Here is a 144,179-nt window from a genome sequence, read left to right on the forward strand (position 1 = left end):
GCAAATATGATAATTCAGCACTCGAGTTAGTTAGGCTCAAGAGGAAATCAACCACTTTTGAGATTCCTATCCAACATACATATCTAAGATCCCCAACAATTGACAATTGTTCCAGACTTAACAAGCCAATCCCCACAGTCCGAGAACCTTCTCCTGGCAGGAGCTCGATAAGAGTTCTAATACCACCTGAGACGACCCCACCTCCCCCAAGGGCGTACCCCAGGGTTTAGTGAACCGTCTGCCCAACTCTCGCCAGAACTCAATCACGCTTAACTCGAGAAAGAACTTACAACCATAGAAAGGAAATAAAACAATGGTTTCCAACTTAGCATATACATTGATACTCAAATCCAACTACAAGTCTCATACATGCCCAAATACATTAAAATGTTTACAATCCAAATACAATCTACCCTAGTCGGGTGCTAGCGTGAGTACAATTGCAAAATCCAAAAACTAGACTACGCTAACCTGTACAAGTCTCACGCCTTGCTCGTATCCCCTGTAAGGAAAAAAAATGGTGTGGAATGAACTAAAAGCCCAGTGAGGTTCCAAATAGCAAGTTGATCATTAATCAAAAGTACAAGTATCAACGTAGCAAAACAGCAAACATAAAAAGTTCATAAAAGTGAACAATAACACTTCAACTACCAAAAGAACTATCATTTGCCACAAGTACGAGTTGTTATACAAACGTAAGCAAGAGTAAGGAAGAGATAAAGGAAGACAGCCATAATACCTCTCTAAGATGCTTGTAAGAGAAATCCTTCACCTTTCCTTTCAAAAATTTTAGCACACCAAGTTTCCTAAGCTCCCAATTTGGAGGTTAATCGGTTTAGATTTTCGATTTTCACTCACCTAAGCTAGAAATCAAGATGGAATGAAATGGTTTGCACTCTTTTCTTTTTCCTCTCATAAGTCATGACCAAGATGAAGGAAAATGAAGAAAAATGAGCCAAGAAGAAAGATAAGAAGAAAGGAAAATGTCTTGGTCAAGACCTTGGTTGGATTTTTGACAAATGGCTTAATCACAAATATTTTCACCAAAATATCTCTCTTTTCCTTAGTCAATAATGGTGGCTGACTTAAGGGTTAATTAAGAGCTAATTAGCTAAACTAAAACAAGGAGATTAAAGTAATAAAATGATGGTCAAGTGGTGTATTCCATCGGTAGCGAACAATACCCGTCAGTTCAAACCGATTTTCCTTAAATCGCGTGTATTAGGGTTTTATCTTATGATTAACTAATTTATTATTTTTACTTCTAATCACGCACTTTCTCTTATCTAAAAATCACTCTTAACTGTCAAATTTAGTACACACTCCGTACCGAGTAATCACACTATCAAAAGACGTAAAAAATCCTAGTTTACCTTAACGATGAAAATAAAGGTAAAACCCTTGATTCTATGATTAATTGTGACTATTGAGGAAGTGAATGAGTAGAAAAGCTATTGTAAAATAATGGATTCCAAATAAAAGGGAATTTTTAAGAAAATATGAGGGATTTTACAAGTTCTCACAATCACACTACCAAAATGCACACAAAAACATACACCAAAACCCTAGTATGCACAAAAACCCTAACTTATGCCCTTCCTTTAGAAAAATCATAACTTGAGTTATAAATATCAAAAATTCACATAACTTGGCTTGTTAAAAACTATATTTCAAATACTAATAATATTTAGAAGACACCTCAAAGAGATTTAGTTCATAAGTTGGTCCAAATTGAGCCATAAACTACTACAACATTCCTATGTTTACTTGTGCAGGGCAGAATTTTCAGTCAAATTTGTCAATTTTCTAGAATTTATAGACATTGAATCAAACTCTAAATTTTATATCGTATGAAACCCTATGAGTCTAGTTTCAAACGCAACAAATGGAACTCAATTCCAACTTTCCTATACGAAATTATAGCCAAGTTCCCAAAGCTGCGCAAAGCCTCCTGTGAAAATTTCTAGATTTTCTAACAATTTAAGATTATGAAACTTTTCTTAACAAAATTTACTCCCTTGACTCAAATTCAACCATTAAAACAACCAAGAATCTAAAGCAAGTAAGTTCAAATAAGAGCTATAAAGACAAGTAAAATTTCGGGGTCTCACATTCTCTTCCCCTTAAAAGAATTTCGTCCTCGAAATTTTAATCTTTGCTCGCACAAAACTTGATGGTATAGATTTTTCCTCCAACTCTCAAGTGACTTTCTCTTACTCATAGTACTACCCTCCATGACTCTTTTGAATAAAAAATAAAAATAGACTATAGAGGTATAAGCAAAATAAAGTAGCTATATTGTTCGGTAAAAACATTTCTAAATCATAAAGTGAAAACAATAGAACACATTTAAAATAAAATACTCTCTTCATATACATAACATAACAAGTCACATACCCTATGGGATATTAACTTTAGGTAATGTTCAGGCACTGCACTTAATCAAAACTTGAAGAAGTACAATAAAGTACATACACATGAATAATAAGGGTCCCAAATCTCACTAATATCTTCAATATATCTCAAGTCCAGATTAATCGCATTCCCCGTGTCTTGGTTTTTGCCATCCAAACTTATCCTAATATTATTCGAGATATCGACTTAGCATAAAGGTGTCACTCTTTGGTATTCGGGTACAGGAATCCGCAAATATGATAATTCAGCACTCGAGTTAGTTAGGCTCAAGAGGAAATCAACCACTTTTGAGATTCCTATCCAACATACATATCTAAGGTCCCCAACAATTGACAATTGCTTCACACTTTACAAGCCAATCCCCACAATCCGAGAACCCTCTCCTGACAGGAGCTCGATAAGAGCTCTGATACTACCTGTGACGACCCCACCTCCCCCTAAGGCGTACCCTAGAGTTTAGTGAACCGCCTGCCCAACTCTCGTCAGGACTCAATCACGCTTAATTCGAGAAAGAACTTACAACCATAGAAAGGAAATAAAACAACGATTTCCAACTTAGCATATACATTGATACTCAAATCCAACTACAAGTCTCATACATGCCCAAATACATTAAAATGTTTACAATCCAAGTACAATCTACCCTAGTCGGGTGCTAGCGCGAGTATAATTACAAAATCCAAAAACTAGACCACGCTAGCCTGTACAAGTCTTACGCCTCGCTAGTATCCCCTGTAAGGAAAACAAATAGTGTGGAATGAGCTAAAAGCCCAGTGAGGTTCCAAATAGCAAGTTGATCATTAATCAAAAGTACAAGTATCAACGTAGCAAAACAGCAAGTATAAGAAGTTCATAAAAGTGAACAATAACACTTCAAGTAGCAAATCTCAAAATGAGCGAGTGTAAAATTCTTTTTCTAAAAGAAAGAATAACACTACGAATAACAATCAAACTATAAGGATACAGATGGCTTTCAAGAGCCAAATTCCCGTTGCTTCACCAGAGCTTGATCAAATATTAGCTGACACTCCGTCAACTTTCAAATAAAGTAACCAATTCAGTAGTACTTCGCTTAACACCAATCTGTCCACCATTCAACCCTCTTATCAGGCCCGAATACCAACTAAATATTGGTGGTAATACTCGAGCATACCGATTAGTCGAGGAGATAGCACTCCACTTTACAATACTAGATACCCATGGTTCGTTATCTAATCGACCAAACCCTTGCCGGCTTGACTCGATTAACTAGCCAGTGGGGTTTGGGTTCCCAAATAGTCACTATAGCCGATGACCAATCGACTTAGTCAAGAGAAAAGTACGGAGACGGGAATGAGAGGTACCTCCCACTCATATCGAGTGTGGTACATACTGCTGTTCAGTACTTACAAGTCAAGCACAAGTACAAATACAAGTACAGGTCAATGCAAATCAAGTCACTTGTACAAGCATCAATGAGATATCAAGTGTTTAGTTGAGTTAGATCAAGTGCGATAAAGTACACACTTACCCGACCAAACCAAGCAAATCTTATCTAATCACATTGGTAAAGAATTTAATCAAGTATCAAATTCAATCATGTATTTGGAATCACTCACTAAAGATTTAGTGTGACAGCCCCACCTCCCCCTAAGGCGAACCAGAGGGTTCGGCGGGCCGACTGTCCGGCTCTCGCCGGGACTCAGTCGTTCACTGCAATCCTCAAATGAATTACAAGAATAAACCTCAAATAGACATCACATGGTCCACAAATATACATCCAAGTCTCCAATAATTACATGTCATAAGCGAAGCGGAAATAATTCTCAACTATACATAAAATAATTCCAAATCCAAACTGTACAAGATATAGGCCATCCATCCACGTGAATAAGTACTACAAGCCTTCCTTCGTTTTGAGCCCTGTGGAGGGGAATAAAATATTTTTGGGGTGAGCTAGAAGCTCAGCGAGTAACCATTAAAATCAGTAATCAAATCGGTTTCACAATAGTTCATTTCAATGATGTCATAGATCAATGATGTCATAAATCAAATGATAAGTCCAGAAGTAATTACAACATTTACAAAACATTAAATATGGAGTATCAATAATTCAAGAAACATGTACAATGGAAAGCGATAGTAACATTCGTGAAAAGGATACATTCGTTCCCCTGTCCTTCATTTGAAATTGCATTATTTTCCACCAACCTCCACCAACCTACAAAGGTAATACTCGAGTATACCAAACGTTCACCCAGGTCCCTAATCGCCCGACCGAGTCCGTTTCTGACTCAAGACGACCGGTAACAAGGGGCAATGGCCAGTTCAGCCCAAAAGGCTTACATCATGCGCAACTAGCATTTCAATAATTAAGTCCTTGAAAATTGCACAGTTATTTAGGTCGAGTGCGATAAAATACACACTCGCCTAGAAAGCTCGTTTTGGAAATCATTCAAAGCACTTAACACGTTATCAATCAATAATACAAGTCATGAAGTCAAGAAAATATAGCAAATAAGGAACACTCTCATATAAGCACGCATGATATGCAAGAAAACAGTTCAAAAGTAACTTTGGAAACAGTTCATAAGTAACTTTGGAAACAGTTCATAAGTAAATAATGCAAGAAACGTTTCACAAGTACTTTGGAAATAGTTTAGGGTCACTCACCTCCACGGCTCCGAAATCATCCATCATATAACATTGCCTTGCTCAAATCCAAGCCTTAGATCACAAACCCAACGCAAACAAGTCCCTTCAAAGTTCGGACAGCACTTCCCCTAAATTTGCTAACTTTTTCAGCCATCATGGCTTCATTATTTTTCTCATTCAAACCCAAAGGTACACACAACAACAAGTTCATCCAATAGCCATTCAGCAAGCTCCACGCAGTACAAATACAAGTCAAGCTAGGGAAAAGTCCGGAAATGAAAGTTAAGCTCAAAACCAGAAAAACAGTTTTGACGTCATTTTGCGGTCATGGTACCAAAGGCGCTACGATTGTCGGATGAAGGTGCAAGACCCACCGTTTCGAAGCTAAGAAATAGGGGTACAATATTTCAGAATGTCACTCAACCCAGTTTCGAGTGTAACCAGGTCAAAAATGCAAGATACCATACCAGAATCACAAAAACAGGTTCACAGAACGCATTCTAGCGGAAACATCATAACTCAGGCTCTCCAAGTCCAAATCCAGAAATTCCAAAACCAGCTGAAAAGTAAGAAACAGGGCTAAATTTTATCAGAAGGCCTCAACAACCAATTCGGAAGAAATTCCAGCCAAAACAACCAATTACAGTCGCAAATCCCAATTTCGGGTAAACCAGAACAGCAATAGTAATTTCGACTTTTCTCACTCTACGCTACTCCGATTGACCTGAAATTTTGTAGGCACCTTTAAAATGTCATTACCTACAACTTTCATGTTTTGATCTAAGGCCAATTCGGTCTCTATCTAGGACCAAAAATTTCGGACAGAATGAAGAACCAAGAACCCTAATTTTCCAGATTTCTTCCAAAACAGAATTTACTTGCAATCTTCCACTTTTTCCACCTTCTAGAATCATTAAACATCATTTCCAATCATCATACATAACCACATAATCATACTCATATTAAAACAGAAAAATCCCCAAAAATAATAAAAGTTCATCCATCCAACCACAACTCAAAATATAATCCATCAAACCATCTCTTTAGCCATCACAAGTCACTAATTTAGCATAATCAAGAACAAAGAAAGGATGGCTAGACATGATACCTTCAAATATCAAGAAAGGTGATGACTTAGGAATTTTTCTTCCAAAACAACTCCACCAAGAGCTTCAATCTTCCTTAGCTAGCAAGTTTTATGGAGTGATTTGCAATTTAATCGGTTGGAATTCAAGATTTGGACAAGAAATTGAAGTGCAAGATGATGGATTTTCTCTCTCTTTTTCTCTCAAAATTTCGTCCAAGACAAGCTCAAATGGAGAGAAATTGGGTCCAAATTGGTTTTAGTAAAGTTAGAAAAGTCTTGGTCAAAAGTCAAGGTCCAATGGTTTTGTGACAAATGGTCCTTTAGGGTTTTAATCTTATCTTTTTTTCTCTCCAATACAAATATCTTAACACATTGTAAAATAATATCACTTAATACAAAATTCCAACAAGTTGTCAAAAATATAATGCATTTACCGCACTAGCGGGTCCTACGTTCAAAATACGCTCTTAATTTCTCAAAAACTAACCAATACTAGAAAAATCATTTTAAAACTATTTTTGCTCATAAACTTTATCTGGGGAATTTTTCTAATCAAGAGAATGTAGAAAAGGCGGGCGTTTAAAAAAAATAACCCTAGAAAATTAGAAAATTTTCGGGTTCTCACACTCATACTTTTCGGGGCGTCACATTTAGTGCTTGTCAAAGATCACATTCAGATGTAACTCCTTGGTTGGAGTCCAAATCTGCGATACAATATCATTTAAAAGCTTGAAATCAACTAGGGTTCGAAACATAGGAGTTTCGTTTCAAGAAGATCAAGTAAATGAAAATCATTTAGATAGGATTCATGTTACGTATCAAACTCTAGAAAATTCAGGCTCGCTTTTTTGGTGTTGCTAAAGAAGCAACTAAAACTTTGGAATTCGCATTTGCGTCGCAAAGACGCGGAAAACGTATTCCTATTGATTTTTCCAAGGGTACGAGTTTTGGCCGAATTCTAGTTTATATACCTCTACGAAAGAGGACTCGAATAATTTAGATAATTCAAATTCAATTCAATCTCAATTCTTTGCTCGAATCACAAGTACACACACCTAGTCTTCGAGTGAAAATTTGGGTGGCATGCCCTTTGTATTTAGTTATTTTGCCAACCATTTATGGCTTCCTTGTTTTTCTCAATTCAGCCCCACAATCACACACAAGTAATGTTACTAACATAGTCCTTCCATTAGGCTCCAAAATCATCCAATTACAACATAAGTGTAATAATACAATCGGAAATCAGTTTTGAAGACAAAAAGCTAAATAGCAGATTTGACATCTTATAGCATTTTGGTCACAACCGGAGCTACGTTTATCGGATTGGGGTGCACCTGATACCGTTTCGAAGCTAAGACAAAGGGTTACTATTTTAATGAAGACAACTTAACCAGTCCACAGTTGATCTAGGTTGAATTTGCAAATTATAGAACCAGAAGTTCATGGTCAATCTAGTTGTCAGTACTGAATTCAAATGGCAATAACTCAAGCTACACAATTCCGTTTGAGGCGTTTTCAGATGCGTTAGAAAGCGGAAACATAGGGATAAAAGTTTTATGTTTTGGCCAAAGGCGGATTTGATACGGATCAAGGTGAAAAATGAAGCCAAACTTGTGAAATCTCAAAACTGTCCACGAAATGAGGCTTTTGGCAGTCAGCGGTATTTCGGTCATTTTGCATGCTACAGTGCTTCGATCGAGTTGAAATTTTACAAGAAACTATATAACATTATTTCCTACAACTTTCATGTTTAACCTAAGCCTAATTCGGCCTCTAACGTAGACGAATGATGCTGGTCAGAACAGGGCAGTTTCAATCCTTAAAACTGGAATTTGATGAAACCAAAGTAGAAAATGCTCATTCATGTCTTATACCACTATCCCAACTCCCTATCCAAGATTATAGACATCATATGCTCTCTAAACAACAAGGAATACAACTGAACAACTCAAACCCTAACTCAAAATCCACCATATCTATCAAAACTACCAAAAGAACTATCATTTGCCACAAGTACGAGTTGTTATACAAAAGTAAGCAAGAGTAAGGAAGAGATAAAGGAAGACAGCCATAATACCTCTCTAAGATGCTTGTAAGAGAAATCCTTCACCTTTCCTTTCAAAAATTTTAGCACACCAAGTTTCCTAAGCTCCCAATTTGGAGGTTAATCGGTTTAGATTTTCGATTTTCACTCACCTAAGCTAGAAATCAAGATGGAATGAAATGGTTTGCACTCTTTTCTTTTTCCTCTCATAAGTCATGACCAAGATGAAGGAAAATGAAGAAAAATGAGCCAAGAAGAAAGATAAGAAGAAAGGAAAATGTCTTGGTCAAGACCTTGGTTGGATTTTTGACAAATGGCTTAATCACAAATATTTCCACCAAAATATCTCTCTTTTCCTTAGTCAATAATGGTGGCTGACTTAAGGGTTAATTAAGAGCTAATTAGCTAAACTAAAACAAGGAGATTAAGGTAATAAAGTGATGGTCAAGTGGTGTATTCCATCGGTAGCGAACAGTACCCGTCAGTTCAAACCGATTTTCCTTAAATCGCGTGTATTAGGGTTTTATCTTATGATTCACTAACTTATTATTTTCACTTCTAATCACGCACTTTCTCTTATCTAAAACTCACTCTTAACTGTCAAATTTAGTACACACTCCGTACCGAGTAATCACACTATCAAAAGACGTAAAAAATCCTAGTTTACCTTAACGATGAAAGTAAAGGGAAAACCCTTGGTTCTATGATTAATTGTAACTATTGAGGAAGTGAATGAGTAGAAAAGCTATTGTAAAATAATGGATTCCAAATAAAAGGGAATTTTTAAGAAAATATGAGAGATTTTACAAGTTCTTACAATCACACTACCAAAATGCACACAAAAACACACACCAAAACCTTAGTATGTACAAAAACCCTAACTTATGCCCTTCTTTTAGAAAAATCATAACTTGAGTTATGACTATAAAAAATTCACACAACTTGGCTTGTTAAAAACTAGACTTCAAATACTAATAATCTTTAGAAGACACCTCAAAGAGATTTAGTTCATAAGTTGGTCCAAATTGAGTCATAAGCTACTACAACATTCCTATGTTTACTTGTGCAGGGCAGAATTTTTAGTCAAATTTGCCAATTTTTTAGAATTTATAAATATTGAATCAAACTCTAAATTTTACACCGTAAGAAGCCCTATGAGTCTAGTTTCAAATGCAACAAACAGAACTCAATTCCAACTTTCCTATACGAAATTATAGCCAATTTCCCAAATCTGCGCAAAGCCTCCTGTGAAAATTTCTAAATTTTCTAACAACTTGAGATTATGAAACTTTTCTTAACAAAATTCACTCCCTTGGCTCAAATTCAACCATTAAAACAACCAAGAATCTAAGGCAAGTAAGTTCAAATAAGAGCTATAAAGACAAGTAAAATTTCGAGGTCTCACAGGCCCTACAGGCTCTTGCAGGGGAAATGGATGGGCCTTGGATGGTAGGAGGCGATTTCATTATAGTTAGGTCAGTCCAAGTGTGGAGAGGAGGATCAGTTCCGAGGAGAGGTGACATGGAGGATTTTAAATTTTTAATTTGGCTCTGGAGGCGGCGTCTCTGTCGGACATTAATTTTGATGGGTCTCTGTTTACTTGGACGAATAACCGTGTATGGCAAAGATTGGATAGAGTTGTGGTCAATAGTGAATGGAATATGGCTTATAGCTTGGTGCACTTGTCACATTTAGGTAGAGATTGCTCGGACCATGCCCCCTTGCTAATTAAGTCAAGCAATTCCAATGCGGGTAAGGGTGCTTTTCAGTTTCTTAATGTCTAGACTAAACATCTAGATTTCCTAAATATAGTAAAGCATTCTTGGGGTCAGCCAATTGCAGCTTTCGGAATGGTTGAATTTTTTTCTAAGTTGATGAGATTGAAAAAGTGTTTACAGCATTGGAATCGACAAAGTTTTGGCCATATTGGACGACGGTTGATCCAAGCTGAGGAGGTGATGCTTCGAAGGCAGAAGTTGTATGACCAACATGGAGGGGAGGGGCTTCGGGCTAGTATGAACGAAGCCAGAGCTGAGCATACACGACTTTTGGCAATGCAGCAAGAATTTTGGAGGCAAAAATCAGCTATTAAATGGCTTCAACAAGGGGTTGCAAATACTGCATATTTTCATGCGGTAGTGAGGCAGCGGAGAAATATGAATCACATTGGTATTTTAGAGGGGATTTTGAATATCCAAGCCTCAGCGATTGAGTATTTTAGCTCCTGGTTCGGGCATTCTGATGAGGTGCTTCTATTTCAAGGACTCTCATTTTTGGTTCCAACAATTTCGTAGGATCAATGAGATGAGTTAGAGATGTTGCCCTTGGAGGAGGAAGTTAAAGAGGCAGTGTTTGGGATTGATAAAGATAGTACAGCGGGCCCGATGGATATTCGGCGATGTTTTATCAGAGCTGCTAAGATTTGATTAAAGGGGATTTATTAGTGGCTGTTAAGGATATTTTTATGGGGGGAATACAAACTAAAGAATTCACAAGTACAATGGTCGTGCTCATCCCAAAGAAGCCAGGTGCTGTGAAATGGTCGGAGTTTCGACCAATAAGTCTATGCAATGTGAGCTCTAAGATTTTTTCCAAAATTTTGGAGAATCGAATCAACAGAGTCCTCCCAAGAATAATCTCCTCTTCCCAATCGGGTTTTGTTCTGCGGAGACATATTGAGGATAACATACTGTTAGCCCAAGAGATGTTGAAGGAGCCAAATTTAATTTTAAAGTTAGATATGGAAAAAGCCTATGACAAGTTGGATTGGTCTTTTCTGATGTTGATGCTAAGGGGTTTTGGAATCGGGCGATGGTTTGTAGACTTGGTGTATCGTGTGTTGTCCAACAATTGGTTTTCCATTCTGATCAATGGGGAACGTGCTGGGTTCTTCAAGTCCTTTCGAGGAGTACAACAGGGTGATCCTCTGTCCCCAGCCTTGTTCATTGAAGCCACGGAGTACTTGACATGGGGTATTAAACACTTGTTTGATACAACTACAAGGAGGCGAATGCTTTATCAAACCTCCAGGGTTCAGGTTCCAATATTGTCTTTTGCTGATGATACTATGATATTCACGAGGTTATTGAAACATTGCTTACAAAGCTTAAAAGGAGTTCTGGATATCTATCAACAAGTGTCGGGACAGCAGATAAATATTTCAAAGATAGTGGTTGTACAATCATTGCTTGGCTTTTGTAGGGAACAACTTCCTGTTCGGTATTTGGGGGCTTCGCTATTTATGGGGCACCTAAGAAGGATGTTATTTGAAGGGATCCTCGACAAACTGAGAGCTAAAATATAATGTCGGAGCTGTAGATTTTTATCAAATGGGAGACGGTTAGTATTGCTTCGACATGTTTTAACCTCAATACCGATTTACTTATTGCAAGTGTTGGCACCTCGTAAGGCGGTCTTGCTTTTGATTGAGCGGCTATTGAATGGCTTTTTATGGGATAATAAAGTAGGGGATAGAAGAGTGCATTGGAGGGCACGACACGAGCTTTGCTTCCCTGTGGAAGATGGTGGTTTGGGTTTTAGGGGCTTCTCGACTTTGATAGAGGCTTTTGGGATTGAATTATGGGTTTCCTTGAGAGCTGAAGAGCGTTATAGGTAAATTTCATGCGCACAAAATACTTTCCCCATTGTCATCCAATGTTGGCTGATAGCAGAAAAGGATCTAGTACTTGAAGAAGCATGTGCAAAGTCAGTGAGAACGCAGAAAGTCAAAATTTTTGGAAACTAGGGGAGGGTAAAGTGGATTTCTAGAGGGACAGGTGGGCTTCACATGAACTGCTGGGTGAAATTTGCAGGAGGGATTCTTATCCTTAGTTTGTGGTTCTTTCAAGGCTCGTCATGGAATATTGGATTGTTGAAGGAATGGTTGCCGAGTTGGGTGGTGGAGGCAGTTTTAGAGATCTCTTTGTAGAGGGATAGCTGTGATGTTCTAATTTGGAATGCCTCTCCAGACGGGGTGTTCTCTACATCATCGGCTTTTGACATGGTACGTCAGAAAAAGTACTCTTCGCTAGTGATGAGGTCGGTTTGGAACTCACTATTGCCATTGAAGATTTCTTTTTTAGCTTGGAGAGTTTTGAATAACTTCCTACCGTTAGATTTCAATATATAGCTGCGATGGGTTGCGTTAGTGTCTAAGTGTCATTGTTGCACTTCGAAGGAGACTCGACATGTTTTCTTTGATAGTAAGCTGGCCCAAGAAGTATGGACGTACTTTCATACAATTTTTGGTCTTCCAAGACTAAATCATTCCTGTTTCAATGCAGCACTAATACAATGGATTTTGTCAACTTCGAATAATCATCCGAGGCATGTGCGAGGGATAGTTCCATTGTTGATTACCTGGTTCATTTGGCGTTGTCGGAATGCGACAAGGTTTGAAGGCTGCGTGATAGAGGTTGTGGGCATCATCAAGGAGGTTTTAAAGTTAGCAGGGGATTGGGATTCGATTGTGGCTCCCTAGTTTAAAGTTTCCAGTCCTAAGAAGAAGCATTGCATTGTGGTGAAATGGAAGCCACCAGTGACTAGAGTGCTAAAGTTAAACACTGATGCCAGTGTAACTGCTGGGAAGGCTGCGGGTGGAGGTGTTATTCGAGACCATCGGGGCAAGGTTATTACGGCTTTTTAGAAGGAATTTGGCGAGATGCACGTCCTGGAGGAAGAATCAAGGGCGCTGCTTCACGGCTTGGAGATTTGTCTACAAATTGGAGTGGCGGGGATTCAGGCAGAGGTAGATTCAAAGGTTTTATACCCCTTGGTGACGACAAACTGCTTAGCAACGTGGCCGCTGTGTAACGTGATTCAGAGCATAAAGTCTCTTCTTCAGCGCCTTCAGGATTCAATTGAGCACATTTATAGAGAAGCAAATTCGACTGCGGATTCATTGGCTAGGTTGCGGATTGGGGGTCAGCGTCTATTTACATCCTCCTCATAGTTGCCGAGAACTATTCAAGCTCGGTTGGCTCTGGACATGTCTATTTGTGAAGGATTTAGACTTATTAGTGAAGGGGAATAGCTATCTCCGTCTCTTGCTATCTGATGTACCATACTCTCTATTATCTTTTGATTAATCAATAAATCATAGGGCTGGCGTCCCTCCCGGGTCTTTGCTAAAAAAAGAAAAAAACATATTACATGGTGGGTGGTGGTGAAATTTGGAGAGCAAAGGAAAGGGAGGAAAGAAAAATGAAAGGTAGACTCGGGGTCGAGGAAGGAAAAGACTCCGGTCCAAAAGAGAAAGCACTCCCTCATATTTCTAATAGTATCACTTGGCACCTTTAAATTTTAAAAAGGGATAATTTCATAAACCTCCCATGAGGTTACTAATGTTATCAATAGCCTTCTCTCAAGTTTTAGAAATCTCACACGCCTCCCCTAGCAAATTATTTGGACCTACTGCTAACCTATTATGTAGCAAAATGACTATTCTATCCTCAGTAGTTAGTGACATTAACTAAACCAAATTGTTCTCTAACATTGATCTAGAATTCAACCATTATTTTGATATTAAGTTTATAATTTAGCTCCAACCTACATTGCCTTCCTAGTAATTTATGACCAAAAAGGTATTACACCACTTTAAATCATGCATTTAAAATTGAACCAATGAATTTTACAATTTGCACAAAAATAAAAATTGTTAGTAGAATTAGGTTGACAATTATCCAATTAGTTATTGCCGAATGTGGTTATGCCACATCTACAATTCGATTTGCTACTATTCAACTCAACATCAGGGCCTTTAAACAATTCAAAATGTCTGCAATTTGTACAACAAAAGTAGAGTTTTTTGGATTTCTTTCACTATCGATTTACCTTGCCAAGTTAGCTATTGACTCATATAGCCATTGGTGGGAATTTGTTTGTCATTCTCATCATTTTTCTGTTGCTACAACTACTACATCGTGTCACTAAATTTCACTTTACACCGCATACTTTGCTTTTCTGTCTTCAAGTGTTAATTCACTTAAAATTTTCTTAACTCAAATTGTTGCAATCATTCTCTCTAGAAATTATGTTTTTACTCTATCTTTTCTTATTTAGGTTGACAATGTGAACAAAAATACCAAATAGGGGAGGCATGTGAGATTTCTTACTTGCCTCCCTTACTTTGGTATTTTTTTTTCCAACTTTTGCAATCCATTGGAAGGGAATAGTTTCAAAAACCATCACTGAGATTTCTAGTAGTTTCACTACTTTCCCCGAGGTTCTAAAAATAGCATCAATTTCCCTTGAAACTAATTTTCTTGTAACAATTCACCAATTTGAAAAAAAAAAACAATTGTTTGTTCCACAAGTGCCCATCAATAATTGTACTAGTTGAATTAAATAGTTGATCTAATTTATTAATTCAGTCATGGGACCATTACTATATATATATATATATATATATATTTTTTTTTTTTTTTTTTTTTTTTTGGTTGCCTGCCACGGTATCCAGGGCTTTGCCCTGACTAATCCGTTGGTCGACCCGGGTCGCACACCTGGCTGTGGTGGGTGAGTCTCCCAACAAGGATAGCTGCATACGCCAGGTTTCGAACCCGAGACCTGCTTAAGCGGAACCAAGCTGCTTACCACTTGGCCCAACCCCAGTTGGTCCATTACTATATATGATGAGCAAAAAATTCCACCATTTAGAATCCAAAATAACAACTTTCAAATTTTAATAGAATAAAACATTTTTGTTATCACCATAGTTATAAGAAAAATAAGCCCAACTGAAATCTTTTTATATCTTATACCTTTTATTTGTCAAGTACATAAATTGGAAAAACGGTGCCTAGTTTTGGAGCCCCTTTTAGGTGTCAAATTATGAATAACTTATCTTTCTCATGCCTGATCCTTCGATTTATCAGATGCATTACATCTAATCTCTTTTATTTGTCCAGTATTTTTTTGGCTAGTTTGTATTTGTCAAGTATTCAAATTAGAAAAGGTACACCTAATATTGGGTCTATTTTTAGATGGTAAATTAATTAGCCTTTTACCATCCAAATTTTGGTTAATGTTGTTAGCAAAATTTAAACTATTTTCCTTCACATATCTACGCAAATCAACCTAATTATAAGAGTTGTATAGTCATTTTGCCATTAATGCTGCAATCATTGGGTTTCGAATGACTAATAAAGGAGCTAAGTGAAATTTCTCGAATGAGGATAGTGAAACTGATGGACCCAAATAAATAAACACACATAAATTTACAAGAATAATAAAAAAAATGATATAGAGGTAAAGGAATTTTTTCAACTATTCGAAAAGCTGCGGCTATTGATGGTACAAGAAAGGACAACATGCAAAACGAATAAACCCAATGACTCGGAGGCTACAATTCTACTTTTGTACCCTATGGATTTGCACATGTATTAGTACTAGGAGGAGATCACCGTGCTGTCACGCGGTGTGGAGTTAATGCCCAAGATTTCTTTGTGCCCAGCATTGTTTAGCAACGATGTCAGTTGTACGCGAAAATAAATTGTACAATGTTTGAGTAAGATTGTGTATTTTCTATTTCGAGAACTTGGAAGTAAGGGGTAATAGTAGTTAGTACAACAATTAAGATGATCTTCCTAAATGCTTATCAAATGTCATGAATTAAGAAACATATTATAGAATATAAATTACATTCATAAGTACACAATCCGATTTGCTAAACACATAAAAAGAAGAAAAAAAATTAAATGTCCAGATCGGAACTAAATCAGCTTCTAAGACTCTAACATTTGCATTCTCGATCACTCAAATCTTAGAGTATGTTAGAAATTAATAGCCTCCTGTACATATCTTTTCCAGAACAAAGTATCAGTATGACAATCTTGTTAACATCATAGGCAGCACACCATTATTCATTGAGCAATGCTCTGGTACAGTGGCGTATCCAACATTTCCTCTAGTGCAGAAGCCTAGTGACAATATCAAATTCTTTTTTTGAGATAATCCACAATCAAAATACCAACATTAATAACAATAAAACACCCACACAAAGCATTAATCTAATACTCAAAGAAAAAAATACAAAATATAAACATAGCCAACTCCACTTACAAAGTTTTCTAAACAGACTTTTTGAAGGTAATCCTCTTTCTTTGATGGATTGTCTTAAGAAAGTCTGACAAAAATATATTTCCAGATTATCAAAATAGAACAAATAAATCAATAAAAGTAGGGATAAACATATAAAAGAAGTATAAAAAAAAATTAAAGGTCAAGTAAAAGGAAAAGAAATAACCAAAAAGGAAAAGTAATTTCTTAGAATCCCCTCTACAATTTTTTCCCAAAAACTCTCTCTTCAAAGCTAAATTTTGAAGGAGATTGTAGAGTATCTTAGACAAAAGATCAGATTTTAAATACAACAAGAATTCAAAAACTTAACCACCATTTAACAATTTACAATCAACTTAAATCATGTATATGCAGGAACAAAAAGACACTAAGAAGAAAAAGAAAGGAGAATAAAAATTTACAGTGCTTTTCGTTAGTATATCCAGTTGAAGAACTGTGTCTAGTTTACACCATACTGCAAAGCTAGAGCTAATAACTTGAATAGCATCCATGTTTGTCAATTTCTAGAAGCACAACCATTTGCCAAATTGTAATCATGCTTGTTAGTCCAAATAGGATAGAAACCAACCATCTTATAACTACAACACGGACTCTTATAATCCCATCAACAAATGTAGAACTATAATACAGACAGGGGGAAAAAGAAGCATTTACAAAGAATAAGAAAAAAAGGAATTTAAAGTCTTCTCTGGGTTTTTATCCCTAGGTGCTATTAGCTACATCATTCCTTCTTTCCCAAAGAGGTAAATAAAAATCATGGTCATTAACTATGTAATTTACTGATCAGCCACCGAGTATTCAACCTTATTCAGTGAATAAACCTTCTTATTGTAGTACAATGGCCTATTGCATAAATCAATTACGGTGCAAGGATCCTTACACAAATCATAGTGGGTAATGAGCAACCAAAGAAAAACCTAAATGTCTTTCATCCATAGGATCATAGCTGTTACAATGTGTGTAGGTCTCACAAATCTTCCATTGATCATAGCCTGAAATGCTGCAACAATAAAATTATACAAGTAAGCACGTCAATTTGTCAAAGTGCTGAGGACCCATTACTAAGTTTGAAAAAACAAAAAGCTTCAAACCATACTCGCTATTTGAGAGGTTACAAAAGAGTTATAAAATATAAAAAACAAAAGCATCAAAAAGCTCTAACATATAGCAAAGTTATAGTCTGCTTTGCAATACAACGGCATACTAAATAAAACGCACCATTCCTAATTAGCAGTAATTTCTACAGTCACCTAAAAGCAAAACAGGTGTCAGAAATGATGCCACTGGTGGTCTTTATGTGACGACCCCACCTCCCCCTAAGGCGAACCAGAGGGTTCGGCGGGCCGCCTGCCCAGCTCTCGCCGGGACTCACTCACTCACTACAGTCCTCCAATGAAGTATAAGCTAAATCTCAAATATTACATTCAATTCTCCAAGAATTACATATCACAAGTACCAGAAAGTAAAACCTAGAAAAACTGATAACTACAACTACCACGCCAACTATGTACATCTTACTCGTCAACTTTTAACAAATACAAATTCAAGTATTCTATAGCTCAAAATCTAACCACCTTCCCGAGCGATCCCCCTGCTAAGGAAAACAAATGGAACGGGGTAAGCTATATGCTTAGTAAGTAAACAAGGGCGAAAGCATAAATTTCACGTACAACAATTACACAGTAAGAGTAAAGCAAAAGCAAAAAAGTAACATCACATAATAAGGATACGGGTGGCTCCAAAGCCAGATCGTTTGCCATGTGTGACCTCCTGCCGACACTCCGTCGACCTCAAATAATGGTCCGTAGAACTTCACTTGTACACCCACCGTACACCTTATCACCCTCTCTGGCCAGGCACCTCACAAACTTGCTCGAGCGAACGAAATCACAAACTTGAGCTTGGTTCACAAGCTCGGGTCACAAACTTGGTCCACATTCTCGGTGAACCGGATTCACAAACTTGGTGACCTCAGACTAAGTTGGACTGGCTTCGACCAAGTCCTGACCGGCTCGAATAGTCCATCTAGGTCGGAAGATCAACCCCAAACTCACAAATTTCACAAAATTATTCAAAAGTCACCTCGAGCCACAAGCTCAAGGGTTTTAGTTTCAAAATTTCTCATATACACAAGCCATGTACAAATATGTGCGTAAGTTAGGGTTTAGGTCGAGTGCGATAAAGTACACCCTCGCCTAGGTACCCTCTTCATACATATCGAAACATATAAGCAACTAACACACAAGAGCGGCCTGAATACTTACTCAAAATACCAAAAGTAGTACTAAAGCAAAATCGCTTCGCGCGTGTTCGCTAGTAGTGGGCCCCACCGCCTCCGCCTAGCTCACCACTGTCTGAAATAGAAGATTTTACCACATTATATCACAAACGGCTACTAACAGATCCAAAACAAGCAAAACGGCAAAAATCGGCACACGCGCTCGCGCGGAACGGCAAACGGAAACGGCCAAATCGGCCATCTCAAACCGTTTTGATCAAAGGTTAGGCTAGGAATATCGGATCAAGGTGAACGAGACACCGTTTCGAAGCTATGAGGAAGGCCTACGATTCTCATGAAGACACCTTAAACTAGATCCGAATCAACACAAGTCGAAATCATGGAAAACTGTACCAGAAGTTTGCACTTTGAATGACAGACAGGGTCTGTTTACTGGACCATAACTTCTAGCTCACAAGTCCAAATCAGGAAATTCCAAAGGCATTAGAAAGCTGAGACATAAGGCTAAAACTTTGATGTTTTGGCCAAGAGCTGAATCCACTCAGAACAGAACGAAAATTGAGTGCCAAAGTACCCGTCAGAACTGTCCAGATACAAGGCAGTTCTGACGATCAATCTTGTTTTGGTCATAACGGAAGCTACGGAACTCGGATTTCGACGCACTTTATACCGTTTCGAAGCTGAGATCAAGATCTACATTTCTTACGAAGGAGTTGACACCCAGATCGTACGGGATCAAAACGGAAAACCCACGGTCAGAAGCTGAAATTCAAAACGTACACAAACTAATGTCTAAAACAGGCCTGAGTGTTCTGTCTATAACTCAGAATACGCTAATCCGTTTGACCTGAAATTTTACAGAAATATTCAGGACTTAAGGGGCTACAATGTTGAAGAAGGAAACTTTGTCCAGTTTTGAAGGTAACAAGGTCAAAAATGCAAGACACTATACCAGAATCGCAAAACAGGTTCACAAACCGTATTCTAGTACAAACATCATAACTCAGCCTACACAAGGCCAAATACAGAAATTCCAAAGCCATCCGAAAGCTTAAAAACAGGGGTAAATTTCATCAGAAGACCTCAACACCCAAATCCAAAACAATTCCAGGCAAAACAACCCATTTCAGACGCAGTTCTAACATCCTGATGAACCCAGAACAGCAATAGTAATTTCGGCTTATCTCATTCTACACTACTCCGATTGACCTGAAATTTTACAGGCACCTTTAAAACATCAATACCTAAAACTTTTATGTTTTAAGCCAAGGCCAATTCGGCTTCTAGCATGGTGCAACAAAAACGGACAGAAAGGGGAAAAATTTTCCAGAAACCTGGAATCTTTTGGTTTCAATCATAGTTTTCTTAATTTCTTGCTACACTTGCTACCAAAACCCCCTATATAACTTTGGATACAACATATATCAATCGTACATCAAGTATAGGCAGAAATTAATCAAACCCTAACTTACCTATCTCATCCAAAATCATCACATCAACTTGCATAACTTGTAATCAAACCCAAAACATGAACTATTTAACATCTTAAACAAGAATAAAAGGATCAAAGCCATAGATCAGATTTTATACCTCAAAAAGAAGGCTTGCAAGAGTGATCCTCCACTATTTCTTGAAATTTTTGGTTCCCTTAGCTTCCCAAGCTTCCAAACTTACGATCAATCGGTTTAGAATTCGATTTTAGCACTTGGTTGGTGTAAATCAAGAAGAAAATGGTGCAACTCTTGCTCTCCCTTTCTCTCTCTCCTTACTCAGCCAAGATGCAGAAAATAATGAAGGAGATTAAGCTAAGTTTGTCTTATAAGAAGGTAGAAAGATAAGAATTAATTCTAACCACAAGTTTGGCCAACACTTGGCTTAACCTCAACCACAAAAATTTTCTCTTTCCTTCCTTGCATTTGAGCCACAAATTTCGGTCAAGCTTAGCTGTAAATTAGGAGATATTTTACTCAAATATCAGTAGACTTGTATGGGAAGAAAGTGGTGGTCAGGTGGTGCGTTCAATCGGTAGTGCGCGGGACCCTCCGGTTCGCGCTGTTTTTCTTAAAAACACACGTACTAGGGTTTTTACTTCCTATTCACTAACCTTGTATCATTGCTTCTAATCACATAGTATTTCTCACTTAAAAGTCATTTTTAATCACCACATTTGATCCTTGCTCCATACCGAAATTTCATCCGGCGAAAAATCGCGAAAACCCTAATTTGCTCCAATCTTGAAAACGAAGAGTGAAACCCTACTTTCTAGGTTTATTTACACTTATTGTGGAGTACTTGAGTAGGAGGATCATATTAAATAAATAATTTCCAAATAAAAGGAATTTTAAGAAAAGTGTGATGAATTTTTCAATTCCATAAAATAAAATTAGGGTTTTGAGTCAAATATGAGGGATTTAAACATAGTCACAAGTAAACTAGGGTTTTTGATTAAAATTTTAGGGTTTCTAGTCTTTTAAAACAAAATAAGATTTTAAATCAAACACAAAGAAATAACTTTAGTATCTTCCCTGAAACAAAATAATGTTTTAAAATAAAATGAACTAAAGAAACCGTAAAACAATAGCATCTTAAAAGTTGGGGTGTCACACTTTAAAAAAATTGATGCAATGAATTTGATCATTAGCTTGGGAAGAAAAGCAAATAATAGCAAGGAACTTAGCGATACTTCAAAGATATTAATTCCACTTGAGCCATTGCTGCACCAAAAGTGGCTATCCAACCTCCGATTATATCAAATTAATGATTTGAGCCACTTATTATATAAACCCCAACCCAACAATTATACAAGGATCAAGGAATTAATCTTAATAAATGGCTATTTCAAGTTTTACAATACAAATTGCCTTTTTACAAGTTGAGTTGACCATACACTTGCATGAAGATACCGACAGGAGGAGGAAAAAACAGATCAGTTTTGAAGAGTGTTCAAAGCGGAAAAAAAAGTGTTTAAATTAGATGAAAAATCAAATTTACAGATTTTCTACAATCGTGACTATTTTCCCTTGATCACATGAAGAAGATAGGGATATGAAGATCTAAACGGAAAAGAAATTGGCTAAATTACTAAGCACAATGACAAGCCTTAACATGGAAAGAATTTGTGCATTATCCCATAGATAAGAACTCTACAAGAAACAATCATAAATGTCTATTCAACCAAAACACCAAAAATTTACTTTTTTCAATTACCACTTCTATATAATCTATGCAATAAATTACCATGCAAGCACCATTTTACTTTCTGTTTTATCTGTTTCTCTAGGCCACAAACTCAAACATGACAAACAAAAAGGAAGCTAGACCATATACTTAATTACATGACAAATACTTTAAAAAGCAAATTTTTACTGAATAGAAGTATTCTCCGCATATTAGTATGAAAAAAGGATCTAAAAAATACTGAAATTCCTAAAAAAAGACCTATAAAAAATCAAAGATATCAGGCTGCCAAAGAGAAACTCTCAGTCATTTCCATGGTTCCTCTTGCAACAACAACAAAAGTAAAGTATACCAGAGTTATTTATGAACAAAATATGCCCTATCTTTAATGATTTAAGGTAAGAAAACCTTATATAGAGGATGAAGTCTAATTGAGCAAGAAATATGTCAGCACAACTTGTTGGATCGCAACATACTGTAACAAAATATCCTAATTATCAAATAAAGTAATAACCAAGTCATTGTGTAAACCATCAAAATTTGGTGTCACTTATGTACCTCCAATTTTTGTTCCATACTTACACAAGGTGTGGCCGTCCAACCTTGAATTTTGTTATTTGCAGTCCAATTTTAGTTCTTCCACTTCTAGATTTCAAGTGGAAGCCACAATAGCATGTTATAAGTCTCTCTAGTTGCAGTGCCAGCTCTATGGCTTCATCCACTCCTCAGATTTACAATTTCAATTTCAATTACTCCTACCTTCTTCAGAGTAAACCATCAAAAGCAATTCTTTTACCAAAAAGTCAAGAATAAATTCTAGTACAAAAAACTATGAAAGAGAAATAGAATTCAAACTACCATAACATAAAGTCCCTACAATTTTTTTAATCTACGGATCCGACAACTACTCTGGTCAACCTAGCACAAATTTCCTTGCATAATTACTTAGCAAAATATTAAAGCCTTACCTTTGAAATATATGCCAATTGGCAAAAATGCCAACTCTTTATACCTGCAATCACACCAAGAAGAAAGTGAGTTTTAGAAAAGAAAAAGGAAACCATAAAAAAAACAAAACACACACACACACACACATACATGGTGGGTAAAGGTTAATGTTTCCAGTAAAACATCTGGAACCATGGAAGAATGTCGAAACCTCCATCAAAATCATCATCAGTTCATCTTCAATCTCCATCATCCTTTCCCACCTAACAAAAGGAAAAAAATGGACAAAAAAGTAGCCATCACTCTGAGTCCAGATTAAAATGATGAAAATATTTATTGATGAAACATGCAAGGTGAATCCTTAAAGAACGAAAAAAATGAATCATATCAGAAAATTAACTATAATGGAGATTCAGTGATTACAAAGCCAAAAAAAATGAAGTTTTCTTAATAGCAAAAAATCTGATAGCATAACAAATAGAGACGCGGAGGAGAGGAGAAAATGACTTGTTGCTTTTTATCATGGAAAAAAAAAAGAACAGGAAAAAAAGGCTGAAAAACAGAAGAAATTAACCATTATCACTCAAGAGAGGAAAGAGGGAAAAGGGAGATGGAGGAAAAAGAGAAAAATGAGAGGAGAAACCAAGAAAGGAGAAGATTACCGGCACCTTTTGCCTTGAGCCCCTCACCAAATCCCATCACCTTCTTATCAAATCCCATCAAGATCTGGACCCACACGTACAAAGAAAGCTACAGATTGAGGAAGGACCTAAGGGTTACTGAACACAAAGATAACAGCCATGTTTTTTAAGCAAAAGCACGTGCAATGCTCATGACCAGACCACCATTCATCCAATAGCAGAGTGACACGTCAGCAAAATGGCCAATGTTTTGGCACACCACCACTTAGCACATATTTGTTAAAGAAGGGCAATATTGTAAAATAATGCCAACCCACATTGAGCCACCCAACATTTGTCATCAATCAAACCATCACCAACCGTCATTAGCTTACTCAGCTGGTCATCTGCTGACCAAAGAAACGGTGCTTGTTGGAAACAAATTCAATCAAAACCAAAGGTCCTCATTCTCGAACAACAACAACAAAAAATCACACACTTCTTTTCCCACCGAAAGCACGCGACTCCCACGTGAATGACGACCACCCTTCAGCCAATAAAACACAGCCACATTAGCACAACAACCACCATTCTTAACAATCCCATTCGTACTTTTACTATATAGGTAGATAACCGATATGGGATTTTATCCCATGTGACCACCCTTACATCCTAACAATGAAACCAACACTACTAGCCAATAAACTAATACCACATGGCTAACTAAACTAACCAATTAATACTTGCTTGGTTTAATTTCCTCCCTTAAACCAAGCTGCTCTAATTTAGACATGCCCAACATCTTCTTCAACCTGATAAAAATTTTCGTCTTCAATGCTTTGGTGAAAATATCAGCCACTTGCTTTTCAGTTCTGTAATAATCAACTTCAATCTCCCTTTCTCGAACCAACTCACGTATGAAGTGATATTTGATATCAATATGCTTACTACACCCATGGAGTACTGGATTCTTGGACAACTCAACTGCTGACTTACTATCACAATAAATCTTCGTAGGATCAACCTGTTGGTGTTGTAGAAGACCAAGCATGGGACACAATCACAAAGCTTGAGTAGCACTGTCAGCTGCTGCAATATACTCCTCCTCCGCTATAGACAATGCAATCACATGCTGCTTCTTCGAACTCCAGGAAAATATGCCAAAACCAATAAAAAAATACATACCCTGAAGTACTCTTCCTCTTTACTAGATCACCTGCCCAATCATTATTTGTGTGTGTAACCAAATAATTTAACTGGACCATTTCTTAAATAAAAAATGCCATCACAAGCATCTCCAATATACCTCAAAATCCACTTAGTTGCTTGTAAATGTGACTGATGTGGATTTTCTACGAACCTGCTAATCAAACCAACAATAAAATTGATATCTGGCCTTGTAGATGTTAGACACCTCAAACCTCCTACCAAACTTTTAAAGTAGGTAGGATTTACATATCCACTAGCACCCTCCTTGGTCAACCTCAATTTTTCTTCAACTGGCATCATAATCGGTATTACTATATCTGTGAGGCCCCGAAATGTTACTTGTCTTTATAGCTCGTATTTGAACTTAATTACCCTAAATTCTTGATTACTTTAATGGCTGAATCATGATTTTTCTCTTATTGTATTATTTAACTTGGTGTATGTTTAATTTAGTGCATGTTAAGTTTTGTAGTATATGATATTAGTGTGACTAACTAGTGAGATGTATGCAATAAATTTGGAGGATTAAAAGGAGTTTTGTGCAAAAAGAATTATACGACAAGAGGTGTTAAGAATTAATTGGAGAAGCACTAGATATTATAGTGATTAGAGATCCTTAGAGAGACAAAGAGATAGGTATTAATCTTGCTTCGCCACTTGTCTATCATCCATGAAGTCATGACGAAGACTTTGAACAAGAGAAATCTTGTAATTATCTTCCAAATTAACACCAAAAATCCCTTTATTTTCTTCCTTGCTTGGCCGAAATTAGAGAGAGGAAAGGGAGAGAAAACCTTTCCTTTTCTAGCCTTGATTTCTTCCTCAATCCGTGAGAAATCCAGAGATCAACCCTAATCTATTCCGATAGATCTTGAGTGAAGTTTGGAGGGAAGCTTTGGTGGAGTTTTTGGGGAAATAAAGCTCTTGTCTTGCACCTTATTTAAGGGTTTTAAGGTATTATACTAAGAAACTCCCCTTTTTCTTCTCATTTTGCAATTTACTTGACCTATGACTTGATTATGGGGGATTTCATGGAAGATTTCACAGTTTTATTAAGTTTATTGAATTTTCCAGCCATGATATGTATTTTCCAGCCTTGAGATGAATTTTCAGCTTTAATAGGAGATGTTCAAGCTTTGGTATGCAGTTTCTAGCTTTGATATGAGAATTTCCTGCTTTGGTTTGAAATTCCAGCTTTGAGGTGCAAATTTTCAGCTTTGATGAAGTTTAGTTAGAGCTTTACATATGTGTAAAGTTGATAGTTTTCTTTGCCTAGAATATAGACTATATACCCTATAATATGTGATCTTGATTATTAGTTGTTTTGCCATGAAAATAGGGTTGAAATCGGAGGGTTAGCTTGAGGAAATTGGTTGGACAAGTTGGTAAACTTTGGCTTGGTTGGTTGTTTAAGAGAGGGAGAGATATTTTGACTTTCTTTGGCACATCTTGCTATCCTTGTCCGAGTCACTTGCCAAAACCATGATCCATACATGTATGTTAGAGTGGAGCGACAATAAAGAAGTGCAAAAGGAAGGAAATGCTTGTCACGTTCATAGCTTTGTTTTCCTTATTGAGCTACAATAAGTGCAGTCCATAGCTTAGTTTCAAGCTTTATATTTGTGTGATTATGATAGCTTTCCTTGTCAAGAACATATGCCATATGTCTCATGTTATGGTAGCCATAATTTTTTGTGTTTTTGTCATGAAGGTGAGGGTGAAACTTGGAAGTTTGGATGGAGGAATTGGGGGTTAAGTGTTACTAAGTTGTGCTTGGTTGGCCGGATGAGAGTGAGCTAGAATGTTAGCTTTATTGCTGGAATTTGTATGATGATTTTGACATACTTTTGTCTAAGATACTTGCTAAGACTTTGATTTTAACATGTTAGCGGGTGTTGAGCCAAAACAAGAGGTTTAAGCAAAAGGAAATGAGTTTTCTCCAAATCATTTTCTAGTCGTACATTTCCAACTTTGCACTTCGAAAGTCTTGTCCCGTTTTCTTCACAAGTCTTTGCTATAATTGACATGTTCTTGCACTGTATCATGCTTGCAATATTGACCGATCATGCATGAAGTTTCTCCCCTGGATTTGAACAAGAAAACTGTGCACTTTTAAAGCAATATGGGGGTTAAACCTGCAAATTGCTTTATTGACTAAGTGAAGTTTCAAAATTCATAGTTTGCATTTATATTGGCATGAAGTGGCTAGACTCTTAATGTATGACATGATCACAGGACTTGGGAGTGATCACGAGAGAGAACCAGGGTTTGAAGTAAAAAGATTGTGATCAATTGGTAAGTGTTCCAACTGCATGTTTCATATTACTTGATCAAATGTGACTTGTTGCTAGAAATTTCTAGGGATTCTGAATTGTTATTTTATAGGTGAGTGTGTACTTTATCGCACTCGACCTAACTTGACTGGGTTCTAGCTATCTTATTTATAAATGAACAGATATACATGTACAAGTAACTTGATTTACATGTGACTTGAGACTTGACTTGAAATACTTGACCTTGAAATACTTGTAATGCTTGAAATACTTAACATGCTAAACTTACTCGACTTGATTTTGGTTAGGTGAATGTGTACTTATTTGTACTCGACCTTTGGAAAGTTGAATTATATAATCCTGCATGCAGATTTGAATGTACATGTGTATGAATGTAGGCTGGCAGTATATCTTCTTGCAGTGGCCGAATTGGGCTCTTTACTGGCATCCTTATCTGAGACGTCGGATAAGCTGAACAGTCTTGAGTTACTCATACGTATACATGAATGTAAGCCCTTCGTTAGAACTCTTACTTGAGACTAGCCTTAGAGCGGTCGAGTAAGCTGTACAGTCTTGGGTAAAGAAAGAATTTCTTAACCTATTTACTCGTGACATGCTTGAATATCGGAGTGTTAGGTGATAGCCAACGTCTCTAATAATGAAATGCTTGAGCATTGGCTGACAGCCAATAACTCCACTCGTGAACACTTGAATACTTGGGGCTTCAAATCCAGATCATGAATATTTAAATATTTAGGGCTTTAAACCCAATCCCATGGCTAGTTGGTCGAATCGAACCGGTAAGGGGTTGGTCGAGAAGATTGACGAACCATAGGTACTTGATTGGTGTGCAGGTTTGGTACAGGGGGATGATCATAGAAATGGGACTAGAGACAAGTGGTGGTATACAGACATTATAATTGGTTGACGGAGTGTCAACGGAAACTGAACAAACTGCTATGGAACCTGCTCCTGAGAGCAGACTATATCTTTTGATATGAATGTGTTCTTTACTGTACATTATTGCATGATTTATCTGGTTACCTGCTTTACTATATATTATGTCATGATCTATTTGGGTATGACTTGTTTCTTGATGTCCTGTGAATTGTATCATCCCTACTAGTTTACTTGCATATTTTTTTGGAACTTCACCAGGCAAAAACTCATTCCATTAGGTTGTTTTCCTTACAGGGGCGAGAACGTGAGAATGAGAGTTGGAGAAGACGGAATCTTTGTCTAAATTTTGTTAGTTGCTCGCGTGAGCACTTCTTAACTCCATATCGGATTCGCTTGGTTTTACTTTGTATGCTTGGAACCCTGGCAATATTTAGGGATTATTTGGGCATTTGATGTCCTCGATTGTATACATCTAAGGTTGGAACTGCTATTGCTCTTACTGTTAATGTTATTATTTTGTAAATTTTGTGGTGCATGAGTGAGTTCTAGCAAGAGTTGGACAGGTGGTTCGCCAAACCCTTAGGTAAGCCCTAGGGAATGTAGGGTCATCACAAGTGGTATCAGAGCCGCCTCGCGTGGTCTCTACGCAGGGTGAGTTTGGGTCAAATGATGTTATGGTTCCGATAACGTGAATGAGTGTAAAGGACTAAGTGCTCTTCTTGAACGTAAGCTGTGAATCATGAATCATGAATACTTGGGAAAGATAGATATGTACGTCAGGTAGGAATCTCAAATGTATGTGATTTACTCTTGGGACCGGCCGACTCGAGTTGTGAATTATGTTATTTTGGATTCTAATACCCGAATAGCAAAAATGGGAGAGCACTAGGATGAGGGTCAATATCTCGATTACACTTGAGGTAAGTTTTGATAGCAAAGGTCAAGGCACGGAAGATTCTAGTATTGGATCTGAAATTGAACCGATCGAGAAGAGTAGATCGTTAAATGTGTGACTAGGGTTTTTATAGATGATGGCTAGATTTGACATTTGATGGTTGTCGTGAAGGTTTAAGGTTCTAGTATTGTATACCTGTGTAATTTTTTCGATGAATGTGTGGCCTTGTTTCGTGATTACTTGCTTTTGATGCTGTTTGATTGTAACTATATATGTATTTCTCTTGTGATAGGTTTTGGCCCTGATTGATTATATCCTCCCTTAATTCCTATTTTTCTAATTGGTCTTGATTTCTATCCTTCTGGGGTTGAGAGGTTTGGATTATGTATGAAGATTTTGAGAAAAATTATTTAGGTTCCATACTTTTAATGACATTAGACTAATCCCCCTGATCTTCTTGAGGTTTTTCTTAAGGAAAAAAGTCATAGAGGAAAAGACACTATGGCGGTAAGTGGCTGTAGTATCTTGTGGGCATGGCTTTTGACGATCGGTGTAAAGTGGAGAGTAAGTTAGGGTGTGGCACTTTGAAATCAAGCGAATAGGAGTAATGTCTAAGCGAGAAGGGTAACCATTTCGTACCGTACCAAGACTAGGAATAATGTCATAATATCTCGAGGTCCTTACTTGTGTGAGATTTTTCCATTTAGTTAATTTGAGAAATTAAGCTTCGTTGTTCATGGATGGCTTGGACTCGAACGAACTTACGAGGCATATGATTTTGTGATTAGTTACTCATTAGATACTTTGATTTGTCTGACAAGCTAACATGTGAGATTAAGCGAATTGGTGATATGACGCATTGGAAAAAAATACTTGAGAAAATAGAGATTCTTTGGAAGGAAGTATAGGTCCAGAAGAAAGTGGACGAACACTGGAAGGACGATAGAACCAAGAGTGATACCGAATGGAAACGCAAAGAGCATAGTGAAAATGAACTCGCTATGAATGATAGAGGAAGGAAAGAAAGAACAAAAATATTTTGTAGCTGCTAAGAGTGGACACTGTGACAAACCTCATACTGGAATGTATGAGTTGAAAACTGGTGCAAGTTTTAGATGCGGCAAACTTGAAATCAAGTGAGAAACTACCCAAAATAAATGAATTAAACTATAGGGAAACTGTTGTCTTAGTCGAAGTTAGCCCTTCATAATTTTTTATCTCGAAGAGTTGTATATGTTGGACTATGAGTAGCGAAAGTTTTATGTAGTAAGTTGGATTCCAATTATAAATCTTGAACTTGAAGTCTGATATTTGCATTAGTGATATTAAATGTCTGTGGTTGGGCGGCATTGAATTCCTATTCATGAGTCACTTGCTGCAATTTAATTTTGGATTTAAGCAAGGATCCTTCATTTATGATTAGTAAGGAAGGAATTTCGATTAGAGAGGGTGATACGTGTCTAATGATACAATTGTAGAGATGATAGGGGATTTATATTGTAAACGATTTGTCAATGTATAGGAGATGTTCAAGCTTTGGTATGCAATTTCTAGCCTTGATATGAGAATTTCTAGCTTTGAGGTGCAAATTTCCAATTTTGATGTAGTTTAGTTAGAATTTTATATATATGTAAAGTTGATAGCTTTCTTTGCCTAGAACGTATGTGATCTTGATTATTAGTGATTTTGCCATGAAAATAGGGTTGAAATTGGTCAACTTGAGGAATTTTGTTGGACAAGTTGGTGAACTTTGGCTTGATTGGTTGTTTAAGAGAGAGAGACCTATTTTGACTTATTCTTGCACATCTTGCTACCCTTATCTGAATCACTTGCCAAAACCATGATCCGTACATGTATGTTAGAGTGGAGCTATAATAAAGAAGTGAAAAAGGAAGGAAATGCTTGTCACGTTCATAGATTTGTTTTCCTTATTGAGCTACAATAAGTGCAATCCATAACTTAGTTTCAAACTTTATATATATATGTGATTACGATAGCTTTCTTTGTCAAGAACATATGCCATATGTCTCATGTTATGGTAGTCATAATTTCTTGTGTTTTTGTCATGAAGGTGAGGGTGAAACTTGGAAGTTTAGATGGAGGAATTGGGGGTTAAGTGTTACTAAGTTGTGCTTGGTTGGTCAGATAAGCATGAGCTAGAATGTTAGCTTTATTGTTAGAATTTGTATGATGATTTTGACATACTTTTGTCTAAGATATTTGCCAAGACTTTGATTTTAACATATGAGTGGATGTTGACTCAAAACAAGAGGTTTAAGCAAAAGGAAATGAGTTTTCTCCAAATTATATTCTAGTCGTACATTTCCAACTTTGCACTTCGAAAGTCTTGTCCCATTTTCTTCACAAGTCTTTGCTATAATCGACATGTTCTTGCACCGTATCATGCTTGCAATATTGACCGATCATGCATGAAGTTTCTCCCTTGGATTTGAACAAGAAAATTGTGCACTTTTAAAGCTGTATGGGGGTTAAACTTGCAAATTGCTTTATTGGATAAGTAAAGCTTTGAAATTCATAATTTGCATTTATATTGGTATGAAATGGCTAGACTCTTGATGTATGACATGGCCACAGGACTCGGGAGTGACCAAGAGAAAGAATGAGGGTTTTAAGTAAAAAAATTGTAATTAATTGGTGAGTGTTCCAACTGCATGTTCCATATTACTTGATCAAATGTGACTTATTGCTAGAAATTTATAGGGATTCTGAATTGTTATTTTATAGGTGAGTGTGTACTTTTTCACACTCGACCTAACTTGACGGGGCTCTAGCTATCTTGTTTATAAGTGAACGGATATACATGTATAAGTAACTTAATATACCAGAGCAAGTAGCAAGATATATGTACTTTATCGCATATACCACGTGTGGACCAGAGCATAAGCAACATACAGGTTTGGGGCACGTGGTAAATGTGTCGTAATTGTTTCCTTCTCCCCCTGCTAAAGTACACACTTTCAAGACAAGTGAATTAAACCAAAAGAAAATATAAATTAACTTATTCAAAAATAAGGGAAAATATATGAAAAATATAAAATAATTTTCGAGTCCTCACACTCTCTCCCCCTTAAAAGAATTTTGATCTCGAAATTCATACTTTTACTCATAAATAACTCAGGGTATTTCTCTTGCATATCTGTTTCTAACTTCCAAGTTGCTTCTTCTATTTCATGATATTTCCATAGAACCTTAACCAACAGAATTTGCTTATTCCTCAAGTTTTTCACCTTCCGATCTAGAAGTCGAATAGGTCGCTCTTCATAGGTTAGAAACTTATCAAGCTCAATATCCTCTGGCTGCAATAAATGAGTCAGATTTGCATGATATTTGTTAAGTAAGGACACGTGAAAAATATCGTTAATTCGGGACAAACTTGTTGGCAACTCCAATCCATACGCCATTTTTCCTACCCGTTGGAGAATGGTGAAATGCCCTATATATCTCGATTTTAAGTTCTTTTTGTTTCTTACCTTGATACTTCCTTTTAAAGGAGTAACCTTAAGAAATACTTTGTCCCCAATTTCAAATTTCAAATCCTTTCTCTGCTGGTCGGCATTTGTCGACTTTGGGCTGTTTAAAATCTCTGACGAATTAGCTTTACCTTGTCGTATGCTTCCTCAATCCATAATATTGCTGCCAGATCCAAAAAAAAAATTTTCTCTTCTACTTCATCCAAGTAAATTGGTGTACGGCACTTTCGTCCATAAAGCGCTTCGTATAGTGCCATCTAAATAGAAGCGTGATAGCTATTATTATAAGCAAACTCAACCAATGTCATGTTTTGGCCCCAATTCCTTCAAAATTCACGATACATGATCTTAACATATCTTCAAGAGTTTGAATGGTTCTCTCCAACTATCCATCGATTTGAGGATGATAGGCTATACTAAAATTCAGCTTAGTCCCTAAAGTCTCTTGTAACTTTTGTCAGAATCGAAATACAAATCGAAAATCTCTATCGGACACTATGCTCACTGGTACCCCATGCAATCTCACAATTCACCCACTTAGAGTTTGGCAAGTTTCTCCAAAAAGTACTTCATATTAACTGGCAAGAAACGTGCCGACTTAGTCAATCGGTCCACTATCATCCAAACCGCATCATGACCTTCGTGAGTTCACAGCAAACCTAACATGAAATCCATCATAATGTGATCCTACTTCCACTTAAGTATTTTCCTAGGCTGCAACAATCCTGACGGTTTTTGATACTCGACTTTTATTTGTTGACAAGTAAGACATGTTTGGACAAATTGGGCAATATCTGATTTCATGTTATCCCACCAATACAGTCCTTTGAGATCTTGGTACATCTTACCACTACCAGAATGCATAGTATACCTAAAACGGTGAGTCTCTTCTAAGATCTCTCTTTTCAATTCTTCATCTCTTGACACCATAATTCGGTTTCGAAACCTTAAGATCAGGACCTAGATTGCAATCAGGTAGTTCCTCTTTTTGTACCTTTTCTAGCCATCTTAGTACTAGTGGTTCTTTGTTTTGAACCTGATTAATACGGTCCAATAATATGGATTTCACCATAACATTTTCAAAGATAACTTTCTGTTACTTGAGGCGAGAATTCCATTCACTAACATCCTCTAATAGGTTCCATTCTTTTATCGTTAAACCTACTAGTTGAGCCTTTTGATTTAGAACATCTGCTACTACATTGGCCTTTTCAAAATAGTAGTTGATGGTACATTCATAATCTTCTAACAACTCCATTCATTGATGCTACCTCAAGATTTATTCTTTTTGAGAGAATAGCTATGTAACACTTTTATGGTCCGTATAAACATCAAAAATCACCCTATTAATAGAGATATATTATTGACAAAAAATGAGTTTGTTGATGAAATCAATAGCCCCTTAATCAGTAGACTATTAGGTACTATAGTTATGATGAAATAATTGTCCAGCATAAACAGGTAAAACATTAAGATTTCTTGCATTCATTACACTTTCTAAGTTTACCTCATCATGAGTTAGTATTGAAACCAAATTGTCCACTAATGTTAATAAATATTGATTTAGTACTTAATAATTCAATAATGTTACGCCCCCACTTCTCCCTAAGGCGAATCCAAGGGTATCGGCGGAACGCCTACCTAACTCTCGCTAGGACTCACTACAAAATCCGAAATATAAATACAAGCATTCACTCTTAAACCATAGACGGAGTCTATTATATCCACCAGTCAAGCTTACATAAGTACAAACCCAATACTTCCATCCAAATTACAATAATAATATCCCAAGTACAATAATCCATCAGGTTCACAAATCAAATTATTCTTATACAAAAAAACGAAAAATCCTACAAAGAAACTAAGTTCCTCGAGTATCGAACTCCGCTTCAAAATCTATTAAGGAAAACAAACTTATGAGGTGAGCAAAGCTCAGTGAGGTCAAGAAAATCATACCAGCAAACAAGTTCATATCAAAGCCAATTTCACAAGACAAGAATGTTAACAACGATTCCATGTGCAAGTTCAAGTACGGAGAATAAATCACACATCGGATAAGGATACGGGAACTCTCAGGAGCTATTTCACAGCTTGATCATGAGTTAAACATTGAGTTGACACTCCGTCAACATAACAAGATTAGTCCGTCGACACCACTTACAACATTCTCCATCCACCATTTCACCCCCTATACCGGGCCCGCTCGTCAAACATGCAAGTTGGTAATACTCGAGTATACCTAGTCGGCGAACGCATTCCAACCAACGAAAACAAGTCAAGACCCAAGGCATGCCAATCCCTCGGTCGAGTCCTTGCCGGCCCGAAGTGAAAAGTTTACCGATGAGTTTTGGGCGTCCCCACCATGTTCAAGTATCAAATTGGATGATAAGACAACGCTCCATCATCAATCAAGTACAAGTACAAGTTTATTATTCAAATTCAAGCAAACAAGTTCGAGACAAGTATAAGAGATAGGACGAGATAAAGTACACGTCCACGTTAACAATTTCAATACATGTATCTAGTTCAAGCACGTAGTACAAGCAAAATAGTAACAAGTATGGCATCAAATCATGCACTTGACACTCACCGATGATTCACTTTAGAAGACAAACAAGCAAGCACACGAGAGGTAAGCTTCGGTAGGTTCTTCCTCAGCGAGATCTTGGTCACCTGAACCAAAGTTAATCATCAATCACTAACTATCAACTCAACTCAATCACTTAAAATCTTCCAAGGCCGGACTGCCACTAGTTCTTGTTTGGACCAAATCTAAGGCTACACTTATTGGAATTAGGCAAAGGCTATGGCTATGGAAATTAGCCTCAGAGTACTACAATTCCCGAGAAGAGCTTAATCCAAGATTCATTGAGTAAAATAGGCTAAATCGAGCCACAAGTCACCAAAATGAGCAAAAGACATGAAAACAGTTTGGTAAAACAGTCATCTTTGTGAAATTTCTGGTATTGATAGGAAAGGAGTTAGCATGCAAGCCATACACCATAGGAAAGGCCTTGAAGTCTAGTTTCAAACGCCGCTAACGGCGCTCAATTTTGACCCCCGAGCAAAGAGATATGACCGTTAGAGTAAAGGGTGTAAAGCTGTCCTGCCACTACGTTTTTTCCAGTTTTGAAGAGCAATCTTTGGGCATCATTTGGACATCGAAATGGTATTGTAATTATACCAAATTTGGTACACTTAAACTTCAATATATGAACTACCTCTCTACCAAACTTTAGGGAAAAACTCGCAATAGAAGGCAGTTAACAAAATGACCAAAGTTTGTGTAATTCTTCAAAACAAATCTGCCAACCCTATCATTCTTTCTTTTCCAAAAGTTTTGTTCAATGAAATCAGCCCCAATTCCCTCCATTTTTGAAACCAAAATTCTAGCAACATTTATTGAGCAATTGATGGTTTAATAGCACCAAAATTTTCGAAATAAAATACCCCAAAATAGATTTGATCATTCGGTCAGCAGGGAAGGGAAAATTTCCAGATTTTTTGCCAATCTTTTCATGCATTTTTGAAGCACCAAATGAAAGAGGTTTTGGCTAGAAATTTGTCCACTTAAAGCTTAACATATCAGCTCTCAAATGGGCCAAGAAAGTCACAAAAATATGGCAGCAAAATAGAGCAACAAAATCTCAAAAATTCGGCCAGCACCTCCATCTCTTCTCTCGGTTTCTCTCTTTCTTTTCCGCTTCAAATTTCTAACATCAAAACTCATCACAAACATACTAACACATACATAAGCATTATGGTAGCCCTCATTTAACTAAGGTGGGAGTTCATAGAGACCACTTCAACCAACCAAATCCAACCAACAACAACAAGAAAGAAGCTACAAGCTTCAAAGCCAAGAAATAAAACAAGAAAGCAAGAATTTTGTGTGAGATTTTTATACCTTCCAAACACAAGAATAAACCCTAGATTTTTGGTGTGAGAAGCTCCCCAAGACAGCCCCAAACAGCGACCCTCCCTCCTCTCCAAGATGGCCCTCAAGTTCAAAGTTAAGCTAGCAAGGAGTTGAGTAAGTTCTCTTGATGATTTGGATGGAGGGGGAAGAAGAACTTTGGGAGCAAAATGAAGAAGGAAATGAGCAAGAGGAGTTCAGCCAAATGAAAAGAGAAAATGAGGGAGAGTTTGAGTGATGTAAGCTTTTGACTTTGGGACATTGTTGAGAAATAAAGTGTGAAAGAAGATAGAGACATTTGATTGACATAAAGTAACTTTTCGTCGCATCAGAGTTGATTCGCTCGACGAGACACTACGATCCCGGTTTCTCTCACTTATATATCTCAAATACATGTCCTAACACTAGAAGTTTATGTCTACAAGTCGACCCTAGGCTCAGGTGCGAAATTCAAACATCCAAGTAAAGCAATTATCTAAAAATCCAAACATGCACAATGTACTTCGAAAATTTTCGTGCCGATGCAATTGACTTTATAACATCAAATAAATTTCTAAATGAAATCAGTAAAATTGATTTGAAAATTGCAATGTACATATATATATAAATAAAAAAGATAATGTGGGTCCTCACAACTTTCCTTCTTTAAAAGAATTTCGTTCTCGAAATTCATACCTGAACTAGAGAATAACTCGGGGTACTTCCTCTAAACTTCCTTCTCGATTTCCCCCGTAGTTTCTTCGACTCCATGATTTCTCCACAAGATCTTCACTAACGGAATTTTCTTGTTCCTTAATTCCTTCACTTTCCGATCCAAAGGCTTCATGGGTTTCTCCTCGTAAGTCAAAGCCTCATCAATTTCTAGATTCTCCGGTTGAAGTATGTGGGATGGATCAGGGTGGTACTTCTTTAAAAACGACACATGGAACACGTTGGGAATACGGGATAAGCTCGCTGGTAAATCCAACTTATAAGCTACATTTCCAACTCGTTGCAGAATGGTGTACGGTCCCACAAATTTCGGTTATAACTTTTTTCCTTTTCCTGCCATCAAACTTGCCTTTAGAGGTGTAATCTTAAGGAATATTTGATCTCCAATTTTGAACTCCAAGTCTTTTCTCCTATTGTCAGCATAACTCTTCTGGTGACTTTGGGCGGTTAGAATCCTTTGTCGAATCAACTTGACCTTTTCTCGAGTTTCTTCCATTCAATGAATTACGGTCGAATCTAAGACATTCGTCTCTTCTACTTCATCCCAATAAATCGACGACCGACACTTACGGCCACAGAGAGCCTCGTATGGAGCCATTTGTATAGAAGAATGAGAACTGTTATTGTAGGTGAATTTCACTAAGGTCAAATATTGGTTCCAATTAACTCCAAAATCCAGAATACAAGATATCAACATATCCTCGAGAGTCTGAATTATCCTTTCCAATTGCCCATCAGTTTGAGGATGATAAGTGAGGTTCAACTTGGTACCTAATGTCTCTTGTATTCTTTGCCAAAATCGAGAAACAAAACGTGGATCACGATCCGACACTATACGCACAGGAATTCCATGCAACCTTATAACTTCATCCACATATAACTTTGCCAACTTTTCCATTGAATATTTCATACTAATGGGCAAGAAGTGTGTAGACTTAGTCAATCAATCCACTATGACCCAAATCGCGTCATGCCCTCTTTGCATCCTGAGCAATCCCGATACAAAATTCATGGTATTATTCTCCCATTTTCACACGGCCACCTCTAATGATTGCAACAAACCAGAAGGCTTCTGATGCTCTGCCTTAACTCTCTGACATACTAGGTATGTCTGAACGAACCGGGCAATTTCCTTTTTCATGCCTTCCCACCAATAGAGACTTTTCATATTTTGGTACATCTTATTCCCTTCAGGGTGTACCGTATACTTAGAACGATGGGTTTCCTCCAATATTTCTCTTTTGAGATCCTCATCTTTTGATACCACCAGTCGATTTCGATACCTAAGAATTCCTTCGACTCCAATATTAAAGTCCAAAAACTCCTTTTTCTGAGCTTTCTCCAATCATTTATGTACTTCTGGATCCTTCTTTTGTACTTCCTTAATCTTATCCAATAGAGTAGACCTTAATACAATATTTCCCAAAACAACTTTCGTGGATTGCAGACGAGGATTCCAAACACTAGTTTCCTCTAGCATGTGTCATTCCTTTACCATCAATCCTGCTACTTGTACCTTACGGTTCAAAGCATCCGCTACTACATTAGCTTTTCCCGAGTGGTAATTAATTGTGCAATCATAGTTTTCCAAGAATTTCACCCACCTACGCTGTCTCAAATTCAACTCCTTCTGAGAAAACAAATACTTAAGGCTCTTGTGGTTGGTAAAAACCTCAAATGTCATCCCATATAGGAAATGTCTCTACTTACGTAACGCAAATACTACGGCGGCTAACTTCAAGTCATGGGTTGGATAATTCCACTAATAGGGTTTCAACTTTCGTGACACATAGGCTATAACTCGTTCATTCTGCATCAACACACAACCTAGACCTTCTTTCGATGCGTCTGTGAATACCACATAACCATGATTTCCATTAGGTAGAGTTAAAACTGGTGCCTCAGTCAACCGTCTCTTTAACTCTTGAAAACTCCTTTCACACTTAGCGTCCCATATGAACTTGCCATACTTCTTGGTCAGCTCGGTCATAGGTCCCGCTATCTTGGAGAAATCCTTAATGAAACGATGGTAGTAACCAACTAAACCCAAGAAACTTCGAACCTCCGTTGGATTCTCAGGTTGTTTCCAATTTGACACTGCTTCCACCTTAGTCAGGTCCATAGCGATTCCATCCTTAGAGATAATATGACCCAAAAATGTCACTTCTTCCAACCAAAATTCATACGTACTAAACTTCGTAAATAACTAATGTTCTCTTAGGATTTGCAATACTATCCTCAAATGTCGTTCATGGTCCTTCCGAGTTTAAAATATACTATGATATCATCGATGAACACCACTACGAACTGATCTAAATACGGCTTAAAGATTCGATGCATTAAATCCATAAATGCGACAGGTGCGTTAGTCAGTCCGAAAGGCATCACGGCAAACTCAAAATGCCTGTACCTCGAGTTAAAAGCTGTCTTAGGTATGTCCTCCATTCGCATCCTCAATTGATAGTAACCCTGTCTAAAATTCAACTTAAAGTAAACTACAGCTCCCTGCAGTTGATCGAAAAGCTCATCGATGTGCGGTAGAGGGTACTTATTCTTAATGGTGACGTCATTCAAGTCTTAATAATCTATACACAATCTTAACCTTCTATCTTTCTTCTTAACAAATAACACTGGCGCACCCCAAGGTGAATCACTTTTCTTGATAAATCCTCGTTCCAATACATCTTGCAATTGAAGTTTCAATTCTCTCGGTTCAGCTGGCGCTATCCTCTAAGATGTATTGGAAATAGGCGCTATTCCTGGGGGTCACATCAATCTTAAAAGCTATTTTCCGTTCGGGCGGTAAGGATTTTAATTCCTCAGAAAAAATGTCAGGGAATTCTCTCATCACTGGCACGTCTTCCAACTTTACCTTATTTCCTGAAGTATTGATCAGAAAAGCTAACAGTCCTTTTGCTCCCTTACTCAGCAATTTCCTAGCTCTAATCCCTGAAATAAGAGTTGATGATGCTAATCTACCTCTTACATCTAGTTTTAAAGTCGGCTCACCAGGCAAATGCAATTCCACTATCTTCTTCTTATAATCAAGTTGGGTATGATAACGAGTTAACCAATCCATCCCTAAGATAATATCATAACCCTTAATTTCTAAACACATAAGGTCTGCTAACAGCTTCCGCTCACCAACCCAGACATCACAATTCCTATAAACCCAATTAGATAACAATCTCTGATTTTCAGTATGCATACTAATCTCTAAGTCATATGGTAGTCTCTCAGACTTAACATCTACGCCCTTCATAAAGGTAGGCTTAACAAAGGAATGGGTTGCCCCGAGATCAATTAAAACCTTAACTAGACGATGGAATATCGGAATCGTACCTTCAATAACCTCCATAGGTTCAGGGGCCTGATATTGATCCAAAGAATAGACTTTAGCAGGCACCATCGGGCGATTATCCCCCATGCTCGACTGTTTGAAAGTCGGCCTAGCAGACTGTTGCGAACCACCTCCTACACGACGAGCCGTCAAACAGTTGGCAATCTGATGTTCAGCACTCCCGCAACTTAAACACTTCCCCACTTTCCTCCAACAATCATCCGCTGTGTGATTTGGCTTTCCATAGTATCCACATCCTACTTGAGGCGTCGATACCAAACCTCCTTGTGAGGTAACCCTAGACTGGCCATGCCACTAGCTACTCCTCTAACCAAAGATCCCCTTGTAGCTCTAGCTAATCTTACTCCTCCCAGGCCCCTTCCAACCTTAAGGGCTGGCACATTCTTATCCAGCGGCCCTACACCACTGTTACTTGGGGCATTCCTCTTTTTAGCATGAAAAACCCTCACCTGAAGTCTAGCACTCTCCACTCTTTGGGCCTTTTCCAAGGTCTCGGTAAACTTGTTGATTTGGGCTGCTGATAAAGCCTCTTGACTCTCCACATTGAACCCTTGTATGAATCGTCTTATCCTTTTTCGATCCGTGGGCATTAACTCAGGTGCAAACTTGAAGAGTTTCGTGAATTGGGTCTCATAGTCGGCCACACTCCTAGATCTCTGCCTCAATCTAATAAAATCGTCCACTCTTTTCTCTTGGACCATTGGAGGCAGAAACTTCTCGTCAAACTCTCTCTTGAAATTTGCCCAAGTCCATGGGGTCTGCTCTCTTTCCCATTTAGCTCTAATGACATTCCACCAAGACCTAGCCGCGCCCTCAAATTGGAAGATAGCGAAAATCACTCGCCTCCCCTTCGAGTAGTTCAATACGGCAAGGATATCGGTCATCCTTTCGAACCAACTCTCCGCCACGTCTGAGTCAGCTCCTTCCAGGAACTTGAGTGGCGTAAACTTAATAAAACATTCCAGAGCCCTATCATCTCCATGATCAGGGCCTATAGGCTGAGTTTACTGACCGAACCCTTGATGGTCAGCCAGACGTTCAAGGATATCAGTCATCCTATTGATGGTCGTAGCCACTTAGTCCTCATTTCCACCTTCCGATCCCCTTTCCGAGACTGCCCCGGAAGACCAAATACTCTCATAGGGTTGGGGTGGTCTACGCCTGCGCCCCCGACCTCGGCCTCTACCTCGACCTCGCGCATCCATAGTCTTAATTATGTCTAAATACAAGAATAGAAACAATTATGCGAAAGAATACTTAAGACAAAAGTCAACATAGGAAACATTTGAAATAACAATAACTGGCATATATTAACATTTCAAGGTTCGTACATAATTAGCAAGTCATGGGGCATTTATAAAAATATAGCACACATATGCCACAAAAATACAATTAGTCATGCAGTAAAAGTCATAAGCTTTACAAACATCACCCCAATTAATTCTAATTACAAAAGAGTCAAAAGTTTCAACATTCCTAGCCTAGTTCACAGCAGAACCGCTAGTCTGGACCTCCTTCTCTAGGTCCTCCTCAAAAGACTCCTCCTCAGAAGTGCCCTCATGAGCCAAGCTCTCGACTCCGCCTACCACCTTATCTATCAGCACGGTGGTGTCAGTTAAAATCCCAATAGCCCACTCCTGGACTTCATCGACTACCCTAACTAGTCGAGTCCTAATTCTCTGAACCTGGTCACGAGCGGCCTCAGCTCTAACCCGCTCATCGATCACTGTCCCCTCAAACTCTAAAATCCTAGCACCCTGGGCCCTCCTCCATAGCCCTCCGCTTCTCAATCTCCTCAAGTAATGCCCTATTAGTAATCACTAGCTGTCGGCGCTCATCATCAATAGACAGTACTAGATCATTAGGATAGGAATGTGTCTCCCTACAGGGACAACGAGGGAACCTAAAGAAATGCGAATATCGAACACGAGATCCTCCACCAAGTACTCGATATCGGATAGATCTAAGAGGCTCCACATGATCGTTAGCATCTCTGTTACCATTAGCCGCATGACCTTCATTACCGTTCTCCATTCCTACAAAACAACTACAAAACTTAAGGTTAGAAACTTAAAGTCACTAATTCACTCAAACATCAACTTAAAGCATAACTAAGTTATCTCATTCCTATTCTCAAGAGTAAAGCCTCTAAAACATCTCCCAAATAGATTTCTAAACCTTGGTTTTGATACTAATTGTAACGTCCCCACTTCTCCCTAGGACGAATCCAAGGGTATCGATAGAACGCCTGCCTACCTCTCGCCAGAACTCACTACAAAATCCAAAATATAAATACAAGCATTCACTCTTAAACTATAGACGGAGTCTATTATATCCACCAGTCAAACTTACATAAGAACAAGCCCAATACTTCCATCCAAATTACAATAATAATATCCCAAGTACAATAATTCATAAGGTTTACAGATCAAATCATTCCTATACAAAAGAGTGAAAATCCTACAAAGAAACTAAGTTCCTCGAGTATCGAACTCCGCTTCAAAACCTGTTAAGGAAAACAAACTTATGGGGTGAGCAAAGTTCAGTGAGGTCAAGAAAATCATGCAAGCAAACAAGTTCATATCAAAGTCAATTTTACCAGACAAGAATGTTAACAACGATTCCATGTGCAAGTTCAAGTACGGAGAATAAATCACACATCGGATAAGGATACGAGAGCTTTCAAGAGCTATTCCACAGCTTGATCATGAGTTTAACATTGAGTTGACACTTCGTCAACATAACAAGATTAGTCCATAGACACCACTTATAACATTCTCCGTCCACCGTTTCACCCCCTGTACCGGGCCCGCTCGTCAAACAAGCAAGTTGGTAATACTCGGTATACCTAGTCGGCGAACGCATTCCAACCGACGAAAACAAGTCAAGACCCAAGACTTGCCAATCCCTCAGCTGAGCCCTTGCCGGTCCGAAGTGAAAGGTTACCGATGAGTTTTGGACGTCCCCACCATATTCAAGTATCAAATAGGATGATGAGACAATGCTCCATCATCAATCAAGTACAAATACAAGTTCATTATTCAAGTTCAAGCAAGCAAGTTCGAGACAAGTATAAGAGGTAGGACGAGATAAAGTACACGTCCACCTTAACAATTTCAATACATGTATCTAGTTCAAGCACGTAGTACAAGCAAGATAGTAACAAGTATGGCATCAAGTCATGCACTTGACACTCACCGATGATTCACTTTAGAAGACAAGCAAGCAAGCACACTAGAGTTAAGATTCGGTAGGTTCTTCCTCAGCACGATCTTGGTCACCTGAGCCAAAGTTAATCATCAATCACTAACTAATCAACTCAACTCAAGAACTCAACTCAATCACTTAAAATCTTCCAAGGCCGGACTGCCACTAGTTCTTGTTTGGACCAAATCTAAGGCTACACTCATCGGAATTAGGCAAAGGCTATGGCTATGGAAACTAGCCTCGGAGTACTATAATTCCCGAGAAGAGCTCAATCCAAGATTCATTGAGTAAAATAGGCTAAATCGAGCCACAAGTCACCAAAATGAGCAAAAGACATGAAAACAGTTTCGTAAAACAGCCATTTTTGTAAAATTTCTGGTATTGATAGGAAATGATTTAGCATGCAATCCATACACCATCGAATTCTCTTAGTGAAAGAGATGGGAATGTAACTGAAAAAACCCTGAAAACCTATGTCAGGAAAAATCATCGAGGAAAAGATAAAGCTCCCCCTTCTCTTCACAACAAGGAATCCGAACCTAGGGCAGAATTTGATGTTTTTGAGTCATCAGATAAAGTTTCCTCTGATTCAAAGATTGCTGATTTGGATCTTCCTATTGCACTTCGAAAGGGAGTGCGTTCTTGTACCAAACACCCTATGACTAACTATGTCTCTTATGAAAAGTTATCCCCTACTTTCTTGACATTTACTTCACAACTTTCTTCTGTGGAAATTCCAAAGAATGTACAGGAAGCATTACAAGTTCCAGAGTGGAGAAAGGCTATTGAAGAAGAGATGTATGCTCTTGAGAAGAATCAAACATGGGAAGTAACAAACCTGCCACAAGGGAAAAAGACAGTAGGGTGTAAATGGGTCTTTACCATCAAGTATAATTCCGATGGGACATTGGAACGGTACAAAGCTCGATTGGTGGCTAAAGGATTTACTCAAACCTACGGGATCGATTATCTTGAAACTTTTGCTCCAGTGGCAAAATTAAACACTATTAGGGTGCTTCTCTCAATAGCAGTAAACCTTGATTGGCCACTCCAACAACTTGATGTCAAAAATGCATTTTTAAATGGTGATCTGGAGGAAGAGGTGTACATGGATTCTCCCCCTGGATTTGAAGGGAAGTTTCAGTCTAGAGTTTGCAAGCTAAAAAAATCGTTATATGGTCTCAAACAATCTCCTAGGGCCTGGTTTGGAAAATTTACTGGGTCGGTAAAGGATCAAGGCTATACCCAAGCTCAGAGTGATCACACCATGTTTGTTAAACACTCCAAGGACGGGAAGATAGCAGTACTCATTGTGTACGTGGATGATATCATCCTCACAGGAGATGACTTAATTGAGATGGAACGGCTGAAGAAAAGTCTTGCTTCTAGCTTTGAAATCAAAGATTTGGGAACACTACGATATTTCTTAGGGATGGAGGTAGCTCGGTCCAAGAAGGGCATGGTTGTGTCCCAACGCAAGTATGTTTTGGATCTTTTAAAGGAAACAGGGATGTGGATGTCGACCTGCAGACACTCCTATGGATCAGAATCACAAGTTAGCAGATATAAAAGATGGAACACCAGTTGATACTGCTCGATACCAAAAGTTAGTAGGCAAGCTAATTTACTTGGCTCACACTCGTCCTGATATAGCTTTTTCAGTGAGTGTTGTGAGCCAGTTTATGCATTCTCCATATGAAGAGCACCTTGATGCAGTATATCGAATTCTGAGGTACTTAAAAAGTACTCCAGGAAAAGGATTGTTCTTTAAAAGAGGAGGTCGAAAGACCATTGAAGCTTATACAGATGCTGATTGGGCAGGATCAGTCATTGATAGAAGATCAACCTCGGGGTATTGTACCTTTGTATGGGGCAATTTGGTTACTTGGAGAAGTAAGAAACAAAGTGTTGTAGCTCGTAGTAGTGCAGAGGCAGAGTACCGAGCTATGGCTCATGGTGTGTGTGAGATGTTATGGCTGAAGAGAGTTTTAGAGGAGCTAAAAAGACCTATTGAACTACCAATGAGGCTCTATTGTGATAACCAGGCGGCAATTAGCATAGCTCATAATCCTGTGCAACATGATAGAACCAAACATATTGAGATTGACCGCCACTTCATAAAAGAGAAACTTGAAGGAGGAATTATCTGCATGCCATTCGTTCCATCAGCTCAGCAGATAGCTGACATTCTCACCAAAGGACTCCTCAGACCAAACTTTGAACTTCTTACAAGCAAGTTGGACATGATAAATATATATGCACCAACTTGAGGGGGGGTGTCGAAGATATTATCTCCTATGATTATGGGAGATATTATCTTCCATAATTATCTCCCATGATTATGAGATATATTACCTCCCATGATTATGGGATTTTATTGCTTATGATCAATCAGGTTTGAATAGATAGGATATGAGTTGATTATGTAATCCCTAAAATCATGGTTCTATTACCTTAAGTGGTGGCAGAACTATGATAGGGTTGTCCTATAAATGCCTACCTTGTAAGCATATTTTAGGGTGTGGGAAAATAAAGAAAAGTAGAGTTTTTTGTTCATTTTCCTTTTCTTTTAAAATTTACAAATCCATTAATCATGTATTCTCTGCTTGTCCTGTTTCTGCACTTGTTTGGCAGACAATTTGAAGATAATGCTTCATCTATAAAGGAGAAGATTAGGGAAGAATGAAACTGCAACATGTGATCCAACACTTCGCAAACCAATACCCACACTCTACCATGTTCTGAGGTTACTGAAAACATCCTTTCCAGTAGTGGCTATTCTGCGCATTATCATCTATGATGTAAATAGACAGCTGCAAGCTGCAAAGGAGTTCAGAGAACAAAAGAAATATGGGAGTTTCACTGGCTGAGGATTTGAATCTAAAATACCCATAAAGAATTTTTTCTACATTTAGTAGGAACTGCAGTTTGGTATGGGTATAGGAGTTGGTGTCTTTTCTCAAAGTGATATCCTTTCTTGTGTGTACTTCAGTGCAGATACCAATAAGATGAACACTCAACCAAGGACTCTTTGTAATTACTCCTTATTCTTATGCCAAAAATAAATTATAATTATGGTTTCTAAAGATTGGATGATGCAAAGTGTAAAATAACAAAATAAAGTCAATAACTTTTTCTCATGTCCAAGAAATAAATCATAAGATTCAGATATATCATACAATCTTTCATACATCTAACCTGCTTTGATATTAGTGGGGGTAAAATTCATCGCTGTGTCTAAGTAATTTAATAATACAGTAGATCAATAATTACTCACCCCATGTCATCGTACCCCATGACTAGTGCCTCCCCCTGAAAAAGAGGACAGGAACATCTGGTTAGATACTAATCCAAACAAAATGCGGTGCTTTTTATTTCCACATAAATTTGTGAAACATTCAGAAGTCTAACAGAAATGTGGGAGTTAGAGAATCCACAATTTATTTCAGAGAGAAAGGAAATGGAAGGATAAGTTGTTTTTTTCTTTTGGCTTGACTTATGAGGAGGGAAAGGGAGGGATTAGGTGTAGTTGTTTTGTGCCAGTTACTTTCCATCTATAGAATCCTTTGTTTCCCTAACGTAACTTAACTTTTCTTCAATACAATCTTCAGACCACCCTAAACCTAGTTTCTTCATTGCACATCTGCAAATTTTGAGTGATAGCACTTTTAATTATTTAACCAATCTCCACCCCCCTCCCCCTCCCCCTCCCCCTCAAAACATATTAAAAAAAATGCAAGATGAAAAGCACTGAATTCATTTTGGTACATTATCACTTACTTGACACTGAAACAATGAGTACCAAAACAAACAAACAACAAACCAAGGATAGGGTAAAGTTCAACACAGATGCTCACAAATTAGACTTGTTATGGGCAAGAATGTAACTAAAATATAGTCATTTCCTTTCCTTTCCTAATTCAAAAACCATATCCAGTATTTCCTCTCTTCCTTCCATATTTAATCCAAACAAAAATTGATGGAAACTGCTTTCCCATACTCCCCATTCTTTCTCTTTCACTAGAGTCCCTTCCTTTCCTTTCCTTTAATTGAAAAGGTGCCTTAACGGGATCGAAGTCATAATATTCAAAACTCTGCTACACGAGCCTAATGTATTCCAAACTATATAGATGAAATATCCATTTTAGATTAACATTGTGGAAGAAATTAAGGATTTAAGGAACTTAATCAGATTCAAGTTTCACTTTGAAGATGCGTCATTTTTTATTCTTCAATTTTCCTATTGAAGGAAGGTGCACAAGTTCAATGCTACAAATGCAAAATGAAGGAGAGAAGCTAGGCGTTGGCATCTAAACAATTTGCGTTTTGTGGGGGCAAAGATTTCCATATACAAAATCCATGAGGGATCTCAAATTCCTAAGAAATTTGGGGGTTGGGAGGTGTGGATTGGCCCTTATTATTCTTATGCACCTATATCGAGGGACACTTTGATCTTCTAGAAGGGAGGAAAAAATTTTGTACAAAATCTTGAGTGGACGCCCCTGTGCCCAGCCCACCCAAAATCTGCCAGCAAACTTAGGACTTCTCATTTAATTCAGTACGTCTCCTCACTAAGACCTTGTATTATCATCACTTCTAGGTAAAGGCATTAAGCACCTACCTTACTAATTAAAAAAGCAGGTGGCACATCTCTTCATTCATATGTCTCATACACTTAACTCCATGACTAACAACTGTAAAATAATTTGTTACCCCTACACTTGATTTTAAATCATCACGCTATATGTAGGACAATGGAAAGAAATTAACAAGAATAATCTTAAATATCTAATCACAACACCCAAAAGAAACAATTACAGATACATTTTCCATCTACGGTCCATTCCAAGATTGCGAAGCAATCACTCTCATCAAGCAAGAATAATCTTGTAAATAAAAGGTTTTACTCTATCAGCGGTTGATGTCCTAAAAAAAAATTCAAAACACCCAGCAGCAAATATCCCCAACTCCACTTGGACGGAGTATGGCAAAGGATGATGATCCAACTATAGTATTCCATGATGGTACAGAAAATTCATTGCCATGAAATGATTATGCATATATCTGACCCAAAAACCCAAAGAACATCCAAGATTCAGTGACAGAATTCAATCCAGTAAGGATGCTAAAAGCAAAGGTGCATACATTCCTAGAGTCCCTGCCGTTTTCTTTCTCTTTTCTCCTCTCCTTCCTTAATTTGATATTGTCCTAAGCCTTGGTTAGAATTTTACAACAGGGAGGGGATTGAGATGAGGATGCTGGGGGGTGAGGGATGCCGGGGCATTTGGCAAATTGAAAGGGAAGTAGGAGTTGGCATATAGAAAATCCCTCTGCATTACAAGGGAATCCACAATGTGGACTATATGCATCCTACACAAAATATATTCAAAAGCTTATAGAGCACAGAGACCTGAGTTTACCAGAACAACATCTAGAGCTATATTCCGCACGTCCAAAGCTCTATGTGTCCATGCTATTTTTTACTTGAAGTTGACTGCTACTCATTTCCTTTTTTTCAACCTAATGGTCAATTGCTTTTATTCTGCGTTTACTACCCCTTCTCTGGGGTTTCAGGGAGCACCTGGAGGCTTGAAAGTTAATCTCAAGACTCATCTGAATGTTATTATATTACTTTGATCTTTGCATGGTTTACTTTGTTTCCTTTCTGGGTACTAACAGTAATGCTTTCAGCTGGGATGGGAAAGATCGGAACCAACAGTTTTATTGGTGTCTAAAGCCTATGCTGTGTCATTCACACTGAAGGCAAGCTTTATACCCAAAAAAGACCAAAAAAAAAAGTGACCAAGTGTATAAACTGAACAAATAGATAAACAGGCTACTAGATTCGTTGGGGAGAAACGAATATCTGGAGTTTTTATTGCATAATGTCGATCAAGCAACTTCTGTATGTGCTCATGCATCGTTGCATCTGTCCCAATGCCTGCCTAGAAAAGTAAAAGAATAAACACATCATCAAAATTCTATAGGCATGTTAAACTCTATATGACAGAAACTCAAGGATAAAACAAAGGACTCTGAGTATCCAATAAATCTAAATACACAGAGCCCATACCTTGTCCATACAGGTCAATAGATCTGCCTCACTTAAAAGAGGTGGTGGCCTAGTAACACCAGAATCAAGAGTCAATGTTGTCGGCATGAACTGCATTACATACAGACCAATTTAGAAAAAAGTCATTCATCCATTACATTTTTCCAAAATCAGTACTAACAGCAAACTGAAAATAAAGCATAAAGAATGAAATTGCATCTAACTTTTTTTTTCAGTATTACTTGCAAGTTTAGCCAAGATGTAAAACTACTGAATCAAACAGCCAACGTCTCAAACTTGGAAAATTAAACTTTCTCCTATACTATGGTTCATACTTTCTTTTCTTAATATCATGATATGATACTAGATTTCATCACATCAAAATTAACAATGATGGCATGAGTGAAAATTCCCTGTTCTTGGAAGATGGCACTCATAGGGGCAGAATTGATGTTTAACCCTCAATATTTCTTAGCCTTACATATTTTGTAGAGGAAGGAATCAGTTCTTGTTCTTTCCAATCACTTCTTTAGGCAAAAACTTTAAAATATGATTCTGGGGAGGGAGAGGGGGAGAGAGAGAGAGAGACTACATCCTTTTAAATGTATGTTAAAGTGATATATTCTAGCCCTGGCCCCATTCATCTGCAAAAGCCAGAAACATATTGAACAAATTGCAAAAGATATCCTACTCACTCAACAACCATGTAAAAAATTAATGTCAAACATTTCTACATCCTAAAAAATTAAGCAAGAAAGATCCTATAAAACTTTGGATCACTTAATACTTCAACTCCCACAATTCATATTATTAGCTATTTCTAAAGTCTTGCATTGACAAGTCCTACCTTAACTTCATGAAACAATATCAACGTTAAAGCATCCACATGCAATGGCATAAGAACTCAAGACACCAAATTTGGTCCAACAGTATACTGACAATAGTATTATATGGAACCAAAGGTGGAGTGAGAAGTAACATGCTTGTGCATGTGCCAACAAAACACCTTGAAAAGCCCCTTTTGTCCCTAGTTACTGTAATCCAAACTATCAGCATCTTTTCTGCAGTTATTGCATATTAATCAATCACAATATAATAAGTGCTCTTTCACTATTATAAAAGTTGTCACAAGGGTGGATAGCTACCAAATATAGCATAAGTAACAAATTATGAAAATAAACCTGGTTAATGCGCTGTACATGGGATGTGAACCAGATCGTTATGTAGAATGGAAACTTTATGATTGAAATGATTTCTCTTCTTCAGATACAATCAAAGCTATAAATTAGCAATCAAAAGATCAGTAGCATACCTGTTGCCCCAAAGTGTATGTAGGGATCATTGAACCACCCCATGATTCAAATGTATATACATCCAAGTAATTTTTCTGGCAAACATGAAATACATTACCACAATTAACAAAGCAAAAATATACTGACAACACATGCACAAAAAGCAGCAGCAATTTAGAATGCGTCTTTTATTTAGAATTGAATATACAAATGAATAGAAAGTGACAAATGCAAAAATATGCCAAAGAAGCTGGAGATACAAATTTTAATCAAAAGACTTGCACTTTGGTGTCATGTAGTAACAAAGAAAACATCTAGTAGGTTAATAGGGAGCTTAGAAATTTAGAGCAAATCAGTAACATAATGTGATAACCCAAGAATTGACCAATAGCATTGAATTTTGTCTCAAGTAAAAGGAATGAATTGTAGGAGTAGAGATTGGCAACTTGAAATCTGTTAAAAAGTGCTCTAGTATATTATAATATTTTTCAGGGAGGAAACCAACTATCAAAAATCCTTCAAATATCCATTATCTTCAAAAAGCTTCTCAACTTTCCTCATAAGATGAGTGCTTGGGGTAGAGACGATACAAAGCTGTGAATAGATTCAGCTTCTTATTAAATAATTATCATCGCAGAAGTACCAAATCCACTATCAAGTACGGGTTTGGATCAACTAAAAATTCAAAAGCCATACAGGATCAAAAAGGTTCACATCCTTGAATGACTTCTCAAAACTTGAAATCACTGTCCTTCACCTTACTTGTTTCTTACCTCCCAGATCCGAAAATTCAGATAAAATGCATAATATTGACTGGTAAGACAGATTTAAACCCTTTGTGTCCAAGAACACAAGAAACACTTCATGTGTCTTGACATAAAACCCCAACATACTAAGAGCGGACACCATAAACTTTTCTAGAACAGGATACTTCATCAACAAAGTAACCTTCTTTTCACCAACCACATCGGAGTTAATTTAGTCCCTTAAAACATATGATGCTCCTAGGTTTTAGCAGAGGAATCTCCAAAGGATAGAATTTTAACTCCGCAATAAAAAGAGAAGAAAAGGAGCACTGATTTCACTTTAATTACTTTATAGATAGAGGAGCATGATTTATGATTAGAGTCTTAATCACAAGAGTATTTCCCCTAGTTCTTCTCTCCAAAATATCTTCATTTCAGTGCTCAACGCTTGTCTTAATTATGAACATTAAACCCCAAATAAAAACTAGCTTGATCGGCAAAAATAGTTAATTTGACATCTCCAATTCTTGATCTTTAATTTTTCCAGCCTAGTCACAAACACAAGATTTTATGTTGAATTTTTGAGTTTGAAACTGAGGGACTTTAAAGAGAGAGCTCTTGAGCCCTTCTACAGAGACTCAGATGTGGGGTGGAATATGGGTACACATCTGGGTATTCAATTTCTCAATCTTCATATAATTTGGGAATAGGGAAACCGCCAATGAGCCAAATAAGGATACTGATGTACTCTATGCAAGACATACTTCCAAGTAGTCTACAACAGAAGTCATGTACATTTTATGGACAAGAAGTTAATGCCTGCTAATTGGCATTCAAGGAAGGAAAATCCACTCTTTTCAAGTAAATTTGGTATCTCAATAACTTTCTTGATGCATTAGGATACTATTAGTATCACAACTTCTAGATGAATGTCAAATAAGAAAGACAGATTAAAAGGTCCATTAAGAAGTGGCTATGATGCTATAAATCACCAGTTCGCAACCTAATCAGATCAGATTACAACGAGCTTTCTAATCCCAATCTCTCATGTGGTACATTTCTCCTCTCATATCAGCTGAAATTCTGAATTTTACGATCTTTGTCCACCTGACCTAAATTTGTCTTTTTTGTCATTCTCTATATTCATCTAGTCTGATTTCCTACCCATCAGTCAGAATCAAACACCATAAACAACCTAGGATCATATTTATCACTTCCATCATAAAATTTGTAGCATAGCCAAGCTTGCTAGTCATCTTGACACCCATGGCCTTCTCTGGGAGTGAAGTCAACACACCCAATGGAAATTGACCAAGTCAGGTACATATGCCAAACCCACATGTGTGTTTACAAAGGTCTGGTGGGGTAGGAGAGTCCTTGTAACATAGCTCTAGTCTTCTGTTCTCCATTGAAGCACAAATAGAAGAGCCCTTAAAATTAAATTGGCAGTTTACTGGATACTCTTCAAGCATCAAAATTTTTGACTGGTTAAACGTTTTGAAGCACATGGTTTTAAACATGCAAGGGAATGTTACAGTATCTTAGTGTGCAATTCATACAGTAATTCTGCAACATGCATTTTACTTTTTATCCATCAAAACAAGCTGAAATCGGCAAAATCCTTAAATAAATATAAGTTTGATTTGTTATTACACAAGTAAGCAAACAAGCAGCACAGATGGTTAAGCTATATAATGCCAGACGGTACAAGCACCATGCGAATGCATCAAGAAACTCACCGCATGTATCACCCTTCCGGATGAAGAGAACGTTTCACCAGCAATGTCAATTTCAACAGAAGTTTCAGCCGCTTTCGCTGGCTGAGAAACACAGGCTAGAAAATGCCGAACAACCAGTTCATACAATCTCTGTCAGAAAAGCATGTATATGAACTTAATATCCTCAAATGTGAAACAAAAATACCAGCTTATATGTTATTTATCTGCTAATTAGGAAGATTAACCGGTTAGCAGGAAGCAGTATTAATTACTAACATGGTGATCCCGACTCCATCCAGATTCACCAGGTGAAAATCTGGTAGGGTGAATGGGAGGATGGGCTTTGTCATCGCGTCTGCCACTACTAGGATTTCTCCAAAGCCCTGCTTCAGGGTTCAACAAAAGCTGAGCATATGAGCCCCATAGCGGATGCCCTTGTTGTTCAAAAACAATTGCCTGGAAATCACCAAAAAGGATTGTCAAAAGCCACTTGGATTGTAGAAGCCTTCTCAAAGTAGCAATGAAATATATCACTGGGGTTCGCCCCGGTGGCCAAGGTTCGAATCATGGGCCTGGCTGGTGGGGGTGGAGAACAGTTTTGGTGGGGGGGGGGGGGGGGGCAAAATAATGCAAGTAAAAGCAGCATTAGCATTAGTTAATCAACAAAAGCAAGATGAAACGGTATAATCTACCAGAAAGGTTTATTCTAGCATATACCAGTGGTAGACTTGAACAATGTACAATATTTCATTTAACTTTTCAAAGTGAGGTGGTCTAACCTGCTAGGCATACCCTGACAGCTACATTATTTACATGACATGGTTTGAACTGCAGACATAAATAAACAATTACACTGCAATGCAAGTACCACAGACGGCAGAGGTTTAGAAGAAAATGTCTACTTGTAGGTTACCCACACAATTCACAAAGGTGAATTTCTCTTAAGAGTGTACTTTGCTCCTCACCTGATCCACCATCTAAATGCTTAAGAATATCAGAGTTCAAATCCTTTGTTTTTCTCCCCCTACTATAAAATTCTACATTACTGACCATGCTCATGAGCTAATTGATAAGTGATTCTCAATCAATTGCCTAGGGGTCAGATAAAAGCCATCTTTTTCAACTGGTGAGGAAGCTTCCAATGGGTAAAGCTGGAGAATCGATGTCACATCCAGTAACCTTTTATGTTACATGGAATTCTTAAGAGAGCTGCTAATCTTTTGCGTTGGGCAGTCAGTACTTTGATTCCCCCAAAGGGGTTAAGAGGAGGCAACCAGTCTTGTAAACATCATTTCCAATTTCACTTCTGCAGTTTTCTTCAGTTCTAAAATGAACATTTGCTGTGAAAAGCTAATGAAGTATGGATAGTTTTTTTTTTTTTTTTTTTTTTGGGTTCTGTATGTACACAAAACCTTTCATTTATTGGTATGAACTTGTGGTTTACATACATATAACAAGTATCCAACTAAAATAACAAAATGAATTTGTAGTTAAACTACTACAAAGGAGAAAAATAACAAGTTCAAATGATCTGTCAATATGAAGCTCAAACATATCTCGACGTAGCAATCACTAAGGGAGACAAGCTTAAGAATCTTGCTTGAAGCAAAATGGAGCCTAGGGAAAATCAGTTGAACTTGATCACATACAGCTCATCTCAACTTTTAAACATCCCTGAACACCCTATGCACATTCTGATATCAAGTTTTGTATCATATCTACTGAAAATACTTTGAAGAGTCTTTGTACTTTGGACAACTATTGAGTGCCTTGACAAGAGACGTTTATTTAATACATGCAAATCAGGGAAAATCAATAGCTCTTGACATGAAGAAAATTTAAGAGCTCTATAATCCTTTGGACCAATGTGCAAATAGACTGTAAAAATAGTGGATCTGCAATGAACTTGGACCTAGGAAAAAGATGAAGAAACTTATGATGCTCCTTTTTCCAGCTATTAGTAACAAAAAGTGTGTAAGTTTATTCATCAAATGCTATCAAAAAAGTTAGCAATCTGCAATGAGAGTTTTATCATCTACACCACTGTAGTGGAAAAGAATGGTTTTAGTGCTAAAACAGGTATTATAATTCTCTAGCCAAATTCAAAATAGAGATGCACCCGAATTTCTTGTTTATCAAGCATTCGGGTAGCCTCATCCCACAAATATGGCTTTGAATGCAAATCAACACAAATATTGACCATGGGATCCTACCCACATTAACAGCTTCTCTCTCTCTCTCTCTCTCTCTCTCTCTCTCTCTCTCTTGCAGACATCCCTGCAAGCTTGCCTTGGCTTAGAAAAACACTAGGCAAACCTTAGTGACTTTCATCAATCAGAACACCAATGAAAGCTCACTAGCAAAGCATATATGCTGAATCCTTTTTTTTTTTGGGCTTTTAACAAAGTGAACCTGCATTGAGCAGTTTTGCTTATCGATTAGGCTACACATAAAATTTAACTATGTCACATCCCAATGCTGAGCAAATTACTTTGAGTTATCGTAAAGGAACAACTACCCACTCGCAAGTCAGTCTTCTCTGAGAAGCGGTCAGTCTCAGTACGAGGATAACTGATAAATCCAGCTTGGTACAGATCTTCTGCTACCTATAAAGTCAAGAAGATTACAAATAGAAGGACACCAAAAAAAAAAAAAAAGAAAAATCAGGTTATTTTACATGAAATTTACTGTTTGAAAATCGAAAAAATTTCAAAAACAATCATGGTATGGGCAAATATAAGAATGAAATGCTAAGTACTTTTGATCTATGATAGGTGGTACACCATAATTTCAAGATGCCATTATGGCATTTCGACATCAAGAAATTTCAAGTGGAAAAAAATGCGTAACCATGTTACTAAAAATGTAAAACACTTAGCCCTAAGGTCGCAAATATTACAATGGATGAGAAGGAGATAGCATCATAAAAAGCTGAAGCATGATCACACTTATAAGACCCTACAGCAGAAAGGACTTTGACATTTCCGTTTTCAAATTTCAATCTTTTGGAGATCATGGGTTGTGACAGTGTCAGTCTCGAAAAGGGACAGCTTCCACAGGATAGCATTGCATGATAAGAGGAGACTGCATAAGAAAGCAGCTCTACTATCATTTCTAGGATACATGGACACATAAAACATGAGCTAGAACTTTTAAAGAGCATCATGAAGGATGAAGAATTAAAATTGTATATCAAATATGAAATATCACCTTCATGGTATGTGCAGGACTCATGTGAAAGAAACGAGATGCGCGTTTTTCAAGCTCAAGGGTACTCAAAGGAAGAGGAGGATATTTAAGTTTTTCTTGTTCCTTGATCTCTGTGACCTGCACAGAGAGAAAGTTGGTAAATGCCAAAGCCCATAATGCATGTCTGTTTCCAAACCAGCAGTGGTCTCACACTGTTAAATAATACTCACAGTGACAGTAGGTTCTTGGATGCACATTTCATAAACTATTGCTGCACATGTATAATCAAAGAAATGTCCCCGCCTGCAAAGCCACAACTTATGAAATTTGAAAATTTCAAGCATACATCTCAACATAAAAATGTTAAATATGTAAGAAGATTTTAGAAGAGTACATCCACTTAAAGTTAGCAGTGCCTTCATCTGTGTTGTGCGTACAATTAATAGTCCAGAACTCTTCAGCCTCATGTGACTGATTTTCCCAGTAGCGCTCCACGACAAAGCCCAATGTTGGAAACTGCAGTAAAGTAATGGCACACTGTAACTAACATACTCCAAAATTCTGTTTCATATCATGGACAGTGTGATCTGCTCACATTCACCAATTTATCTTCAACTATATCTACCAGTGCATAATAAAAGCATCATCTTGCGAGTACCTGACAGGGTCCATAGCTTATAACAAGATTCCTGTCATCTGTAGCAAGATTAATCATAAATGCATCTCTTAAAAACATGGTCTGAAAGCGAGTAAAAGAGGCACCAATCCGAAGGTCTATCTCCTGCAGAAAAGTTCCAGTTTAGCTCGCCTTTATAGTATTGGAACATAAACATGTGTCCAGCAAATTGTTAAATATGAAAATCCGTGCTAATAATCAAGCCAGAGAAAAAGATATAAAGTTTACATTAAAATGCTGAGGTGAACAGAACATATGAAGGTAAAGGAACTCAAGAAAAAAGTTCAATATACTTGTAAAAGGTACATATATAAGTTGTTGACAGTAACAGCAGGAAAAAAAAAAAGAAAAGAAAAAAGGCCAGATCCTTAGTATTGAAAGGTATTAGCATGACATAAAGTTAAAGTTAAAGATCAACTAAGTTTTGAAACGATACACACTTGTCTTAGATCCACTGCATCAGCAAACAATTGATTGGGTCTGACAAGATTCTGCAATGAATTCTGAATTTCCCTGACCATCAAAAGGTTTTTAGCAAATAATCAAAACAGCCTTAAAGTCAGAAACCTGAGAAACTATTATCAGAGCAAGCAATCAGATACCTTTCAATTAATGCAGAGAAACGAGCCCTCCAGATATTAAGATTGCGATTCGCTTGTGTACAGACTTCAATCACCTCAAATGCAATATTTTCTCCTTCTCTATCACAATCAAGCCACAGGATAAGCCACTGGCACTTTCTAGCTTCTTCCTCCAGCGTCCTTCTTATATCTGATTTGTCCTACAATCATCCATGAAAGATACAACACATTTCACTATATGTACCCAGTGCATAATAATCTACATTCAAGCCCTGTTCTATCAACTAAGCTGCAGCAGATTACAAAGAAATCGGTACTAAACCATAAAGATAAAAGAAAAAAATTTATATATTATACCATAGAAATCTATCATCCATCGTGCTAAACAAACATACAAGTCATTGATTATCAACTAGACCTCAACCCAATGCTCAAAACCACGCAACTAACTATAACGTCCAACCAAAACAACACAATGTACTACACTCATCTGAATTGCTTGGAGCCTCCAAAAAAAAACGATTCAAAAGACGAAATCAAGCAAAATACTTCATCGTTGACAAAAAAAAAATAGCTAAAAAGTAGCCAACAAACTGAGCTAATGGAATACCTCAGGGACGAATTTACGAACAGAAGCATGGTAAAGATCGACGGGGTCACAAGAATGCCATCTTCTGAAGCGATCGTCGAAATCGAGCTCCATGAGATGACCTGTGACGGAGGTGAAGGACATATGGCAAGGCTGTCCATTGATGGTGTGATTGAACTCGAATATCCTATTGTATCTGGACCGTCCATCTCTTACCCTCAATCCTCCTTGCTGGTTCTTCGATAGGAATCCCGAAACTGCTTTGGCCACTGACGGTTTCTCCGCCACGTTCAGCACTCTTATTGCCCGCCCTCCGCTGCCCCCACCGCCTCCTCCGCCGCCGCCATAGGCCATTTCTGAGAGTGGTGAAGTGGAAAATTCGTCGGCGTTTTTTCCCGCCCCGCAGTTGACGTGGAGTGGCGAGGGAAAAGGGAAATTTCTAGTTTTGAATAAATCGCGGCTGTGGGGTTAATTCCCCTTGGCACCCTTCAACTATACCTAAACTCTTATTTTAGTCCCTAAGTTCTAATATGAGACATTTTAGTCCTCAAATGATACCATTTGTCTCACTTAAGAAAGATGGTTCATGAAATATGACAGATTTTATACTTAAGCGGGCATATTCTATGGAACTAAAGTGGGATAAATTTTATACTTTTGAAATTAAAGTGTGAAAAATTTTATATTTTAAGGATTAAAGTGAGATGAATTTTATATTTTACAGACTGAAGCGTAACAAATTTTATTTTTTAAGGACAAAAATGGGCTACAATTTTTAGGTTAAAAATTATAGTGTCTCATTTTGAAATTAAAGATGAAAGTGAAAATTCACGAACATTTGAAGAGTACAAAGTAGAATGGATCCTATGTTAATTTTTCTTCTACAAGTTTTTTAACAACTTAATTACAGCAATCTTAGAAAACTTTCCAAAGTTTTTTAAGTGCACACCTCAAATACCCAAACACACAAAAGAAATTGTTTTCCCTTCTTTTGTTTTCTTCCTCCCCACACCTCAGTCTATCACCACCTCCACCATTGGGCGCCACTTGCAATCACCTCTACTGGTGCAGGCAACTCTTTTTTTCTTTCTTTCTTTCTTTCTTCCCTCTCTCCCTCTCTCTTCTTCTCACTCTTTTCCTCTTTCTCACTTTCTCTCTCTTCCTCTTCTCTTTTCCCCATTCTCTTCCCCCCTCTCCCGAACTCTCCCCCTTCCCTGTTGGTCATGCGAACAGTGTTAGAGCGGTAGGAGAAGAGGGGAGGAGGAGGAGGGGGAGAGAAGAGGAGGAAGAGGGAGGGAAGGAGGAGGAGGAAAAAAAGAAAAAAAAGGTTGGAGAGGGGTTTCAACGGGAGGAGTAGGGTGGTGGCAGTGGAAAGAGGGGAGAAGGAGGGAGGAAGAAGAAAGGAAAAAGAAAAAAAAAAGGAAAAACAAAAAGAAATGGAAAAGGGAAAGAAAAATTTGTTTTCCCAGTTCTCAAATATATAAAAGTTTTTCTACATTTTCTACAACACATTACAATAAAGTTGTTGTACAACTAATAAAATGAACTACTATAATAGGAATTGAAATATTAGAGAAAGAAGTAGAGAAATGGAGAATGATTTTCTTATTATTCCAACTAATCAAAAAGTACACTCAAGAGGTGCCAAGGTACCTCTATATATAGGTATTACAAAATTAAAGATACATCAATTCTATTAAACACTCATTACTACAAAAACATGAATAGCCATATGAAACGGTTCATCCAAGATATGAATAGCTCTTATGGATTGAAACCGTCCATCCAATGTAATTCCTTTACATAATGTAGCAACGAATTATGAATTACTCCCCTTGGAATCAATGAATTATGAATTAATTCTCTGGAGAATACAAATGGACATCCACACTTTTAGTTGTTTCATAACAGTTTTGTATAAACACACAAAAAACACACCTTCCAAACAAACCCAAAGTCATGTAATGCTCAACTACCGAGCTATTTGTTATCTTATTCTCATGTCTGATTTTCTATTATTTTTCAATTTGAATTGATTGATAATGTTAGGCTTCAATTTTCAAAGTTTGTTTGCCATTTTTGGTCTAACAAATTAAACTTATGGTAATTGAAATAAAAATTAAACCCAAAATACTAGTTGCCTTTGAGAATTTGATGAACATCATTCCTTTAAAATAATTAGGACAAATAAACGTAAAAGTAATTAAGCAAGAGCTACTAATGTAGTGTAAAATGAATGGAAGTATGGGGCATGAGAGATAAGTTGCAGAGGAAAACAAAGTACGCGGATTTAAGCGTTCATAACTCCAAGATCGCAAATGCACGTGAATCTGATTGAAGTGAGCAACTTGCTTTTGGCAAGGTAGCCGCTAGAATGGATTTTAATTTCCACTTTGATAGGGTGACAAGTTTTCGAAAAATATCGAATTACCAACCGAACTTGAAATCAATTTCAAAATTTTTTTTGGGTTAAAAAGGATAATTTCATTTCAATATCTGAACTGATAGCAGGTAAGTAAATTAAAACATAATACAGATATTTAGATCTGAAAATCAACTTCTACAAGACCCAAAAAGCAATAAACTTGATCATAATATTGAAACTTCGAGAAACTCCAAGAGTACTTTCCATCAGATAAATATTACTAGAACCAATACATCTGTGTCCATGTCTTCCAATAGTCAGATGTAATAAAAATTGCTCAAGCCCAAACAAAAAAATTAGATCAAATACATTGGAAATAGGTAATTCGAATTTCCATTGGTAATTTTAGTTTTCTAAAATACAAAGGTTTGAATTAGGATCAAATATAGTATTCATATTTCTTAATTTGAACTTATTGATCGACGATTTCCTACAAGCGCATAGGGTCGATTGTAGTAATAATTTACTTGGAGCATTCCAGGGTCGAACCCACATGGATGAGTTAATTTTCTTTTTTAGTTATTCTAAAATAACAAAGTTTAAATTCAAGGAGTGGTTTTTTCTAACTAAACAATAAATGAATAATCAATTTAAATAGAGTAGTGGTGAGAAAACAATAGACGTGAGCCTAAGGTTTCACGTTTTAATCTAGAATTTGAATTAATTATTCAGTTAATTTCTAAAATAAACCATGAACACATCACACAATTGTATTTTAGATTATCTCTCGATACATCTAAAGTATGCCTAATTAAATCCTACGTCTCTCTTGAGATCGCAAGTATTCAATTAATCAAAAACCTTAGTGATATAAGCATGTGATACAAATCCTAACATACTCTCGTGATTATGCTAAGTATGTTTATCTATATAGTGCACAGCTGTATCTCCTTTCTCAATTCAATACAAACTCTAAGAGCATGTCTATGATGGCCAAGCATAAACACCTAATTAAAATCAAGATAGACAAATCATAGCAAAAAAGCAAGAAATTAAACTAGAAAAATTAATCAAATTCCTTTATAAAAACCCTAACCCTAGAAACAATTTAGTTCATCATGATTTGGAAATTAAAATCGTGAATTCAAAGAGTTGCTACAAAAATAAGAAAAAGAGTAAGAAAACTTCACAGTTACTTGCTTCAATCTTCTCCTTGCGCGCTCCTTTATTCGCTCCATTTGATCTTGATCTCTCAAGAATGAACAATGGAAAGATGTTAAAACTAACCTGGACTAATGTTTTCCACCCCTAAAAACGTCCTAGATAGCCTCTAATTATAGTTTCTCAAGTAGTTTCCAAAACGGGGTAGGATTGGGCTTATTGGAGCTAAAAAACGACAATTTCATGCATTTTCTAGATGAACACCAGTGCAAACTCTGGCTTCAATGTTCCATTGGGTGACTTGACCTGAAAAACTCTGTCGTGAACATTGGCGCAAGTTACTGAAGATCCACGGACGGATTAATTTGGATCCATGAGCAGATCCACTTTAATGCCAAAAATCTCCATTAAAGAGGCTGAATCAGCTCTTGCTCAACATAAAAGTTGTAGCTTTTTGAATAAGCTTTCCAACGCCTCAAGAATTATGTCATTTGGAGGTCTGGATACTGAGATATGCCTAAAATACTGAAACATGTTCGTAAGAGCATTGCAGTGTAACTATACTTCAGTAATTTGAACTTTTGACTATGAAAACGTGAGAACCAAACTTTGATTTCTTATAACTTTGAATTAAGAATCATCTCAATCCGATTTGTGTAGCTCAAGTTACTGCCAAAATACTGAAACTTGTCAATCCTATGAAACCTCTTTCTCTTCATGCTTTGTTCTTCCATTGCATCTTTGCGCCCCGTTTTTTGTTCATTTTCTCTCCAGTTAAGCTTTTGACTTATTAGAACAATATAAGAGCAAAATCAAGTAGTTTCTATTCAAAATAAAATTCAACTAATATAGTTAACTAGCAACTTATACATATAAATCAAACTCCTCCACACTTAATTCGTGCTTGTACTCAAGCACAAGAACAAACCTATTAACTACAATCAATTACTATATTCAAGACTATTATTATTAAAGCAACCATTCTAAACAAGCGTCGAATATCAATAGTGAAAACCAAAGGGGCGCTTCTTCGATTAGCTTTTAATGCCATAAACCCTTTCAACTCTACCTAACTAAATTAGGAATATAAACTATTTAACAAGCATTTCCTTACAAATGGTCCAACTATTAATCCAAATCTCAAACATATAACCACATGGATCCACAGGTTATTATTATAATATTTTCCTTCCTTTTTTTTCTTTTCTTTATTTTTTTCTTTTTTTTTCAGATTTCCCCCACACTTCAACCTTTTCACATTTTAACGAGGAGAATACACTTAATTCTTAGCCGTTTAAGCCTTTTGAACAAACTCCAACATCTCCCAAATGAAAGAGCCTGGTTACTCAACTTTCACTGCTAAAGGATCACACACTCATAGCTATAGTCATTTTTTGATACGAAAGTCAACACTTTTAGGTGAAGACCTTCGGTTACTAGGTAATGACAACCAGCGAAGTATAGTTCAAATTAATAAAATAAGAATATGAGCACAAATAAAAACACAAAACCTTGCTTCATATCCCAATAATATGGAGAATTAAGATTAATAATTAGGCCAAATTCACAAGAAAAATGCTAGAAAAATATTTACAAAGTCTAGAAAAATTAGTCAAAAATTAAAAAAGTCTCAAAATACCAAATATTCATCAAAGAAGCACTCTTTTTTTTTTTTTTGGTTGCCTGCCACGGTATCCAGGGCTTTGCCCTGACTAATCCGTTGGTCGACTCGGGTCGCACACCTGACTGTGGTGGGTGAGTCTCCCAACAACGGTAGCTGCATACGCCAGGTTTCGAACCCGAGATCTGCTTAAGCGGAACCAAGCTGCTTACCACTTGGCCCAACCCCAGTTGGTGAGAATTAAGATTAATAATTAGGCCAAATTCACAAGAAAAATGCTAGAAAAATATTTACAAAGTCTAGAAAAATTAGTCAAAAATTTAAAAAGTCTCAAAATACCAAATATTCATCTCTAAAGCAACACCATTTAACACTTAACACATTCATACAAATAAACTTTAATAATAATAATACTTGAAATATAAGCCATTGCCAATAAGGGAATCAACAACAAAAATTTGAAAAATTTTAGCCCAAAAACTTAAAAATTTCACTTCACCCATTTACTCCTCCCCACACTTAAGACAACATTGTCCTTAATATTGAGGATAAAATAAAGAAAGAATAACAAGAAAAGAGATGAAAGTAAAACTCCCTTGATAACAATTGGAGTGCCAAAAACCAAGTGGGGTGAGAGAAGTTGTCCGTTACCATCCAATAGTCAAGCTCAGGAAGCCATCCTACCAACCTAAAAGAACAAGTGAACACTATAAATAGGGGTTAAACACATCACCTAATAACCCAAACTAGAAAGCAATAAAATTGTAAGGAAATAAACACCACCATTAATCCCAAAAATAAGGAAAATATTAAATGAAATTAAAAAGAAATTCAGGTTGCCTATCGAGAAGCACTAAGTTTTATATCTTCAGCCAGACAAGGCTAGATAAGCTCAAGGAGGATAAAAAGTTTCAGCCTGTTTCATTGCTTCCACATTAAACTTTGGAAGGCTCCCAAGGTATGGCTGAGGAAACAACTTAGTTTCTTCCTCCACAGCTATATCGCGCTTCCGTACCACACAATAAGCATACTTGCGAAGATCTTGCAGGGGTGCAAGTACTAGATTTTGTTCCATGCTCAAAACATTTGTGGCCTTCACATTTTCATCCTCACCCGAAGCAATGACATCTTCTAATGGATCAAATAATGACTCATGAATATACAGTCCATTAGAAATAGTATTAATAACATCAAGATGACAACAAGACTAATCATATGAGGAACACTTTATTGTTTCAAAAACTTTAAACTCTTGCGCATCTTTACCCACTCTTAAAGTAAGTTTCCCTTCAGGAATATCAATAAGAGCCCCTCACGTGGCTAAGAATCTTCTACCAGGCATCTAATATCTTCCTTCATATCCAAGACAAGAAAATCTGCAGGAAAAATAAAATTTACCAACTTTTACAAGCATGTCCTCTACAATACTAACAGAATATCGAATTGAACGATCTGCCAGTTGTAGAGTCACTGTTGTATGTGTTAGCTGAGCAAACTTTAATTCCCTGAAAAAGGACAAAGGCTATATTAACACTGGAACCAAGGTCACACAAGCACCTTTCAACTACAATATTCTCAAAATAACATGGAACTGTGAAACTCCTTGGATCCTTCATTTTGACAGGAAGATGATTTTGAAGTACTGCACTACACTCCTCGGTAAGTGAAACTCTTGCAAATGTCTCCAATTTCTTCATCTTCCGCATAATTTCCTTCAAAATTCTACATAGGAGGGCATATTTGCAATAGTTTCGATAGCTGGAATATCCACGTGTAGCTTTTATAACCTATCTAAAAATCTTTGATAAGGACTCTTCAACCATTGAGGAAAGGGAACGGGTGGCACATAAGCTTTAACCTCAAGCACCTTAATGGATTGATTTCAACTCGAAATTCTTTGCCCGAACTATGTATCTCCTCTTGAGTTTCGGCTCTCTTGTCATCTACTACACCTTCCTCCTTGAGTATATTTTTCGGCTCATCAATAGGATCAACCAACACCTTTTCCGAAGAAAGGGCTAATGCCATAGTGGACTCCATATGAGTCACCTCTATATTATTGTGCAATCCCCTCTGCTCCCTTTGAATCAATGCCATAGATAATTGGTCTACTTGCTTCTCAAGGTTATGAATAGATACCTGCTGCAATTGAGCCAATTGATCCTTTTTCTGCATGTACTGCAGCATTATCTCTTCCATACTGGGATTTCTTTCTTGTGTAGGTAGAGGTTGACCTTGAGGCCCCTATTGCTGATTGAAAAACTCTAGTGGTCTAGCAAGTCCAACTCTTGGAGCCTTCCATGAGAGATTAGGGTGATTGTTCCATCCAAAACTATATGCGCTAGAGTCATGACCTTCCTGGACACCATAAGCTCCATATGAATATGGGTCTTGTGGTTGAGTTATACAATGTGATAACACTTGTACTTGATGACTCAACTCAGTAACTTGTGAACCCAATTCCGCTAACGTACTCATCTCATGAACAAATACTATTCTACCCCGAACTGTCTTTTGTTGTGAATTGCTAGAGAGCAACTCATATATTGCAATCGATTTTTCGGGGGTTTTATCTCCAATATATTCTCCAGCTGCAATGTCCACCATATTTTGTGTCGTAAATGTCAAGCCGTCATAAAAGAATTATACCTGCAATGCCAAAGGATATTGATGATGAGGACATTGAGCAACTAATAGCTTGAACCGCTCCCAGGCTTCATGAATTGGCTTCCCTTCCATTTAAGCAAAGGTGCAACTCTTATTCCTGAAATCAAGTGTCTTCTGAGGTGAATAGTACTTTGTCATGAAAAATTATAAACATCTTTCCATGTTCTCCAAGACCCCTCTGGTGAATTCATGGTTGTTGAATATGCAATAAGGGAAGCACCTCATGTGAAGATCATCCTCGGTAATTCCATGCAAAGGAAAAGTTTGTACCACCTAATAGAATTCACGAATAAAGGAGAGAGGAATATCATTAGAAAGACCATGAAAAGATGGAAACATGGTAAAGTGAATGGTCTTTAACTCATAATTTCTAGCCTCTTCACTTAGCTGAATGCAATAAGGAGGTCCTGTAATTATTGGGCATTGGATGTGTCTCAAACGAAATCCTACATTATTTCTAGTATCTATTGCCAACTCGAACTTGTTTGAATTTCTTGATTTATTGAACTCCAAGGAGATAGATGCCTACAAAATAACGAAGAAAATACAAACAAAAGATTAAGAGTATGTACAAATAATAACTAAAGTATGCAAATTAATCGTCGTCCTCGGCAACGGTGCCAAAAACTTGATCGATGATTTTATGCAAACGCACAGGGTCGATCGTAGTAATAATTTACCTGGAATATTCTAGGGTTGAACCCATATGGACAAGTCAATTTTCTACTTTAATTATTCTAAAATAACAAAATTTAAATTCAAGGAGTGGTTTTTTTCTAACTAAACAATAAAAGAATAATTAAGTTCAAATAGAGTAGTTGTGAGAAAACAACAGACGCGAGTCTAGGGTTTCACGTTTTAATCCAGAATTTGAATCAATTATCTAGTTAATTTCTTAACAAATCATGAATGCATCACACAATTGTATTTTAGATTATCTCTTGATACATCTAAAGTGTGCCTAATTAAATCCTACGTCTCTCTCGAGATCCCAAGTATTCAATTAAATCCTTTAAAAACCTTGGTGACACAAGCATGTCATACAGATTCTAACCTACTCTCGTGATTAGATTAAGTATGTTTATCTATTTAGTGCATGGCTACATCTCCTTTCTCAATTCAATATAAACCCTAAGAGCATGTCTATGGTTGCCAAGCATAAACATGTAATTAAAATCAAGATAGATAAATCATAGCAAAAAAGCAAGAAATTAAACTAAAAAAATTAATCAAATTCCTTCATAAAGACCCTAACCCTAGAAACAATTTAGTTCAACATGATTTGGAAATTAAAACCAAGAATTCAAAGGGTTGCTGCAAAGATAAGAAAAAGAGTAAGAAAACTTCTTAGTTGCTTGCTCCAATCTTCTCATTGTGCGCTCCTTTATTTGCCTCCATTTGATCTTGATCTCTCAAGAATAAACTATGGAAATATGTTAAAACTAACCTAGACTAATGTTTTACACCCCTGAAAAACGTCCTAAATAGCCCCTATTTATAGTTTCTTAAGTAGTATCTGAAACGGGGTAGGATTGGGCTTATTGGAGCTAAAAAACAACAATTTCATGCATTTTCCAGATGAACACCGGTGCAAACATTGGCCTAAACTCAGGCTCCAGTGTTCCATCAAATGACTTGACCAGAAAAACTCCGGTGTGAACATCGGCACAAGCTATTGAAGATCCACAGACAGATCGCTTCAGATCCGCACACAGATCCATTTTGAGGCCAAAAATCTCCATAAAAGAGGCCGAATCAGTTCCTACTCAAAACATGAAAGTTGTATCCCTTTGAATAAGCTTTCCAACGCCTCAAGAATCATGTCATTTAGAGGTCTGGATACTGAGATATGCATGACTATGAAAACGTGAGAACCAAACTTTGATGTCTTAGAGCATTCTCTAAGCTTCAAACTGAATTAAGAATCATCTCAATCTGATTTGTGTAGCTCAAGTTACCGCCAAAATACTGAGACTTGTCAATCCGATCAAACCTCTTTCTCTTCATGCTTTGTTCTTCCATTGCTTCTCCGCCCCCTGTTTTTGGTCCATTTTCTCTTCAATTGATTTTTTCACCTATTAGAACAATACAAGTGCAAAACCAAGTAGCTTCTATTCAAAATAGACTTCAAATAATATAGTTAACTAGCAACTTATACATATAAACGTAATACAAATACGCCCTATCACTTATTGAGTTCGATTTCAACTTTTGATATTTATTAGTAATAAATCATGTGCTTTGTATGTGATTACAATATCGTAAAAGATATTATTCTTTGGATATTGAAAATATTTCTGTGGAATTTTTTTCATCATGAATGCCATAGTATAGTTTTTTTGGTTAATTATTTTCTTTAGACAGTTAATTTTAAAAATTTTATTAAATAGAAAGAGACAAAAAGGATTCCAATGTAGTTAACTTATCTCTTACAATTGAGTTTGGAGCTATGAACCAAATATTTTTTGATTTATAGTTTCAACTCTAACCATCAAATATTGATACTATCATCTTTTACCAAAACTACTAAATATTCATATTTATTACATATAGATCACAACAGTTTTTTTTCTTTTTATAAACAAAGCAATATAGTTAAGCTAGAAAAATAATCGTACATGTAACTTGAATTCTTTGTATTCTTTTTTATTGCGATTTTGTAAAAAATGTAATGTACGTGATCCACCATGTAAGGTTTTTTTTTTCTGACTATACATTCTAACAATTAAAATTTCATTGATAGAGATAGTTCGACTATTCTATTTTTCTTTTCTTTTTATTCATGTTTTTTAGCACAATCCAATGCAAAGTAGAAGTTACAATTATACATTTTTAGTATAAGCACATTTTACTAGTGTCGATATTAGTGTTTTTGATGATCACGGAATTGGAATGGGATTTGGAATTGTAGGTAATCAACAATTTTCATCTCAATTTTTAGTACATTGGAGTGTTTATTTTTTGAATTGTCACCATATATAGGATTTAATTAAGTTTATAGGCAAATGATACTCTACAAGAAAAAACAACCGCAATGAAAATTAGTTTGTTTGTTGGGGGATTAAATGTCCCCATATATGTTCTCACATATAAAGTCCGTTTCTTTTCATCTCTACTTCTTGCCAAAACTACAGACTTATATAGAGTCATCTTCATTGTTTTAAAAGGTGTTTTTGGAGTGAGTCATGGGGCTCGTCCAGAGGTGAAATGAGCTCCAAATACCCTGAGGTGTTTGAATAGGGTGCTAGTGTTGTTGAGCGTATTGTTTTAGGGCAAAAGCCTAGGCATGTAGGATATTCAGGGCGCTTTTGTATTTTTATTATTTTTTTAAATTTAAAACTTTAATTTTACTAATTTATCTTTCTTATCTATCTTTACAATCCTTATTATTGTTTAATAATTTTGAAGAATTATTCCACTTATTTTCTCTTTGAAAATAATTTGGAAAAATTACAAAATAAAAGCATCCATGACTTTGTTTCCTATAATTTTTTCCTTTTATTCTACTAACATGATTTTAGATGGTTAATGTATCGGTTAGAGTATGTTATGATTTTAATTATTAGACAACAATGATATTTTTGTAATTTTATCAATTTTTTGTGTTTATTAGTAACTTATATATACATACATGCATACATATATATACAAACACATTGATGAGAACATGAAGATTTGGATTCCCTTCAAATTCAAGGAAATTCAATTGATGGTTGATGGTGCAATCGGGTTCAAGAATCATTGAAGATTTGTCATGCTTATTTCTTGTTATTTATTTAAGTAAGTTTCCAGCAATACTTGTTAGTTAGTCTTGAGTTAGTAAGGGAAATAAAGGCTAAGGTCATGTTGACCATAGTTAAGCCAATTGAGTCAGTTAGTTTCTTATTCTAATTGAATTATAATTTTAGAAAAGTAGTTAATTGTTTCCAAATTTATTTAGGAAGTTGTGTCAAGTCAAATAAGGAAGTTTGTATTATTTCCAATTTAGATTAGGGTTTTGAGTTTTGTAAGGCTATAAATAGCCAACTTTATTTAACTATTGAAGACATGATATTGAAGATGAATTAATAAAAAGAGAGTTGTCTCCTTTTATGGAGTTCCTTGATGGAACTTCAGTTTCTTCTTGAACTGTATCAAGTATTTAGCTTGGATACTTGTGGTGTTCAAGGCAAGATGATTACGTCATCTTGTTCTTTCAAGCCAATAGCCAATCCACTAGGTTTCTAGAGACGGGTTCTCTTTAGGTCTAGCAAGGTAGTTATTGTTCCTTAACCAATAACCAATCCACTAGGTTTTTAGAGACGGGTTCTCTTTAGGTCTAGCAAGGTAGTTATTATTCCATAACCTGATCAAGATAGATCCTTCCGCTGCCTGATCGACTTGGTTCTTCAAGACAGGTTCTTGCTGGGTCAAGTTCGTATCACACATGTGCCATATATGTATGAACATTGTAATTTTGTAATATTATTGTATATTTTATTTTTTATATATTTAAAAAATAAGTTTTGTGAGACTCCTCGAGACTTCACCCTATTTGGTGGACATAAAATGTCTTGCCGAATGCCTTTACCTTTTAAAACATTGGTCATCCTCCTAAATTTCTTATTCCTCTTATAAAAGTTACCAGCAATCATACCTTCTTTCTTGTTGGTGATCACTACACAAATGTTCATGATAAAAAAAGAATAAACTAAAAGGCGGTATCAATGACATTAACATACCTTACTTTTTCAAGGTAAATCTTTATTTACTTCGGATTAAGTAAGTTTTCTTCGATCATCTTTTTTTTCTGTATGTTGGCTAAGAAACGTCGCTGTGGAATGTTTTTTAACCCACTATTTTGGATTCTCTACTGCTTCACCTTCTATACAGACATTGGTAGAATTCTTCCTTCCATAGGTCCATACATCATATGCTATCGTACCATATTGAAGAGATATTCATCTTATTTCTTAGTTGAGACCATTCTATCATAAGTTTTAGTCAAGTATAACTTTGAAGCACGTATAATAATAATGAGAAAATAAGCATGAGTCAGCACTCATTTCTGAAATTCCATAACATAAGTATACGCATTATAAGTTGGCCTGCACATAGAAGAATAAGTAGCAAAACCTTGTGTAAATTCCCAAAATTTGAACATCACATTATAGGACTTAATTAAATAGTAAACTAAATTTTGGCCTAGAGCTATAAGTCTTATGGTATAACTATTAAGTAATTGAGCTAGAGAAACTCGGGAGCAATTTATTCAAATTTTGTCCGTAGTAACCACCATCCTAGTATTTTAGACATCAATATCTCAGTCAAAACTAACTAGTCCTATCCTATCCTTTTCTATGTTCTCCTATTTGATCAACTAGCCTCTGAGCCTTTGAGAATGGAGAAAAAATTAAGGTAAAGTCCTGGAGAGGGATTTATCAGTGAGGTGTTTACTAGGTCTAGGGTAACTCCATGCTGCTGTCACAAAGTTTTTTACCCCCGTATAGTTTGAGATTTTCTCCCCCACAACTTTACCAATCAGGATTATTTTACATTCACTAATTCCTCCAATTATCTCCTTAGTACCCAGGCTAGTTGTTTGTAGTTCTGTACTCGAGAGATCAAAATTATGCAAAATTTCAGCCAAGTCATCTGCCATACTCTTAGACAAATTGGTGATACCTCACTATAACTAGAGTCTGGACGTACCCAACACCTTAACACAAAGGAGACGAGCTACCCCCTGCTCAAGATGCAAGCGACCCAGAAAAAAGAACTTGAAGGGAAAAATATGACAAAAGAAATTAAAAAGACAGACACGACACAAACTAGAACTAGGTCAAGACAGTTTGTGACCAATTAAACTACCTGCCTCAGCTTAGTAGGGTTTCCAGGTGGTAAGGAAGCAGTGAATCTGAGTTTGAGCTTAGTATACTCTTTTGTTCTGCTGCGATTGCCTGCTCTAGTAAAATGGCCCCTGGTACGCTGGTGCCACTGACAATAGCTTCTCTGGCTTCTTGCGTGAAGGAGTTTTATCATATTATGAATGCTTATAGAAGATGTTTCTAGGATTCCGACAAGATTGTGCTTTCTAAGCGGATCAAAGCTGCTCGGAAAGTCAAGAAGTTTATGGATTGAAGGGCGCTAACCAAGTGCTTTTGGAGTCAGAGTGTTTGAAAGTTCAAAGATTCAAAAAGTTGAACTTTTGTTTTGTCTGACCTTCCACCCCGGGAAGTAGGGTGGGCACGGGTCGGGTATCCGCCCCTAATAAGTTTTGACTGACCCAATCCTAAAATATCGGATCAGCCATTTTGCGACCCTAACCCACTCCTAATATTTTCGGGTACCCGAAAAAAAGGGGCGGGTCATAGGGTACTCGCCCCTAAAAAAAAATTCCAATAAAATTTTTTTTTCACTTAATATCAACGTATTTTTCAATTAAAAAATGCTTTCTAATTAACATTGGTAGAGATATTATAATCAAAATCCATACGTCATCATTCTCACACATTTCATTCAATAATCAAACCGATCTTATAAATTTAGTACATATTAGAATTATAATATCTAATAGATAAAATGAAATTTTATGATAATTTTGAATACATCACCATTCTCACGCATTTCATCCTTTTATAACATAACAAACACAAGGATAATAAGTATTTGACAACTTTTCCAACTTCTTTAAGGATGTTATGGTACAAGACTACATCCAAAATGAGTCAATTGTGGAATCAAGTCCGGAAAAGAATTGAACAGAGCTAATAATGTTTGAAGTATAATCAAAATAATCTTGAAAAATTTTCACCAACTTTCTTACATCTTTGGAATAGACCTTATTGCATTAAAGGTGATGAAAAAGAAAAATAAATTTCTTGCACTAAAATAAAGGAGACAAATTTAAGAGACACAATTGCAATAAAACAAATAAATAAATGAAAGATACAAATGTTTTAATTGTCTAGCTAATAGAAAATTGGAGCTCCGTACACAAATTTTTGATTGAATTGATGAAAAATTTGCAAGAAAGATCGATGGAAGTAGAATAAAAATGAAAAAGGATGAAAAGGATGAACAATTTTTATGATAGAGTTTCACTAATTTTTCTTTGTTTTGTTCATTTTAGTTCAGGTTTCACCAAGAATATTCATTTTTTTAAGACAAGATGAGGAGAGACGGATCATATGAGATTAGAATATGAGGTTGTGAACCACTTTACTTACACTTAGGATTAAAAATTATAAAAATTATATGATGAACCCTTATTTTTTTAATATTTATAAAATATATCCTGCGGGTCGGGTACCCGCGGGTTTTTATTTTACTGATCTTGTATCCGTATCCGTTTTTACGGGTACCCGATCCGCATCTGCCCCACTAAGAAAAATTGGATCAGATATTCTATTTTTCGGATCGGATCGGATCGGGTTCGTCGGGTTTCGGATCGAATCGGATTTTTTGCCCACCCCTACCAGGAAGAGAAAGCTCTCTTCTTAGAGAGCTAAGTTGCCTCTACTAGAGAGAGGATTTTTTTTTCTTATATGCATGTCATAGTTCCATGTAAATGGTTTTAAAATGGTTGAAATAAATTATTCGGGAAAAATGAGTGAATAAATATTTAAATAAGCCAATAAATTACGATAAAAATAAGAGAATTTTTTGGTCCTCACAAGAAGGGAATTGTCAGGACCTGAGGACTAATTTGCAATTAGGCAATAAGTAGTAGTTTCTGTTAGTCTGTTAGAAAGTTGTTAGGATTGGTGAGGTCAGCAAGTTAGTTAGTTTCCAGAATAAAGTAGTAGTGATTGGTTAGCTCACTCTTATATAATGAGCTAAGTTGTAAAAGATGAGCAAGTTGATTCATAACAGAATTGATTCTCATTTCCCTCTTGTTCCTCTCTCTCTCTTATTCCTATCTTCGCCCTCCCTTTTCATCTCTATTGTCTTGTTCTTCTCATTCAACTGCTCCCTTGCAGTTAAATCTTAGGAATTCTGCTTGAATTCCTGATAGTTTGATACTTCCATTTGTAGACAATTTGTTCCTTTCAAGAACAATGGTTTGTGGATATTACATTTAAAGTATTCTTATTAACTTTCATGGATTTTTAGTAAAGTTTTTTGAGCCTTGCATATTGGGGTTATACCTTTTCTTTTTTGAAGCACATATTGGGGTAATACCTGTCTTGTACTAACTTATCTACTTGTGTATGTTGGATTACTTGTTGTTGCTTGATCACCAATAGCAGGTTTATAGTTGTTTTTACTCATTGAGAAATGGTAAAAATAATGGAATGACACAAGTAGAACTTGAGTTGTATATTCATGAGAATAGAAATACATTCAAGTGGATGAAATCTGCATTTCATGTGTGAATAAGAACAGATTTAGTATTTACCAAGAGATTAGGAAAAACTAATCTGTTTTAACCCATTATTATCATGAGAATGTGATTTTGGTATTTCTGGAAATGAATCCTTGGTTAAACAAGAGCAGTAACAAGTGTTGAATTAATTCATTTTAGATCTTTTGTGTCATAAGTGGAATCTACATCCCTAGATCTTAATATTTAGTGAATTCTACTCCCCTCAATCCGATAAGTGTAGCTCCAGATATGGTCAAAATACTGAAGAGTGTCAAAACTGACTTGTATTGCATTTCCTCACTTAAACGTTTTTCACTTCATTCTTCTTGTTGCCACTTGAATTCATCACCAAATCTCTATTTTTACCTCATTTGACATCCTTTGGTGATTGAATCATCATTCCTGCATAAAAATGAAGTTTTTACCATTAAAATCAATAGAAATGCAATATTATCCACTTTTACCAAAAATATATAATTTTACCAAAAACCTCTTTATTTTATTTATAAAACTAAATAATCAATTCAAAATTAACTAATAAAATGCACTTAAAAATACGTAAAATAAACTCTTATCAATACCTAATATGCGGCATGTCACGTCTAAGTTTTAGATTGTGATAAATTAAACTTAAAAAGATAAACCTGCATTGGATAGAATTTCAGGAATGATATTCTACAAATAAGAGGGAACTCCCATGAAGAAAGGAAAAATGTTTTAAGTTTTAAAACCTAAGAGACAAACCCAAATATGATAGTATTTACTAAATTCTAGAATGTAAAGACTAAATGATACTTTGCGAGTAAAAAGGCAATTTCAAATGGAACAAGAAAAAAAGAACTAGTTTTTTCGTAATTTAATGTGGTGGTTAGGGGGATTAAATATCCCCATATACATTCTTATAAAAACTACTACTTCTCAATTCTGCTTCTTGCCAAAGTTGCAGAGACTTATATAGAGTCATCTTCCCAAGTCTCTTATTATTTTTGTTGTTGAACATGAGCTCCAAAGCTGCCTTTTTTCTTGTTGGTGATCACTGCACAGATGTTCATGATCACAAAGATTGAACAAAACGGCGATGTCAATGACGTTAACATGATTTTCTTTTTGGAGTGTATTCTACAACCAAAATGAAGGATAATGACTAGTACATAGTTACTAAACTAAATCATATACATTTTGGAGCTCATGGATTAGCAGCATTTGTAGGTCTGTTGCAGCTCTTTTTCTCTTTCGTTTACTTTTGCACACATTTAGTCCTTATGTTAGAATTCCTTGGTTCCAACCAAGGTGACCAAAGAGGTGAAGAACTACGTATTGGAGTGGATCACAGCATTCATAATAGTATTGTATGTTTTTCTTGAAGCTTCACTTTGTGTATGAACTCTATTATTGTGCCTGCTGGTTTTTCTATTTTCTTCACCTTCAACACAAAGTACTGCAATATATGAGGTTGTCGATTTATTTTACCCTCTCTGATCAAGGCTAGATAAAATCTTTAAAACAATATGGTAATTGTTGAAATTAGGTATCTATCTTAAGCATTTAAAGAACCTGGCATATGGATTTTGCTCAAGTACGTACATGCATGATCTTTCTGAATTCTGATCATACTTTCTAATAGGCTACTACAAGCAACCAAGTAACTACTACCTCAACTTTAAGGTCATGGAAATACAACTATAGATTATTACCATGACCATCATCCGAATTGAAGTGATTTAACAAATGATATAGTGTCCTTGAATTCTAAATGCGTAAACTCCATTATTCCTTCTCGAAAGAGTTTTATCAAATTTAACACCAAAAGAGTAAATCTAAAATGATTGTTATATGTTCTTATATAAGTTCTAAAAGATTCAGCTTCTACTGAGATGAAGTTAATAGCTTTTTAAGGTAGAATCACGTCACCATCTTAATATAAACAATATGCTATCTCAAATTTGTCCCACTTCTCTTCATACATCAGTATTACATGTTTTGTGCTTGCTATATGTATTAGTTTCTTTAAACTGCCCTTAGGCGTCATGTTCGTGCTAGTGTGCACACTTTTTACTATTTCCTATTGGAAGAATTGGCATGAATATTATATTTTGTATGTAGTTTACTAATATCTACTTATTTAGTTCAAAACTTCTTAAGTATGATCATACATGATTCCTTGAGGCTCTTCCCCATTCATCTCTCTTAGATGAATTCTTAATGGGGTTATCACTTTATCATTTGTCAGTTTACTCTACTTTCGCCATTTCCTTTAAGCTGACTTGTCAGTAACCTTGTCAATTTCTTATTAGTAGGTGTAATCTAGTTTGACCATTTCAATCATAAAAGTCGAGTAAGAACCTATTTGGGGTTGCGATACTTGATGAGGTTCTACCATGTATCAAATTTTAAAAAAACTTAAATACCTTTTGGGTCCGTTCGGATTAGTTGTTTTTGGGATTGTTTTTAAAAAACAGCACTGTAACATTTCGTTTTTCAAATACAAGTCCGTTTGGATTAGTTGTTTTTGGGGTTATTTTTCAAAAACTATATGAAAAAATTACTGTAGATGTTTTTTGGATTATTTTTAGAGGTATTTTTAAAACATATTTTTGAGTATTTTTATAATTTATAATTTATAAGTTTTATATTTATATACATTTATGCATTTATAATACATTTATAAATATTTATAAATAATAATATTTATATATTTATATAAAAATATATAATTGTATTATATTATTACATAATATAAATATATTTATAAATGTATAATTTAATATAAATGTATAAATTATAATTTATAAATATATATTAATATTATGTATTAATGTATTAATATAATTAATATAATTAATATAAATGTATAAATGTATTAATATTATGTATAAATGTATTAATATAATATATAAATGTATTAATATTACGTATAAATGTATAATGAATATTATGTATATTAATATAAATGTATAAATCTATTATAAATGTATTATATTATACATAACACATAATATAAATGTATATTATAAATATACGTAAATATATATAAATGTATATAAATGTATAATTACATAAATATATATACATAAATGTATTATATATATTAAATATATAATATATAATATTTATATAAATGTATAATTACGTATTTATATTATATATAATTTATATAATATATAATATTTATATAAATATATAAAAATATATTTTAAATACGGCAAAATATTTATAATATGTATAAATAAATATATAAATATATAATATTATAAATATATAATATACATTAATATTAATATAATTTATACATAATATATGTAATTGAAATATACACTTTAATATATATTAATATATATTGTAAAACAAAATTGCATAAATATATTTATAAAATTATATAAATATATAATATTTATTTCAATTGATATAATATATAATATTATACATAATTGAAATAAATATATTTATATTAATATAATATATATATATAGTACACATAATTGAAATATACATATTAAATATGTATATTAAATTGAAATATACATATTACATGTGTATATTTGGAGTTATTTTTGATATATTGTTTGGATATGGTGTTATTGGAGTTGTTTTTGAAATACACATTTACTGTAGCATTTGGAATGTGAAAAACAGCTTTTCAAAAACAGAAACAAAAACAAGGAATCCAAACGAAGCCCTAGTTAATTAGCTATTGAAGTGACTAAAACACACCAAAATCTAAACTATAAAGAATAATTCAAACACACAAAATACACACTTATCAAAATTTTCCACATGTGAATATTTGCTTATCCTTAAGCAATAAGAAATTCAAACCAACAATGATCCTAAAATTTTGAAATAACATATGCGCACAGTTCGAAATCATTTGCTCAAAACAAGGTAAATAACCATTATACAATCATTCAATTAATTTTAAGTACTCATGATATCAAGTAAAAGAGAGCCAATTATATCAAGTAAAAGAGAGCCAATTATATCATAATTTTAATTAGTTCAATTCAATTTCTCAGCTTCATCCAATTTCACAAGCAAAATAAATCATATAGTCAATAATTAGCTTCCAAATCCTATGATCATTTTCTCAAAAGAGGGATTTATTTATAAATATATCAAATACTTACTCAAGTTGTGAAAGTGCCTTTTGACGCGAAAATATATATTTTTAGATGAAGACCCCTGGTTACTCAACATTTCATATATTCGTGTTGCTTTGTATACTCTTAATTCAAGTACCGTTTTACGTGGAAAGTCAACATTTGTAGATGAAAACTCTCGATTACTAAGTATAAGAACCATTGGAATAGATACAACTTTTATTCTTTTTATTCTTTTTCTTTTTTTTTTCTTTTTGTCAAAGTAAAGATAATAAATAAACATTCCCTCAAAAGAATAATCATACGAAAAGTATTGCATTTATTGACCATATTTATCACTCAACTATATAAAATTAAGTAAATAGAAGAAACTTCATCAAACATGCAAAATTTATGCATAATTTCTTCCACTTTACAAGATATATTTTCCTAAAATAGCAAAAATTATAATCACATTATAGCCTATTTTCAAGTTAAATAAGAAGTGAATTTCTCAAGTCACATATATTTATCTCAAACATAAAAGGAATTTGAGTTACTAATGGTGTGGAACTTGTTGCTTTAGGATGAAATTAAAAAAAAAATTTAAAATTTTGGGGCAATTTTGCAATTTTGGACAAAATTTAGAAAATATTTTGACAGAGTTTTTTCTTGTAAATGGACGAAACTCCCTACCAACAATTCCAATTTTGAAAAATCCAAAGCACAATAACATTTTTGAAGCACAAATCCAATTTTTCTAACTTACAAATTAATCACATACTGTGCATATAATCTCACCTCTCCCCCCCCCACACTTAAAATATACATTGCCCTCAATATATAAAAAGGGAAATCAAGATAAAGAAAGGAATACTCCCCTATTGATGTGATTGAAATGTTCCAACCATGAAGTTCCATGATCCATTGTTCATTTATCTCCAAATCTTCTTGAGTTCCACTTGATGCCATTAGTAATAAAAACCTAAAAACAAATGTGTCAAACCAACTAGTAAGGTTCAAATGATGCAAAAGACACAAAGGCATAAAGAGTCCTTGCAAATAACTTCTTGCCTTTGTTATTGTACCAATATAAAATAGACAGGAAACTACTCAAGATACAAACCACACAACACTTCCCCAACTTTGTGCATTTCAACAAAATTTGCACCCTAATTACCTAGAATATAAAGTATAAGCATATATCCTTTTCTGGGCAATTATAAAATCACCATAGAATAACAAATTTAGGAGCAAAACCAAACCAAGAAACATATTTTATGCACCGTAAGGGTGGTTGAACATATGCCCTAATAGGAGAGGGACTTAGATGATAATTGTTGAGAGAGACCCATGATGCTCCTTGGGAGGTCGTCCAGGAGTGAAAAGGATGAGGGCCTTATTTTCGCGTAGTTTTTGTTGGCCTAAGATGGAGAAAGATATTGAAACATACATGAAAATGTGTCTTGTCTATCAACAAGACAAGGTTGAGAGGAGGAAGGAGCCAGGCTAGTTGCAGCCGTTACCTATCTCTGATCGATCGTGGCAGTTACACAATTTTGCTTGGCAAAGATGGAGAAAGATATTGAAACATAAATGAAAATGTGTCTTGTCTATCAGTAAGACAAGGTTGAGAGGAGGAAGGAGGCAGGTTTGTTGTAGTTGTTCCTATCTCTGATCAACCATGGCAATCAGTTTTTGCGGACTTTATCTCAGGATTTCCTAAAGTTGATGGCATGGCTTCTGTTCTCGTGATTGTTGACAAGTTTTCTAAATATACTGTGTTTATTGGTGTGCCTAAGCCATGCCTGTTGATATAGCTGCTGAGTTGTTTTTCAGAAATGCTGTGAAATACTTTGAACTACTTGAAGATATTATTAGTGACAGGAATATGAGATTCACAGGTAGGTTTTGGACCGTGTTGTTTGGCTTATTCGGTTCAGAAATGAAGTTCTTGACTGCTGCACATCCTTAGACTTCTGAGCAGATAGAGAGGATCAATGCCTTGTTGGAGGAGTACTTGAGCCATTACGTGACGGCTAGTCAGAAGAACTAGCTTGAGTTGTTGGATGTGGTGCAAATCTGCTACAATTTGCACAAATGATCCTCAATGAAGATGAGCCCTTTAGAGTTGGTGAACAGACAACAACATCTAACACTGCATGAAGTTGTCCTTCAGGGTGGAATTCATTGTCCCATTGCATAAAAATTTGCTTGTGTCAAGCAGGAACAAGTAGATAAGGCGAGAGATAGTTTGTCGCTAGCACAATAGTGAATAAAAAAGTATGCTGACCAACATAGATGTGATGTAGAGTTCCAAGTGGAGGATCAAGTGATACTAAAATTGACTCCTTGGATTTGGAAGAAAGTGAGTAGTAAGATAGTTTATCGTGGGCTGATTCCTAAGTACAATAGATTGTTTGAAGTGATAAAAAAGGTGGATCATGTGGCCTATCGTCTATCAGATAGACTAAAGATCCACCCAACCTTTCATATGAGCTTCTTAACTCCTTACAATCAAGATGAGATGGATGGAGGAAGGAGGCAAGCAAAGCATGCTCCACCAGTGATCCGCAAGCAATTTGGCAAGGGCATGCTGATAGTGCTTGATCATAGAATGATGGGGCAGAGCAAAAAGAATAGAAGGACAAATTATCTAATCCATTATAAGGGTGAGAATGCACTAAACGCTACTCGGGAGCATGATGTGACTTTGTGCGATTTGAAGACAATATTGCTGAGTATCTAAAGAACTGAAGTAAGTAGACCAAGTTGACGAGGGCATCAACCTCTACAGGTGGGGGTGGTTTGTCAGCCCCTTAGTGTGCAAACCAGACAAGGACACGTAACCGTGGCATATTCGGCTGGTCATGGTCAAGAAGGAAAGTCGAAATAGAAGAATAATGTAGAAAAGGTTGAAATGGTGTTTGTTGTTGTTTTCTATATCTTTGTAGATGTTTTAAAGTGTTATAGGGTGTAGGTGTAGTACTTAGTGTTGTTCGCACTCAGGTATCAATCTACGACCGATTCTAAGTTTTTTTTTTTTTTTTTTTGTAGTAAGGAATAACTGTGTCGAGTTGGTCATGGCCAAGGATATGGGGTCAGAGGCTGTTGTTTGACTAAGATTTGTGGGTTATTAGGTGTGTTTCCAGTGGCTTGGAACCTTGGGTCCGGTCCATCTAAGTGCGGGAATGGAACTAGACACAGAACGTTGCAATTGGAGGGAAGCCATATGCGGCAACCCGTGTGTTGCCTTTATTGTGCGCGCCAAATGCTTGTGAACATTGGAGGCAATTTCTTTAGTTGCTGACTATTGCTAGATAGGCGGGTGGTTACTTGCCAAATCAGATAAGCCTTATCTTGTTTCTTAAATTCTTGTACATTCGAAATAGACCAATGGTTGGGTCTTGTCAACCATAAATATGTTGGTTAGCTACAAATGGTTACGCCAAGTGTTTGTAGAAATATTCCTTATATACTTAGTGAAATCACTGTTATTAAACCCGATTCGATCCGACGGTTCAACTGGTCAATCCGATGAACTTGCCATGACATCGAGTTTGGTTGTTAATAGGATTAGTTGTGCAAGAAATCTGTTGACTTGTCAATAGACCAGCGGTTCAATCGGTCAACTCGATTGAACCGTACGATTTTATAAGGAACCTGAGTTGTTGTGTGAAAAAGTTTTAAAACATGTTGAAGCGAACATGAGACCTCACATATGAAAATAAAGTGCAATCACCACTAGACCAACAACCCATTTAGTGCTTGTTTTGTCCTTCTTATATTATATATTAAACTTTTATTTTAATTTTATTTCTCCAAAACAAAATTTGTTTGGAATCTTTTAATAATTTTATTATTCTCCAAATTCTATAAGTTATGAAATGGATTTAAAAAATAAAGTATTACACAATTCATTTTAAAGACAAATATCATTCTTAATAACCTTTTGCACTTAAAATTCGTAAATAAACTAGATAATTACACTTAGATAAAATTTTATACTTGAAATTTGGTGGATTACTAATTAAATTTAAGTTTTATTAATTCCTACAAGAATTAATGACTCTATAATAAATTGGACTAACTTAACATTTACTATAGTATAGTTTATTATAGTTTCAATTACCGGTTGGATTACTCACCTATTGGTTGAACCACTAACCCGTTGACTCACCTTTTTTGCCGAGTTCCTCCCCGGGCCGAGTTTAATAACTATGAGTGAAATGCAAGGTTGGCTTGTTCTGCGTGCCAAGTATTTGTAGAAATATTTTTTATATACTTTGTGAAATGCAAGGTTGGCCTTTTGACAGTAAAGTATGAGCGCGTTGTTCTTTCATTTTTGCCGAAGTGTTCTACTGTGAATACTTGTAAATGTATTTCGAGACCGCTAACTAGTGAGTGACTTACTAGTACAATTACTTGTGTAGGTGAGACACCTTGTAACACCTATCCATAAGCCATAATAATGAACGCATAATTTATGCACATATACTAGAGTACTCTTTCTTTCACGTAACAAGTTTTGACTTTTGCAAAATATGTACCTTATTCAAGTACTAATTAGTAATTAAGACCATGTGCCGGATCAGTAATCTATGGACGGCATCTCTTGCTTCTGAAAAAAAAAAAAAGGAAGGAAGGCATCTCCTGTTCCACTTGCTTGCGCATACTCCTTCATATTTCTTGGCTTCACAAGAATTCCTACCAGTAAGAATAATATATACAGAACCAAAACCTGGAATAAGGGTGCAAGTCAAAAAATGGATCATCCAGATGAACTTGTTCCCCACGTACTAATCTTCCCTTTACCCATTCAAAGTCCTGTGAATAGTATGCTGAAGCTAGCCGAACTTTTGTGCCTTGCTGGGCTTCACGTAACATTCCTCAACACAAAGCACAACCACAATCGTCTCCTGCGTTGCACGAATATTCACTCTCGTTTAGATCAATATCAAGGAAGATTCCACCTGGAAAACGTCGATGATGGCCTTCCAGATGAAGATCCTCGTACTGCTGAACAGTTTACAGAGATTCTCGATTCTTTGCAGAGTGTGGCTGAGCCTTTCTTAACTGAGGTACTGAGCGGTGAACGTTTTAGTTGTAACAGTAGTAAACGGCCTCCAGTTACATGCATCATAGCCGATGGATTGTACTACTATGTTCTTGATGTTGCTGAGGAGATGGGAATCCCATTCATATTTTTCGAAACCATCAGCCCTTGTTGTCTGTGGGTTTACATGTGCATTCCCAAACTCATTGAAACTGGTGAACTCCCCTTCAAAGGTAATTATCAATTCACCACCTCAATTTTGTGTTTCATGGAGCTTTCATTCTTACCCCTCTGCCTCCTCCCCTTGCCAACTCCATCACAGAAAATTTTGTGCTAGATTGTGTGCATAATTAGTAGGGCCAATTCGATCAAAACTTTTTGCGTGACTAAGGTGTTGTTGTTCATTTTATTATTTAGAAGAACCTTTTCATGATGATAACATCTTCAACTCTTCTCTTCTCCCGTTTGCTTTTCTGTTCACACACTCAAAAGTTTCGTTTTTCTCGAATTTGTTAATGAAGTTGACTTTGGGAAGAGGGCAATTGCATATGGTATTGTTACTATTCTATTAGGTTGAAAAAGAAAATTTTATAAAGGCCAAAAAAAAAAACCGAACAGGGATTTTGTATTTTGCAAAAGAAATAACCATAACTGACTGTCTCCAACGAATTTGTATACATATTAACTGTTATATAGAATCTTGAGAAAAACCGAACTTTTTTTTTGTTTTTTGAAGATCCTTGGGAGAAGAGCAGGCAAAGAATTGACCATTGGTTGCTTAGTATATAAAATACTTGTGTCTGTGTATAGTATCAAAATTCTGCAAAGGCAATTTTCAATTAATAGATCTTCATCCAGAAGACTTTCACAGTATCTTAATTTAATGACAAGAAAGTAAGACACTCAATTCAAGATAAAGAAAATCCTGGCTCTAGTTTGAACACGCACCTAAACCGAAACAACAAATAAATAACTCATTCTTTTTGATTTGTTATGTATATTCCTAGTTGATTTGTTATGTATATTCTGAAGTGAGTCACATGAATATTGCAGCTGTATAATAATTTCGTGAACCTGAAAGATTGAGCCAAACCTAAAAGCTACATTATGATTTTTGATGAAGTTATACATGAGATTCTAAGTCGAGAAATTTTATCCAAACAAAACATAATTTATATGTTATTACTACATGAATGATGCACGAATTTGGCCGCCAAGATGAACCCACCAAATGCATATTAAATTTTTTTGAACCAAATTAAATACGTCCAGGCAGTGATACTTATTTAGACGAAGATTAAAGCTCTAATCCTGACTTCATGTAGCATAAAAGGAAAAATCGTTCAAAATATTTCTCATATTTTGTCAAATGAATTTTTCCTCTTTCACTTTTAAAATGGTAACTTTACATCTCTTATATAATATTTAAGTCACTAAAATTTGGCTCCAAATGAATTTTTGGGTCCTTCACTTTTAAAATGATAACTTTACATTTCTTACAAAATTAAATCAATAAAATTTGGTACCAATCTAAATTGTTTACCACTTTTTATCCTGAATCCATCACGTGACATACACATGGTCAATTTTTTTAGAGGTAAAAAGGTAAGATACTATTTGCAGTAAAACGAAAAACCTGATTCATATTTAGTTTTGCCCCTAAAACAATAGGATCTTACCCGAATCATATTCATTTTTCCTAAAAAAGTGGGATCTGACATTTTTTGTATATAAAAAATGATTGCATGTGAGTTACATAGTGATTTAGAATAAAATGTTGTCAAAAACTTATGTTGGTATCAAATTTTATTAACTTGAATTTGTAAATAACGTGAATTTAATATTTAGACAAATTACACTTTACCCCCTGTGATTTAGTGTTTTTCTACATAACCCTCTATGACTTCAAAAATTATACATAACCCCCTTATGATTTGAATTAAAATGTCAAAGTGACAAAAATGATCATTCATAACGAGTCACCTAAAATGTCGAAAATACCCATATATAAAGCTGAAAATTATTTATTAACCAAGGAGGGTTATGTGTATATTTTGAAAACCATAAGGGGGTTATATAGTAAAGTATTAAATCATAAGAAGGTTATTTGGTAAAACATAAAATCTTACAGGGTTAGTGTGTCATGTATTTATAAGGGTAATTTTGATATTTTTAAGACTCTGTTATGAATGATCATTTCCGTCACTTTGATACTTTAATTTAAATCATGAGAGGGTTATATATAGTTTTTGAAACCATAGGGGGTTTATATAAAAAAAATACTAACCACAAGGGGGTAAATTGTAATTTGCCCTTAATATTTAAAAGTGTATGCTAAAAATATTATTTAGCTAATTGTAAGGATGTTTTGAACAATTTTTCTAGTATAAATTTTAAATTATCAGGTGAGTTTGTAACAAGTAGGAGTTTCTAAAAGATAAGAGTTTGATATATAAATTAAATTTGAGATAATCCCGTATTGAGAGTCGACAAAGACCAGCACTTGCGCATTTGTTTACCCTATTGCATCAGGTAATGACTTGGACGCAGAAGTAAAAAGCATACCGGGCATGGAAGGATTGTTAAGGTGTCGCGATCTTCCGGACTTCTGCAGGCGTGATTGCAAGGCTGACCGTGGTGCCCAACTGGTGATGGAAGAAATTCGAAACATTCCACGGGCGGCTGGGCTTATACTGAATACGTTTGAAGCCCTCGAAGGGCCCTTTCTTTCCCATATACATTCTCAAGCTCCTAATTTGTATGCCATTGGGCCGTTACAACTTCACCTGAAGACAAAACTTGCAGCTCAATCCAGAGAACTACCAGCAGCTGTATCAAACAGCTTCTGGGTAGAAGATGCCAGTTGCCTATGCTGGCTGGACAGCCAACCATTGAAGACTGTAATTTATATAAGCTTCGGAAGCCTCAAAAACATAACGAAGGATGAGTTTTTAGAATTTTGGCATGGAATAGTAAACAGTGGACAGAGGTTCCTTTGGGTCATCAGGCCAGGCTCTATCAATGGACAGAAGTTGGAGCAGCATGATGACTTCTTGAAGGAACTGAACGAAGATACAAAAGAAAGGGGCCTGATTTTGAGTTGGGTTCCACAAGAAGAGGTGATAGGCCACCCGGCAATTGGTGGATTTCTAACTCATAGTGGATGGAACTCAACATTGGAAAGCATAATTGCTGGAGTTCCAATGATTTGTTGGCCATGCTATGTGGATCAGCAAGTGACTTCTAGGTTAGTGAGTGAAACTTGGACGCTCGGATTGGACATGAAAGATACTTGTAACAGATCCATCATTGAGAAAATGGTTAGGGATATAATTGAAAGAAGATGTGATTTTGATCAATGCGCAGACAAGTTGTCAAAGTTGGCCAGACAAAGTGTTGCGGCGGGTGGATCATCTCACATTGATTTGGACCGTCTCATTGGAGACATCAAAAAGTTGAGTCTCAAAGGAGATACAAATGCAAGTTTTCTTTCTTAGCTGTGTCGTGATGGGTCCCCAATTTGCAATGCTAACTAAAGGGAGTTGGATCTAACTGTGAGGGTTAATTGTATTGGAAATTGGGGTAATTTTTTTTTTTTTTTGCCTTTCTTTGGTACTTTCAGTGGTGTGTCACCATTCAACGAACTTTTATTTATAATTGGTAATGCAGGTTGACTTAGTTGGTGAGAACAGCCAATTCCTCGCAAAAGGTCGTGTGTCTGAATCTCATTGCCGATGTGAGGACCGTGTTAGTGAACAATCTATTAGAATCCTTGTAAGCGACTTATGGTTCTAGGGTTATGTTATGACCCATGTTGGTAATCGGAGTCGAATCTATCCAAACTTTTATTTATAGAAAAAATGTAAAATATAAAAAGTTCTCTGTGGTTAAACTAATATGTAGAAAAGCCATTTATAATTTTAAATCATACATTCCAGTCCCTTGTGGTTTGAACTAATTTGAAATAGTAACTCAAATCATTAAAACTAAGGGAGGCAGAAAAATGACATAATGACATAAAAACTACCTATGGTTAAGCCAACCTATAGAAAAGTCCCCTATGATTACCTATTGCTGCCACCATCATTCTCCACCTTCTACCATCACCCTTCCATCACAAACCCTCTACCTCTCATTTTATCTCCTCTCCCTTGCCTCTCCCTCTCTCTTCCACTCCCTCCCTTGCACCCTTTCCTTTCCTTTGTAGTTCCTTTTTTGCACCTCCTCACCTCCTTTTTGTGACCAAATTTGTCACAGAAGAGAGAAGGAGGGGGGCAGGGAGAGGGCGATCTGGTTGCAACCCTTTATCCACACCTCTTTCCTCTCTCCCGTGATCAATTATGGTTGCTGGAAAGAGAGAGGGTGTATGAAAGTGACCGTGAGAGGAGCAAAGAGAGTAGGGCACGCGTAGGGGAGGGAGGAAAGGGAAGGGAGATAAGGAAGAAGAAGAGGGGGGTGGTAATGGAAGGGAGGGTGGTGATTGCATGTGGAGAGTGGTGGTGGCAAGAGGTAGGGGTGATGGTGAAGAAAGAGATGAGGGTGGTATTTTATTTTTATTATTTATTTTTGTTTAGAAATAAGGTGAGTTGTATTTGAGAGTTTTTGTTCATTTATTTGGTGTATAGAAATAAGATGAATTGTACTTGGGAGTTTTAGGTTGTTTTTCAAAATTTTATGAGCTCTAAAGGGTATAATAGGTATATTAGCTAAAAATTGGATTTAAAAAATTTTAGGTCAAGCACTTGCAGTACAGTTGCATTTATCTCAAATTCGTTAATTTAAATTATTTTCATCGATTTTTAACGTTAGCTCAAACCACAGAGTACTCGATTGTATGATTTGAAACCACAGAGTACAATTTGTATCTCAAATTGTATGATTTGACCCGATTGTTGTTACCAGGACAAATACTTGCAAAAGAGATGAACCCATTAATATAGACGATTTCATCATTTTCTTAAACTAATTCAAATCACGAGATATTAGAGTGTATGTTTTAAAACTATAGGGGACTTTTATAGATTCTCTTAATCATAGGAGGCTTTTCTGTATTTTACCAAAAAAAATGGTCAGTGGACTTTTCACTTGAGCTTAATTCTTACGCCTTATTTGGATTGTGGTTTTCTAATTCAAAATATTTATTTTTTTCATGAACATATCTCTGAATCACTATTTTTATCTCATATACATCAAATTACTATAATATATTTTTATACAAGAACTTCAAAAAGTAGCAGTCCAAATGTGACCTACCATCATCCATGCCTTTGCTTCTTCTCCTTATCCTTTTGTAAACTTTTTGGATGTTATAGCTGCAAAGTTATGTTGATAAGTAACTATTTTGTGCTATATTTGAATCATATTTTATATTAATTTTCATCAATATTTTAATATTATAAGAAAAAAATAGTCCATTTTAGTTAGAATTAGTTCTAAATGATGCTTAGTGCTTAAAGGAGAATTTTGTCCCTTTTACTTGCATATTTTTTATTATTTTTGTAGGAATTGAAATTGGACTTCATTTTGGACAAGAAATAAGTTTGCATTATATTGATTGAAGTCCTAAACTTCACAAGGTTGACAAGTTTCAAAAGTGGTTCGATTCATTAAAAAAAGAAAACGAAGGAATTTGTTGAAAATGAAAGTAGACTCGAATCCCCCAAACAATCAGACCAATTTTTTGAGGGATTCGAGGTAGAAATTTTTGGCCAAACAGGAGAGGAATTGGACCAAGGAATCTGGCCGATTTTTGGAGGGATTGCTTGGAGAGATTTTGATCAAATTTTGCGGTTTCAACTTGCGCAACTTGATTTCAATTCCATCATTTCACACCTTTTGAGGGACAATGTCGAAAATTTGCAGCTGTGTAAAGTGGAGATTCTAGCAACAAGTCTTGACCCTATTTCTTCAGTAATTCTTGACAAAAATAGTGTCGTCTAGAGGACAAAAAGCCTTTCATAACGAAAAAGAATAAGGCGACACTCAGGATGAAAATGATGGCAACTGAAATTTGTAATCCGACCGCATCCCATCTTGGATGGCACAATATTCGATTCAGACCAACAATTTGTCTGGCATACATTAAGGAATTAAGGAAAGACAACCACTATCAAGGTATTGGCAAAACCTCATTGACGGCTTCGTTTTGTAATTGTACGTATTGGGTTTTTAGATTATCAAGGAATGACAATCACTATCAAGGTATTTTAAGTTTAAATGTAGATTATATATTATTCATTCAACCATAAGAGTGAGAGTATATATACTGTCTGTGTATATAAAATTAACTCTTATTTTTATTCTTCTTTTTTAGTATTACTATCAAAAGTGATAGAAAAATCACAAGATGCCTAAGGAAGATAGTGAGATAAAAAGTAAGGAAAGTTAGAAAATAATCATAAGAGTAGAGGAGAGAGAAATTATAAAATTATGACACAAATATTGTAATTAATTGTGTTTCGTACTGTAAATTATTGTCTTCATTTTTTGGCCTTTTTCTATATCCCATCCTTTGTTTCAACCCAAGCAATCTTCAAATGCCACTACCAACCATGGCAGCTCCGCCGCTCCTCCATTCAACTCAAGACCAGATTGCCAAATAACTATATTAAAATAATATTTTATGATGGGATGTAAATAAAAAAAATGATTAAAAAAATGAAAAGACAACAGCAAAACGTGTTCGTGATATAAGCGATAAATTTTATGAGAAAAAAGGTTGCTAAAGAAAATAGAAAAGTTCTCGGAGACTCCAAGTTCACTTGTTAATTTTTACTTGCAAACTACGCTATGTACCTATCAAAACTCTTCTACGACTCTAAGGATTTTATATTTACAAAAGATTGTTGTCAAAATCACAAGGAATAAAAAATAAAAAGCATAGCCACCAACCACGAATCCACCAGCATTGTCACAATTTGCTACTATGGAAGAAAGGGAAAGTGAAAAAAGAAAGACAAAGTAAATAGGATTAGTAAAGGCATAGTTATTAAATCCGACTGACAAGAAATCCTGCAGAGGGATCAGTTTAATGGATCACTAGTTCAATTAGTGGATTATTGATTGAATTGGTGGGTACTAATTTAATATTTATAAATATAAAATAGTAATTTTAATATGTATTAAATATATAATAAAATGCTTTTAGATACTAATTATTGTACTTAGAAAGATATATAATGAACAAGTAAATATTAATAGAACATTTAATTTCATTTTATCGTACTTTTACATAAATAAATAATATAGTCAAATATATAACAAAATTGTGTCACTTGTTTTCAAAGATATACTTCCTTCGTCCCATTGAAAGTGTCCTACTTTTCATTTTCGGATGTTTCAAAATATTTGTCCTATTGAGAAAGTTAAAATATCTTTTTAGTCTCTATTTCCAATATAACCCGTTCCTCTAATCATTACTATTCAAATTCAAATTTTGAATTTGTGAGAGTAAAATTAGAAAGAAAAACACCAACATCACAATCAAATCACTATTTTTAAAAAGTTGGATTCCCAAAATAAGACCAAATAATTGGGACGGAGGGAGTAACATCATTTTTTATTATTTTATTTTTTCATAAAAATAAATAATTTTCTAACTACTCAAATATTGTCAGTTTGAAAATTAAAAGGATTAATTGTACAATAAAAAAGTAAACAAGTTTATTTAAAAACATAATTGGTTATCAAATAAAAACTAAGCATGTGGTAAAATATTATGTACATTTAAATGATGATCCAATGTACAAATCTTGTAAAAGACATATACACACTTTGTTTTAAAAACAAAGATCCACAATTATTACAGAAAATGTCAACTGAAAAAACAAACGGTTCCCAGTTGAACCAGTGGGTTAAATGAGTTTGACTTGATTTAATGGAGTCAACTTCTTGTCCTATTAAACTAGAGATTTGGCCTGGCATGATGTTCGGGTCACCTTGCCAACCGGTTCAACCGTTGGGCTAAGATGAATTTGATAACTATGGGTAAAGGGATGAAGGAGAGGGGGAAGAAAAAAAGAAGGAAGGAGGGAAGAAAAATAGGGGGGCTTCAATCAGAGGTGGAGTTAGGCATGATAGCGGCCTTTTCTTTTTTCTTTTTGGTATCAAATTCAGTAATGGGATCACTCTCACCAACTTGGTTTGTAATGATCATAATGTACTTTTAGATTTTGATAGTGATTGAACTATATTTATAGTCTATTAAATTATGCTTATTTGTTTTCCCAACCAAACAGTTACCTAGTTTCATCTAAGCCATTTTGTTATTAGAGTAATATTTTTCACAACTAATCTACCAAAAACGCAATAAAAAGTACAAATCTTCAATTAATTGTAAACCATTGTCCAATTTCTAGACAAGTGATTTTGTTATCAATTGTTTGCATCGTCACTATCGTTCCAGCTATCATGTCCAACGTGAAACTATCGCGTAACTAGCTGGGGGCATGTTGGTAGGTTTTTCTTTTTTTTTTTTGTTAATTGTCATCCCTACTCTTACTCTAATTACGGAAGAGGTTCAGTTGAACCTACGGAGGATCGATAGGGACAGAATCACCATCGGACCAGACAGGTGCACTACACACCCGTCTGGATTTGAAGCAGAACCACAAGAGTGGCATTTTGGTGAGAGGCAAGTGTTTAAACCTTGTCTCACACCCCATCAAAGCCTTAAGAGCTTGGTGGTGGTCACCAGCCAAGAGCTGGTGATTGGGGCCATATTGGTAGTTGATGGACTACCAATTTGTAAACGGGACACAGCTGTTGGAGATTGTTTTTCAATATCTTTTCTCAAAGAACAAGCGGGTCCGTTTGGATTCCTTGTTTTTGCCTCTGTTTTTGAAAAACTGTTTTTCACATTCCAAATGCTACAGTAAATGTGTATTTCCAAAACAACTCCAAAAACACCATATCCAAACATTATATCAAAAACAACTCCATATGTATATTTCAATTATGTATATTATATATATATATTATATTAATATAAATTAAAATATACAAATTGAAAATTATATATTTATATATTATATAAATATTTATATACATTAATATTATACATAATATAATATAATATACACAATATAATATACATAATATGTAATATTGTATACATAAATGTATAAATATTTATACATAATATATTATGTACATTATATTATAATATATAAATTATTAATGTATAATATTATTACGTACATTATTGTGTATAATAATGTTATCTATAATATATAATATATATAATATGTAATAATGTATAAATGTATATTATGTATATTATATTATATATATACAATATTATGTATATTATACAAAATGAAAATTATATATTATATATTTATAAATTATAAATTATATAAATATTTATATAATGAAATATATAATAAATATTACAAATTGAAATATTATATAAACACCATATTTATAATATTATAATATTTATAATTAATATTAATGTATATTATATATATTAAACATTTATATATTATATATTTATATATGTATTTATACATATTTTATATATTTTTATATATTTATAATATATTTATATAAATATTAAATATTATATAAATTATATATAATATAATATATAATATATAATATATATATTAACATTTATATAAATGTACATTTATACATAATATATATATTAATGTATATTTATAATATATATTCCTATTATGTATTATACATAATATAATACATTTATACATTTATATTAATATACATAATATTAATTTTACATTTATACATAATAGTAATACATTTATACATTTATATTAATTATATTAATACATTTATACATAATATTAATATATATTTATAATATATTAATTTATAATTTATCTAATATTCATTTATAATTTATACATTTATAATAATATACACTTATACATTTGTAAATATATTTATATTATGTATTATATATAATATAATACATATATAATGCATTTATATATTTTTATATAAATATATAAATATATTTATTTATAAATGTATTATAAATGCATAAATGTATATTTATATAAAAATATAAAAATATAAAAATTATAAATTATAAATTATAAATTATAATTTATACATTTATATAATATTCATTTATAATTTATACATTTATAATAATATACATATATAAATATATTTATATTATGTATTATATATATAATACATTTAAATATTTTTATATAAATATATTTATTTATAAATGTATTATAAATGCATAAATGTATATAAATATAAAAATATAAAAATTATAAATTATAAAAATACTTAAAAATATGGTTTAAAAATACCTCTAAAAATAATCTAAAAAACATTTACAGTAAAAGCTTTTCATATAGTTTTTGAAAAATAACCCCAAAAATAACTAATTCAAACGAACTTGTATTTAAAAAATGAAATGCTACAGTGCTGGTTTTGAAAAACAACCCAAAAAACAGATAATCCAAACGGAGTCAAGTACTTATTTACGTTTGTTTTATGTAACAAGATGGATATTGACATAACTGTTACTTTATACAAGCTAGGTAGTTTCCATCCTTATCCTATTGACACGAAAGTCAACAAAGTAAAGTGTTCTTCCTGTTCTTAATTAATAACCATCAAATGTTGGACCGCACGTTATCTTTTAGACAAGCTTCGAGAAGTTTTGTATCGATTCAAGGACTTGCTAATTCACATAGTCCACCTTGCACATTAAATAAAATCAAGTGAAATCTCATATGTTCATACAAAAATTTTTCATTTATTTGAGAACAACTATTAGATATATTTAGTAGGTGTTCCGACCTGCTTCCATCGCTAATGTTACTTCACAATGAAAATCGAAGGATACAAGAACTAGAAAGAGAGATTTGTTCCGCTCTACCTGTCCCGTTCCGTGCAAGGATTTGATTTTGGAGCTTTGTTTTGTTCCGTGCAAAATGAGATCAGCGATTCTGCAACTTGTTGCTCCAGTACAAATCCAATTCAACGGTAACAACACTAATTAGAAGATCTTTCACAAAGTGAAGTGAAAGAAAGTAAGGTAAAGGAAAACAAAAATAAGTTTTCCACACACTTTTGGTTACTAAAAAAAAATATTGAGAGAATATAAGAAATTAATAATGATTAATAGTAGTTATTGAAATTTTTATAAGTAACTAACTATTTTTCTTCAAAATCCTATAAATTTTGCAAGACACAAAATGCAGACAAGTGTAAGAAAATGCAAGAAAAATTTTCAACTTTCTAACCGACCAAACATGCATGAAAGATAAATAACTAATTTTCCTTTACTTTCCCACACATCTCCTTGCAAACGACATTAATGTTTACCAAACCCAAGATATTCCATCAGACTAAGTCAGTTTGCCTATTACCCACCTAAATTCATTAATCCCTTTCTCTAATCTCACCTTATCACATAAATTAATTTAGATCTACCAGTAAACAACATTAGTGAAATGAGGGATTCTGCTTTGTCTGTTTGTACATTTCCCACTGTTTATATCCAATCGATGGCAAGTGGCAACTAGATCAGACGGGATCATCTGTCCAATTTTATGTGTCCAATTTTCTATCCAACACAAAACTACGTAGTTTCACTTATTTTTGTGGCTGACATGGCACATAAAAATAAATACCTTTTTGGCTCCATTATACTTTTGGATATCTCTTCTTTTTTGAATTTCCTTTATTTACATATCTTTATTACAATTCCCAAAACCCTATTACTACCATAACAATTCCCAAGACCTGTTGCCGTGAGCGTCAAGAAGATTTGGGACTTCTTTGCCGATGGTAAGAAAAAAATAATATTCATCTGCACAATTATTTCTGGTTGACTTATAATTCAAAGACAACGCAATCAAATCACAGCACCTTCTACTTCCCCCGGTTTAGCAGTGATCACAAAAATCACTGTATGTGAAAAGGAAATATATAATTCCATAAAACCAAAAATAAAAAAATAAAAAAACTGGCTAAGCATATAATCTTCTAGGCATTGACATCTGAAACAACAATCATCGTGAACCAAATTGCAGCACATATATTTGTTTACCACTGCAATCCGTATGCCTTATAAAATGTGTGTATGTGGGTGGGGTGGTGTTTTTTTTCTTTGGGAAAGAGGGGGTGGTAAGAAAAGAAAACAGCTATTACATCTTAAAATAGCAGAGGTCTCCATGATGTTTAAAGGTTTTCAATTTTTATCCATCACATGGTTTTTCATTCAATTAGCAACTTTGTCAACCAAGCCAATGAAATATGTCAGTTTTTAACCATATTTCCCCAAGAGATGGATTATAAATTAAATGAACACTGTATCAATGAAGACATAATTCTACTTAAAAAACAAAAAGAGGAATCAATTTACCAGAATAAAAAATAGATTGCAAAAGGTACAAGAAACACTTTTTCTATCTGAAAATGTTAAAACACAATTTGTTTTCCTTCAAAGAAAGCGAGAAGGACAATTTGTTTTCCTTCACCAATTTTTTAGATTATTCTTTCCGTTAGGCCCAGCTGCAAATTTTGCTTTGTACTTCCAAGGATTTGATTGTCTCTCTGTATGTCTCAAATTTTGCTATGTCTTTCCGTTAGGCTAGTGGTTTGCTTTGGAGGAATTCACGTGAATGGTTACAATTTGACAGGGCTGTTGCTTGGTGCTTGAGCCAAACAGGCATTTATTTTTATGTGCCACGTCAGCCACAAGAATAAGTGGAACTACGTAGTTTTGTGTTGGACAGGAAATTGGACACAAAAAGTTGGACAGAGGATCCCGTCTGCTCCTCAAGCAGAGCTTTGACGTTTCTCTTCTCCTCTCCGCTGCCCAAATCAAATCCCTAATTTTAACCATCAAACCACCTCAAGCTTCGGCTACAGCTCTTGCCAAGAACCCACAAGACAAATCGCTGCGGCTTCTACCAGGAACCCACAAGCTACAGCCAACAGCTATTGCAGAAAAAGTTCATCTTCTGCATTGGGTGAAAAGCTGAGCAGCAAAATCATCATCTTCCTCTCTCATACTCATACTACTTTGAAAGTGTTTAAACATGAGTGCAATGGTGACTAATTAATGGCGTGTGAAATTAGGATGGAAATGTACAAATTTTACTTTTTCTCAAGCTTTTTTCGTTTACATTGTAGGAAATCATATGATACCAGGAATTCTATTCTGTTGGATGGTGCTCCTTTTTTTTTCTCAATGATTGAAATTTGTATTTGGCAACTTTAATTAGTGAAACCACAGGAAGTATTAAATACTTGAATTAAATGATGAAATGAAATCTAATGCCAGAACTTTTTCTGCCCGTTTAATATTTGAGCTTTATATATATATATATGTATATATATTATTAAGTTTTTGTAATGAATGTTCAATATTTGATCGTTAACACATTCAATTCACACCTATTATGTATATGCACTTCTAACACGCATAACCTTTTTTATATTCATATATATACCTTTTTGATTAATATTACTTTTCTAAAAATTTCATTCTTCAACTACGTACCTATTTTTCATTAATTCGAAATTGTAAACATATTATTGATCTTTTGTGATTGGCAATTGGCAATCAAAACATTCTTGAAATGCTGTCGGCTGTAACTTCTTCATCTTTTTATTACTTGTCAGATAGTAAGTAAAAAATGCTATATATTGATGAGTAACTTATTTATTTAATATTTTTTAGGATGTACAAAATGGTATATCAATTTCAATTTCATTAATTTAGTAAATTTAGGAGCTTTTGGTGGGATCTTACGATCCTACGATCCGATCCTACGATCCGATTCTGTGAAACTAAAATCGATCCTAGGTGGAATCCCGATTTTACAAACCTTGGTTTGGGGTAGGGGTTAAGGAAGGAAAGGAGGAATAATAAGAAAAAGGAAAAAAAAAAAAAGATCAATAGCCAATTGGCCAAACTTTAATTTGATAAATTGGACATTGGAGATTGGACTTTGGCCGCAGAACCAATAATATCCAAAATCTAAAATGTCAATAGTAAACTAAAATATTTTAATTTCTTTTAAAAAATTATTGTACCAAAATAATATTCCATATATTTTTTTAACAAAATTCAATCAATTTAGCTAGTAATAGTAATAGTAATCTACTAGTTAGTAGTTAATTAATTACTCATTACTAATTAGTATTTAGTAATGTGTGTCTATATATATATATATATATTACAATAATTTCAGAAATTTGGTCAATAATAAATAATTTGGTAATATTTTTTTAATATTAGTTCCCAAACTGTTTTACCAAACATTATAATTGAAGATATTTTGATTTTACTGGAATCTAAATCCAATCGAGATTGAATTGGCCGGCTTTTTTGTTTTTCTGAAATGTGAACACCTCTATTTAAAAGTGTGGGTTTGTGGAACTTATTGAATAAAAGGCCCTCCTTAAACTCCATAAATCTTTTAGCTAACCAATTGCAAACTATACAGTATTTTGAAACAAAATTCATACGTATCAATTTCATACCCATCAAATTTTCTAGGGGTGGCAATTCGGGTCCAAATCAGGTTGTTGGGTCGGGTTCGGGTTAACCCGTCAGAAAATCTGTTGATCCGAACCCGACCCGCCAACCCGTGACGGGTCAGGTATGCTGACCCGAACCCGAAAATTTCAGGTTGACGGGTTGGCAGGTCGACCCGAAATGACCCGAAACTTAATTTTAATTTATTAATTTATCACTGTAATTTCTAATAAAATCAATTTCTCACAAAACTAATTACATAATCAAGTAATAAAAATTTAAATAAATAATTCCAAACCAAATCTAAAATAAATTAAACACCATAAAAGTGTTTTATCCCAAACAAAATATAAAATAAATTAAAACAGTATAAAAGTAAAAAATAATATAATATATTATTTGTCCAAATATAATAATTTCAACTTCACACAAATTAAATAAATTCATTTAGGATTAAGTAATTAATGCCTTTGAAAAAAAGAATAACTTAGTTTAGTTAGATAGAATTATTTTTATGTTTATTAAATTATTTTTTAATTCGTAAACGGGTCATATCGGGTCATATCAGGTCACCACGGGTTGACCCGAAATCGACCTGTTTTCTTTTTGGGTTCATCGGGTCCAACCCGATTCTGACCCGAATTCCCGAAACCTCAACCCAAACCCATTAATTTCGTATTAGATTCGTGTCGTGTTTTCAGGTCGTGTCAAAAATTGCCACCCCTAAAATTTGCAATACTAATCATTTTTCCATATTGCTTGATGCTTTAGTGAACAATTACTTTGACGTTTTTAGTCTGAATGTCTTGGATTTCATGAGAGCAATGATTATTAAATATTCACGGAATCTTAAATTTTGGGGAAATTGCTTGTGTTCTTCAAACAATTTACAGCTTCTTTGATAGTTGAAGAGAGGCATTTTAATAGTAGAGTAGGGAAAAATCGCAAATAATTCATGACCTGTTCGTTAATTTATAACATGTCAAGCTTGATTAGAAATGCAAGTTCCTAGAAGGGTTTATTTATGTTAATGTATAAATATAAAAGAATAGATAATGACATGTCTAATTGTACCTGCTTGAAAAATTTGTGAATAATGACGTACTACAGAATGATAACCCTAAGAATGGAGATTCTTGAAATTTGGTAGCATTTATATGTCTTCATTGATATGTACATGTATACTATAATGAAAGTGGTTGATTAGCTCTATGTTTGCAGGTCGAAAGTAAAAATAAAAAGAGTGTTACATCTAACTTTGGAATGTAATGGACCTTTAGCGATGCAAACATATTTCCAAAGCAAGTTTTTTTTTAATTTTCAAAGCAAGTTGATTGTAATGTACATGTAAAAAAGTAAAAGTATGTAAACATTACTGTAGTCTTCCAAAACTGGTTGTGGTTATAATTGTTTAATTTAATTAAAAAAATTAAGTGTTTGTATGTTGTTAACATGGTTTCTCACAATGATATTTGATTTTTTTCCCCTTAGTTTTTGAACAAAGATTTGCAATTGTGGCGGTATATTCTTATAAAGCTAGATGGCACTATTAATAACATAGTTAATGTTTTTTTATTTAATATCATTTTACAAAAAATTTTTGAACGATATAAGTAATTAATAACAATTTGATGAATCGTAATTTCATCTTACCATTCTTATAGGGTTTGTTTTGATTAGAACTTATAATCTCAAAGTTGTATGCTATAGTAGGGCTGCAAACGAATCGAACCGCTCGCGAGCGGTTCGAGTCAAACTCGAGTCGAGCTCGAGCCGGCTTGAGTCAAACTCGAGCTCAAAATATTAAGCTCGTTAACTTGCGAGTCAGCTCGCGAGCTTGAGTATATATATATATATATATATATATATATATTTTTTTTTTTTTAATTTTTATTTAATAATAAAATTATGTATATTATATATTTTTTTTATTTTTTATTTTCATAGTAAAATTACGTATATATCCTTAATATTTTATTATTTATTAAGAAAAAAATATTCTTTTATTTATTTTTTTAAAAATAAAATAATTATTTTTTTATTTTTTTCGAGCTCGAGCTCGGCTCGACTTGATTCGAGTCGAGCTCGAGCTCGAAAATTGCTGGCTTGTCGAGCTCGAACTCGAGCTCGAGTTTGGTAAAATTTAGTCGAGACTCGGCTCGATTAGCTTAAAACTCGACTCGACTCGACTCGACTCGTTTGCAGTCCTATGCTATAGGATTTAATCTTTTGATAATACAAGTATCCTAACTATAATACATAATTGCATTCAAGATAACATAAATCAAATCAACTACAAAGTAATCTCTCATACTGCAACATTTAGGTCATAGACTAACAATATTTATGGGTTGTATTTAAAAGAGATTGATAGAGATAATATGTCAGTAATAACTATACATGTACATTATGTACACTAGTAGATGAAGATAAACAATCTGGAAACAATAGTACTCCTTTTTCGTGATAGGAAGTATCACTTTAGACCTAATGCCTTTTTATCATGCCATATCATAGTTACATCGACTTTGTAACTTTCTTCTAGCAAACATTAATATCAACTATAGCAGCAATGATTACTTGTATATGAGATTTAGTTAAATTACAATATATAATTATCTTGGATTGATAATTCTGCTAGACAAAGTGATTAACTATGTTCTAACAAACAGAGCGTGATTTACTAGGAAAAGTAATGATGATATCCATGATTAAGTATATATAAAAAGTATTTTAGCACAATATTTGTTTATTGCGATATATTTAAAAACACATCTTTGCTTCATGTCCCACATAAAAAAAATATTTTCTTATCCTATAGTCAGAAATCCGAGATTATTTTAAAAAAGTGGAAACTAATAACATGGCATTAGGATTTCTAAGGACCTAGCATAGAAATAATATAATTTTTGCTATCTCTTAATAAGATAGAGATTAAATGTCTGAAAATAATAATTTAGCTTGATCCCTTGAATCTTGCTAGATTTTAATATAAGTTTGACCTTCAATTCTTAATTGGAATGATTATATGTCTTTTTAATAAAGATTTAGACAAATTATATTTGACAAGTTAGTGTAATGTGAAAATAAATCGACTGTTAATAAAAGAAAAGAAAAGAAAATAATGAGCTAATCAAGTTCTCAAAACAAAAACAAAAACAAAAACAAAACAATTATTTGGAAGTTCTCCGCAATACTTCTTAATTAGAATTGCATAAATGCTAATTAAAAGTTTAATTAAGTTTTTAAGCAATAATCATGTGATTTTCTTAATTAAGTGTCTAAAAGTGGTATTCACCTTCCAATGAGTCGCTATTGAATAATATTTAATGAAAATTACATGATCGATCACCTTAAATTCACTTGTTTAATGAAAATTACATGATCGATCACCTTAAATTCATTTGTTTAATGAAAATTACTTGATCGATCGCTTTAAATTAAGCATCTTGAGTTGCTCATTGACATCAAAAATGGTAACTCGTTGTGTTAAACAATAATGATTAACATGATAATAAGCAAATAAGGCTAAGGTCAATGTAATTTGATACTTTTCCATGCTTGGTCTAGTCATACATGTTAAAGTTGTTATTTCCTTTAACACAAATATCTTAATTCCTACTTTTTTAGCTCATTTTAGATTCTGGATTGGGTAGGATATTGCCTACCTGACTTTCTTTAAATGGAGTAGCACATGCTATTATATGAGCATAAATAAGCAAATCCCTTGGCCATGCTATTCACAGCATTAAGGATAAGAAAAGCTCTACATCTCCATCCAAAAATTATTGGTGCATAGGGAACAAGGAAACATAACTCCAATTTGAAGCAAAACTATACTAGGTTGAACGAACTTCTTTCTTCTTTCGTATGCCTCTTTCTTTTGTATATGGTATTTATTTTGTAAACATTTCATAGGTGATGTCATTCAAGGTTAGTAGTAAATACGATACTTTTACTATATCGATATAAGCACTAAAAAATAGACTAGGTAGGCCTAAGTCGTGTTGTCCCAAATCCCAATCAATATTGTTTACTACAAAGCCTTCACTTTTTTTTTTTTTTTTTTTTTTTTCTATTGTGAAGGCAGAAATGGATTTGCACTTGAGAGCAATGGATCAGCTGATGAACATGATGATTCTTCAAACTCAAGAAGGAAGAGGGAGAGAAAACAGTATCATCACCACTCTGCTGAACAAGTCCAACGACTTGAAGCGTAAGATTAGAAATTTCTCTTACTCTCCCTAGTACTATTTGTGCATATAAAGTTCCTAAGGATTATCTTGATGATCATGAAATACTAATACATTTTTTTGCAAAAACATTGCTTAAAGCTACTTAAATACACTAAAAACACATCTTTAATCTTCTTTGATATATCAATATTACTTGATTTTATAAATCATAAATAAAAAAGTTTGTGTTAATTATTTTGATTTATGGTGCAAAACATAACTATTATCTCTCTTTTCTTCTATTGAAGTGTTGGAATTTATATGTAAACCCAATTTAGTGGTCAATCCTTTTTGCAAGATAATTATTATTTCTCTTGCTAGTTTATGTAGAGACAACAGTATTATTTACCATCTTATACATTTCAATGAAACTTTCAAAAGTTTTAGTTTACATTTTACATTCTAGATCCTTTCTAAATCTTTGTGTATTTACTCTTTTCTATTTATTTTATTTCCTCATGTTTCCTTACAAGCATGATAGATTTTTATTAAATTTAAATTTTATGATGACCCATGTAAGTTTTTTTTTTTTTTTTTGCATACATCTTGGACAGATATAGTTCATTTTGTTTTTGAAAAAATAAAAGAAAGTAGCACTTATATTATTCTTCTAATCCTACGTCTTTCCAAGATGTTTTGGTTGGTTTAACTTATGAAGGTTTTTCAAAGAATGTCCTCATCCTGATGAAAACCAGCGGAGACAATTAAGTAGAGAAATAGGGCTTGAACCCAGACAAATCAAGTTCTGGTTTCAAAATAAAAGAACCCAAACAAAGGTATATTATTTCTTTTTTTTTTTTTAGTTCTTTTAAAATGCTGCTCCTTTTTTCTCTCTTTTTTTTTGGTGTCATTCTTCATGTGCAACTCATGTGGCAACAATTCAAGAGCACTATCATCAATGAGAAAACCACGTATTTCCAATATCTTTCGTTCTCTCGTAAAGGGTCTAAGCAAAACGTAGGGAGCAACTACTAGGTAGTGTCTTTTTTTTTTTTTTTTTTTAAATCAATTCTATGAAGAATCAAAGTGTAGTTTCATATGGAAAAAGAAAACTATTTGTTTTTGTTTGTACCATTGAATCTTTGCTCTTATCCAATATTGGAAGAGTACGGAAGATATCTCCGAGAGTGTGACGTGAGTGTTTACGTTTTATTCCATACTTTGACTGCTTGATGCCATGTCCTTATCTTCTTTTTTGATATTTTGATATTTAAGATTTCCTCTAAAAATACCAAGAATTGCTTCTCCTCTATTTTTTATCTGGTTATCAACTATAGCAAGGTCTATAGGTGTATTTAGTCTTTCTCTAAATGTAGATCTAATAATCATTTGGATAGAACTTATATGAATCCATCCTATTTTTTCTGGTATTTTATCTAATTTGCTATAAACTACTCTTTGGTCACTTTCGCGGGCAAATAGCTTAGGGGGAGAAAAGCACTGCTTCTTGCTACAAAATGGGACGAATGCATGAGATTCATTGGATGATTATTGGAATGTCCTTGTGCCTAAATATGTTTCTTCAAGTTCTGTACTTTTCCTTCACAATTGAATTAATGAGTAAATTTGATGTTTTTGGTTAAAAATATCTAAAAGCTCCTTCACATTTTTAATGAATATTTCATGTTCAAATCTTTGGACTCATTATCGAGGTTCCTGTCCCATTTCACATTCAAAAGAAATTGAGAATACTAATGATATATATTTACCTGATGAATATATTATCTTGATGTTAGTGAGTTGGGCTCGGCAATTTTAGACAGAGAAATAAGAATCCGTTGGGAAATGGAAACGGCGAGACCTATTTCTTTTTTTTTTTTTTTATGGATAATGCTGCTTTTGGCAACAATATCTTTGATGGCTGTCACATGAGTTGCACACGCTGTCAAACTTTAGGAGCTAAATATGATTTCAAATAAAAATTTAGGGACATTGAAAATCTCTACTATGATATGACTCTTTTTTTTTTTTTTGGCATTTCCAGAGTCACAATGAACGATCTGACAACAATGCCCTTAGAGTTGAAAATGACAGATTCTATTATGAGACTCTTGCTATGAGAGAAGCATTAAGGAATCTTGTATGCCCAAAATGTGAGGATTTATCTTCTGGAGAAGAAGCAAGGCAAAGAAATCTAGAAAGATTACGAGTTGAAAATGCTTGGTTGAAACAATAGGTACCCTAATCTATCTTCATGTATTTAATTTTTTCAAATATAACTTATACAAAATCTTGGAATCAATTCCTAACTACTGCTGATTTATTTGTTTTGCTATATATATTTGCAGCTTGAAAGGGCATCCCGTGCAGTATCCACTTTTTCTAGAAGATCTGGAGTACTCGAATCTTATCTGTCCCGTGAAAATATTCCCAGGACTTCAATGAACACATTGTTACCTCAAAGGTTTTCTGAAATACAAGGGATGGAAAAATCTGTCATGGTTGAAACTACTGTTAATGCCATGGATGAATTATTAGAGCTTTTCCGAGGAAATGAGCCCTTATGGGTTAAATCTCCAACTAATGAGAGATATCTTATTCATCGCGAAACTCATGACAAGCTATATCCCAAAATATCCCATATCAATAGCTCTAGTTCTTGGATAGAATCATCAAGAGATTCAGGACTTGTGCCAATTACTACCAGGCACTTGATTGATATATTTCAAGATCCGGTTCACTCTAATAATATCTCTTGCTCCTTTTATTTTTTTTTCTTGTTTTTTCCCTTAATCCATCAAAAAATGAGATATGATTTATGATTTTACTTTTATTAGATTTAATAGCATGTATTCCATTTATGTTTTAATATCTTATTCATGTTACAGGAAAAATGGATGGATTTTTTTCCCTACAATTGTCACCAAAGTTAGGACAATTGAAGTGCTTGACACAGGAAAAAGGGGTGGTTATCTATTTGCAGAATAATTATTTTGTAATTTTGCTTAAAGGAATTTTGATTCCTTGGTAGCTATTAGAATGCAAAATTGATTAATTTTAATGGATGTGTTATTGCATATGCACGAAAAATTGCACGTTCTTTCACCTCTTGTTGCACCTAGAGAGTTGGCATTCCTTCGTTATATCCGACAACTTGATTCAACAACATGGGTGATCGTAAATGTTTCCTATGATTCCTTTAAGGAGCTAGAAGATGCTTCTTCTTAAAAAACATGGATGTTTCCTTCCGGTTGCCTTATTCAAGACATGCCCAATGGAAAAGCAAATGCAAGTTCCAATGCTCATTTCATGGTTTCCATCATTTGTTTCGTAACTTCAGTTGAGACTTAAGATTGATCGAAACAAGTATAAACAAATATCATTTTACATGACAATTCATATATATATTTTAATTTTTCTAACAAGATCTAATTCGTGCATATTGTGTGCTAAAAATGATAGAGTCAGTACCTAATCAAGTTTTACATAGCATTAACCAAGAAATTGATAGTAGTAATTAGATTTTGACTAGAACTTAAGAACTGGATGTTGAGCCTAATTTAGGGAACATTGGCTCGGATACTAGAATATAACGACATTATTTAGAGCAGTTCTTGAAAAATAAGGATGATATTAGTTAGAGAATTTCCTGACCAACATGTAAGTTTGGCTACAATATCTAGACGTAGTTTGGTCATTCTATTGTAGTTATAAAATCAGTGATAAGGTTTTAGACTCGTAACTTTCTACTAATACTCTTAAAAGAATTTCAAAAGACACATAAAGTAATGATTACGTACCAGTTACGTGCTACTTAGTTGCATTCGTCCAAGTATTAAAATTTGACTACAAAATTTAGTTAAAGTATCAATTTGTCATGTGGATGTTCATGTGCCTTAGTTTGAGGTTCTGTAATTCATTGTAATTATGTAGTATATAAAGTTTCTATGCCATGTATAAGAAAGTATATTATTTGAGCAAATCAGTGTATTTGGTTCGTGCAAGAAATTAGAATTATTATATTTGCTCAATTTTTGAAAAGTAAACAAACACATTAAAATATAACATTTTGAAAAAACTCCATCTGGATTGGCTTATTTTTAAAAAATAAGTATTTCAAATACAATTTTACAATAATACACAAACAAAAACAACTCAAAAAACATATCATCCATACAATATATCAAATATTTCAAAAAATATTTATAGGAAAAGTTTTTTATATACATTGTTACAGTAAAATATTTCAAAAACACCTCCAAAAACACTTAATCCAACCGGGCATCAATCTCTACACCGCTATCTTTTAATAAGTAGATCAACTGTTTATATATATATATATTCACCCTAATATTTATATCCTTGTCCCTAGGTGGCATGGGTTGAACATGTTCAAGTGGATGATATATCTCTAACTCATCCTCTTTATAAAGATATGGTTTGTGATTCTCAAGCATATGGAGCCAAGAAATGGATTGTTACTTTGCAAAGGATGTGCGAGAGATTTGCATTTTCAATGGGACCAAGATCTACTCCTGGACATGAAGTTGAAGGAGGTACTTACAAATCAAGTTTCTATTTAAAATTTTTTTAGAAAGATTAATTTTTGAGATTTTATTCTAACTTTCTTGGGCTTTTGTGCTTTGCTCTTAATTTCATCCAGTTATTGATGCACCAGAAGGTAGGAAAAGCCTAACAAAACTTTTTCACAAGATGGTCAAAAACTTCTGCCACATGTTAGCATGTTAGAGAAAGATCTCCCTCAGCTATCAGAATTGAACAGCAATGGGTTTCGAGTCTCGGTTCATAGAAGTGATACTTCTGGCCAGCCCAATAACATGATTGTTTGTGTTGCTGCGTCCCTGCAGCTTCCAACTTCCTTTGAGAATCTATTTGATTTCTTCAAAGATGAGCATGCAAGAGTTCAGGTTTTATTCCCCATTCACCAATTTTCTTGTTAATTATAGCATCTATTTTATCAAAAAAAATTTTAATTTAGTTCGAAATCATGAAATTTTTTTGGTTAGATCAAATGCAACCTTCTAAGATTTTTATTGGTCTCTGTTTAAATTAAAAAAAGCATTTTGCACATAAACTTGCACGATGAATGCACTATAGCATTTTGTCAACATAGAGAATTGCAAGTTTTGAGATTTTGGTCTTTAGTAAAAAATTAAAAATTAAAATTAACCGATATATTGATAATTTTCCCTCAATAAAATTTGGAGTGGGATGTTCTGTCTGATGGAAATCCTGTTCATGAAATTGCACATATCTCCACTGGCACTCACCCTGGAAACACCATCTCCCTCATGCAGGTAAACATTTTGATGTTTTACTTCTACTTGTAATAAATATGACTATTGACTTATAAATAGACCAGAAGTTCACTAATATCTAAAATGACATATGCATGTGCAAAATATGTTTTTTTTTTTCAAATTTCTTGTATCATATAGCAATAAGCATTTTGAGTCTTTGATTAGTTTCCCATATATTAAAACCTTTGAACACTTTTAATATTGACTCATATATTATGGTTAATTGCAGCCCATTAATCGTAAGGAAAACATGTTGATACTTCAAGAAAGCAGCACCGACTTGTTAGGGGCTAATCTAATTGATGCTCCAGTGCCAGTTTCAGCCATTACTTCTGCAATGAGTGGTAAAGACACCACAGATACAAATGTTTTACCATCGGGCTTTATCATCTCAAGTGATGGAGTTGATGATAGTGGAACTAGAGCTGGAGCTTCTTCTAGTTCTAACATGACTGGATCGAATAGTTCACTGCTCACTGTGGCCTTCCAAATAATGGTGCGCCCTGACACATTTTCTGACCGACTAATCACAGATTCGGTGGCCACAATTCATGCTCTTATAACCTCCACTGTACAAAAGATTAGAGTAGCAGTTGGATCTAGGTTTGGGTGAATTTGATTGCTTCTGTGATGGGATTTGAATATTAACATTTCTTAATTTGTTAAATCTCTACAAGGATGTTTGAGATATTTTAGTTTTCACTTTTTACATTTGATGTAACAAATATACATTACAAGTATAAGACCTATTGATAATGCAAAACTGCATGCATGAATGCGTACTCTTCCCATATGTTTTCATCGGAAATTACTTGAAAAGGCTTTGTATTTGTAAAAATTTATAGTTAATCTCCAGCTATGTAGAAGTTCTTATAAGTCCAAACATTGTTAGATTTAATCAACATGGTGACTTAAAGATTATAATAAGATTGGTAGTTAGTTATCAATTCTTATCTTTTCCACTTCTTTCACAAACACTTTTGCTTGTCCCAATAATTAAATTGCATAAGAAATCTGTCCGTCAAACATATCTGCAAGCCTATGATTAATTCCCCATGTTCCATAAGAACCAATATTCCACTTCACATTACATGCACAAAATGTGAGAGCAATTTATAACTAATATTCATGAAGTTCTACATTGGGTTTGTGAATGATGCGAGTACTAAAAGCTATCGATTTATTGTTTGTTCAAGGAATAAAAATTTGTTTGAACACTGTTTTATTGGAAATCGTACCCATTCATGATAGAATATAATAGTGAATAGCGTTATTACACCAACAGCCTCTTGGACCGTTGATAACCGCAAGACTATAAAGTCTTGGCAAGGTGAGATGTCAACCCTTGTCTTCCATCATATTTACCACTTAATTTCTTCTGACAGGTTCTTCGTCGATTATACTTCCTCTTTTCCTAGATTAAATTAGAATAAGTTATACAATTGTTATCGTTGAGATAAAAAAAAAAAAGAATAACGTTACTACTCTTATGCATTCTTTGAACTACTACTAAGGATGGTCTCACTAGCTAATTTTCCTGCACTTGGAAACAAAATAATTTAAAAGTTGAGTCACCGTAGGCCTTGAATTTAAGTGAATAGCCTTGCTCATGTAAATCAATTTTCTTGCTATTTACGACTACAGAATTGACACTAAATCATTTAAAACTTTCTTTTTCCTTTTTTTTTGGCTGGATAATCTATTGCTACTTCAATGTGCATATGAATAGGCATCAGTGCCACCACTTCTTTTGGTAGAGTTCCATCGACAATATCTCCCACCACTTCTTCATTGTGAAAGTTACAGCACAATATCTCCCAAAATAATTCATATCAACGGCTCTAGCTTCTCGATAGAATCATCAATAGATTCGGGAATTATGCAATTACTATCAGTACTTGATTGATGTGTTTCAGGGCCTTGTTTCATATCTCTCTCCTTCATGATTTTTTTTTTCTTTTGTCCTCTACTCATCAACTACGATATAAGCTTTAGTTTTAATAGAATCCCATCAAAAACAAATGAATCGCATTTAATAGACTGGAAGTTCTCAGACATCAAAATTGATGTATGTATGTGCAAAATATGTGCGTAATTTTTCTATTTTCTCATATTTTTCTCTTGCAATATGATAATCAAGTATTTGAGGTGTCTTACCAGTTTTCCAAAGATAAAAACAAAACCTATGAACACCTTTAAGATTTACTCATGTTTTACTGTTGGAGCCCATGACAACTACACGTTGATACTTCAAGAAAATGTCGACTCGTTAGGGGCCTTTCTAAATTATGTGGAGCTGTCAGTCATTACTGTAAGTGAGACGAGGAGTGTTAGGTTTCACTCTTTTTTGCTGGAACCAATAAAAATAAAAGTTTAAGACCTATTTGTATTTTGTAATGCAAAATTGCATAAATGTGTACTACTGTACCAGTAGTACCAATATCTTTCCATCGGAAATTACTTGAATAGGCTTTGAATTTTTAAAATTTATACGTAATCTCGAATTATGAAGAAAATTCAATCAACAAGCATGTACTTTAGGAAATGTTTGGTTTTTGCCCAATAAATGTTTGGTCGTTTATGTTGGTGCTTCCGTCGTTTATGTCTGATGGTATTGACACTTGTAAAGGAACTTGTGAACACTATCATTGCTTTGAAACCGAAAGCAATGATGAGTTGTTAGATTTTTTTTTTTTTGCCAGTGTTAATACCATTTGGATTAGTTAAATAAGCAGCAATGCTATTTTTTTCCGATAACGATAATATTTATATAATCAAATCTATCATATTCTACAAGAAAGTGAGCCTATAGAAACTGTAAAAGGAGTTAGCACGCAAACAAACTTGAGTAAATATAGGCCAAAGAAGGATTTAGTCCTTTTTGGTCCGAGCCAAAGCAATCAAGTCATTGGCCCCCATGTTTTACTAGACAAACTTTTCTGAAAAAGCATATTGGTACTGGCATCAGGAGGAAGGTAAAATTGCAGTCCCTTCATCGGTGACAATGCATGCATTTGCTTACCCGGAATAACTGTCAACTAAAAAAAAACCAAAAAAAAACTTTGTACATTTTGCAACTTGGGTTGAGTAGGTAAAAACCAAAAAAAAAAAATTAATTGATGATGGAAACTCAAGTGCACCACCTTCAAGAATGAACGGAGTTACCATCTAGAGTTCAAGGTGCAACAATCTCTGGCAAATAAAAACCCATGGAAAATTTGACTTGCAGATGCAGTTTTTACAACCTCAAAAGTTGAAATTTCTCTACTGACGATCACAATATGAGAACATATATATAAAAAAATACACATATAACAACTCAGCATTCCAGTACGCACTCTCGGGTAACAGCTACAAATTTCCTTGTAAAAAAAAATACTCAGCATTGCGGAACAAAACCGTCCATTTATTTTTGACCGTCAACTATATATTTGCTAATAAGGCAATCAAGAAAGCAAGCCCCATAAGTGACTACATAACCCATAGAAAGTTATGTTGAAGTGTCATCACAATCAAAAAGTCCCCATCGCTTCTGCAAAACTATGTGATGTTCCACTGTAACAAAAATACAATTGTTATATAACAAAATCAATAAAATTTATAATAATAATTTAATAATTATAAAATTAACTATAATAAAATAATTAAAATAATAATATAATAATGCATAAATATGGAGGGTTGAGACACAGATATTTCACTTTTTTTAAGGTGATTTAAACCTCTGCCGAAGAATCAATTCCGGTGCAGTAGAATCTCCAGCTTATAACTCCCAAGATACAAAAGCCCAATCACACCTACAATCACTCTCATTAGTCTGCATAACTAAGAAAGTATTTTTTCTTACCAATCTATGAGATAGAAAATAACAAAGGAGTGGATCGTTTTTCTCTTATGAATTATAGCTCACAAAACATAAGTTCTTGTAGCAACATTTTCTATCTCAAATACATATATTTATAGGTGAAGAAAAATTAGACAAACATAACCTACACCACTAATAAAACACCAAGTAAATGCTGAAATTATTGACCATTCAAAACATATTGAAATTTGTAGTGTAGGTTACAAAACTTATAGTAATTGAAAAGTAATAATTTCATATAATAAATCTTTAGTAAAAAATAAATACCAATAAATTTCAAAATTATTTTCTAATTTATTCTCCATGTAACTTACACCTTTAATTGGGAATTTAACTATTTTATTAAAATACTCCAACAATCCCCCACTTATTTTAATAAAATAAGATAATATAGTATTATATGGCAAGAAAGGACTAACATGCATAATATAGGTAGCAATGCTTTGAACCTATATTTAGTGTTATAGTATTTTCCAATACCAAAATAGGTAGTGAATTTCGGTCTTGAACTATGGCTGCTTTGGGGATATTGGATATCACCTTACACACACAATAGTCCAGGTGTTCTCATGAGCTAATAAAGTTGGCACTTTATAGCCTTGTACTCGATCCTAGTTTTTTTCATGAGTGTATAAGAGAACAAGTCCCAATTCTCTTTAGGGCAGCCCCACCCATAACACTCATATAGGTGAAATCCATCAAGGGTGCTCTCGTAACTCATACACCCCACTCATAGGAGTTATAGATTTCATTAAGAGCAATATAGTTCAACCTTTCTTCAGTTTCAGGATGTATGCACATATAGCATAGGGATGGACCATACTTATCAAAATTTGCGCATACCCATTTCAAATCACCATGTAATTCGATTTTTCCTTTGAACCTAACTCTTGGGATCTCCAATTGTTAGGTTGGATATCCTTACATGTGATTTATGATTCATGGACTTTAGTCACATCCCTTTCATGGTTTATCATATCTTTGCCTCAAGCTTGAGTTATTACCAAAAAATATAAACAAAGATATGATCTCATTGACACTCAAGTCAAATTATTTTCATTAAGTATCACAATAATACTGCGATAATACCAATATTTTGTGAGAATATTTCTCACATAATTGCCATACAAGCAATTATATACACTTCAACTAAAGGTTCAATGTTTTCATTTTTTCCCATCCTAGTAGCTAGTAATCTCACTAGAAATCATCAACATAGATGATCATTAGTTTGCTATTAGAAGTTACTCTATTTCTCAATAATTCTCAATTTCATCGATTAGGCCAGTAGTCCATAAACCTACTAGGAACCATATTTACCATCTCCATGGAATTTCCATATAATTTCTGTTTGCAAAATTGTGAAATACATACTTCAAGTGTCTTCACAATATAGTCATACTTTTGAGTGTGTGTCCATCTGTGCAAACTCAAAGAAAGAATTACGAAATCCAAAAAATATGATACTCAATGTCGTTTAATATTGCACTTAATTGCAACTTTAAAATTCACACCCACAAGTTGCAATTATAACCCCCACTATTTAAAATATAATAACCCCCACTAGTTGCAATTATATATATATATATATTAAAATATAGATCCATGTCATATAATTGAGCATCCTCAAGTAATTAATCTAATTCTTTGCATTAATCTTTAGTAAACAATTAACCCCCACTATTTTAATGCTTTCATGATATACAACTAAACACATATCGCATTTAAAGATCAAATCTTTGCATATTAATATAGAAAATTACTATGACCTCCACTATTTGTCACAATTTTATAACATGCAATGGATTATATATCTATTGCAACTAATGTAAATGACCCAATTAATCATACTCATTGGAAGTTCACTTTTACTTTTTAAGAAGACACCTTTAAAATTTCTTCCAGAATGACGATAGCAACTTGTCTAGTGCAGCAACAAGTTGTAATTGTTCAGTAATTTGAACTCCTTTAGATCTACTTCTCTGGTGCCATATTTTCCCGTTAAGCCTTCCAAAATTTTTGGTATCAGGATAAGAAATGTCATAGAAAATATAAAAATCATTATAATAGTAGTAATGGAATTCAACAACTTCCCTTTTCCTGAATTTTTCTTTACAAGCATTCTTTTATGCTTCATATATCGCATTGGTAGAGATCTTCTCATTTTTTCCCTATCCATAGGTAGACTACTCAAATCGCTTGAGTTGATTGTAAGTGACTTGTAAGTTGAACTCCATCTTGATTTCAATCACCTTAAAATTGTTGTTCCGCTATAACAAAAATACAATTGTTAAATAACAAAATCAACAACAGTTATAATAATAATTTTGACAATTATCAAATTAACTATAATAAAATAGTTAAAATAATAATATAATAATACACAAATGTGGAGGGTTGATGCACGGATATCTCGCTTTCTTTAAGGTGATTCAAGCCTCTGCGGAAGAATCAATTCCGGTGCAGCAGAATCTCCAGCTTGTCACCCCCAAGATATAACAGTCTAGCCACACTTGCATTCACTCTTATTAGTCTGCACAACTAAGAGAGTTAGCTCCAATAACACCCGTTTTTCTTGCTAATCTATGAGATAGAAAATAACAAAGGAGTGGATAGTTTCTCTCTTATGAATTGTAGCTCATAAAACATAAGTTCTTGCAGCACCTTTTTCTATTTCAATTACATATATTTATAGGTGAAGAAAAATTAGAAAAAAATAACTTACACCACTAATAAGACACCAAGTAAATGCTGAAATTATTGGTTATTCAAAACACATTGAAATTTGTATTGTAGATTACAAAAACTTATGGTAATTGAAAAGTCATAATTTTATATAATAAATCTTACAAGATATAAAAGTACCAAGCTCAAGTTACTATAACAATTGTGGTCCGGTTATTGCAATAATTTTCATCAATTTGAGGGGCCTTGGGTTACGGTGGTGCCAATAACTATTGTTCAGTGGATGCTCTTAGTGGGGTTTATTGAATCTGGTGCATGTTAGTGGGTGCTGTTGTTGGTGACTCCGTGGCTCTATATTGTATATGATGCGTTCGGTCATTGTTGAGCTGGCTGCAGGAAATATGTTCGTTCTCGTAGTGGACGTTGGCTTGTGTCCATTTAAAATTTTAGTTGCTTTTGTTGTTTCCTTTTGCTCTGCTTCGTTCCTGCTTAGAGTTGCTTTTGTTGTTTCCTTTTCCTCTGCTTTATTCCTGCTCAGACTTTGGGTCATTTGTATTCTGCTACTCTTTCTCAAATGCTGGATTGATGTGAGTTTGTTGGGTGAGTGTCATGTCAGTTTTATTTTTGTTGTTTTTCGCTTTCGCTTAGGCTACAGGGAGCTTTCTTCTCTTCTTTCTTTCAGGTTCTCTTCTATTTATTAGTTTTTTATTTTTTCTTTTGTATGTGTTGCATGCATAGGGATTAGTTTTTGTTTTTTATCATATCAATCAATATCTTTATGGATAATGGAGAGAATTTTGCAAAATTATTATTGCATGAGCTTTGATGCATCCTGATTTGTTGCAAAATTGCTATTGCATGAGCTTTGATGCATCCTGGTTTGTTATCGATTCATTTGTTGTTAGTTTGTTTTCTACACAACGTTTATATCTCGTTGCATGTTAGTCTGTTATTTTTTCTTTTGTATCTGTTGCATGCATGGGGATTAGTTTTTGTTTTTTATCATATTAGTCAGTATATATATTTTTTTATAATTGACAGAATCTTGCCAAATTCTTGCGTGGGATCGATTCTTTGTTTAATGACTATTGCATATAGTTCTTTTGTGAGATCTTTCTCCATGCAAGTTGACTAGCTAAGTATAGTATTAAAATTCAGTTTTTTACTATTTTATGACTCGCTTTTAGTTCTTCCAAGCTTTGTTCTCTGTTTTCATTGCCGTTCTGTTGTCTGTATTGGTTTGTAGCAATGCTTATCGTTGGCATTAATTTTGTATTAACTCCTTTTGATTTTCAGGAAGAAAAACAGACATGGTAGCATACTATTAGGTTTACAGCTTGCTGTTTGAGGTCATGGATGCTATAAGGTGCGCATATCAATCTTTATAATCAGCAATTACAAATGGATTTAGGTATTATATAGCTTTAATCAAATTTGAGAGTATTTGTTTTTACTACAATTTGTGCCATTGTTATTTTTGTTCCTTTAATCTTATTTTCATATATTGAATGTTGTTCTGCTTGTCAAGATAGTATCTCTTGTGGTTCAATTTGTTGTGCTTTGTCATATCTCTATTATCTTGCTCAATAATGGGGTGGCCTAGAAAATATGCAACTCTTCAAGACCTGTATATTGAAAAAAATAGAAGGGTCGACAATAGCGGCATGCTGCGAAAGGCAAAAATAAAAATGATCTTTGTACTGGTGTATGTGAAGTTACAGTCATAGGATTTGGTGTTGCTGAAAATATGATTCAGCAAGAAAATGTTGGGGCTGTTGATGGTCAGCACAGGCCATGTGTTTCATCTGCTATTTTTTGTCATCAAAAGTTTATTGGCATCAGTGATCCTAAAATTTGTGGTGGTGTAATGAATCAGTCCATTCTACTTGATAAAATCTCTGCAAATGATCAACATAGATGCAATCAGCAAGTGGCTCAGATGTCTCTAGTAGATGAGATTTCTCAATCAATGCTCTTTGATATATTAGTTTCTGCTAAAAGATCTGATGATAATTTACAATATACATTACATAATGTTGTTGTTATTGTTGATAGTAGTTTGGCTGAGGTGACAACCTTACACAATAAAGGCAAAGACCAAGGTCAATCATTGCAAGATGAAGGTGCTGAGAGTAGAGATAAACAACAGTATCAAAATATAAATCTTGCTAATCCTGCATTTGATGTACTAATTGATGTATGTTGCTCTCAATCAAGCAATGTTATTACTTCTTCCGTTCCATCAATGGTCGATGGTATGACCAAAAAAGGTAAAAGACAGAAACTTACAGAGAAAGCATTAGACATGTCTGGTTTCTACCAATCTATAGATGGTTCTTTCCATGATCTTTCTCATGATGATAGTATGCCAACAAGTGAAACTTTACCGAGCACAAGTACTAGCTTTCAGGGTAATTGAAAGAGGAATTAGCAAAAGAAAAACAGAAGGATCCATTAAATGTCATTGCAACTGAGCCTAACTTGTTAGCAACAACTCCTAACTATCAATATTGAAATGCAAAGCGCTTCTATCTCGAACCTCCAGGATTTTGTTGTGCTTCTAGAGAGATTCAATTAGTAGCAACTGAGATGTCAAGGGAACTTATGCTGCTTTATTTTGATGATAGTGAAGATGCCATAGAATCTCGTTGATGTGTTAGAAGCTATCATAATGTATTTGCCTTCACATCCATTGGAGTCCACACAAATCAATCTCTTGACAAAACATACAATGGAATTTATACTTTTCGAATCCAAGGATAGATGTACCACTATATAAATCAGCTCATTCCTACTGATGGTGAACAACCAAAAAATCTTCAATTATATTTTTTTGACACTGATCATCAGACAAACAATATACTTTCATTATCTAACAGGTTTGCTGAATCACTGATTAGTAAGTTAGAAAGTATCTTGAAAGTCAATCCTTATTTTGCCTTCTTTTAAGGACTACAAACGTTGCCAAATCTTGATGATTGTAAAATTGTTCTGGAGGCAAATCCATTTGTTGACCAGCGAACCTTTAGCAAACCAACAGTTTCACAGGTGGGAGGTGTTTGGCTTGAGACAAGTGATTGTGAGCAAATAATGTCGAAGCATATTGAAGAATATGGCAAAAATGGAAAAACACAAATTGTCAAGCATTACTATGGCTATTATGATTCTTTACAATATCCCTTGATATTTGCAAATGGTGAACCAGCTTGGCATCCAGGAATTGAAAGAATTATGCAGAATGATGATCCATCATGTGAACAAAGAACATGCCAGGGAGAGCAAGTGTTATTTTCTGGCTCAGCAGCTTTAACAGCAGATGATGTTATCCATGCTGAAAATGAGGGTAATCTTATTCTCAAAAGCTCTTGTGTTATCCTTTTATAGAATGATCAAAAAACAAGGCTACATCTGCTTACACTTCTTTTCCCCTCATTTAGTAATCAGAAAAACAAAACGGAAGAGAAAAACTATTTTGTGTCGAGAGTATTACTGCTACAAGCTACACATCAGAGAAAGTGATCGATCGATGTTGCTTCACATAGGTCGACTCCTACAACAGTATGTGGTTGAGATGTATGTCAAAATTGAATCGACAAGGCTTGATTTTCATCGAAACACTGACAAACAAAACCAGATGCACACAGAATTATACCAAGGCATAGTTGACAGTATCTCTCAAGGAAAAGTTTCATCTTCAAATGTTGGCAAAAGAATTTTACTCCCGCAATCATTTATTGGAGGACTGCATGACATGAAACATAGATATATGTATTCTTTGGTCCAGCAATATGGCAATCTAGACATATTTTTGACAATGACATGCAATCAGAATTGGCCGGAGATTAAGAATGAGTTACTTAAAACTGATCAAGTTGAGAATCATCCAGATCTGATCTCGCTAGTTTTAGAGCCAAATTAGAAATGTTGAAAAAGAAGCTACTCAAGAAACATAATTTTGGAAAGATTGCAGCATATATGTATGTTATTGAGTTCCAAAAACGAGGCCTACCACATGCTCATTTTTTTGTTATTCTCAAGCAAGGAAGCAAGATGTACTCACCTCAAGCATATGATCGAATTGTCTGTACTGAACTACATGATCCTCATGAATAGGCATACCTACATAGTCTTGTTTTGAAACATATGATACATGGGTCATGTGGTGCAATGAATCCAAAATGTCCATGTATGAGAAAAAACATAAGTTGTAAGGACAAGTATCCAAAAGAATTCAATGAATGGACACGTCACAGTAGCAACTCATATCCTATATACAAACGCTCCAATGACAAGAAAACAGTCAAAGTTCATGGTCATCATTAGGATAATAGGTAGGTAGTCCCCTATAATCCTTATCTATTGTCAAAGTTTAACTATCATCTTAATGTAGAAATTTGCTTAACTGTTCGAGCTGTCAAATATATTTACAAATATATATATAAAGGTCATGACAAAATTTTGTATCAACTCAATAAAACTGAGGTTGATCAGTCATTTGATGAAATTAAAAGTTTTGTAACTGCCAAATAGGTATTTGCTCTTGAAGTTATGTGGCGCATATTTGCATTTGATCTCAATGAAATACACTCGTCAGTAACTCTGCTCCAAGTACATCTTGAAAACAAACACCCTTTAGCATTTCCTGAAAATAGACCACTTGAAAGTCTATTGCAAAATCCTATTTCTTCAACAACAATGTTAACTGAATTTTTTGCAATGAATAGGCAAGATGATCATACAAAGTCTTTGAATTGTCTCTATGTAGAATTTCCAGAACATTTCGTTTAGAATAGAACAACAAAGCAATGGGATCACCGTCAGAACAAAGAAGTAATTAACAGGTTAGCTCCAGCTCATCCATTCGAAGGAGAACGCTACTATTTACGGATACTATTAATGCATGTCCAAAAACTAACCTCCTTCGATGCATTAAAAATAATCAATGGGATTACATATGCTACATTTCAGCAAGTAGCAGATAAGCTTCGCTTGCTACAATCAGATGATGGTGCTGAATTGTACCTTTAAGAAGCTACTGTCTATCAAATGCCATCTTTCTTAAGACATCTGTTTGCTACTCTTTTAGCTTATTGCATACCTAAAAATCCAGAACAAATATGGCTCAAGTATCAAGATTTCTTATCTGAGGATATTCATCAAGATAAATCTGTTGACCAAACTAAAGTTGAAAAGATAGTTCTACAGATTCTCGACAACGACTTACAATCTATGGGAAAATCTTTGAAAGATTATGGATTCAGTAGCTTCGTTCGACAAAGAAATATCAAACAACTGGTCACAAAAAAGTTTAGAAACTGAAAATACCATTGCTGTTTCAGATGCCAATCTTGCTGCATTGTATCAGCTAAACAGTGATCATAGAATATCCTATGGCAAAATTATGAATGCAGTATTAAACAAAAAATCAAAAGCTTTTTTTTTGTTGACAGCCCTAGAGGCACTGGTAAGACTTTCCTATATAAAACTTTGCTTGCAACAATCAGGTCAAAACTTTGCTACCGCGACATCTGGTGTCGCAGCATCCATCTTATCTAGAGGTCGAACTGCTCACTCCAGATTTAAAATTCCCTTATATGATGATGATACTCCAACTTGTAGTATTGGAAAGCAAAGTGCCATTGCACATTTTATTAAAAATGCAGAGCTGATCATTTGGGATGAAGCTACTATGGCAAAACGAAAATCAATTGAGAAATTCAACGAGATGCTACAAGATTTGATGCAAACACATTTAGCATTTGGTGAAAAAATTATTGTCTGTGGTTGTGATTTTCACTAGACTCTACCAGTGGTGTCAAGAGGCCATAAGGAAGATACCATCAATGCAAGTTTTGTTAAGTCTCCTCTTTGGCAACAACTGACAAAATTAAGGCTTTAACAAAACATGAGAGCACGCAAAAATCCTGATTTTTGCAGATTCCTTCTCAACATTGGTAATGGAACTCAAAAAATCAACAGTTCTAGTGAAGTTGATAAAACACCAATGAACATACCATTCGTTGATGATGATTCGTCACTTGAAATACTTATAAATGTGATGCGGTCATCCAAGCTACCACCAAGGACATGGTGATACCAACCGGACCAATCACTAGAGCTCGTGCCAAGCGAATGAAGGAACAATTGAATATCTTGGTACGTGTGGTACAAGAAACTAAGAAAGGTAGTTCGATCTTCGAAGACGATTTGAAGCACGTGACTCTACTCCAACTAGAGGATCAAGACCCTTGACACAAGGCATTTCGAGTCACAAGATCCATCAAGTTCAAGTTTATTAGTTTTTCGTTTCAATTAGTAGAATAAAGTAAGTGACTTAAGTGTGTAGTCCTTGCCATTTTTAGTCATTAGTTGCCTTATTTTAGTTATTATTTTTGGCCATATTTAGTTAGAAGATTCGGCCATGATGGACCATAGTTGGGCTGATTTCTAGTTTCCAAGCTTCATTAGGATTTGAATTGTAAGAATCTATAAATAAGCTTCAAACCTACAACACCAAGCAGATTTGATTCGTTAATAAAATTGAGAGAATTCTCTTGGCTTCTTGCAAGCACCCCTTGAACATCTTAGATAGGTTTCTAGGAAGTTCAACTTGGCTTATCAAACAAGAAACGCACTTGTTTGTGGCGCCATCCTACCAAAATTCCTTGGTTTGCTAATTCATTAAGTCGCGGGTTGAGATCGTATCAAGAGTGTTCGCAAGTTAGAGGATTAGATTGGATCAAAAGGGATTCCGCCAACCAAACCTGGAAAATTCTCCATCAAGATCGTGGGTTTCGTGAGGATGAATTTCACCGTCATGGAGGAATTCGCATCAGTTGGCATCAGAGTTGGTTGATAGTTTTTAAGTTATATCTTCTTAATTCCAGCCTTTGTGTCGTGTCTTCAATTCGTAGTTGTGCCTTGTCTTGTTTCTTATTCGGTTAATCCAACCAAAAAAAAAAACAAAACAAAACCCGCTAGTGTTCTTAGTGTCGCGTCCTTATTGCTGTTTCTATTGAATCTTGTGCAATCTATCCGTGTCTTGTTATTGCCAATTTCTATTGAGTCTTGTGTGTTAAAATCTGGTCGTGTCTTGTTGTTATTACTTCTACCACTTGGGTCCAGCAAACTAAGATGCCCATCAGTATTGAAAATTGTGTCCAAGTTGCACAACAAAACATTGAGTCATTCGGATTTCTGTCTTTGCCACACTTAACATTGTTTTCTTGCATTGACCAATCTAATCGAGTTGTCTCTTAATTGTTTGTGCCTGTTTCTTGTTCAACATCTTGTTGTTATCGTGAGTAAGTCCAAACCTGAGTAAAAAAAAAAAGCCAAAACAGAATCTGCTTGTGTCGCTAGGAGAAGGTTAGCCGCCAACCTGATTCTTGTTGTTGCTTGCACAAAAAAAAAAAAGGGAAAGGAAGAAGACAGCTACTGATTTCATTAAATCCTTGGATACCGATATCAAAACTTGAGTTTCTTGGAATTCTTAGTTGTTTACAACAACAATCTTGAAGTTCTTAAAACTTTGGTCGCGACTCTTGAAGCCCTTCAAACCCCAACTGTCTTTACAAAACCTGTGGTACTTGGGCTGTTAGGGGAGTGAACTCATCATCAAGTTGTGTTTCTTGAATTTTGGAAATTGATTCTTGAGCTCTTGAACGAAGCTTGAAGGTTGTTGGGAACCAAAACTCGAACCAACCAGGCTGCCCAAAAGAACAAAAAAAAAATTTTCAGCCGCACCCTAGTTGCTTCAAGTTCTTGGCTATCTAAAAAAAAAAAAAGAAACATTCAGCCAAGAAATTGACCTTGAAGACCTCCCGAAATTGATTGTTGGGGGTGTCAAAAGCATCCCAAATGGCTGAACATCATCAGCCCCCAAAACAGCCACTAAACCCTACTCTAAGTCCAGGTTGGATTAGGTTAGTTTAGTCCTAATTGAACCAGCTGTCCAAGTTGTTTTGAATTTCATTTTTGATAGCCAATCAAATCCTTATTGGGATGGGAAAAGGGGAAATATTTCCAGAATTAATACAAGAACTTTCGCTTGTCAATACTTCATAAATCTGGTGCAACAATAACAAGCGACAACAACATCCTTCGGCTAGTGTCTTGAGTCCCATCATTGTAGTATTCTTGAGTCGTTTGTCCAGATTATTTTCTAGCCTCTTTCCAGTCATAAAAATTCATTTTAAAAGTCTTGGCTTAGTGCTTCAAATTCCAGTTTTAAGCGTCGGTCACTTGGTCATTGTTGTGTCATACAACTAGTACTCTTCCCGCAAAAAAAAAAAAAAAATTTCCAACTTTGTTTATTCCATTTTCCAGTCTCCATTACTTCATTACTTCTGACCACGCCTCATTTAAGTAGATTCTTAGTTGAAGCTAGTTGACTTTTGAGGAAATTCTTCTAATTTCTTCAAGGGAAGCAAGCGGGGGCCTAGAGAACAGTTTTGTGAGGACAATTTGAGGGGAAACTAGAGTGCCATACACGAGCGCGAGTGCATACACATGAGGGAGTGAGTGAGGACAACACTTGCCTTCTTATTTTTTTCACTTGTTTGCAGGTTATTCCATTATGTCGCAAGGAGGAGAAAGGAGCAATCCATCACCAAGTGCCCTTCCATTTGATGTAAAGCTATTGGCGGAGGCGTTGGAGAAAAAATTCAAGAGGATGTTGGACGATGCTTTGGAACCTATTCATAGCGAGTTGTCCCGCAACAAAGGTTCCTCGGGTACACCTCATAGTTCTCGCGGGAAATCTAAGGTTGTGGAGTGTAAAAGTTCCAACGATGAAGAGGAATTCATTAGGCATCCCAAGCCTAAGCCACGGACCCGAGAAGAATCCTCCGACCCTTTTCAAAGGCATTAAGATGAAAATTTCAGAATTTAAAGGAAGCCCGGATCCGGAAGCGTATTTGGAGTGGGAGTCGAAGGTGGAGATGATTTTTGCTTGCCAAAACTATACGGATGAACAAAAGGTGAAATTAGCTGTGGTCGAGTTTAGTGAATATGCGGTCGTGTGGTGGGATCAACTTACCGCATCTCGACGAATGAGTAAGCTACCGGAGATCATGTCTTGGACCGAGTTGAAGGGTATGATGAGGACTCGATTTGTGCCAAGCCACTACTATAGAGATTTGTACCAACGGTTACAAACTCTTATACAAGGCACTAGAGTGTAGATGAATATCACAAGGAGATGGAAATTCTTATGCTCAGAGCCGATGTTCAAGAAGACAAGGAAGCAACCATGGCGAGATTCTTAAATGGCCTTCGACCTGAAATTGTCGAGAAGGTCGAGTTGGAGCATTACCTAGAGCTTCACGAGTTAGTGGCCAAAACTGAAAAGGTGGAGCACCGTCGTAAGAGAAGGGGTACCACACGAATTGGATATTCTTACTCTATCCCGAACTCAAGACAATTCACCCCAAGGAATGAACGAAGAAGCGACGACGGAAGAGGCTTCAACCAAGCAACTCGAGTTTCCTAAGAAAGTAAAAGTCGAGCCAACCAAGGGAGACAACAAGGGAAAATTGGTGACCAACCAAGCCAAAGTAGGAGGAAGAGATGATCGATGCTTCAAGTGCTAAGGGCGGGGACACATTGCCAAGCATTGTCCTAACCAACGGATCATGCTAGTCCTGCCTAATGGAAAAATTGTCACCTATGACGAAGCCGAATATGTCGATATGCCACCATTAGCTGCGGATGAAGATGACTCGAATGAAGGAGAAGAACGTGCACTTGAGGGTGAAGTGGGATTCGGGTTTGTTGCACGATGAGCCTTAACCGCGCGATCCCTAGAGGATGATGAGTAATGAGAAAACATCTTCTATACACGTTGCTTAGTCCAAGACAAGTTATATAGCCTTATCATTGACGGCAGCAGTTGCACGAACGTTGGTAGTACTATTATGGTGGAGAAGTTGGGCTTGCCAACTACGGAACACCCTCGCCCCCACAAACTTCAATGGTTTAACAATAGTGGGGAGGTTCGAGTAGCCAAACAAGTGTTGGTCTCGTTCAAGATAGGTCGCTATGAAGATGAAATTCTGTGTGACGTGGTGCCCATGCATGCAAGCCACATAATCCTTGGGCGACCATGGCAGTATGATAGGCGAGTGAACTTCGAGGGCATGAGTAACAAGTACTCATTCATGTATAAGGACCACAAGATTACTCTTGCACCCCTATCGCTTAAACAAGTTCATGCCAACCAGGAGAATCTTCAAAAGGAATTCGAGTTAGAAAGTGATCGAAAAAAAAGGAACTTAGAGCCGAACAAAATGAAAAGAAAAAGGCACATGTACATTCGGCTAGTGAGAAAAAGAAAAGAAAAGAGGAAAAAAATGAGGGAAAACATTTGATACTCGTAAAAGCCAAACAAGTACAGCGAACTATGAGTACATGACAACCACTTCTTGTATTTGTGTGCAAAGAAATAGGGTTGTCCAATGATGACCCATTTACTAACTTCCCAACTGTTGTTGTTCCACTTTTGCAGGATTACAAGGACGTCTTTCCCGAGGATATTCCAAGTGGTTTACCACCCATTCGCGGGATTGAACACCAAATAGACTTTGTACCTGGAGCAATCATACCTAATCGTCCAACCTACAAGAGCAATCCTGAGGAAACAAAGGAGCTACAACGTCAAGTAGACGAGTTACTAGACAAGGGACGGGCGAGAGAGAGTTTGAACCCTTGCGTGGTGCTGGTGATTCTAGTACCAAAGAAGGATGGTGCGTGGTGCATGTGCACCCGACTGTCGAGCTGTAAACACGATTACAGTAAAGTATTGTTACCCTATACCTAGGTTAGACGATATATTTGATGAGTAACATGGTGCAGTCATTTTTACCAAAATTGACTTAAAGAGTGGATATCATCAAATTCGAATTAAGGAAGGAAATGAATGGAAAACTGCTTTCAAAACTAAGTATGGTTTGTACGAATGGTTAGTAATGCCTTTCGAGTTGACCAATACACGTAGCACTTTATGCGGCTTATGAACCATGTCTTGAGACCATTCTTAGGAAAATTTATAGTAGTTTATTTTGACGATATCCTTATTTATAGCTGTAGCATGGAAGAGCATCTTGAACATTTAAAAACTGTTTTGGATGTACTTCGAAGGGAGAAGCTATACACTAATCTTAAGAAGTGCAATATTTGTACTAACCGTCTTGTGTTTTTAGGATTTGTGATCAGTGCATAGGGAATACAAGTGGACGAGTCTAAGGTACAGACTATCCAAGAGTGGCCAACCCCTAAGTCCGTTGGGGATATGCATAGCTTCCATGGACTTGCAGGCTTCTACAGGCGATTTGTGAAGGATTTTAGCACCCTGGCCGCCCCACTCACTGCACTCAGCAAGAAAAATGAGAAGTTTATCTGGGGGGAGGAACAAGAGCAAGCCTTTCAAGCACTAAAGGATAAGCTAAAACATGTACTTGTTTTAACCCTCCCTGATTTTGCTAAAACTTTTGAAATTGAATGTGACGCTTCAGAAATAGGAGTTGGAGCCGTGCTAATGTAAGAAAGTAGGCCTATGGCATACTTTAGTGAGAAACTCAACGGGGCCGCTTTGAACTACTCGACCTATGATAAGGAATTATATGCCTTGGTCGAGCATTACGAGTATGGCAGCACTACTTGGGACCCAAAGAGTTCATAGTTCACACTAATCATGAATCTCTCATGTACTTGAAGGCACAACATAACCTTAACAAGAGACATGCGCGATGGGTTGCCTTCATTGAGACATTCCTGTTCGTTATCAAGTATAAGAGTGGTAAGAGTAACATAGTGGCCGATGCACTATCCCGCAGGTATTCTCTACTCACTACTCTTGATGCTAAGTTACTTGGTTTCGAGTTGCTCAAAGACATGTATGTGAGCGATATTGATTTCGGTGACACATTTCAAAATTGCTCTCGAGCTGCCCAAGGGAATTATTTGGTTTTTGATGGTTACCTTTTCTATTTAAATCATCTTTGCATCCCTAACTGCTCCATTCGATTTTTACTCGTAAAAAAAGCACATAGAGGTGGTTTAATGGAACATTTCGGAGTTGCTAAGACTATCTATGTTGCAGGAGCATTTTCACTAGCCACGAAAGCAGCGTGATGTTGAGAAGGTGGTGAGCCGATGCATCGTATGCAAGAAAGCAAAATTTAAGGTACAACCCCATAGTTTATACTTGCCTTTACCAATTCCTGATGCACCTTGGGTAGATCTTTCAATGAATTTCATTCTTGGCTTACCTAGATCTAAGAAAGGGCATGACTCTATTTATGTGGTTGTTGATTGGTTTTCTAAAATGGCACACGTTATTACTTGCCATAATATGGATGATGCATCCCATATAGCGGATTTATTTTTCAAGGAAATTGTTAGGTTGCATGGCAACCGTAGGACCATAGTATCAGATAGAGATGTCAAATTTCTCTCTTATTTTTGGAAGACTTTGTGGTCTAATGATAAATGGATATTTTACATATTTTTAGTATGTTTTATTAGTTAGTTTGGTGTGTTTTATCTAGTTTTATAGTTAATTAACTAGGATTTTGGTCAAGATATCTATATTGCGGTTTAATTGGCAAAAATTACATTTATATAGATTTTAACGGAAAGAACTTCATGTTTTTGTAGGTTTAAGGATTCAATCATCAGTTGGAGTGAATTGAGAAGAAAATTGGATGATAATTGATGAATTGAAGTGGTTTAAAGAAGGCATGAAGTACAAAACATTCAATTGAGGGAATTCAAGTAAAAGGCAGTTTCGATATATCTTGATATTTCGGTTATATCTCGAGTTACAATGATCAGATCGAGGTGATCTTGGTACCATTTTGAAACTAAGAGATATATCTACATTTGGTATAAGACATCAAAGTCAAATTCAGCCGTTTTCTTGGTCAAAAAGTCGAAACACAAAAACTTATCTGGATGATCGAAAGCTGAAACCCAGAATTGACCAGTCTATGGTATTTTGACCATATTTCCGTCCACCGATCTCCAAATTAGATGATTCATGAAGCATTGGAACGCTAATTCAAAGGACTACAACTTTTGTGTTTGCATAACAGCCAGTTCGTGGCTATCATAGAGAAAATTGCTGTTGAAGTGAGGTCAAAAGTGAAAACGCGTATGGCAACCGAATTTCTGCAATTTGCTCAGTCATTTTTCTCATCTTAACACTACTTTGCAGCTAGAGTTGGAGAGAAAACGTAAGCTACACATGTTTTTGATGCATAAAGAAAGAAAAATAGCTTATTATCAAGTCAAAAATATACGATAGAATCAAGAGGCTGGAACTTTGTTTTGTTGACTTGGTTAATACCAGATTTAGAGAATCAAAGGGGAGAAGAAAAATACGGTAAGTAAATGGAGGATATCAGAATTTTAGGATAAAAACTGAGGCTAGTCATATTCTCTGGAGTTAGCAATTTTTGTAGGAGCTTGGAGAGTGCAAGAATTACCACAAAAATGTAGTTCTTTCATTTCCTTAGTGTAGGATAGTTTAGCTAGTTAGTTCATCCTTCTTGCATATTAACTAGATTAGGATGAAGATAGAGATGAAGAAGGAGGAGTTGAAACTCAAGTGATATGGGTTATCTCTTCTCCAACTCTTTATCTTTTGTATTGGATTCTTAAGTATGGTTAATATACAAGTTTTGGATTTTATGTTTATTATATATTTCTAAAGTTAATGCCTAGAGTATGGATAAACTTTCTATATTTTGTTAGTGATGTTTATTTGGTTATTTGATGATATTATTTTGAACAAGTTATTTATCACTTTTGATATTCTAATCATAATTAACTGGCCATTAATTGTGATTATCTAAGGTGTTAAATTTGCAATGAGAATTGGAATTTAATACTAGTTCGAGGAAGTGATAGACAAAGGGAGTTCACTCACGAAAGTGGAGGTGCATCTATGTGGTTTAAGTGACTTGTTTCATGTAATTTCATAGAAGAAATGAACTTATAGTTAATTTCATAACCACGAGAATAGGTATGGCTTAATTACAAGTATAGTTGATTTACTACAAGAGTAGATTTCACATACATTAGGAAATTATGCCATAACTAGTCAAGATAATAGCATTCACTTAACCAGTAATCTCATTTACAAGAGTAGTGAGGAATTTCATATCTCTAGGAGCTTTTTAGTGTTAATTTTCATTACTTTTATATTTATGGTAGTTTATATAATAAAGGAGTTTGAAAATTACCGGTAATTGCAATCTTCCCTGTGGGATCGATCTTTAATATCCTATACTCGCTCACGATTCGTCTACTTATGATAAATCGCGTGTGAGGTATTTAGGAGTTTATAAATGTAAAACTTGATTGTGAATGAGCTAATTGTATATGTATACCCCGCACACGTCATCTAAGTTGGGCACTAAATTACTATTTTCAACCACTAGTCATTCACAAACCGATGGACAAACCGAGGTTGTCAATTGCACTCTCTCTACTCTTTTACACACTATCATCAAATCTAATTTGAAAAATTGGGAGGAGTGTCTTCCTCACGTAGAGTTTGCATATAATAGGCCTGTGCATTCCACTACTCAATACTCTCTGTTTGAAATTGTTTACGGATTTAACCCCTTGACACCTTTGGATTTGATATCGTTACCTGTGAATGAAAGAGCTAACCTCAATGGACAACAAAAGGCTGAGTTTGTACGAAGGTTACATGAGAAGGCTTGCTTGAACATTGAGAAGCGTACGGTACAAATTGTTCAACAAGCCAACAAAGGTAGACGCAAGCTCATGTTCGAACCAGGTGACTGGGTTCGGCTACACCTGCACAAAGAACGGTTTCCCATCCAACGCCGTAGCAAGCTCTCACCTCATGGCGATGGACCATTTCAGATCCTTGAATGCATCAATGATAACACTTACAAACTGGATCTGCCTGGTGAGTATGGTGTTAGCGCTACATTCAACGTTGCTGACTGAAGCCCATTTGATGTAGGTGACACGCTTGATTTGAGAGCAAATCCTTCTCAAGAGGAGGGGAATGATGCGATCATCCAAGCTACCACCAAGGATGTGGTGATACCAACCGGACCAATCACTAGAACTCGTGCCAAGCGAATGAAGGAACAATTGAATATCTTGGTACATGTGGTACAAGAAGCTAAGGAAGGTAGTTCGATCTTCGAAGACGATTCGGAGCACGTGACTCTACTCCAACTAGAGGATCAAGACCCTTGACACAAGGCATTTCGAGTCACAATATCCATCAAGTTCAAGTTAATCAATTTTTTGCTTCAATTAGTAGAATAAAGCAAGTGATTTAAATATGTAGTCCTTGCCATTTTTAGTCATTAGTTGCCTTATTTTAATTATTATTTTTGGCCATATTTAGTTAGAAGATTCGGCCATGATGGACCATAGTTGGGCCGATTTCTAGTTTCCAAGTTTCATTAGGATTTGAGTTGTAAGAAGCTATAAATAAGCTTCAAACCTACAACACCAAGCAAATTTGATTCGTTAATAAAATTGAGAGAATTCTCTTGGTTTCTTGCAAGCACCCCTTGAACATCTTAGATAGGTTTCTACGAAGTTCAACTTGGCTTATCAAACAAGAAACGCACTTGTTTGTGGTGTCATCCTACCAAAATTCCTTGGTTCGCTAATTCGTTAAGTTGCGGATTGAGATCGTATCAAGAGTGTTCGCAACTTAGATGATTAGATTGGGTTGAAAGGGATTCCACCAACCAAACCTAGAAAATTCTCCATCAAGATCGTAGGTTTTGTGAGGATGAATTTCACTATCATGGAGGAATTCGCATCAAAATGTAGTTTTCCCTAGCATGGAAAGCTTCATTATAAATCCAGCTGTAGTTGTTAATCGAGCAATCTTGATGACACGTAATGACTTTGTTCATGAGATCAACGACAGATTGATTGAAAATTTCCAGGAAAGAAGAAAACATATCTGAGGCTTGATCAACTTGTTGATTCTCGAGACCAGAGAGATACTCAAGATTTTCTAAACTCATTAACACCAAAAGGTATGCCTCCGCATAAGCTGAAACTGAAAAGGAACTGCCCTGTAATGCTAATTAGAAATATAAATCCAATAGAAGGCTTATCAAATGGTACTCGATTAATATGCAAGCATTTCAACAACAATGTTATCCAGGCTGAGATTGCATCTGGATCATTTCAAGGAAAATCTGTCTTTATTCCACGAATTCCATTGGAGTGTTCATACGATGAATTCACATCTGTTCCATTTAAAAGAACACAGTTTCCTTTAAGACTCAGTTTTGCAATGACCATCAACAAGGCTCAAGGACAAACACTTGACTTTGTGGGATTGTATTTGAAAGAACTAATATTTTCCCATGATCAGCTCTATGTGGCACTATCATGAGCAACAAGCATGTCAAATATCAATATCCTTATCAGGCCTCTCTCTTTATTCTAGGAAGCCACAAATTGCACCAAGAATATAGTATATAAAGAAATTTTTGGATTAGCTAGAAACAATTAGACTTATTATTGCCTCAACTTTTCTCCCCATCTTACATATTTGATGAATATATTTTATATCCATAATTTTTGCTCATCCCATATCCTAAATATTATCTTTTAACTTGCCTATCGTTATTTTTTTTGTGACTGCATATCTGATCCGCCAGTGATATCGAGCAAAGATGTGTTCTGGTTCCTGAATTGACTGATACAAATACTGATTGGTTTGCAAAATTGCTGATCATAGAGAAGACACCAACGCGGTTTAGCAAAAGTGGCGGATCTCTTTATAAGATTGGTATTTGCAAATAAGATGGTAATTCCTTTTCAGCAACATTTACCTAGACTAATATGATTGAAATTTATATTTTAGTATACCTTTTACTTAACAAACTCTGCTAAATCTTCTTCCTATTTTCTTAATTGTAGAACAATATTATCCAAGCTACTATCTATGAAAAAGACATCCATGATGTCGATCCACTACTCCAGCTTCATTCCACTTATTATCTCGGCAATGCTTGGATCACGAAAATAACAATGTCATTCTACCTTGCATCATCCAACTACCAACTGACAATTTCAAAGAGAACCTTCATAGAACCTATCCCAACAGAGAGAGCATTACCACATGATAACTGCTATAGATTCACTCCATTTGAGGAGCAGTATACTTTCATGAGTGATACAACTGCAAAAATCAGTAAGTATACTATCACTCTGCCTTATTTTGCTATTGTAAGAAATTCTACCACCTGACCATTAGTTGACTTAACGAAACTTTTTCTCTTTTATATATCATAGATATCTTATGTGCAGCAATACATACACTGCCATCTTGATTAGTTCCAAGAGGCTAGGGATATGCAACAATTCAAGAGTTTATTGTCCTTAATCATGAGTAAGCATAAAAAAATTTCTTCCAATTCCATTTCATAACATCTTCAATACTACAAACTACTGTTATAACATCCTATACAGGAAAAAGCCAATGATATTCACCATGTGGGACAAATTTCTCGCTGTTGAAGGTGCTATTCTAAGATCAATGATATCACAACAACCAATCATTATCATTGCAAGGCCTAGAATCAATTCTCACCATAGTAAGTAAACAAAAAATGACATTCTGGCAATTACCAAAACAAATAAATATATTCAACATACTAATTTTCTAAAACTTATATACACTTAGCTATATCAATTGGAACGCAAGCAACAATTGTGCTGCTATACAATCCACAGATCACAGTAGCAACAGCACTAAACAACTGGTAAAATGAATTTCAATCTTGTTCTATTTTCTGCATATTTCTAAGTCTAACTCTGCTTTATTATAGGTTGAAAGAAAATACAGCTTACACTCGAACAGTCATTCAAGAAAAATTATATGATAAAGCTCACCAGATTGTACGTGCACCAACCACTGCCCAGTTGTATGACATTACCAGCCAGCACTTATCAGGTAAAAAAAATTTATAGCACTTAATTTTCTCATAATGTTACAGCCATTACATTTCTCTATAACATGCTTTACTTTTACTAAAAACCAATCAATGATAGCCTATGCTTTAGAAGTCTTTATAAAATATTATTTATGTTGAAACTCTTGCCATTAGCTACAAATTCTTACAATGTAAAAATCTGCCCTCACTATTCCATCCTTTCATATATGTAAAACAAATCTTTTTGGATACAAGCAAAAATTCGAATTCCAACTATTGCACAGCGTTTTTATTTCCTCAGTTGTCCTAATACTGCATGTGTGAGACCCACTGGTGCAGCCATCAAGAGACGTTTCACCTGTAATTTCTATCATATTACGTACCCTGAACCATTACCAAGGTATAGTAATAAATCTTCCTTTTACCCATCCACAATGTCAATAGAAAAAATGCACATTCTTTGCTTATATAACCATAAACGCATCAAAATTTTATCATTTCATCAGTCCATGTATACATAGAGACAACTTACAACTATTTTCTTCATAACTTTAAATTATGTAGACTACGCTTTGAAACACAGCTATTTGATGACACATCAATCCTGACTGTAACAACTAAGGATGAATAACTCAATCATTGCTTGGAAGCTCTACACAGACCATAATTGACATGCAAAAAGAGGTACAATTCTTTCATAAACTATCCTCACTTTAATTTCATAAGCATCAACTAACCTGTTCGATTCAAACCTGATGTGCTCCACAGCAATGACCTATTGATGTACACGCCGTCAACAAAAGACTCCAAAACCAACAATACTACATCCATGTTCAAAACACTGCTAGGCAGTCAGACATTCCACAAACACCATGATATATCATTCTTGCCTATTTGCCTATCCCAGCACAGGCAGCAACAGATCGGCATCTGCTTTTAGACTCTTCCACATCTACAACCTCAACATCACACAATCATCCTTCAACATATGAATGCACATCATCCTCAGTCAAAGCTGACAATATTATAAAGCATTCTGAACCTTCATCAGGTGCAGAAAGAACTGACTTGCATCAGCTTGAAAAATGCCATATAATCCAGCCTGCTGACACTACAACTAAGCGACAAAAGACATAAGTAACATATCACCAATGCACTAAACAAACACAAAGATAACTCGGATTTTGCTCTACAAAAACTTATGTAAATAAAATCTCTTTTGCATGCTACTTCGGCCAATTATCTACGTACTACTTTTAAATCCCACCAAATACTATTAAGAAATCTAACTTAGTAGCTCTGTGTCCTTGCTCACTAATTTGTCTCCTACTTTTAGCGATGAATCCCTTTGACAGCTTTGTATTAACTGTTTTGACATCAGGAGACAACTACGTTTATTAGTTCTATGAAATCTACATCAAAACCATTATCCTTTGCTCCTCTTATATCACTTTTATTCATGCTTTGCTATATCTTTATTAAGATTCGTATTTTAGTAACTAAATATGCTTGCTAGCTGACTTGCATGCTGCTTCCAGCTATTACCGCTCTTGGTGACCATACACATTATTGTTTAGTCCTCCTTTCATAAGCATTGAATATTCAATCAAAAAAACTAAACTAATTTCAAATGATTTTGTAATATGTATAGCAATATAACCATTAATTTTTTAAATAGCAAATCATCTTAGAAGGCAAAACACAATTGAGCAAAAAACATACATACCAACAAATTAGATCATTAATACAAAAGAAAATAGTACAACTTTACTTCATCGTCACATCTAAACTTTGTTTGCACCAAGTACAAACTAATACATAACTGAAACAATAGACAAACAAAAACCACTTTATATACAATCTTCCTCTCCAAAGCCAACTGCAAACCTACATAAACAATTTAGAAACTATTTTAGAATAAATCATAAAACTCATTGCCATGCACCAGCAACACACTAAGTCAACAACATCTTCGCCTACTAAAAATAAACACAACCACTAAAGCTATCACAATGCATCAATTTGGTCCATCCCCTGCGAGTCCCTCATACCAGCTCCTCAATTCATTAGCCTCAGGAATGCCCACATCATACATGATAATAGTCCTCCTTTCTGTAGCCAAGGAAAGACCTAAAAAAATAAAAATGCATCAAACAAAATATAAGAACAACAATTCTGTTATTTAGCAAATCATTTTAGAAATCTATTAACATGAAAATGGCTAATTTTAGGCCTGCAAATCAGCACAATAGAATGTTCATGTGCGATTTGCACAAGATATGCTCTATCTGTATCAATAAATTCTTCCCAGATCGCAAATGCCACTAGCATCATTCTATTAAAAAAATTTGTCAAAAAACAACATATTACATATTAAAATATGCCAAAAACTGTATACTCTTGATTCATCAACAGAAGTTCCTGAACTCGCATGTATCTACCCCCGAACAAAAAAACATGCAATGGGAACACCTCAATCACCACACCAAGAATAACTACAAAAAAATAATAATTGTTAATACATAAAAATAAATTTACCTCGCAACTGATTCCATGTAAATAAATAAAAAAATATATAAATCATAGTGATTATAGCATCTCGAGAATGCCTCAATGACTGCAAATGCCCAAACGGAGTTAAATTATAAAGATTATTAATCGGCAATCCTGCTACACCATAAACCCACTCGATAAAAGTATGTTGTGTCAATGTTAATTCAAAAGAAACAGAGCCAAGCATTATTGAATTATCCATTAACCGACGAACAATCTCATTTCCAATACAAAATACGCAATAGCTTGAATTCGATCACCCTATAAAAAAATAACTCATAAACAAAATTATAACGTGTCAAAAGAACGATAAAAAATAAAAAAATTAATCATTACCAAATGATCAGCAAAAACATATCGCTGATAATGTCGACCCATATTAACGTTACGACGAACAAAACTTTTCTCAACAAGAACAACCCGAACAACCCAACCGCGAAACCCATCGTTCAGCTGACTAATAGATATTATATCTTGTTCTATAACAATAAACCACAAAGTAAAATAAAAAAAAGAGCAGAAACTGACTTCCAAGTCTACAAGTACATCTCTATAGACAAACTATTTTGCCTTTGCAATCCCGAAAGCTCCAAACTAAACACACACATTTATAATAGCAAAAATATTGCTACAAAGTAGAAATACTCACATGCTATCTCCATGCAAACACACTACAACTGACACCTATAAACATACAAGTGTCATACAAACTAAAAATACTTGGCAATCATGCAAGAATTACAACCACCTTCAGTTGACACGCCATGTATCTCAAATCACTACATATCCAGACAAGCAGCTGGCACTCTATTCAATTCTTTCAATAAACGTTACAATAAAGATTAATAAATAACAATTTTTCCATAATAACTAAGCCCTACCACGCCACTGCATCAGTATTACCATGCAACACTCTTCTCATAAATAACACCAAAATTATATGTACTAAACACAAACCTAGGACTAGCGTGGCCCCCAAAACTAGTATTTAGTCAAAAATCATTTAAACACCAATAAATTTCAAAATTATTTTCTAATTTATTCTCCTTGTAACTTACACCTTTAATTGGAAATTTAACTATTTTATTAAAATACTCCAGCACTGTGCATCACTTCCAGAGGATTAGACCTCTTAAATACCCTCAGGTCCATTTATAACCTGGCAATAGAGAGAGAATGTTAAGCCAAATTGCTATGCACAATGAACCAAATTTTTTCTTAAATCGATGAATCGAATTTTTAAGGCAGTTAGATGTGCATATATTGCTTTATTAGCAATTACAGCTCTGTCAAGAATTTCTAACTTGGTTCCAGGTATTGCAGTTATTGTCACTTTCCCCTTAATACAAGAAGAAAAAAAAGGAGAAAATAAGAACTTAGTGCATTTTCCATATAGACACTAAATAAGAAATAACAAACCACACTGTACAACCACAAATTGCCACATGTCACAAGCAAATCTTCAAGGACTGATATATCCATAAAGCTTCGGAGACAGAGTAATAGGGAGACAGGTAGGTAGTTTGTATTACCTTCGAGGTGATGTCAGATCCAAACCACACATCGGCACTCATCTTCAGGCTATCTAGTTCAACAATACTGGGAATAGACTTAAAACGACTTAAGAAGTCGCCGACCTAAAAAGTTGAAAAACACAATTAGCAATATAAACAATTCAACCTGCAGAGAAAGATAGAGGGATTAAAATCTCAACCTTCTTAAATTCAGGTACCAATTCAATAGCTGGGTTAGTTGGATTTTTCCTAGCCACATTGCGGACCACATAGCCGTCATCAGACAAAGTGTAAAGGTTAGACTATAAAGGTTACATGCATGAATAAACAACAATTCATATAGTATTCAAAACAGAATGCCATATATGAACCAAAAATTCACCTAGACGAGAAGCAGATCAAAAATTGCCTTTACTGGGAGAAATCAAGATCGAGTAACATTGATGCCAATAGCACGATCAAAGAACTGATTGGCGGTGGGGGGCGAAAGTAAATGATTATACTTCTTACTTTCGGTTGTTGGTAGAGAGGAGACAGCACAATGTGAAATGCTTTACTGATAAACCTAAACGAAAAGAAATGGAAAATAAAGATGTTTAAAATGAATATCAAGAGATAAGGTTAATGTACCCTTATTGCAGCGCAATTAGCAGTTTCAAGTTGAAGAACTTTCACCCCATCTACTTGCTGTTAATCAGACAAAATTTAATAGAAGAACAGTTACATTGGCAGAATGCAGAATAGATAGTTAACAAATAGAACCTTTGGATTTGGCATAATCTTCATCTTCAGTGCACTTTCTTGTACAAGTCTTTTGATTGTTTTCAAGCTCAACCGTTTGCATGATAGCAGAAAATATATCATTCCATTGCATTTTCCATAGTGCATGAAGCAAATAACATTTTAGCTTAAGATGAGAAGCATAACACTTACAAGTTGATGGTATTGAAAATTTTGAACTTCTCAATCGACTTGAATTCATTCACCTATAAAACAAAGAGGAGCAGAATAATCCTTTAATATCAAAATGATGTCTATGAAATTGTGTAACCCAAGGAAAAGATGTTACATCAAGAATGGGCTGATTCTAGGTACCCTTTGTTTAGTTGCCTAAATAGGTCAATGCATCTAACTTCACATTAAGTAAACAATCTTACTCATTAACCTAGCTGGTTATATGTAACATGCTTATACCTATACATACATCGATCCTAGGAACTTCTTTTGAAGAAATAGTTATTTAAAGAGACAATGTTTAAATTGCACAAGGATGCTTGTAGTATGCCAACAGCTAAAAGCATTTCACTAAAAGGTAAAGAAACCAGAAGAAATTGAATCTCACATGTTCATCTGGAACTTGAGCAATTTCCAGGAGCTGGAACAAAAGACAGAAAATGAATTAATAGCAACTATTAAGCATGAAATACAAAACATTCCAGTGCATCATTGAATACATCTATCTATCTCATGGCATTGTTTAAAGCATTGAGCAAAAGACAAGTAAGAAAAATACCATGTAAATGATACAACATGTTTATCAATCTTGTCAAAATTTTACAAATAGACCAAGTTTCAATAGCTATTCCAATTTTCTCATAAGTACATTTGACAACTTAAGTCATTGTTAGATATAAAAAGCAATGCTTTACCAGCAACAGCTAGCCTTGTAACTTTTATAGTGCCAACTTGATTAAATTTGTGGTCTTTCCACCACCAGTTAATTTTGTTAGAGTAGCTTTTACACCAAGCGATAAAAGTAATAAAACAGAAGTAGATGGACGTATCAAGCTACCTACAACTTACAACCAAAATATGGTTGCAAGAGAAAAACATATAGTGAACAACAAAATTCAAGTTTACTGTTGCAACATACTGCAGTAGAAAAATGGTCTTTCTATGTAAGTCAGATGCTATCACCTTTTCTTTTCCTTTTCTCTTTTTCTATGCAAGCTATAGGGAGGAATACATACTTGCACTCTTCCTTCATAAGAAATAAGTGTACCACCTTTAACATCAACCAATGTTTTTGGGGTGACCTGCCAAACACAAGGGATAAGACTATAGGAGAAATATTTAGACACATAGAAGCAAAAGTCTAAAGTCTCTTTTGTTACCTCCATGCAGCATTCGTTCTTGTTACTGATCAAGTGGTTTAAGATTTCTGCAAGATTGAATTAAGGAAATAGAAGTACCACATGGTCGATAAGACATGCCTATGTCTATGAATCACGTTAAAATTGACAAATTGAAAATTTTTTACCAAAAGACTCCTTATGTTCTAGACATGTACGTGTCTAAAATGATTGAAGAATTTGGCAGCTACTTTCAGTCTATTAGATTCACCCCACCTTTTGCTTCACATCCTTAACAGTGCGATACCCTCCTCTTTGTTCAGGAAAGTTTCATTATCCCCTTTCCTTTTTTTGTTCTTTATTTTTTACATTGGAGACAATGTAAGGAATAGGTGTGGGGGGTAGTATATTGGTAAATTGAAAGTGTAACCATTATGGCATTTTATGCCATTTTTGTTGGAATTTTTGTTTGACTTTTCGAATTTTATCCAATTTTTGTGCATTTTTGTAGTTATCCCTGATAAACGATGGCTAGATTCTCAAATGTGATTATTGTTAAGGTTTTATGTGCTTATGTGTTAAGTATGACGTGGCAAGATCTAAGGGTGTCTCTCTGGTGAATACTTGAGATTTTGTGGCTTTTGCAATTTTTGGTTAACTTTTCTAGATATTGTAAATATTTTTTCTAGCATTTTTTTATGTAAATTGGTTCAACTATTAATCTTAGTTCTCTATGTTTGGGAAATGAAGCAAGATTGTGCTTCTTTAATTTTTTTTTTGTGCTTATTTATGATCAATATTTAGTTGTACTCCACTAGTTATCGTTGTCTAATAACCAGGGGTCTTCACCAAAAGTGTCAATTTTCGCGTCAAAAAGTGATGATAATTATGAGTAGGTGGTCCTTGAGCGATGAGAGTTGAGTAACCGGATTTTTTCATTTGGTAGATGTTGGAGTTCGCATCAAAAGATTTGAATGAGTAAGAACTAAGCATTTCCCCAAAAAAGAAAAGAAAACCCAAGTGTGGGCAACATGGAAAAGTGTATATGAATATAAGAGTATGTGAATGATTATGTTAGCCCACTAATCCAACAGTTTTAATGTTGAGATCTTGCTTAATAGTTGAACCATTTTGCTGATGACTGCTGGTTGAGTATTTTATATTCTTAGATTAGTGACGGGTTTTTACTTTAAGTGCAAGTTTAATTCCGAATTTACACCCGTTGGACTGCAAGTATACAGGTCGCAATTGTAGTACGAGATGTGTATCGGGTCGATCCCACGAGGAGCAATTTAAAACAATTATTAGATACTAATTTACTCTATTATTTAGACTCACAATTAATTTGAGCAGAAACTTCAGATTTTAATTCAACTACAAAAATTCTTAAATAGATAAATGCAATATCTCAAGGGGAGTAGAATTCACTAAATATTAAGATCTAGGGATGTAGATTCCACTTATGACACAAAAGATCTAAAATGAATTAATTCAACACTTGTTACTGCTCTTGTTTAACCAAGGATTCATTTCCAGAAATACCAAAATCACATTCTCATGATAATAATGGGTTAAAACAGATTAGTTTGTCCTAATCTCTTGGTAAATACTAAATCTGTTCTTATTCACACATGAAATGCAGATTTCATCCACTTGAACGTATTTCGATTCTCATGAATATACAACTCAAGTTCTACTTGTGTCATTCCATTATTTTTACCATTTCTCAATGAATAAAAATAACTATAAACCTGCTATTGGTGATCAAGCAACAACAAGTAATCCAACATACACAAGTAGATAAGTTAATACAAGACATAACAAGAATGAATAACAATCACTTCATATCATTTGGCCATAAGCTTCATCTACTCCCTAGATAAAGAAAATTAGCTACTCATGAATGATAAAACACTCATAACTTCATTAATGTAAATCATCATGAATTACAAATACAAACAGAGTAAAGAAAGTCTTAGCCAAGATATGGTGAAGCCTTCCAAAAATCTCCTTTGTCTTGAACTTAGATGATTACAAGATAAAATCCCAATTGCCCCTTGCAAGTCCTAGGTAGAGAGAATATGTTTTTCTGTAAGAAGCTAAGCTACGAATGGATCCCAGACCTCTCCCCATATTTCTGCATAAAAGGTGGTAGAAATTCCATTCCTCTCACTTCATAATTTCCTCCACTCAGATTTTGTAAAAAGAAGTCAAAGATATGATGTTTCCTTTTGTCCACACTCATTTGGTCTTCTCTTTTATTGCAGAAGCATGTGCACCGAATTCCCTTGCATCTTATAGCTGGAAAGTGGTATGAACACAAGAGAATTGACTGAGTCAAATTGCAGAATTTCGGCTATAAAACGCGCCTACACAAAACGCGGCATAACTCGCGTTTTGTCTACTTGCGTTTTCACTCTGGCCTTATTTCAACTGCAATTTTCTCCATGATGCAGGCCGAACTAGCTTTTGTGCAAAACACAAAAGTTGTAGCCCTTTGAGTTAGCTTTCCAATGCTTCAAGAATCATCCAAATCGGAGCTTGGTACCCTGAGATATGATCGAAATACTGTCACCTGTTCAAACCTCTGTTTTAACTTCCGACCACAGAATGTAGCTTCTGTATTCCAACGTTTTGCCCATGAAGATGGCAGAAATGGATTTCGATGTCTTCATACGAATTGTAGGTCTATTTCTTAGCTTTAAAATGGTATAAAGATCACCTCAATCCGATAAGTGTAGCTCCAGATATGGTCAAAATACTGAAGAGTGTCAAAACTGACTTGAAGTGCAATTCTTCATTTGAACGTTTTTCACTTCATTTTTCTTTTCACCACTTAATTTCATCACCAAATCTCTATTTTTCACCTCATTTGCCATCCTTTGGTGATTGAGTCATCATTCCTGCATAAAAATGAAGGTTTTACCATTAAAATCACTAAAAATGCAATATTATCCACTTTTACCAAAAATATATAATTTTACCAAAAACCTCTTTATTTTATTTATAAAACTAAATAATCAACTCAAATTTAACTAATAAAATGCACTTAAAAATACGTAAAATAAACTCTTATCAAATAGTTAGTCGGAAATTGGAAAAATCCTTGGTTTTAAAAGCTAACCGGAGAGATATCTATTGGAGATTAGCCATTAATGCTTGACATTTGTTTAATTATACTTTGACAATAGATGATTTGAGTAATAGTCATTATTTGAACTCAATTACTTAGTAGTGCTTGATTAGCTGTTCTAGTGCTTGAGGACAAGTCCAGTTCAGATGTGAGGGTAATTTTTTTTTCTTCCGAAACGATAAGTGATTTTATAACATAATATAAACTTTACAAAATCAAGCAAAGGCTCGATAACTAAGTACAACCAGTGCACAATGACACTAAGGAATCACAAATTCCTCATCTTGAATAATATTCAACGCATAAGCGCTAATCCTATTACTTAAATGATTATTATCTCCATTAACTAGGCAAATAGAGCACATTCGAAACAAGGCCTTCAAAGTGAGAATATCCTCGAGCAGCGTTGTGACACGCATGTCCTGCGTTTTGGCATGCTGAATGAGATGAAAAACTCGTTTGTTGTCCAACCGCACCTCAATATTTTCGAACTGGTAGACAGCAGCTTTACTGAGCAGTAATTTGATAGCTTCTAATTCATCAATGAGATGATTTCCTGAGCTTCTGTCGTGTAGCGCCCACCCTTGAGCCTGCTGTTGAATATTCCCAGCGCATGTGATCCCAATTCCAAGTTGAGAAGTGACCTTTCGCACCTGTATTGCTAGCCTCAGTGTCACTGAATTGTGACGTTGTTCTTGTAGCTGCACTTGTGACTGCCTAGTTCCTGTTTCTTCTATACTCCGTGTTGATGATTTGTCATTAGCTTCCTTAAACTCAAACCACTCTTCCTGAGCTTTCTGAACCGTTTTCCATGGCTGCCTTTGCTTACCATCGAACTCTCTTGCATTTCTGTTTTTCCATATGTGCCAGAGGATGTTGGCTGTTAATGATAGGTGGTCATTTCCTTCTGTTCTAGCTTTGGCTTCTGTCACAGTGGTCCACCACTTCTTGAAACAACCTTGGTGGTCCAGAGTTGCATCCTATTGGATGGGAGCTAACCTTCAGACTTGTGTGGCATAGCTGCAATGGAACAAAACATGTTCAACATCTCTATGGGATTAAATCCCGAGTTATTGCGAAAGAAAAAAAAAGATTAGATTATGGAAGTAAATATTCTTGCATTTATTGCTACTGCACTATTCATTCTAGTTCCTACGGCCTTTCTACTTATAATTTACGTAAAAACAGTCAGTCAAAATAATTAATTTGAATTAAACTTGACTTATGAGTTCTTATCAAAAGTTTTCGAAATCAAACGAAAAGTATTCCAATTTTAGTGTCTTAAATTGAAATTAAATAATGATCGGCAGCACCCTCTGCAGATTGGGTCACCTTGTTTTGTCCTGCTCGCTATTAAATGCCTTACTGGTAGGCATTTCCATAGGAAGATCTTCACTTTATGCTTAACTTTGAGCTTCCACAGATACCTCCAGATTCCTTGGCTTTGATTGCTCCAGCTCGTACTAGCTTCCTCCATTCCACCTTTGTTATTGTGGTGCATTTTTACCTGAGTTAGCTTCCTATATGCTGACCCCACAGTATAGATGCCATTAGTTCTGTGGATCCAGTAGTGACAATCCTCTCTATCCCCCAAACTGATGGGGATATTCAAAATTTTTCCTGCATCTTGATTGCTGAAAGTCGCAAATATCAGGGGTCGGTTCCATTTTCGCTGATGTATCAAGTCATGAACCTTTTGAAGCGCGCTTCCCTGTGGTTTAGTTGAAGACACCTTGTCAAGATGAGCATCTGGAATCCAGCAATCACCCCATATATTGGTACTTTTTCCATTCCCAATCCTCCTCCGAATTCCTCCCTCCATAAACTTCCTTGTCCCCATCAATCCTTTCCAGGTCCACGAAGCATTTGCAGGAACCTTGCAGTTGAAAATGGACTCCTTAGGAAAGTATCGAGCTTTAAGCACTTTACTAACAAGCAAGTTTGGTTGAGTGAGTAATCTCCACACTTGCTTGCCTAGTAAAGCTATATTAAAGGCCTCTAAATCTTTAAATCCTAGTCCTCCAAATTTCCTGTCCAGTGCAATGTTACTCCAAGAGCTCCAATGCATTTTGTTTCTTCCATTTGCCTCTCCCCACCAATAATTAGCCATTATGGAGTTTATATCCTTACGCAGCCTTTTAGGAAGCTTGAAACATGACATAGTATATGTTGGCAAGGCTAGAGCTACTGCTTTAAGCATTACCTCTTTCCCAGCTGCACTCAACAACTTATTTTTCCACCTTTGTAGCCTGTGTTGGATATTATCCTTAATGTACCCAAATAACTGATTTTTGGATCGAGTAACTACCATTGGAAGCCCCAAATATCTCCCTTTGTTAACTATCTGAATGTCTCCTAGAGCTTGAGAAGTAACCAGTTGTAGTTGCTGATCCACATTTTTACTAAAGAGAACTGAGGACTTCTCCAAGTTAATCATCTGTCCAGTACCCTTTTCATACACATGTAGAATCCTTCTCAGTTCAGTTGCATTCTTTGGGTCGGCTTTGCAAAATATCAGCGAGTCATCCGCAAAAAATAAATGGGACACAGTAGGACCAAGTCTACTGATTTTTAGACCCATTATCCTTTTCTCCTCCGTTGCTGTGTGGAGTAAACTAGAGAGTCCTTCTGAACATAAGAGAAACAGGTATAGTGACAACGGATCACCTTGCCTAATTCCTCTCTGGGGGGTCACATATTCTCTAATTTCGCCATTGATCGTGAAAGAGTAATTGACTGTTGACATGCACTCCATGATCCACCTCCTCCATCGATCATTGAATCCCATTTTGTTCATCACAGCATCCAAAAACCTCCATTCAACTCTGTCATAAGCCTTAGACATGTCTAATTTCACAGCCATAAAACCATCTTTGCCTAGCCTTTTGTTATTAAGATAATGAATGAACTCATGAGAGAGCATGATATTATCAAGAATTTGCCTTCCAGGAATGAAGGCAGACTGATTTTTACTAATGCAGTGGTGAAGAACCTGCTTGAGTCTATTAGCGAGAATTTTGGCTATGATTTTGTACACAGTAGAGCAGAGGCTGATTGGTCTATACTGCTTAAGGGATGTAGGA

At 35.1% G+C, this 144,179-nt stretch overlaps 3 protein-coding genes, 1 long non-coding RNA gene, 1 other non-coding gene and 2 pseudogenes across 16 annotated transcripts; 3 read left to right on the forward strand and 4 right to left on the reverse strand.

Moving 5' to 3' along the window:
- Positions 1-15,825: 15,825 nt before the first annotated feature.
- Positions 15,826-23,419, reverse strand: LOC140010899 (uncharacterized). 4 transcript variants are annotated; one of them, XR_011818097.1, is made up of 7 exons: positions 23,283-23,419; positions 22,771-22,883; positions 22,641-22,684; positions 18,521-18,610; positions 17,137-17,256; positions 16,239-16,302; positions 15,826-16,096 (listed from the first exon to the last, which is right to left on the reverse strand). It is a non-coding gene; the product is annotated as an uncharacterized lncRNA (long non-coding RNA). The 4 variants fall into 4 exon arrangements; XR_011818100.1 differs by having other exon boundaries at positions 23,289-23,403; XR_011818098.1 differs by lacking the exon at positions 16,239-16,302.
- An 11,152-nt stretch (positions 23,420-34,571) lies between these two features.
- On the reverse strand, positions 34,572-58,589 carry LOC113700740 (DNA topoisomerase 3-alpha-like). 9 transcript variants are annotated; one of them, XR_011818682.1, is made up of 16 exons: positions 58,068-58,587; positions 57,479-57,657; positions 57,317-57,389; positions 56,859-56,981; positions 56,595-56,716; positions 56,431-56,503; positions 56,222-56,338; positions 55,534-55,617; positions 53,288-53,467; positions 53,033-53,161; positions 50,568-50,642; positions 49,277-49,366; positions 49,044-49,144; positions 46,481-46,515; positions 43,195-43,277; positions 42,305-42,502 (listed from the first exon to the last, which is right to left on the reverse strand). XR_011818682.1 is itself a non-coding variant. In XM_072060485.1 (15 exons), exons 1-15 carry the CDS (start codon positions 58,398-58,400, stop codon positions 34,678-34,680), a joined length of 1,722 nt encoding a protein of 573 aa, XP_071916586.1. In that variant the 5' UTR covers positions 58,401-58,585; the 3' UTR covers positions 34,572-34,677. The 9 variants fall into 9 exon arrangements, 5 of the variants coding, with proteins under 5 accessions (XP_071916586.1, XP_027076993.2, XP_071916585.1 ...); XR_011818681.1 differs by having other exon boundaries at positions 49,044-49,148; positions 58,068-58,585; XM_072060485.1 differs by lacking the exons at positions 42,305-42,502; positions 43,195-43,277 and adding an exon at positions 34,572-34,681 and having other exon boundaries at positions 49,044-49,148; positions 58,068-58,585.
- A 7,269-nt stretch (positions 58,590-65,858) lies between these two features.
- Positions 65,859-65,965, forward strand: LOC113702598 (small nucleolar RNA R71). The gene has a single exon (XR_003451235.1). It is a non-coding gene; the product is annotated as a small nucleolar RNA R71 (small nucleolar RNA).
- Positions 65,966-82,896: 16,931 nt separating this feature from the next.
- Positions 82,897-87,181, forward strand: LOC113700741 (7-deoxyloganetic acid glucosyltransferase-like). Its single transcript, XM_027221194.2, has 2 exons — positions 82,897-83,572; positions 85,872-87,181. Exons 1-2 carry the CDS (start codon positions 83,050-83,052, stop codon positions 86,834-86,836), a joined length of 1,488 nt encoding a protein of 495 aa, XP_027076995.1. The 5' UTR covers positions 82,897-83,049; the 3' UTR covers positions 86,837-87,181.
- Positions 87,182-93,828: 6,647 nt separating this feature from the next.
- LOC113700742 (homeobox-leucine zipper protein HDG11-like) lies at positions 93,829-107,930 on the forward strand (annotated as a pseudogene).
- Positions 107,931-132,456: 24,526 nt separating this feature from the next.
- LOC113700743 (UTP--glucose-1-phosphate uridylyltransferase-like) lies at positions 132,457-140,096 on the reverse strand (annotated as a pseudogene).
- A 1,260-nt stretch (positions 140,097-141,356) lies between these two features.
- On the reverse strand, positions 141,357-143,941 carry LOC113700744 (uncharacterized). The gene is made up of 2 exons (XM_027221195.2): positions 142,604-143,941; positions 141,357-142,076 (listed from the first exon to the last, which is right to left on the reverse strand). The coding sequence occupies exons 1-2, from the start codon at positions 143,939-143,941 to the stop codon at positions 141,357-141,359; spliced, it is 2,058 nt and encodes a 685-aa protein (XP_027076996.2).
- Between the last annotated feature and the right edge of the window lie 238 nt (positions 143,942-144,179).

The sequence above is a fragment of the Coffea arabica genome, chromosome 7e (assembly GCF_036785885.1).
Source record: "Coffea arabica cultivar ET-39 chromosome 7e, Coffea Arabica ET-39 HiFi, whole genome shotgun sequence".
In the NCBI taxonomy this organism is placed as follows: Eukaryota; Viridiplantae; Streptophyta; class Magnoliopsida; order Gentianales; family Rubiaceae; genus Coffea; species Coffea arabica.

Coding starts and splice junctions, on each gene's coding strand:
- LOC113700741 (XM_027221194.2), top strand. CDS start 83,050: ATGGATCATCCAGATGAACTTGTTCCCCACGTACTAATCTTCCCTTTA. Junction 83,573..85,871: donor TGGTGAACTCCCCTTCAAAG/GTAATTATCAAT, acceptor CTATTGCATCAG/GTAATGACTTGGACGCAGAA.
- LOC113700740 (XM_072060484.1), bottom strand. CDS start 58,400: ATGGCCTATGGCGGCGGCGGAGGAGGCGGTGGGGGCAGCGGAGGGCGG. Junction 56,504..56,594: donor ACTGCTAACTTTAAGTGGAT/GTACTCTTCTAA, acceptor GTGGCTTTGCAG/GCGGGGACATTTCTTTGATT. Junction 53,468..55,533: donor CAGAGAAGACTGACTTGCGA/GTGGGTAGTTGT, acceptor GGTGATTTCCAG/GCAATTGTTTTTGAACAACA.
- LOC113700744 (XM_027221195.2), bottom strand. CDS start 143,941: ATGTCTAAGGCTTATGACAGAGTTGAATGGAGGTTTTTGGATGCTGTG. Junction 142,077..142,603: donor CATATAGGAAGCTAACTCAG/GTAAAAATGCAC, acceptor CCCATCCAATAG/GATGCAACTCTGGACCACCA.